Source organism: Hippopotamus amphibius, chromosome 7 (assembly GCF_030028045.1).
Source record: "Hippopotamus amphibius kiboko isolate mHipAmp2 chromosome 7, mHipAmp2.hap2, whole genome shotgun sequence".
In the NCBI taxonomy this organism is placed as follows: Eukaryota; Metazoa; Chordata; class Mammalia; order Artiodactyla; family Hippopotamidae; genus Hippopotamus; species Hippopotamus amphibius.
Genome location: NC_080192.1, coordinates 75109934 through 75229046, shown reverse-complemented (window position 1 = coordinate 75229046; position 119113 = coordinate 75109934). Strand labels below are relative to the sequence as shown.

The window sequence follows — 119113 nt, the reverse complement described above, 5'->3', positions numbered from 1 at the left end:
AAACTGTGGGTGGAAAGCATTAAAAAACAAAAATTCCAGAAAGTTCCCCAAAGCAAAACTTGAATTTTCTGTGCACCAGTAACTATTTACATAGCATTTACCTTGTAATAGGAATTATAAGTAATCTAGAGATGATTTAAAGTATATAGGAGGATGTGCATAGGTTACATGCAAATACTCCACTGTTTTATATAAGGGACTTGAGCATCTGTGGATTTTGGTACCCAAGGGGGAACCAACGGATACCAAGTGACATTGTACATCATTCCCTTTTATGGGCTGATAAAGCCATTGTATGGATATACCACATTTTATTTACCCATTCATTCATCAGTTGATGGACATTTAGGTTGTTAACATTTTGAGGTTATTATGAATAATGCTGCTGTAAACATTTGTGTACTTGTCGTGTGTACATGTTTTCAGTTCTCTTGAGTATATATGTAGGAGTAGAATTGTTGGGTCATATGGTAACTCTATGCTTAACATTCTGAGGAGCTGCCAGACTGTTTTCCAAAGAGGCCACATCATCTTACAGTCCAACCAGCAATGTACAAGTGTTTCAATTTCTCCATGTACTTGCTAACACTTTTTTTTTAATTTTTAAAAATAATTTATTTTTAAATAAATTTAAATTTATTTATTTTAATTTATTTTGGTTGCACCGGACCTTAATTGCGGCAGGCAGGCTCCTTAGTTGCTCCGTGGCATGTGGGATCTAGTTCCTTCACCAAGGAAGGAACCCCTGTCCCCTGCATAGGAAGGTGGATTCTTAACCACTGCACCACCAGGGAAGTCCCTTGCCAACACTTTTTATCACATTTTTTGTTGTCGCTATTGATTTTTTAGACATCCTAGTGGGTGTGAAGTGGTAAAGATTTATTTTCCTTCTTGAACCATGTTTCTTGCCTTGGTGTCCTTCTGTCAGTCAGTCAACCAACTGATCCATCGTCAAGCAGTCAACACAGGATCCATCTCCTATGTCCTGGCTGTGTTCTCTGAAGGATTCAAAGAAGGTTAACATCCCTGACTTTAGGATCTACTTTCTCTTTACAAAACACAGAGGAAAGTTAACACAAAGCAATCTATGATCACTACCAGAATTCTTACTGGGGCATCTGGGCCCTGCAGGGTCTGAGTTATGTCTGCCTCTCTAACCTCATCTCTCTCCACTTATTGACCACTGCTTCCTAGCTACACTGTTCTTGCCTTTTTTTTTTTTATTCTAAAGCTCTTTTCTGCCCCCAGAGGCTTTGTCTTTGCAGTTCCTTCTCCTGGAGAGCTTCTCATTCAGTATCTATCGTGCTACCTATTCTCTTCCTTTGGTTTCAGCTTCAAGGTCACCTTCAAAGGGACACCCACTCCATCACCCAAGCCAAGGCTGGCTCACTGTTCTACGTGGTTGAATCACCATCCACTTTTCCTTATCACAGTAGGTATGGTGGGAGTGGAGCTGTGAGGAGTTCTGCAGCCAGGCTACCTGGTTCCAGTTCTGCCTTTGATACTTACCAGCTGTGTAACCTTAGGCAAAATACTTGACTTCTCTGGATATGACCATAATAGAACCTAGCATATAAAGTCATTTAGAGAATTAAATGAAGTAGGTCATTTATGTTACTTAGAACTTGATTGGTATTCTCTAAATACTAGCCCTTATTATCACAACTATAAATTAAACATTTTTTTAAAATTGAGGTATAGTTGATTTACAATGCTGTGTTAGTTTCTGGTGTACAGCAAAGTGACTCAGTTATACACACACACGTTATATATGTTCTTTTTTATATTCTTTTCCATTATAACTTATTACAAAATATTGATTACAGTTCCCTGCGTTTTACAGTAGGACCTCACTGTTTATCTATTTGTATCTTCTAATCCCAAACTCCGAATTTATCTCTCTCCCCGCTTTCCCCTTTGGTAACCATGAGTTTGTTTTCTATGTCTGTAAGCATGTTTCTTAAACAGTTATGTGGATTTGAAAAGAAGGCAACTATTCTCCAACAAACATTAATTAAAAAAAAAAAAAAGAAAGAAAAGAAGTATGCCAGGCACCTGGCAAAGCAACAATGGGAGGCAGCTAGAACACGGGCTGCAGGAGCCAGCCTCCTCCCTCGCCCTAGTTTTCTCTGCTGAAGATGCAGGAGGCCAAACTCCGGACTGCGTGTCGCTATGCCAGACCCGCGCGCGTTCTGGGCTCTCTTCTTCCCCGGCAGCTACATCCGTTCCGGGTTTTGCGGCTCACCGCCCCCCTCCCTTCCCAAACTGTAATCCACTTCCGTGTTTTGCCTGGTGCCCGGGACGCCGGGGCGTGGAAGCGGTAACGCGCTTGCGCGCAGGGATCCGGCCCGGGCCCAGCGCGCGGCGGAACGATTGCGGGTGAGGGAAGGGTCGGCCCCGGCTGGGTGGGCAAGCCCGTGGGGTCGCGGCCCGGGTCGGAGCGAGCGGGGGTCTCGGCGAGGCCCTCGGGGTTCCCGGGGCATGCGGAGACTGGGCGCTGGGGCCCCGGGTCCAGGCGGCCTGGGTCGGACGGCTGTGTGGGGCCGGGGGCGGACTCGGGCTGCCGTGACGCGGGCGCTGAGTGGGGCCGGGCCGGGCCCGGCCGGGGTGGGCGGGAGGCGGGTGGCGGGTGCGAGGCGGCTCCTCCTCGTCGCGAACTCTCGGTGACCTTGGCCAAGTCACTCCTTCTCCCTGAGCCGGCGCCTCCGTCTGTAAAGTGCGAATTACAAGCCCTGCCAACCAGCTGGGGCGGTTTTGAGGCTCGGTGGCGGGACCCCCGAAGGGTACCTGGAGTAGAAGGCGGTTCCCCGGGGGCCACCCTGGCCTCGGTGAGGGAGAGGGGTCTTCCTGGCATAGCATTTTGTTACAGGCTTTGGGGAGGAGCTCTTCCCCATGTATTTTTAAAATTCCAGAGCATTATGAAGTAGTTGCAAAACTTTTAACACAAACAAGAGACGGCAAGGGTTTCCTTGAGGCCCACGTGGCGCAGATGTTCCTGGGATGCTCACGCTCCGGCTGGAGACGGCTCCGTGAAACTTTCGAGAGTGGTGTGCAGCCCTAAAGACGCTTAGCTTTGGAATTATTAGTATTTGTGATTCCTCGTTTGCCAAAGCCCATCCCTTCCACGTGGGAAATTGTGGCACTGGCCAAGCAAGTTTAGTATCTGTCCACGTGAGGCCTTGGTGAACAGTGGAGTCCCTCAAGCTTTCCAGTGGACCCAGTTGTAGAGATTGAGGTTGAAGGTGGTGCCGTAACCTTTTTTGGTGGTGGAGTGGGATCTCAGGAACCCTCCCTACTTGGGCAAGGGTCTTCAGTGTGATGGACACTCAATTAGGAGTGATGGGAGATCGCATAAGTAAGAAGCCTGTTAGATGTTCTAGGTTGGAAGAAATTCAGAGCATTTGAATTGACTTAAACTGGAACTTTTCACTGCAGGTGACTAGCATGCAAATACCCATGCTCTGACCTCCTGCCCCTCTTCTGACATGGCCCACCGCGGTGGGGAGAGGGACTTCCAGACTTCAGCGCGGCGCATGGGCACCTCGCTGCTCTTCCAGCTTTCTGTGCACGAGCGGGAGCTGGACCTGGTGTTTCTGGATCATAGCTATGCCAAGCCGTGGAGTGCCCACCCAGATGCCAGTAGTGCCCGGCCCACCCGCATGCTCTTTGTTACTCCCAGGAGGCAGCATGAAAGTACCATGTGAGTTTGGGCTTCTCTCCTAAGGGCTGCGGTTGCCCTAACTGGGCAGTGATCAGATGGTTGGGGATTAGAGTGGATTTTCTTGGAGATTTTGGTGGGGGCGGGGGGGGGGGGGGTTGGATGTTTAATTCAGGCATTACTGTTAAAAATCAGGAGGATATCAGGCCTGTCTGTGAACATCTGCATTCAAGACATCTAATGAGTTAGGAAAGCAAGATGTTCAAAGAAAGCCGGTAACCTATTGCACTTAGATAATAGGACTTGTGTGGAAGGAGAAATTGAAGAGGATTATTTAAACTGTGAAGAAAAAGACTGAAGAGTTGTCTTTCAAAAATTGCCACATAGGATTAGACTTGTGCTTTAGTGTTCTGGTTCCACCACTGGCAATTATAACATTTTTATGGTAATTCGGTTTGCTTTTCCTGGCTTCACTTGCAAAGTTTAGGAACATAGGCCCAAGACCTTGCTTTCTCTCTTAGCTTGTTACAAAACTGTCACCATGGGTTGATCTTAACCCCTCCTAGGTCTGGGTATATTTTCAACCTGCCTACATTATTTGGTAAGGAATTTCTTCATAAACATACTATGTAATATGTGATACAGTTACATTTGGCCTAAATAAACTTGTTTAGCAATTCTTTTGAGCTCTAAGGTGTTCTGATTACTTGTGTTTCAAGATTTGTTGATATATTCTATTTTGATGATCAAATCATGCCCTTAATAATTTTATAAACTTTTTTGGGTAGCCTTTTTTTGTTTGTTTTAATCTGACCTGTTTAATCTTTCCTTTAGCACAGATTTTAGGTTTGTTGGAGAATAGAGATCTTGCATTTTGCTTTTTTGGAACCCCCAGTGAGCCTTACTGAGCTAGAAGTACCATGATGTGTGTGTGTGTAACACATACAGAATAGTGGTTTTTATTTCATTTCCCAGTGAGGGAAGCATTTTGTTGGCCTATATTGGATGTATAGGGCACGGGGTCTGTGACTTTAGGGAATAATCCAGCATAATCCTGATGCTTCTGGCCTAGCGCATAACTGAAGAGCTCTTTTAAATAGAATTTGAAGTCTTTCTCTTAGTTATGTAATAGCTTCTTGCAACATTGAGACTCCTGTGTTAATATCTCATGATATTTTCTTTAAGTGAGATTTGTGGATTTGGTCATTTCAGTACTTAGAAAATTATTTCCTCTTATAGACTGGCTCCATATATTAGCCCTGAAAGTGGGAGTTTGGCATGTTTTAGGAGCTCTTTTTAGGCCATTGGGTCTGCAGTGTGGTTGCACTGGAGGTTTAAGTGGGAGCTAAGGGAGAAGTTGGCAGAGGCTACCTCATGTAGGAATTTGACTCTAAGAGTTGGTAAGAAGTCATTGAAGGATTTTTAAGCTAGAGATTGGGTTTATATTTAAAAAGATCAGTTTGAGTTTTTGTTGAATAGATTATAGTGCAGGAGTGGAATAGAGAATATCTGCTAGGAGATCATTGCAGTGGTTTGGGCCAGAGATCATGAGCCTGATTTCTGCAGCAGTAGTACAGGTGGAGAAAAAGGGATGGCCTTGAGGTATATTTTGTAGGTAGATCCAACACAACCTGCTGTGGTGAATTGGAAAGAGCGGCCAGGGTTAAGGGGAAAGGGGAAAGTAGGATGACCCTTAGATTTCTAGGTTGAGCACCTGGGTGGTGCCATGAGTTGGGGAAGGCTGGGGGAAGATATGGTTAGAATAATGAGATCAGGAGTTCTCTTGTAGGCATACAAGTCTAAGTACCTTGCCCAGTGTCTGGTCCAGAGAAGATAATCAGCTCTTTCACCCACCACCATATCTAGCTGCACATTAATTCACTTCATTTCATAATGATGTAATTATTCCAGCCATTGGGAATGGATACAATAACATCATCGAGGTCAAAAGGTTAAAGTGATATTCGGTAGATAGCCAGTAGACCAGTTTGATTGACATCGTATTTTGGGTGACAAAGTTGGTACAGTGATAGACCCTCATGCCTCAAGGCACTAGGATTTCATTAACGTTTTAAAATACGAAAGATCCTTCAGGTATCCACTTGTGTTTTTCTTTGTAGGCTCCTTACAGAATGAGTAAGCTAAGGTGTCTGCATTCCAAGTGATCTGTATTAGACAATCACAGGCTTTTAAAGCATATTGTGAACTACCAGTTGACTTGCTAAGGAAAGGGAAAGTGTATGAATTTATTTAAAACTCTAGACCAACACTGCCCAACAGAACTCTCTGTAGTGATAGAAATGTTCTGTATCTGTTCTGTCTAACGTGGTAACCTTAGGCAGATATGTCTGTTGAATACTTGAAATGTGGTTTATGCAAGTGATGAATTTTTAATTCTATTTATTTATTTATTTACACCACGCCACACAGCTTAGGGGATCTTAGTTCCCCAACCAGAGATTGAACCCGGGCCCTCAGCAGTGAAAGCACAGAGTCCTAACCCTTGGACCACCAAGGAATTCTCTCTCATTTTTATTCATTTAAATAGTTGCATGTAGCTTATAGATACTGTATTGGAAATCACATTTAGGCAATCAGCTATAAGTTTATGGAAGATGTTTGTCTTTTTAAAAAAAAAATAGCTCTCTGTCATTTTTGCATAGGTTTATTTTAGAATGACTTTGTGTTCCCCCAGCACATACCAGCATGTCAGAGGGCAGTGATCTAGACAAGTGTGGGAAAGATGACTTTGGATCATAATTTTCTTGTGGATATAGTGTGCTTAAGCATACTTTAAAGCTGATCAGGGACTTCCCTGGCAGTCCAGTGGTTAAGGTTGCACTTTCAGTGCAGGGCGCACAGGTTTGATCTCTGGTCTGGAAACTAAGATTCCGCATGCCACATGCCATGGGCGAAACAAATGAATCAATAAAAGCCGATTATATTAAAGAGACATTTTTAGCAACCAGACAATCATTAGATACCTGTGTCGTGTGAAGTACCTATGGCTGGTCCTATTTCCTCACTTCTTTACAGCGAATCAGATGTCCCAATAGACGTGGAGACAGTCACATCAACCCCTGTGCCACTTTATGACAATCAGAAGGCACGCAGCGTGATGAATGAGTGTGAACGGCATGTCATCTTTGCCAGGACCGATGCAGATGCCCCTCCCCCACCAGAAGACTGGGAGGAGCATGTCAACAGGTAGGCTGCTTCTAAGAGGACTGGGCACTACGGGGTTAATGGTCACCTCACTGTAAATATTTTGTATCATTTTCATTGAAACATATTTATTAGGAGCTTATTTCATTTGCAGCCACAAGAGTCAGAATGTTCTCCTGTCTCTGCATGATAACTCTCAGCTCACTCTGCAGTGAGTTCCTTGGGAGGAGAACTTGTGTCTCAGCCATCTTTGCATCCCCGACACCTAGGACATTGCCTGGCACATAGTAGGCATATAGTAAATATTAATTCAATAAATAAATGAGTTAAATTTGATAGGTATGACTTGCTCTGTAGCATGTATAATACATGTTATGGTATGGGAGTTACCCAGACTACCAGAGAAAAAAACAACCCTATTAAATAAATGTCCATTTGTATGATACCATATTTACATCGTCTATAACTAGGGTAGTGAACATGTTTTGGAGTCATATGAAAAGCTAATAGATGTTTGATTTGAGTGGCTTTTAAAAATAGATTTGTAGTCTATGATTTTGGGGGAACTTTTCAGCCCATTTTCATGAGTTTCCTGGCTAGTTTTGTTCTCTTACATCCTACTGACCTGGGGACTCAACACTCCTCTTTAGGTCATTTGTTGTTGTTCATTTGGCAAACTTTTATTTATCTTTTATTTATTGCATAAAACTTTATGAAGATAAAATTTACGTACCATACAGTTTACCTTATTAATGTGTGCAGTCAGTGGTTTTTAGTATATTCATCACCACAGTCAATTTGATGAACATTTTCTTTACCCCCAAAAGAAATTCCGTACCCATTAACAGTCACTTCCCATTTCCTCCCAACCCCTCCACCGCTAGCAACCGCCAGTCTACTTTCTGTCTCTACGTTTGTCTTTTCTGAACATTTCACATAGGTAGAATCATACAGAATGTGGTCTTTTGTGACTGGATTATTTCACTTAGCATGATGTTTTCAAAATTCATTCATGTTGAAGCATGTGTCAATACTTCATTCCTTTTTTTTTTTTAACTTTTTATTTTTTTATTTTTTACAATAAACTGCATATATTTAGAGTGTACAATTTGGTATCCCCATCTCCCAATTCATTCCCCCCCAACCCTCCCTGCTTTCCCCACTTGGTGTCCATATGTTTGTTCACTACATCTGTGTCTCTTTTTCTGCCTTGCAAACCAGTTGATTTGTATCCTTTTTCTGTAGTCCACATATATGTGTTAATATACAATATTTGTTTTTCTCTTTCTGACTCACTTCACTCTGTATGACAGTCTCTAGGTCCATCCATGGCTCTACAAATGTCCCAGTTTCATTGCTTTTTACAGCTGAGTAATATTCCATTGTATGTATGTACCACATCTTCTTTATCCATTCATCTGTTGATGGACATTTAGGTTGCTTCCATGTCCTGGCTATTGTAAACAGTGCTGCCATGAACATTGGAGTGCATGTGTCTTTTTGAATGACGGTGTTCTCTGGGTATATGCCTAGTAGTGGGATTGCTGGGTCATATGGTAGTTCTATTTTTAGTTTTGCAAGGAACCTCCAAACTGTTTTCCATAGTGGCTGTATCAGTTTACAGTCCCACCAGCAATGCAAGAGCTTCCTTTTTCTCCACACCCTCTCCAGCATTTATTGCTTGTAGATTTTCTGATGATGCCCATTCTAACCGGTGTGAGGTGATACCTCATTGTTGTTTTGATTTGCATTTCTCTGATAATTAGTGATGTTGAGCAGCTTTTCATGTGCCTCTTGGCCATCTGTATGTCTTCTTTGGAGAAATGCCTATTTAGGTCTTCTGCCCATTTTTTGATTGGGTTGTTTGTTTTTTCGATATTGAGCTGGATAAACTTTATATATTTTGGAGATTAATCCTTTGTCTGTTGATTCATTTGCAAATATTTTTTCCCATTCTGAGGGTTGTCTTTTCATCTTGCTTATAGTTTCCTTCGCTGTGCAGAAGCTTTGAAGTTTCATTAGGTCCCACTTACTTATTTTTGTTTTTATTTCCATTACTCTAGGGGGTGGATCAAAAAAGATCTTGCTGTGATTTATGTCGAAGAGTGTTCTTCCTATGTTTTCCTCTAGCATTTTTATAGTGTCTGGCCTTACATTGAGGTCTTTTATCAATTTTGAGTTTATTTTTGTGTATGGTGTTAGGAAGTATTCTAATTTCATTCTTTTACATGTAGCTGTCCAGTTTTGCCAGCACCACTTATTGAAGAGGCTGCCTTTCTCCATTGCATATCCTTGCCTCCTTCGTCATAGATTAGTTGACCGTAGTTTATCTCTGGGCTTTCTATCCTGTTCCATTGATCTATATTTCTGTTTTTGTGCCAGTACCATACTGTCTTGATCAGTATAGCCTGAAGGCAGGAAGCCTGATTCCCCCAACTCCGTCTTTCCTTCTCAAGATTGCTTTGGCTATTCGGGGTCTTTTGCGTTTCCATACAAATCGTAAAATTTCTTGTTCTAGTTCTGTGGAAAATGCCATTGATAATTTGACGGGGATTGCATTGAATCTGTAAATTGCTTTGGGTAGCATAGTCATTTTCACAATGTTGATTCTTCCAATCCAAGAACATGGTATGTCCCTCCATCTGTTTGTGTCTTCTTTGATTTCTTTCATTAGTGTCTTTTAGTTTTCTGAGTACAGGTCTTTTACCTCCTTGGTGAGGTTTATTCCTAGGTATTTTATTCTTTTTTGTTGCAATGGTGAATGGGATTGTTTCCTTAATTTCTCTTTCTGATCTTTCATTGTTGGTGTCTAGAAATGCAAGAGATTTCTGTGTGTTAATTTTGTATCCTGCAACTTTACCAAATTCATTGATTAGTTCAAGTAGTTTTCTGGTGGCATCTTTAGGATTTTCTATGTATAGTATCATGTCATCTGCAAACAGTGACAGTTTTACTTCTTCTTTTCCAAGTTGGATACTTTTTATTTCTTTTTCTTCTCTGATTGCTGTGGCAAGGACTTCCAAAACTGTGTTGAATAGTAGTGGGGAGAGTGGGCATCCTTGTCTTGTTCCTGATCTTAGAGGGAATGCTTGCAGTTTTTCACCATTGAGAATGATGTTTGCTGTGGGTTTGTCATATATGGCCTTTATTATGTTGAGGTAGGTTCCCTCTATGCCCACCTTCTGGAGAGTTTTTATCATAAATGGGTGTTGAATTTTGTCAAAAGCTTTTTCTGCATCTATTGAGATGATCATGTGGTTTTTTTCCTTCAATTTGTTAGTACGGTGTATCACATTGATTGATTTGCATATATTGAAGAATCCTTGCATTCCAGGGATAAACCTCACTTGATCATGGTGTATGATCCTTTTAACGTGTGGTTGGATTCTGTTGGCTAGTATTTTGTTGAGGATTTTTGCATCTAAATTCATCAGTGATATTGGTCTGTAGTTTTCTTTTTTTGTAGTATCTTTGTCTGGTTTTGGTATCAGGGTGATGGTGGCTTCATAAAATGAGTTTGGGAGTGTTCCTTCCTCTGCAATTTTTTGGAAGAGTTTGAGAAGGATGGGTGTTAGCTCTTCTCTAAATGTTTGATAAAATTCACCTGTGAATCCATCTGGTCCTGGACTTTTGTTTGTTGGGAGATTTTTAATCACAGTTTCAGTTTCATTACTTGTGATTGGTCTGTTCATATTTTCTGTGTCTTCCTGATTCAGTCTTGGAAGGTTATACCTTCTTCATTCCTTTTTGATGCTGAAAGATAGTCCATGATATGGATGTACCACATTTTGTTTATCCATTTATCTGTTGATGGATATTTGGGTTGCTAACACTTTTTGGCTATTATGAATAATGTCATTATGAATATTCATATACTTGTTTTTGTGTGGACATATATTTTCATTTCTCTTGCGTGTATATACCTAGGAGTGGAATTGCTGAGTCATATGATAACTCTTTACCTTGTGAGGAATTTTCAGATTGTTCTCCAAAAGGGCTGCATCATTTTACATTCCCGCCAGCAGTGTATGAGAGTTCCAGTTTCTCCGCATCTTTGCCAGCACTTTTTTTTTTAATAACTTTTTGTTTATTTGTTTTATAAATTTATTTATTTATTGGCTGTGTTGGGTCTTTGTTGCTGCACACGGGCTTTCTCTAATTGCAGCAAGTGGGGGCTACTCTTCATTGTGGTATGCAGGCTCCTCGTTGTGGTGGCTTCTGTTGTTGCAGAACACAGGCTCTAGGTGCATGGGCTTCAGTAGTTGCCACACACGGTCTCAATAGTTGTGGCTCATAGGCTCTAGAGCACAGGCTCAGTAGTTGTGGTACATGGGCTTAGTTGCTCCACGGCATGTGGTATCTTCCTGAGGCAGGGATCGAACCTGTGTCTCCTGCATTGGCAGGCAGATTTTTAACCACTGCGCCACCTAGGAAGCCCCCAACACTTGTTTTTAATCTGTCTTTTTCTTATGATGACCATTCTCATGGGTGTGAAGTGACATCTCATTGTGGTTTTAATTTGCTTTTCCCTGGTGACTCTCTCTATATGTATTTATCTACTAAGGGAATGTTAAGATCTTTACATCAGGAGTTAGTAAGTGGTAAACTTGCCATAATGTTGGAGAGCTCTTACTTTATAATAGTGGAAGAAAAGAAGTACTTTGGTAGGAAGAAGGGTAGGAAAGGCTGATTTGCATGGTTTATGAGTTTGGTTGGCAGCAGGGAATGAGATTGAGCTGGTGTGCTTGTGTGATCAGGATAGTTGCTGTTGAAGGAGGAGCAATTCTGCACCTTGGCTGAAGAGCTTATGAAGAAGTTGTTTGGGGTCTTGAATTGGAATTAACATTGTGCCCTAAGAAGGGGTATGGCTCTCTAGAGCTTCAGATAAAGAGGAAAACCGCTGTGAATGAAAATCAACTACTAGAATATTACTGGAGTCAATGAATTCAGCAAAACAGTTAATCACCATTGTTACAGTTAATAATACTAAAAATACAACGGTAGTAACCAAGAAGAGCTGCCGTTTGTTGAGTGCTTTCTAGGTGCCAGGCATTGTGCCAAGCGCTTCATATGCATTATCTCTTTTAAACCTCACAACTCTCCTAGGCATATCCCTTCCTCATCTCTATTTTACAAATGAAACTGAGCTCAGAGAGTTGAAGAAACCTTAGGAAGGAGTGGAGCAGGGATTTGTTCAAAGCAAGCAGTCTGACTCTGGAGCCCAGTGTTCTCAACTACTATACCTTCTCTTTTAGGACAGTAAAAAGAGAGACCAGTTAGTGATGACTGAACAAGGTGGCCTCACACTTATGTATCTTTTATGGTGTTGTTGGTTTCCTTGTCCTCAGTTTGCAGTCTCAGAAACTGCATGGGAGAGTTGCATGAATTTTCCTATCAGTTCACCCATGGTCATGATCAGAAGATTTTTGGGGACTCTTCATGCTTACCAATGTCATCAGAGTCTTAATAATACATATGAATACCAGCTTCTTGATTTATAAGGAGGGATCAACTGCAAGGCAGATGAGACCCTGGGGTGGCCTGGCCCAGAGCAGTGATTCTCAATAGGAGAGTCTGGGAAGCTGCAGCAGTAGATGGCCAGGGGACAGTCTGCACAGGAGGCACCCTCCTTCAACAAGGTAGCTGGATGCACCCACCTTTCCTCAAAGCAAGACGGGCCACAGGACACACCTTCACCTGCCCAGTCCTACAGAGAAACACTGACAGATTCTAATCTTTGGCTTGTCTTTCTCCATGTGGACCTCCATCCCTGTGTTAATACATTGCCACAGATTGATATGATTAATTAGCGCTCAGTTTATCTCAGATTATTTGTTTTTTAGTGTCTGATGAGATTTTGGAGGCGTCCTTCTCTCATTAGCAACAGGCTTACAAACCATCTCTTCAGGTAGGTCACTTTTGCACACAGCTAATTTCATTATTTGATGATACTTATTGGCTTCAGTTTCAGAGGTCACCACTTTATGACCTTGTCCCCAAATTCTGAATCTGTATCCTGTTTGGAGGTTGCAGTTAGTTCTCTCTGCTCTGATTATAATCATCTTGTTGCCTTTCTTTCCTTTGCTTTGACTGTAAAATTGCTGCTGCTTTTCTTCCTTTATAAAATCATGCACAATTACAGTTTCCCACATCAGGAACTCATGGACTATATACCAGCTCCCTAGCGATCTGTTTTTCCTCAGAGGGATTACTGATCTATCAGTGGAGTCAGAAACTTAATTTTCTTTTTTAGTGCTCCGTTTCACCCTCTTGAATTATTTTTAGCAGCAGCTGCCTTCAGATAACTTTCTATGTTTAGAACATGAAGGCCCCTTCCAGCCCCAACTGACTCTTGAGTTTTTCTAGTAATGCCTGATATTTCATGAAACAGTTTAAGTATCCCTCTCTTCTTGATTTAATTGTCTAGATCAGGGGTTGGCGAGCTATAGCCTATGTGCCAGATCCAGCCCATTGCTTATTTTTGTATGGCCCATGAGCTGAGAATGGTTTTTACATTTTTAAGTGGTCGAAAAAAAAAAATGAAAAGACACAAGACATTCAGATTTCAGTGTCCATAAATACAGTTTTATTGGCACACAGTCATGCCTCCTCATTTAGATACTGGCTATAGCTGCTTTTGCATTACAGCTGCAGAGTTAGGTAGTTGTGATGGAAACCATATGGCCCACAGTCTCTAAAATATTTACTATCCAGTCCATTCCAAAGAAGTTTGCCGACCCCTGGTCTAGATTGCGTTCTTGTGTCTGCATGCCAAAATCGTGTGATTTGGAGAACCTTTGAAAATGTTGTACATTTGCTGGTGTGGTAATGTTGTCCCAAAGAAGTTGGACCAGCTTTTCCCCCAAGGTATTTGTCAATTGCCAAGTTTAATTAGATGCACAGCTTTTCAAAGACATTTAACAAAATACTCCTGACATATGATACTTCGGGGCATTGCTCAAATGGATTTTAGGATGTTGCTAACATTTCAGTAAAAGAATCTAGTGCCCTGAAGCAGGTTGTCTTATCTTAGAAATCAGAACTTCTGAATTCAATTTAAAAAATTCTCCTTTTCTAAATTTGCTCTAATTATATTTCTCAATATTATATGTGTTTATGTGTTAATCTCAGATGGATGTTTAAAATTTTGAGTTCAAGATCTTCGAGTTTATTTTCCTTCCCTCTCCCTTCCTCTCTCCCTCCCTCTCTCTTTTCCTTTCATTCCTCTCTTCCTTTCTCCTGGTGTTTAAGCAAAGAATTTTATAATCTGAAGAAGTAAGTGTGACCTTTTTCTTCTCTCTAATGTTCTCTGTCTCTCTCTGCTCGACTTCTGGTTTAAAAAAAATCCTTTAAACATTTTAATATTGAATTAGTATCAGAGAAGGAATTACATTTGAAAATATCAGGCTTTTCTAGGACTGATGTGACTTTTTGACTGCTTTGGATAAGAGGAGCCAGAAGTCAAAGCGTCATTCGGGTTCAGCGGGAGCATGGAGAACCTAAGATTGTCTGATCTCATCTAAGCAATGGAGAGAAGGCATTTTTGCACTCAGGAAAATTGAATAGGTTTAGCTGGGGGGAGCGTGTTGACTCACCACAGTTCCCATCAGCTATTTGACTGTTTAGACTTGTATTTAAAATTCTGTCTCCTGTTTTAAAATTTTTCCTTAATTATATCTTTCGCATGCTCTTAATCTTGGGTTAGATCATTTTTTTCTGCCCACTTAATTTTCCAGCCTCCCACGAAGCTGACAAAATATAGAGAACATGTTTGGGTTCTTGGAATCACTTTGTTATGTATCCAGCAACAATCCTAAGAACTTTTTCTGGGGATTTTAGACTCTCAACATTGTGGTTTTTCAGTTTAATTTCAGCTGTCATTGGTGTATGGTAGTAATTTCTAAATAGCTTTGTAGTCCCCCTCCCATTTTGTTCACATCATTTTCCTTACTCCCATCATTTTGGGTTTCAGAATAAATATAGAGTAAGAAAAACAAATAGAGAAAACATCCTGTTGTGTAATAAAGTACAGGATAATTTTGGAAATGCTGTTCGTACCTCATAAATAAAAATTATACCTCATTCTCTGTCCTTGGGATTAAGGTTTGCAACATGATCAATAGGCTTTGAGAAAGCTCAAGAGATTGTTGAACATGAAGAAATTGTATTTGCTGTTTAACCTATTTGATTATCACTGAGCATTATTGCTGGGGGTAAGGCTGCAGTGTAATACCACTTTCAAGATGTCGCAGGTTCTTTATACATATTATTTTCACAGAACTGAAAAATCTAAAATTTTAACACAGATCTTTCATTTCCACTTCAAGAGATTTTTTCCTGCAGAGATACTTACACAACCATGTAAAGATATAGATAGATGTGTGTGTGAGTGTATTGGGGAGAGGAGGGATGGTCTCTGTGACTGTTTATAATAGCAATAAAAGGGACACAATCTAAATGCCCACCAATAGGGTAGAACCAGCCATTAAAAGCAAAGAAGCTTATTAATATGGAAATATCCATGTATCTCGAGAGCTTTTTATAACTACTTGTGGACATCCTCTGTCTTCTCCCACTACCACCAAATCCCCAAGCCCACACAAGAATCACTATACGTAAGAGGTGCTCCTTGTGTTAGTGTGTTGTATGTTTAAATAATGTGAAGGAAAATGAGATTATGAACCTATGATCTGGAGACGCTGGTTCCCACAAGCCTTCCGGGTCCCAAGGTATCCTGAGTCCCAGCTTTGAGTAAAAGCTTCTACTCCCCCATCTCCCAAGTCCAAAATCTCTCTGAATATCAAACCACAACAAAAAACTGACAAGATCCTGATGAAGTAGCAGAAATTAAGCCAAGAGAGCTATGGGAAAATAAGAAAAAGGACAATTCCAAGAAACCTAAGACTGCTTCTAGTACCCCACAAGGGGGTTATAAAAGGATGAGAGCCTTTGGAGGTTAAGACAGGATTTAACTGTGGCAATAAAAGCTACTAAAGATAGAGGGTGGCCATGAAGCATTCTGTGGCCATGGACTTCAGCTGCTCTCATAGAACTTTTGCTCCCATTGGTAGTCAGAGCTAACCTGAGTTTTTCATTGCTAGAAGGAACCGTAATCATCTAGTCCATCTCTTTTACAGTCAGGGAGACTAAGGGCACACAGCCAGCTCCTGGCTCATAGCTAGTGTTCTCCTGGACTGTAACTGTGGTAGATTGTAAAGCTGGAGACGTGGTAGGTGGAGACTTTATTTTACAGAAGCAAAGGAAATTGGACTGTTATTGTCCTCCTTTTTGGAGGGTATTTACTCTTTCCAAGGATAGGGAATAACTCTGCAGTGTGCGTAAGGAGGGGTAACTTGTCCTCCATCTGCATATTTACTGGGCCATGTTGTTGGTGTTCTTAGAGAGGGGACCTTTAGAAAAGAGGGTGTCTGGTTAGTGGGTTATGATGGAAAGGCTGCTAGTCTGTTATAAAGTAAGAGAACCAGAGATTGTTGAAGTTGTTTGAAGCAACTTGCTTGTGGTTCAGGCACCCTCCTATGGTGAAGGGCTCAGTTTACAGTTGCGTCTACATGGTGTATCAGTGTTCCTCTGCTGCTCAGGACCTGGGCACTTACTGTGGTAAAGAGTGAGAGGGTTTGAATTTGTACTCCACTATTTACAGATTTAGAAAGTAGTTTGCATACAGTTCATCCGTTTCTTTATTCAGCAAATGTTCAAGTCCCTGCTCTGTGTCAGACACTGCTTTATGTGCTGGGGATATAGCACTTCAACAAAACGGACAGAAATCTCTGCCATCTTGGCTTTTACATTCTAGCAGAGGAAGACAAACCAAATAAATAAATAAAATGGATAGAATGTGAGGTGGTGCTATGGCTGGAAGGGGGGGTAGGGAATCCCAGGGTTGGAGTGAGGTGTTGGCAGTTTGAAGTACAGGTGAGTTAGGGGAGGCCTCAGTAGGTGACATTTGAGCAAGGACCTGGAGCTTGGAGAGGGAGACATTGTCTCAGGGAGAGAGGATGGATGGCTGGGGCCCAGGCTGTGCTGTGAAGCATGCGGGATGTGCTTGGGGAAGTAAGGGGAGGGTGCAGTGTGGGGAAGCACAGTAAGCTGGGGGCAGTCATGGATGATGAGGTTGTGAGGGTGGAGGGCGTCCAGACATTCCTTTGCAAGGACTTGGGCTTTCAGCTGATTGAAATGGGGCCATTGAAGGATTTTGAGCAGAGTGACACGATTTGGATCTGATTTAGGTTTTTGATTGATTTTTTTCCAAAATTGGTTTTCCAAATTGGATTTCCAAAAGGTTGTACTAATTTATATTTCCATCAACAGAATTGGAGGGACCTATTTTCTTACACCCTCACAACACAGAGTATTATTGAAGTTGTTAATTTTTACCCATTTGATAGGTAAAAGATGATATTTTATCATTTTAATTTGGATGCTTGATTTTGAAGGGGGTTGACTACATTTTTTGTGAACTGCCTTTTTATGTTCTTTGCCCATAGTTTTCGTTTTGAGTAGTTTGTCTTCTTCTTAATAGTTTTCTAGAGACTTTTTCTATTTTAATGAAATGTTATTTTTTCTTTGTGTTTTGATTGTTTATGCTACTTTATTTTTTCCTTTACAGAAATTTGAAATTTTGATGTAGTTACATTTATCTTCTTTTTATGGCTTCTAGGTTTTAGGTCATACTTAGAAAGCTTTTACTCATTCTAAGATGTAGATTAGATAGATAAATAGGTAGGTAGGTAGGTAAATAGATAGGTAGATAGATAGATAGATAGATAGATTTTTTATCACTATTTTTTCCTAGTACTTTGGTCATTTTATTTTTATTTAACTTTTTCTTCCACTTGAAATTTATTTTGGTGTAAAGAATGATGTGTATGAATCCAGATTTTTTTTTCCCCAAATGGCTAGTGGTAGTCACAGCCCTGTTTACTTTATCCCTACTGATTTGGAGCGCTACCTTGATCTCATTCCAGGTTCTCATTTGATCTGGCATCCACTTAAAATTTTATAAAGGAGATTTAATCACCAGTTTATTTTTATGGCAGGGAGAGTTGGTAAACAGATACTAATTGGACATCTTCTGTTACCTTTCTCTTAGTATCTTTAAGAAGATTACTGGCCAGAGTTGGAGTATCAGAGTCTTAAGATGGCCAAGAGTGGGGTGGAGAGGGGCTTTAGTCAGCTCCACACTGCTGTGCTGTGTGTCATGAGGTGGAAACAAGAGCCTAGGGTGGGTTTCTAGCAGGGAGTTTACAGCTGAGTTGGAGGAGGAACATAAAGCCTTCTGTAAGCAAGGTAAAAGTGTGTCTGCCAGGGACCTATGCTGGGATGATACGGAGTTAACTTGTATGCAACAGACCATTCAAAAGTAAATTTGTTAACTGTGTAATACACAGAAACAAACAAACATGGAAAAGGGAGAAAGGTTAGTGAGGGGTGGATTATTAAGGAGTGAGAGAATAGCCACTTCATTTGTTATATTTTTGTTCCTAAAGCTGATTTAAATAGGCCTCTTATCTTAGTCTGAGGTTGTAGTACATTAAAATGCTTCCTCATCCTGTCTGCCTTTTTGTGTGAAATATTGAACTTGTGAAATTCAAATGTATCTGTGCAATGGTGCCATGCTTTGTTTACTAATGGATTATTTTAGCTACTAGGTAATTAATTAGCTTTGATAGCACCAAAAAGACTTAGTGACTGGTTTGGACTTGTAGTGTATATATTAATACAAACATAAGTTGAAGTGATTCATTGGCAGAATTGGGTCCAGAATCTGGGTGTTGTGCTTTAGCTTAGTACTAAGCTACTTTGAGTTGTACTGTTTCATAGTGGGAACAAAAAACATGACATAATTTTCTTTGTACAGTGTACATGCATGGGAAGTGTCCCCAGGGTTTGACTTTAATTCCTCAGAGTTTCTCTTGTAGGACTGGCTGGACAATGGCCCAGAACAAGCTATTCAACAAGATCCTCAAAGCCCTGCAGTCTGACCGGCTTGCCCGCTTGGCCAACGAAGGGGTAAGACTCCAGGAATCTGCCCATGGTGGGTCCTCCCTAGTTCAGACCTCAGCGGCTGACTGACTTGTTGGGCCCTCACCCTGCCTCCCCCAACCCCAGTTGCTAACAAGGTGACCCTCACGCTTTGTCCCTCCACTTGCACCTTTCAGGCTTGTAATGAGCCAGTGCTGCGCCGTGTTGCTGTGGACAAGTGTGCGAGGAGAGTGCGGCAGGCTCTGGCAAGCGTGAGCTGGGACACCAAGCTGATCCAGTGGCTGCACACCACCCTGGTGGAGACCTTGAGTCTCCCCATGCTGGCTGCCTACTTGGATGCTTTGCAGACACTGAAAGGGAAGGTGAGGCTGTGATTGGCGTCTGCCCTGTCCTGGGGTAGCCAGCCTCTGCTGTGGGTTCAGGAAGTGGGGTTGGACAAGGTCATTGCCTGGTCAGCCTGGAGGGCAGGACTGAAGCTAATGGGTTTGCTATTAAAAATAGGAGACATGGTATCTTTTCATGTTTTTATCTGGCGTAAATGTCTTTATCCCCAGTGTCTCCAGAATGAGGTGTGGGGCCCAAAAACCAGAGAACGTGTTTAGCCTCTGTAGCCCTACAGCCTGTGGTTTGAGGTGAGGTGAGAAAGGAAAAGATGAAGGGTTTACCAGGGAGGAGTGTTGAGAGGGGGGCAAGAAGCAGACCTGTGCTAAGAGGGCGGGGGTGGGGGTGGGGAGGTGTTAGTACAGTGACGTGATGCCTTGGTCTCTCCTCATCATGACGAGCCTTCAGTAGCAATGCTTTGACTTCAGTCACCCTTTATAAAGCATATGGTTACTTTCTTACTTAGACAGTATTGCACAAAGTTAAACTACTGTTCTTCACAATTGCAGTTTACTGTGGTTGCAGTTATTGCACTGGGATGTGTTCAGTGTAGCGCAGTACGGGTTCTGGAGGCAGACTGCCTGGCTGATCGCATCTTCATCACTAATTAGCTGTATAATCTTGGATTAATGTCTCAGTTTCCTCATCTCTAAAGAATGGCTGATAATAATACCTATTTAGGATTTTTGTGAAAATTTGTTAATCCGGATAGGATGCTTGACACAAAGTTTGGCACCTAGGAAACCCACAGTAACTGTTAATGATTTAGAAGTGGTACCATCATTTTTAGTGTTTTGCTCCAAGACAGAATGGCCTCAGACAACTTGGATTAATTCAGTTCTTGATTTCTTTTTTTTTTTTAAGTGTTTTTTCTTCTCCTTTGCAAGAAACTGGCCTGTTTTGTTGCTGTAATTTAAATTTACCTTGCCAACAGCTTTCCCCAGCCATGTTCCCCCAATTTCCCAACTTATTTCCTACCTGTTTGTGACTTGAAGGTTGCCAAGTTTGTTTGAAAGCAAAAGAGGACTGTTGTAGTGAGGAAATAAAACTCAGGACCAGATGTGTTAATGAAATGCATGGTGGGAAATTTGACATTAATTTATACATTCAGCTGTTTTGTGCCTGCAGTGTGCCAGATGCTGGCATGAGCAGAGCAGAAATGCTGTCTACTCTGATGGAGCTTATTTTCTAGTGGAGAAAGAGATAAGTGAAAAGATAGTCCCGGACTTCCTCCTGTGCCACTCCTCCACAGTGGAAACCCTGGCCCAGGAGGTGAATAGTGGGCAGGCCTCAGCACACGCTGGGTGTGGGGCCAAGACAAGCCCCTGGCAGAGAACAGTGGCTTGTATTTCAAGCATTTTAAATGTTCTCTACAGCATTCTGCCTATGGGAAGACTACAGCATTGGTGCATATACTCGAGGGAATGAGTGTTAGCAGTGCCCAGCGTCCACTTCTCTGCCTTACTTTGCATGGCTAGTAGGCTAGGAGGTCATTTCCCTCATAAAGAAGTTTGCACTGCTTCTCCACTGAAGTTATTGTCTGGATGTTCCCAAGTGAATGAAGTGATATTCAGGTTTATTGAGCATGACGGATGACTGGTGGGACTCCACAGGTGCACACAGTGTATGCTGCCCAGCCCTGCTGCTAGGTCATGGTTAGCTGGAATGGCAGAGGACACACAGTTAGCAACGGCCCAGACTGTGAGGCGCTGTCTGCTAGAGGCTCTGCTCTCAGTGGTTCCTCTCCCCTAAGGCCCTTATTTTCCCATGACTCTCAGAGTCACAACAAATACATAGGCTGTTTCCCAGAACTTCTAATGTACCTGCTGGGTGAAGATGCAGGTGAATGGGATCATGCTCTTGGCCTAGCTACTTTTACCATTAGACCTATTGTAAGGGGAGCAGAGTAGGTATAGACCTTAGCCTCTTCGTTGTCTGCTGAGAGTGACACAGTGCTGGAGAGACCAGGGATGCTTGGTCTGCCTAGCTCCAAGCAGAGAAGTTGGCTATTGGTGAATTATTTCTGAGTATTCTGTATTTACAGAAAGTGAGTTTCAAGGCTGTGTCATTTGAGAGGTGTACTCTGTTACTGCCAGATAAAAGCTTTCAAAGTCTAATTCAATCAGATCCTCTACCTCAAGGGGTTGAGTGGCTCACAGTGACTAAGTTACAAAGAAATGGCCAGTTTAGGGTGAAGATCCTTTGCAGTTTGGCCCTAGTCTTTGTTACTAGCCTTAGGTCCTCCTGCTTCCTTACTTGAATTCTCCACTTCAGGCCATCTGTGCTTAGAATAAGCCCTGTACTTTCTTGCTTGTATCTGGTTCTCTGATTAGAAGGCTTTTCCCCATCTTCTGTTGAAATTCTTTAGATGGCATCTCACTTCGCATGCTGCATCTTCAGATGAGAATTACCCTCTCGCTTCCCTCTTCTCTGTTGGATGGTTTGAATCATAGCAGTGTGAGGCTTATTTTTTTATGGCACTTATCAGCTCCTCCTCTTTTGTTATTTGTGTGCTTGTCTTCATTACCCTTGTAGATTAAATTCCTTTGCAGTAAGCACTAGCCTGGTGCCTTGTAACAGCAGTGTTGCATAAAAATTTGTTTCCTGAATTAAACTGAGAAGGTCTCATGGTTATATTCCCTGCATTTCTTATATAGAAATCTTTTTAAAGAAGTCTTGCTCTTTTAAAATTAGGAACACTGTCCTTGCTTATCATTGCCTGGAACAGCTTATTTTCTTGTCCTGTCTTTGCATTTTTTTATGTTAATTGAAGTATAATTGACATATAGCATTATATTGGTTTCAAGTATGCAGTATAATGATTTGATATTTGTATGTATTGCAAAATGATCACCAAAGTCTCGTTAACATCTGTCACCATACATATTTAAATTTTTTTTTTTGGGATGAGAATTTTTAAGATTTACTCGCTTAGCAGCTTTCAAATATGGAATACAGTATTATTAACCATAGTCACCATGCTGCACGTTACATCCCATGGCTTTATTTATTTTCTACTTTTTGATCCCTTTTAGCAATTTCACCTGTCCCCCAACCCCTCCCTCTGGCAACCATCAGTCTGTTCTTTGTATCTATGAGTTTGGTTTTTTGTTTTGTTTTGTTTTTTGTAGATTCCACATACAAGTGAGATGATATGATATTTACTTAGCTTAGCACAGTGCCCTAAGGGTCCATCCATGTTTCTTGCAAATGGCAAGATTTCCTTTTTTTTTATGGCTGAATAATATTCCTCTGTGTGTGTGTGTGTGTGTGTAGAAAATATGGCATATATATATGAAGAAATTGTGGTGCCACATTTTCTTTATCCATTCATCCAGCAATGGACACTTAGGTTGTTTCTATATCTTGGCTATTGTAATTAATGCTGCAGTGAACATGGGGGTGCATATGTCTTTTTGAATTAGAGTTGTTTTCTTCAGATAAATACCCAGAAATGGAATTGCTGGGTCATATGGTAGTTCTATTTTTAACTTTTTGAGGAACTTCTATACAGTTTTTCATAGTAGCTGCACCAATTTATATTCTCACCAACGTGCACAAGGGTTCCCTTTTCTCCACGTCCTGACTAAATTTGTTAATGCATGTCTTTTTGATAATAGCCATTCTAACAGGTGTGAGATGATATCTCATTTTGTTTTCGATTTGTATTTTCCTGATGATTAATAATGTTGAGCATCTTTTCATGTACCTGGTATATTAACTCATTATCAGACACATGATTTGCAAATATTTTCTCCCATTCAGCAGATTGCTTTTTCATTTTGTTGATGTTTTTCTTTTCTATGCAGAAGCTTTTTAGTTTGTAGTCCCACTGTTTATTTTTGCTTTTGCTGCCTTTTCTTTTGGTGTCAGATCCAAAAAATCATTATGAAGACTAATGTCAAAGAGCTTACTGCCTGTGTTTTCTTCTAGGAGTTTTATGGTTTCAGATCTTCATTCAAGTCTTTAATCCAGTCAGAGTTAATTTTTGTGTATGATGTAATATAGTGATCCAGTTTCACTCTTTTGCATGTAGCTGTCCAGTTTTCCCAACACCATTTATTGACGAGACTGTCCTTTTCTCACTATATATTCTTGGCTTCTTTGTCATAAACTAATTGACCATATATGCATGAGTTTATTTCTAGGCTCTCTATGCTGTTCCATTCATCTGTGATTCTGTGTTTATGCCAGTGCTGTGCTGTTTTGATTACTGTAACTTTGTAAAATAGTTTGAAATCAAGAAGCATGATGCCTCCAGCTTTATTCTTTGTTCTCAAGATTGCTTTGGCTTCTCAGGGTCTTTTGTGGTTCCATATAAATTTTAGGATACTGTTTGTTCTAGTTTTGTGAAAAATGCCATTGGAATTTTGATAGGGATTGCATTGAATTTGTATAGTAGATTGCTTTGGGTGGTATGGACATTTTAACAAAATTACTTCTTCCAGTCTATGAGCACAGAATATCTTTCTATTTATTTATGTCTTGCTCAGTTTTCTTCATTAATGTCTTACAGTTTTCAGTGTACAAGTCTTTCACCTCCTTGGTTAAATTTATTCCTGGGTATTTTATTCTTTTTGATGCAGTTGTAAACAAGAACATTGTCTTAATTTCTCATGCAACAGATTTTTGTATATTGATCTTATATCCTGCAACTTCACTGAATTCATTTATTCTAATGGTTTTTTTGGTGGATTCTGCGGCTTGCTGTATATAATATTGATGTCATCTGCAAATAGTGAGTTTTACTTCTTCCTTTCTAATTTGGATGCCTTTTATTTCTTTTTCTTGCCTAATCGTTCTAGCTAGGACTTCCAATACTATGTTGAATAAAAGTGGTGAAAGTAGGCATCCTTGTATTGTTCCTGATCTTAGAGGAAAAGCTTTCAGTTTTTCACTGTTGAATATGATGTTAGCTATGGACTGAACTTTACAACCTGCATCGTCATAGTAGTTTTTATTCTCCAGTTTCTCAAAAAAATTTGATTTTTCTGAAAACTACCTCTAACATTTAAAAATCTTTCCTTTCCCCTAGGTCCCTTTGACCTTTTGTGGGTAGTGTGGGATTCACACAGATATGTCTTCTCAGTGTAAGACATCAGCATGTCTGAAATCTATGTTTACACATCTGTGAGGTCACATTTTTGGTGAAGTGTTATGGTGAGTGTGGAACAACCAATATGGAGGGCCAACTCTAAAGTTATACACAGATTTTCGACTGTATGGGGGGGTTCGCACCCCAACCCATGTTCAAGGGTCAACTGTATACACTATAGTAGGATATATTATTTGGGGCACAATAACAGATTTCTTTAACACTCCACAGCTTGAAGTTAGTATTCCAGAAGAAAATGCAGAGTTTTGCTTTGTTTTGTTTTTAATTTATAAAATCAACTGGTGTTCATTGAGGGAATTTAGAAAATATATGTCTAAAAAGGAAAAAATTCATAACTCCATAAAGTTCATTATTAACCTTTTGGCATACTTTCTTATAGTATTTTTTTCTGCATAGAGATAATTTTTGTATTTTCTGTTTTACCTTTAACATTTTAGCAAATTATTTCCCTGTTATTACAAATTGTTTTCTATATTTAAAATTAATCCATAGTATCTAATTATGTAGATGATTTGCTTAACCACTTCCTTGTATATGCCTTTATGTTGTTTCCACTTTTTGACTATTACTGAGAGCGAATTTGTCTTTTTCTTACCCCATGCCCCCACCCCTGTGATATGTATGTATTTTTGTCTGTATGTGTGTGTATTTCTGATATAGGTTGTTAGGAAAGGGATAGGAATAAGTTTGTTTCTTGATGCGTGTCACCAGATTGGTTTCCAAAAGATTGTATCCATTTACCTTTAATAATAGGAGGCATATTTTCTAGCCATCCATTTATTTGTACTTTTTCTCGTGAGGAAAATTTGAGAGGCATAGTTGAAATCTGTCCTTGGCTCATAGTGGGGCTGTGCCCTCCTGCCTGATCCTGGTGGTGGGGTCTCCTGCTTCACACTGGAGGCATCTCCGATCTCTCTTGCTTCTAGATCCCTACCTTGATTGACCGGATGCTCGTGTCATCCAACACAAAGACCGGGGCTGCAGGAGCTGAAGCCTTGTCCCTCCTACTGAAGAGGCCCTGGGACCCTGCTGTGGGGGTGCTTTCTCATAACAAACCAGTAAGTTGGCCCATGACATTTTTTTTAGAATCCAGTCTTAGAACTGTGGCAAGAGGATAATAAATGGCCTAACTGCTTTCATTAATAACTGGCTGTGTGTAGTGCTTAACATGGTTTCCTGAACACATCAGCATTGGTTGGGATAAGAAAGGTATTGGGGTACTTGGGGTTCCATGGAGGAGCACCTCTCACTCACTGGCTCTCTGGGGTGGGTCTTTCTCCTTAGAGCAAACTCCCTGGCTCTCCTCTCATTCTCATTGCCTCCTCCGGGCCCTCCAGCTCCGTGTTCCCCACCTCACGCCGCCACCGCTTCTGGCAGTCTCAGCTGTCCTGCTTAGGCAAGGTATGTACGGGGCAGGAGGAGCTCCTCCTGGGGAGGATTGAGCAGACAGAAAGGAGGAGGGGGTCAAAACGGATGAACGTAAATGTGGAGCATCCCCCAAGTCTCTTTTTGTTTGGAATGCCAGTGGTGCTTATCTGAGGTTGAAGGGATTTAGGGTAGGTTAAGCAGACTTGAGAGGAGATTTGAAACTTAAGCTCTGCTGTCGTGGCTGCCACTCTCCTTCCTTTAGGTCATCCCTGTCGCCACGCACCTGCTGAACAATGGTAGTGGAGTAGGAGTTCTGCAGTGTCTGGAGCACATGATTGGGACAGTGAGAAGCAAAGTGCTGGAGGTGAGCATGTCCCTGTTTCACGTCACTGTGGCACACCCAGCATTTTGCACCGATCTGTGGCTTCCTGTCTTACTGTCTTCTTTCTCTTCCCACAAAGATTCACAGCCATTTCCCCCACAAACCCATTATCCTGATTGGCTGGAATACAGGAGCTTTGGTGGCCTGTCATGTAAGTAATCCCCATCTCTTTTGGAGGTTGTCCTAGATAGACTGCTGCTGCTGCTACTGATAGCGACCTTTGCCTACATACTTGCATATTAAACTGTGGAAGACAAACTTTATTTTTTAACTTTATTGTGGAAAATTTTAAGCAGAAACTTAAAGGGAGGGTAGACTGGTATGATAAACCCCTTGGGCCCCTCACCCAACTTTGCCAGAGATCAGCTCGTGGCCAGGCTTTTTTCATCTTTCCTCTGCCTACTTTCAGTCTCCTCCACTTATTTTTAAGAAAATCCCAAATATCATATCACTGTTTTTATATTTCAGCATGTATCTCTGAAATTTTTTTTTCTTTTTCCTCCTAAACATAAATACTATTCTCCCACCTAAACAAAACAAAGCAGTAGTTGTAGCCAGCAAAAATTTTAATAGCTCTGTAATTTGATGTTGCATTCCTGTTCTTTCCTTTACCAAGGCTGGTACACCTAGGGGTTATGTCATAACCTAGGGATTATGACGGGAGGAGGAGGTGAGACTGGCTGGTGGGTCTGGACGAGCCCTGGACTCTAGCTAGGATGTAGCTGTAGTGAAGTCAGTTGACCTTGAGACAAACCGTGCCATTATTTCCAGGTGTCGGTGATGGAATACGTCACTGCAGTTGTCTGCCTTGGGTTTCCTCTGCTTACCGTGGATGGCCCCAGAGGGGTAAGCACAGGGTGTGGCTAGTTGCCAGGTCACCGGCAGGTGAGAGCATGGGAGTGCACGTCTTGCCCAGGCTGCTTTTCAGTGACTGACTACAGTTGCCCAGCTGATTCTCTCTCTTTTTTAAAATATTTCTTTCTTTCTTTATTTATTTTGGCTGCACTGGGTCTTAACTGCGGCATGCTCAGCTGACTCTCTTGAGCAGACTTGCCAGGGTAGTGCTCAGTGAATATGAACTGGCTGATTGTAAAACCTGGACCTGTTTTAGGATGTGGATGATCCCCTCTTGGACATGAAGACTCCAGTCCTCTTTATCATTGGTCAGAATTCCCTGCAGTGTCACCCTGAAGCCATGGAGGACTTCCGGGAGAAGATTCGGGCTGAGAACAGCTTGGTGGTGGTTGGGGGAGCTGATGATAATCTCAGGTGGGTAGGTTCCCCCAAGAGCTGCAGGAGTGCCATGTTGGAGAGATGCTTATAAGGTGGTGATGTAACATTAGCTCACCTGGGTCAGTGAGAAGGGGGCATTAAAAAACTTGAAAAAAATTTTTTAGCTAATTCAGATTTCTAAAAATTTGCAAAAATAATACCAAAAAATTCCCTACACTGTTCACCCAGATTTCCCAAATATAACGTCTTACATAACCAAAGTGTAATTATCAAAGTCAGGAAATTAACATGGATATGATACTGTTACCTAATCTACACACTCACATTTCATCAGTTTTCTCACTAATGTTCTTCTCTGGTCCAGGATCAAATCCAGATCACACATTGCTGTTGGTTGCTGTGTCTCCTCAGTCTCCTTTAATTTGATGCTGTTCCTCAGTCTGTCTTTGTCTTTCATGACCTTGACACTTTTGAAGACTTCTGTTTTGTAGACTGTCCCTCAGTTTAGGTTTTTGACATTGTCTTATATTTAGATTGAGGGTGCATGTTTTTGGCAGGAATGCCACGGAGTGGATGTGCCCTCAGTGGACCCCTCAGGGGCTGCATGATGTTGATATGTCTTATTACTGGTGATGTTAACTTTGATCACGTGATTAAGGTAGCATCTGCCAGGCTTCTCTACTGTAAAGTTACTGTTTTTCTCTTTGTAGTTAGTGGTCATCTTGTGGGCAGAAGATACTTTGAGATGTTGTAATTATAGTCTTTGCCATTGTGCTTTCGCTTGGGTAGGCATTTCTTTACATTTTGTTCCTTACCGAGGGTGAATGTGAACATAGGTTTTATTTGTATTAAGCATCCTTTTATATATTTTGGAGTATAAACAGCCAAAGTTTGGAAGGGATTTTAGGAGGACATTTTTAATCATTGAGGTGGCCATTCTTCCCTTACAGGGCTGGCTACCTGTAGGGCCTTTAGTTATTTTTTCATGAAATGTACTGAAAAAGAGGTTGTGTCCTTTACTGGCCTCCTTTTTTATATGCTCAGTCGTAGATATTAACTTCATTTGTGTGCTTTAACTGGAGAGCTTAAAGGGAGTACCTGTTCCCACCTGTCTTGTCAGTTTCTTACCCAGAGATGCTTTGGAGAAGTCTTCCTGGCCTTTGTCATTTGACAGATTCTTGTGGACCTAGAATCTAATCCTTTGATGCTCAAGGCAATGTTTGCTTGTATAAATACATTGTCTTTCTTGCTAATTCAGACATTCTTATCTATAGGAGAAGAGACTGTGTGTGTTGAGTCGTGGTGAGGGAGCAAGAGAAATGGAAATACCCTTAGTGAGAGTTACATTGTGAAGCTGCTCATGAGACATATTTGCATGGTGCCAAGAGCATTGGACTGAGAATTGGGAGACCTCAATTTAGTCTTGGCTCCTTTGCTAAGAAGTTTGGGTAAATTGCTTAACTTCTAGGACTCTCTGTCCTCATCCGTAAAATGAGCGTGTTACACAAGGTCAGAGGCCAACAGCCAGTAAATTGCGGTCTCAGAGTTTGGAGGCTCAGAATGTTGTTCTTCATCCTGTCACTTGGTACCCTGTTTCTGCCGAGACCCCCAATTAGAAGCCAGGGGACTTAAGGCTAGCTTTCAAAGAGGAGAATGCAGCTGGTTATGATCAGTTTCTTTTATCCCTTTAGGACTAACCTGTGGCCACCTTTCCTTCCTTCTTGCTAATCTCATTTCAACAGCACCCAGTAGTCTTAGGGTTTGGGTCTGTGTTGGGGTACCTCGAGATGAGATCCTAGCAATCAGATAGAGTTTAGCTGTGAAGCCATAGGTATAGGACTTCTGGAGTTTACAGTCCCAGGTACTTCCCATGTGTTCTTTGATTCTTTACATATATTATTTTGTGTCATCCCCACAACTCCATGAGTTCCCATTTTGCAGATGTGGAAACTGAGGTTCAGAAAGATTGCAGACCTGCCTGAGGGCTAACATAGTCTTCCTTCTTGGGTCTAGAAAATAACCAACACAGAAGAGAAATTCATTCTTATTTCCATTTGTTGCTGTGGAATGTTTGGAAAGTAAACATTTCCTCTTTTTTGTTTCTTAGAATAAGCAAAGCAAAGAAAAAAACGGAAGGGTTGACTCAGAGCATGGTGGACAGATGTATTCAGGTACACAGTTGCTTTATGTGGTTTTCTCAGCTAGGCTTGCTTTTCTGTAACGTTTTAGGCACAGGCTTGTTAGCAGCAGCCTCTTGACTCTAAGGAGGATGGGTATCCACTGGGGCCTCTGGTAGGCCTAAATCATAAGCAAAGAAAAGAAGGAAGGAGAGAGGGGAAGAGGAAAGTAACAACCTAAGATGTGAGCAAAGCATGAGGGGAGGAAGGGCTCATTGGAGGAGTGGTAAAGTGCTACCACCCCAGAGCATTGCCTCACGGGCGCAGGCTTCTGCTGGTCCTTGACTGAGGCTGGGGTTTGTGCCAGGCTTTGTGTGGTAGGAGGGACCAGCACATTGACATCAAAGCTGAGGTGAATCAATTTTAGTAGAAACTATTGGGAAGGTTCCTGTTCTCCGGACAAGGACTCAGAGCCCTTGACCCCTCTTTACACTAGGATGAGATTGTGGACTTCCTGACTGGAGTACTCACTCGTGCTGAGGGGCATGTGGGCTCTGAGCCTCGGGATCAGGATGCTGAGAAGAAGAAGAAGCCCCGGGATGTGGCCCGCAGAGACCTGGCCTTTGAGGTCTCTGAGCGGGGCAGTCGACCTGCGTCACCAGCTGCCAAGCTGCCTGCCTCACCCTCGGGCTCGGAGGTAACGCAGGCAGGGAGGGAGCACTTTTGCTGTGGAATCGGGACGGCAGAGTTGGTTCCTTCGCTTCCTGGGGATGCTTGTTGGCCTTGCTGGGCCTGTGGGTTCCTATGAGGGGAATTCCTGACCAGGGAATTCCAGGGGGACTTGACGATTGACAGTCAATCCAAATGACATTGGCTTGGCCCTTGTCCTTCTTAATCTACTCAGGATCTCTCCAGTGTGTCCAGCAGCCCCACCTCCAGTCCCAAGACCAAAGTGACCACAGTGGCCTCTGCCCAGAAGTCCAGTCAGATCGGAAGCACTCAGCTGCTGAAGAGACACATGCAGCGGACAGAGGCTGTGCTGACCCACAAACAAGCCCAAGGTATAGCTGCCTGGCCCAGTGGCCTCTCTCGAGTTCTGTCTTCTGCAGTTGATGTCATGTAGCAGTTGGAAACTGTTGGCATCTGCAGCTTTTTCCAGACATTTCTGACAGGCAAAATTAGGTTGAAATCAATACCAAGGGCTGTTTTCAAGGGTAAAATATCACAAAAGGTCTGTGCATTGGTGTGACTGTACAGTTCCACTAATTATAGCTTTGTCTTGGTTTTTGGGGAAGTTAGGCTTTATGAGCTGACTACATGTATATTGGCCTCAAATTTTTTTCTAACTCTCGGCCCTGCCCATCCTCTTCTGCAGTCAGGGAGCTCTCCGGGTCCCGTGATTGGCCATGTTCAGTAGATTCTAGGGCAACTCCACTGGTGTCGTGACCTCCATTTGTTTTGCCCTTGAAGAGTTAAGATTCCCACACTGGGACTTCCGGTTAAGTTTTCAGGAGTCTCTGCAGATGGGTTTTCGGTTAGGCTGGGAAACATTGGTTTGGTTGAAATCAGAGTTTGGAGAACAGTCAGCATGACTTCAGAAGCTGTGGAGAAGGCCTGTTCAGCAGGTGGGGAGGGGAGCAGCAGCAGTGGCTCTACCCCTGCCCCACTTTGATCCAATTGAGCGGCCCTGAGGTGAGGCCTCTTGGGCATTGGTGTCTGGTGATGTATCCAAGCGCGTGTGTCATCTCAGGGTCTCAGGTGCCTGGGAAGAGGCAGCAGCCAGAGCTGTCTGTCAAGTAGAGGCTCGGAGGAGACAGGGGGCTCCTCTGCTCTCTTCCCCTGTGTTTCATTTAGTGGAGCCAAAGGATCAGGACTTAGACCCAGTCCTCTTACGAGGTTGCTGTAGGATGGTGCTAACAAGGAGCAGAAGTGTGTGTGGATCAGTGAAGACAAAAAAGAGGCCAGGCCCCTAGGGTCCACGTGGATGCTCTGCGTCCCGCATCTTCTTCAGTGGTGGCCAGAGCTGAGTTCCAAGTGGGAGTTGTCCCCTTCGGCTTTTGATGAAGAGAGAGCCAGCAGTTTGCCGTGCTTCGGGAGGCAATAATCAGTCGAAACTGTAAGGAGTTCTGGAAGGCTGACTGGTGAGCCAGGTTCGAAATGGGACCAGAGCATCACGGAGAAGAGCCGCAGTGTGCAGCCTGGCTTCCGCAGAGCCCACAGGTGGAGCAGTGAGAAGTGCTAATGTTTATGGGCCCTCACTGGGTGCCTGGCCCTCTTCTGGGCGCTTGATTTGCTGTTGCTCGTGGAATCTTGGCAGTGGCCCCATGAGGCAGGTACATTTATTATTTTCAGTTTGTGGATGAGTCCACGGAGCTGCTAAATGGCAGAGTCAGGTTTCAAACCCACGCAGTAATTCCAGAAAAAGCCCCCATTGACCATTTTCCAGAACATTTTCATATCTTTTTCTTACTCCCTCTCTTCTCCTTTCTCTGGCTGGCTGTGATTCTGTAATTCTTTCTGATTCATTCCAGCGCAGTTTGCTGCCTTTCTGAAACAAAATATGCTGGTGAGGAAAGCTCTTCCTCCCGGCTCCTCCTCCTGTCTCTTTGGTGAGTATTACTCTTTCCTCACCTTTTCACCTTCTGCTCTCTGCTTCTCTCCTCTTCTCCCTCTTATTTCTTCCCCATCCCTGCCTCTCATTTGTCTCTGTCTGGTTTCCCCCTGTTCTTTTCTCTCTACATTTTTCTATTTTCTGTTTTTTTTTCTTTGCTGATCCTTTTGCTTACTCCATAGCCTTTGCTTTTTACCCATTCTTTCTGTTTGCCTCTCATGGTCTTTTTCTCCTTTTGTCTCTTATCGTGGTTCTTGGCTGTGCTTCTACTGTGTGTACCTATAGGCTTTTGCCTGTGAGCCTGAATTTCCCTGTGTTTTCCTGCCCGCCTCTGGTTTCCTGGTTCCATCCTGGCCTCTGTAAGCACTTATCAAGCATAAACCTGCAACTCCTTTCCCTTTCACCCTCCTTCCTATTCTGATTTTACTCAACACATTTATCTCCTAAGCACTCCTTGCTTTTAGCTGGTTGTGGCCTGACTGTGGTCTAGACTAGGTCCCTGTGGCCCCATGGTAGCAACACCCCCCCACCCCCATTTCTCATGCGACTCCTGCCTTCCTCTCTCCTTCCTCCTGCCTTTCCGCCCCTGATTGCCTACGTTACGAAGAAGGACTGGGGCGGGGGGCTTCTACATTTCAGGAGGAGGGGATCTCAGGAAACCTTAAGGATAATGTACGACTCTAGGAGGCTTGGCCATATGCAGGATGAGTCTGTTTGATTCAGTGGAGGGGCAGCCAGTGTGTGAACAGATGGCCTTTCTCTGTACTAGTACACGTGACCTGAGGACTAGGTTGTGACATGGGCCACTGTTGCCCTCTTACTTCTGGGCAGGAACTGTAAAGTTGTCTTGGCTGAGATAATTTGCCTAGTAGTTACTCAAAGCCAGCCTAAAGTCCTGGTGATAATTCTCATTGTCTCCGTTTGGCAAGCAAACCCTCAACCTTGGGCTCTGAGGGCAGGGTGGGACTCAGAGCTCTGTGGGAATCTCCCTTGTAGGTAGGACTGGATAGCCTGCTCCTCTGTTGCTTCTCCGGAAAATGTTTGCTGCCCTCCAGCTGTGTGATGTGGGGGAGGGCATGATAATTGTCACATTCTTTCAGCCCGGGAAGCCCTGTTGAGGTCTGCTGTGGTGAGTCCTCTATTTTTTGATTGGCCTTTGCTAGGCAGGGTCAGGATGTCTTCTCCTTTCTCTTCGTTTCCACCAACTCAGAGCCCCTTCCTCCTGACTCCAGGACAGGGTAAGGGAAGGGGGTGGAGCCATCTTCTGAGAGGGGTGGAGTGGAGTTGCAACCTAGGTGGGCCTGCAGAGGCAAGACTGAAGTGTTGCCATTCTCCTTGGACGTGTCATGGTGGTTCTTCTGGGAGTTCCCACACAGCTGTGCCTGTCGCACTTTTTTGGATTGTGGAGAACTTCACTGCAGCTCCATTTCTTAGTCCCCATTTCATCAGAACAAACGGAGGAAGCCGAGAAAGAGGATCTCAGGGTCCAGCTGAAGCGGCACCATCCCTCCAGTCCTCTTCCTGGTAGTAAGACCTCCAAGCGACCGAAGATCAAAGTGTCCCTTATCTCCCAAGGGGACACAGCTGGAGGGCCCTGTACTCCTTCCCAAGGAGGAACTCCAGAAGGTGAGTTTCTCTTGGCTTGTTTAAATAAACACTGACTGAATCGTCACAGGCACATGGCATTGCCCTCCTGGTGGTTACTTGCTGGGTGCTCAGCCTCTCCTTCAGTGTGACAGGCCCCCAGAAAAAGACAGCAAAGGTTGCACGTGGGAAGAAAGAGGGCAGCAGCCTGATCTGAACTAGGATCAGGGAGGCAGAATGAGAATCAGAGGAAGCTGTGGATCATTCAAAGCATCAAAGTACATTCTGTTCTTTTTTGGTTCCAATTAAAGACAATAAAATATTCCAGAAGGTTTAGAAAGTAGAAGGAAAAAATAACCCCAACTCTTCCCACTCTAATGTAGTTATCCTTCATTTTTCATCTTCTAATCTTTTCCATAATATTTTGCATTTAGCCTGGGCTCTGGAACCCTGAAAGGTCAGGACCAAACAGGACTGACCAGTAGCCTTGGGGTTTTCTGTTTTGCAGCTGCAGGAGGAAAGCCCGTCACCATGACACTGGGGCAAGCTTCCGCAGGGGCCAAGGAGCTCACAGGGCTTCTCACCACAACCAAGTGAGTCTGTCTGTTCCCTTCTTTCTCGTCACCTTTTCGCTGGTCCATTGAGTGCTTTGGGAAGATGGTAGATTCTGGATTCTGTCCGTTTTGTGAATATGACTTTTTTTTTTTTTAATGTTTATTTGGCTGCTTCGGGTCTTAGTTGCGGCACACGGGATCTTCGTTGCCGTGTGCAGGATCTTTAGTTGCGGCACATGGGATCTAGTCCCCTGACCAGGGATCGAACCTGGGTCCCCTGCATTGGGAGCATGAAGTTTTTAGCCACTGGACCACCAGGGAAGTCCATGTAAATGTGACTTCTTTCTGAGTGGGATGCCTTTCCTTTGAGTCAACTCAGAGTTCATTTTTACTTAAAGTATACAAAGCATCCTGTAGCTCTTGTTTCAGGGCCTGAAGTCTTTCCTTTAGGCCTGACTTTTAAAAAGACTAGAGGCTGGATTCAGAAGGTGGGATGAAGAAACTAAGTTCTACTCTGGACCCTCCCTGTGTTTCCATAATCTTTAGATAATGGAGCTCCTGTTTTTGTTTCCAGGTCAAGTGCTTCTGAAGGGGGAGTCTCAGCCAGCCCAGTGTCCTCAGTGGTCTCCAGCAGCACCACGCCCAGTGCCTTGCACACACTCCAGAGCCGCCTGGTGGCCACCTCTCCTGGCAGCTCCCTCCCAGGTATCCAGTAGCTCAGCATTCCCTGCCTCCCAGCAAAGTCTTTTTGGGCTGCTGCTGGAGGGTGGTCCTGGGAAAGCATTGTGGAGCTAGATCTGGAGGATGCTCCTCGGGGTCTCAGGCTTGTTGTAGAGGCTTGGCTTGAAGCTGGCACTAACTTTGAGGTGGGGAGTTTGGGACCATAATATCTGTAGTGAGTAAATGTCCCAGTCTGCAGGTAATGTCTCCTGTACTATAAGGAGAAATAGCTGGTGGGAAATGTATATACTGGTTTCATTTTATTGTTTTTAAACACATCCAGTTGAATAAACTGGAAATGGTACTCTACTGGGCATTAGCACAATGAGACATTTTTCTGCCTCTGCTTGTCTCCTCACTGTCCCTGCCCTCACCCTGCACTGAAAGGCTAGTTGCCTGAGCCCAGCAGGGCCAAGGCACTGCAGGGGCCCTGACCCTTCCAGAGGACCTTCCTCTTTGCTTTGAGGCCACTGGACTGTGTGTAAAGTGAAGTGTAAGTCAGATACTTGGAATTCTTTAGGCTTAAAAAGTCCTTCCTCTTCCCTGGAAAGGTGGAATAGATTTTTGAAAAGTAGGATTCATATTCTCCTTGGTTTTCCTAAAACTGTCCAAAATGTAGGACAGGTGGTTTGGAGCAGGTTGGGACTTACAGAGTGAATTCAAGGCAGTGTATCAGGAATAGAACCTTTCCTCATGTGGGCGACAGGTGTGCGTGCTTGGGGAGCCCTTGTGGCATCTTTCTGAGAGCACTGGAAATGTCCGAGGGGAAGAGCGTTGGTGTCTTGGGTGGTTGTTGAGGGTGCACGGGCATAACTGCTCATGGGAAAGTGACTGAGCCTGTGCTAATGTCTGCTGTATCCTCTCCTAGGGGCCACATCAGCCAGCAGCCTCCTCCAAGGCCTCAGCTTCAGCTTGCAGGATATCAGCAGCAAGACCCCTGCCCTCCCAGCAAACCCCTCCCCTGGACCAGCCCCACAGGTGCACATCTGCCTTCCACTGGGCTGGGCAGGTGTGGAAGGAGGCCTCCTCAGCTTAGTTGGTTTTTGCAGGGACTCTGGGTCAAGGACAAATAGCCTTCTGACTTCATGGCTGGGAACTACCAAAGGTTAAGGCTTCACCACTTATTACTAAGTGACCTTGGGCAAGTTTCTTGATCTCTCTGTATCTTTGTTTTCTTGTTTGTAAAATGAGGATAATGATAGTACCTTCCTCACAAAGCTTTTCTGAGGATTAAATAAGATACTATATGGAAAATGCCTGGCAGTGTACCTTGCATGTGGTAGGCACTCAATACGTAGTAGTCATTAACAGTATGGGCCCTCCACACTCGACCGTTGCTGTTGGCAACAGCTTCTGATCACCTGGGCTTGTGTGTCCCACAGGCCACCAGTGTGAAGTTGCCCACCCCCATGCAGAGCCTGGGTGCCATCACCACGGGCACCAGCACCATTGTCCGTACCATTCCTGTGGCCACCACTCTCTCCTCCTTGGGTACCACTCCTGGTGGGAAGCCCACAGCCATCCACCAGCTGCTGACCAATGGGGGCCTCGCTAAGTTGGCAAGCAGCCTCCCTGGCCTGGCTCAGATCTCTAACCAAGCATCAGGTGAGTCTCTCATGAGAACCGTGGGGACTCCCAGATATGGGATCTTCCCCCAAGACCTTCCTATCTCTCGTGGGCAAGGTGTGATGTTGAACCCAACCCCACAGGGTCCTGGCCTTGACCCTCAGGGATTCAGCTGTGTGGGTCCATCCTGCAGAGAGGTTGAGAGAACACGGGCTGTTCCTGTTGCCTTTCAGACTGAGTTATAGGGCATAGATGACCCAGCTGGGGAGGAGGCTGAGGCGGGAGGCTGAGGGGGGTGTGTTACGTGGGGAGGAAACTTCAGGAAAGGGAAGTGGAGGCTGTAACAAAAAAGCCTACTACTCTGTCTCTGTCTCTCTCTCTCTCTCTCTCTCTCTCTCTCTCTCTCTCTCTCAGGCTTGAAGGTCCCCACCACCATCACTTTGACGCTACGTGGCCAACCCAGCCGAATCACCACGCTGAGCCCCATGGGCTCAGGAGCTGCCCCATCAGAGGAGTCCATCTCCCAGGCGCTGCCCTCCAGCTCACAGGTGAGTCTGCCTGGGAAAACTGAGGACACAGCCTCCAATTTTAGGAAGCTTGGGGCCAGCTGGCTAATTGGAGGAGCTGGACTTGTAGGCAGACCGGATGCACAGCCACACTCAGAGTTTGTAGCTTTGTTGTTGGGTTTTTGTTTTTGTTTTTTAATTGGGGTGTAGTTGATTTACAATATTGTGTTAGTTTCACGTGTACAGCACGGTGATTCAGTTATATATATTCTTTTTCAGATTCTTTTACCTTATAGGTTGTTATAAAATACTGTGTATAGTTCCCTGTGCTATACGGTAGGTCCTTGTTGGAGTTTGTAGGAGTTTGTAGCTTTGTGAATGAGCAAGTCATGGACCTCTGAGTCTCCTTTTCTGTAACACTCCCTGGATTGTTGTGAGGATTAAATATGTTCATATATTCAGTGCCTATTTAATGTTTCTGTTTTCTTCCCCTCTCCATCCTTTTCTCCTCTCATTCTTGGTTTCATCATTCAGAGGTTGGGTAGAGGCTAATCGGCTAATACTCTTTTCTTGGACCAACGACTTTCCAACATTGTGCCATTCCAGATCTTTGCATTCATTGCTGTCTTTTCAGGGCACAGTTAGGTTTTTACATACCTAGAAGTCACCATCAATTTCTCTTAGCTGATCTGATTTCCATTATGACCTTTTCAAGTAAAATGTTTCTAATCTTAAATGGTGATCTGAGAGCCACTCAAAAATCAGAGGTTATCCACTATGTAATGACAGAGAGGCGATTTCAAAAGACTCCAAGAAATTATAATTGAAAAATAAATGCATAATAAATGTCAAATAAAAATAATTAATTATAAAGATAAAAAAAAAAAAATCAGAGGTTAAAGAAACAAAATAGCTTGAGTCCAGTAGTGCATGTCCTTTCCTTCGGTGTCCACTTTTCAGCTGAGGCCTCCTGTGCGGGGCCGTTGCTGTGCAGGCTGCCCTGACTGAGGGCCTGACCCTGTCCCCTCACTCCCACCACACCAGCCCTGCTCGGGAGCTGGGCACCTGTCCCTGCCCAACTGTTTCAGGAGCTCTTCTGCCTCTTCCTCTGTAGGGGACGGTACTGCACAGAGGTTGTTACCTGGCAATCATGGGGGTCAAAGCTATCCTTCCCTACCTTTGCGAAGAGAGGTGAAGGTGTTTTTATTTATTTTATTCCCGATTTTTTAAATTACAAAAGTAATTACACTTATTTTAAATAATGCAAATATTACAGAACAATATAATTTAGAAAGTGAAAGTTTCCCATGATACCACTCCCAGAGATGATATCCCCTGGTAGCTTAATATGCATTCTTCTAGATTCTTTTTCCTATACAGAGTACTTTATTTTACTTTATTTTTTGACAAAAAATGGATCACAGAATATGGCTATTTTGTAACCAGCCTCTGTTTACAAAACATGTTGTGACATGTTTCCCTGTTTATTACATAGAGAGCTATCTATTGCTTGTCGGTGGCTGCCTAGTATTTCACTGGGTGGATGTACAGAAGCGTATTTCACCAACTCCTCTTAGAGAGTTAGGTTATGTTTTGTTTTTTGATATTATAAATAATGGTACAGTGAATACCTTTGTTCATGATTTTTGTGTACCTCTGGGAGGTTTCTACAGGCTAGAGATCAGTAAGTGGAGGGTTGGTTTGTCTGACACCTGGCTGACTGCTGACTAATTGCCCTTCAAAAGATTTGCTCGTTTACAGTTTAAGCCACCTGTTTTCCTACACCTTTGTTAATTGTGGAAATCAGTATTTTGAATTTTATTAATTTGATAGGTGAAAAATGAAATTGTTTTAACTTGTATTTTCTTCATTGCTTATGAAGTTGTGTGTCTTGTGAATTGCTTGTCATATTCTATATCTATTTAATTCATAGCAGCTTTATATATGCAGGTGTTAATCCTTTATTTATTATACAAATTGCGTATATTTTATTCGTCAATTGCTTATATTTTTTCTCTATTGAAGTATTAAGCACTTGTCTTCTAATTTTTGTTTCTGAATCTTTTATCAAACAGACATTAAAAATTTTTTATGTAGTAAAATCTTCAAATTCTTGCCTTTATGGCTCCAAAGTTTTGTGTCTTAAGAAAGCTCTTCCCATTGCAAGAATATAATCTTTTTGTGTTCTTTAAAATTTTTATTTTTAAAACTGTGGTAAAATTTACTTACATACAATTTACCATTTTACCCTTTTTTAGGCTTACGGTTCAGTGGCATTAAGTATGTTCACATTGCTGTGCAACCATTACCACCATGCATCTCTAGAGCTTTCCCATCATTCCATACTGAAATTCTTTTTTCTGTGTTTTCTTATATTGCTTTTGTTCATCTGCTTACCTTAGTCGTTCAGTACACTTGGAGTTTATTTTTTTTATGCTAAGTGAGGTAAGGATCTAACTTTATTGATGAGTCCATTCATCCTTCCTCTCTTCATTTGAAATCAGCTGCTCTCACATTCCAGATTACTGTACACACAGGGCCTGTTCTATACCTTTGACCTGTCTGTTTCTATACTAGCTTATTATTGTTTGAAATGCAGGTTCTCAAGGAAGTATATCAGTTATGTTTCTAGTTTGCTAAGATCATCTTTATTCTCTTCCTGTCTCTCTTTTTTTTTTTTTTTTTTATTAATTTTTACTGGTTATGTTGGGATTCTTGCTGTGTGCAGACTTTCTCTAGTTGTGGAGAGCAGGGGCTGCTCTTCCTTGTGATGCTCGGGCCTCACGTTGCAGTGGCTTCTCTTGTTGTGGAGCACGGGCTCTAGGCACGTGGGCTTCAATAGCTGCAGCACGCAGGCTCAGTAGTTGTGGCTAGGGCTCTAGAGCGTAGGCTCAGTAGTTGTGGCACATGGGCCCCGTTGCTCCGAGGCATGTGGGATCTTCCCAGACCAGGGCTGGAACCCGTGTCCCCTGCATTAGCAGGCAGACTCCCAACCTCTGTGCCACCAGGGAAGCCCCCTCTTCCTTTCTCTTGATAATGAGTTTTAAATTTTGCTCATTGCCCTTTTGAAATCAAATGAGCTGAATGAGCATAAACATTTTCTTCTAATCAGTTAAAATGATGAATTACTTTTGAAGATTTCCTAATATTGAGCTGTCTAAATTCCAGGTTCAGTAGCTTGTTCAGTTTGTCCTATTTTCTTTTTTTTTTGTACATGCCTAAATTTATTGTGCATGTATAGGAAACAAGACTATCACAGGAGAACAAAACAAAAAAAGAAAGAAGGCAAATGCTTCAGAGGAAAAGCATGTCTAGTCTTGATTTGCTTTTATTTTACTTAGGATTTTGACCTCTATGTTTATTAGTAGGATTAGCCTATAGTTGTCTTCCTCTCCACCCTTGCTTTTTTGTGTCCTTTCCTTGTCCAGTTATATAAAAGAGACGATTCTATCCTTATAGAATGAGATGGAAAACATTTTTTTTCTCATATTCCAAAACATTTATATAGGACAGAAATTGTCAGTTTCTTGATAGTTTGATGGAAATGACCTGTAAAGCCATTTGGGCCTATTTTCAGGCAGTGTTATCCTTTGCTGATGCCATGTTAGATGCACGGCTAGGACACAGATCCCCACCATGAGTTTCTTCCTCCTCTCTTAGGTGATCCTCTTCAACTTGCTCTGGCCTGGGGGAGCTAGGTAGAGTTGAGAAGAGAGCAGAGATCATTGAGAATCCTTTTAAATCTGACTTCTGCCTGATGGTATTAACTGGAGAGCTTAGTTTTTATCTTAGTAAAATGGGTGTATAAAATTACTAGGAGGGTTCTAGTGGTGATTGTTTTCTTTTAGACAAAGGAGGTGTTACGAGATTAAGACTTGCTGACTCAAAAGCGTCTGACGATTACCTCAGTGTTCAGACTGCGAGACAATATGATATCAGGGAAAGCACAGGCCCTCTGTCTTGAGCTAGCTATGTGATCCTGGGCAAATCACCTGACTTTTCTGGGCATTTTCTCATCTAGTCTAGTGAGGAGGTTGGTGTAAGTCAGTGGTTATTATTGTGGGATTAGTAGGGGCTGTCTCAGAATCTCCTCAGGCTCTGGGAAGATGCATTTTTAAAGGTTGAGAAACAAACCACCCATTTTTGATGTTTATAAGACAATAGGAAGTTTGACACTGACTGGATAATTGTTAATATTAAGGAATTGTTACCTTTTTAACGTGTGATAATGGTTTTGAGAAATAATCTTTTTTTTTTAAATTTTTGGGTTATATACTGCAATATTTATGGAGAAAATGAATTTAAAAAGAAAAAAGGTTGTGAACACTGGCTAGACTTCTCTAAGTTCTCTGCAAGCACTTAATTATCTGTTTTGTTTCTGGTGGTGATAAATATTTACTGTGTGTTTCCTTAACGGAACTGGACCATTATGTACGCCCTACAGCTGAGAAGCTGTGGGAGGAAGGGGAGAGACAGAGACTGTGTCGTGCCCTGCATCAGGGTCCTGGGAATGGATGGATACCATGACTGTAATCACCAGGTTTTTCTCCTCTCTGGCCCCACAGTGCCCTTGTCAGGTTGGCAGGCACTGTCCTCCCTCTAGCTGTCCTCCCAGCCAGGGGGCATTGTTGTAGCACCTGCAGCAGCCCCGGGCGAGTGGCTGAGAACTCCAGAGAACTTCTGGTTCGGATGCAGTACTCGCCTGTACACAGCCAGCCCGCCTTTGGGCAGGGTGAGCAGATGGGAGGCAGATCCTTTCAAGTTTTGATTATAAAACCCTTCTTCATTCTTCCTCTCCTGTGTCCTCCATCTCCCCCCCACCCCACCCCCATTGCATCCTCAGCTACCTCTTAGGAGTTTTCCAAAGATGAAATCTAGAGAAGTGGGGAAAAGCTTTGTGAAAAAAGGCCAGCTCTCTCTACCTTGCCTCCTTCTTCCTAAGCTGCAGGGCTCAACAGTTGATGGCATCTTCCACAGCACTTAAAAAATGGACGAGACCTAAAACAATAATATTGTCAGTACCATCATGGAAAACTTCCCTTCAACTCTATCGCCCATAACAATTCACCTGTTTCCTTTTCCCTGCATTCTTTTATTGTTCTTATACATAATAATAAGAGCTAATGTTTGTGATTGAACACTGACTGTAGGTGCTTTATGCAGATTGTCTCATTTAACCTCATAACAACCCTGGGGAGTAGGTGCTGTCATCTCTGTCTTACAGAGGAGGGAAAGGAGGCTCAGAATGTAAGTCACTTGCCCTAAAAAGTGGTAGAGGTGGGTCTCTGACTCTGTCGTCCATGTTCTTCCTATTCATCAGTTTGCTACTAGAACACATATTCTTGTGCATCCAGCCTTTTCTCTATCGAGCATTATTTCTTTGGAATAAATTCTCAGGAGTGGGATAATTGGGCCAAGAGGGTCTGGGTGTGTTAACCTGGGAAACTTTTGACCGCTCTTCACTACCTCTCCTACCACAGCGCCTGCCTCCAGCACCCTGAAGATGCCATGGATATGTCCTCCTTTACCAGGTTGGTGATGGCTGCTGCATGATGAGGCCTGGGCACATGTGCTGACTGCTGAGCTGTCTGCTTGTCTGAAGACCTCCTTAAGATGGTCATTTTTGCCTCTCTGCCAACTGTCTTCAGGGTTGGGCCTCTGGGTATTATGTAACCATTAGGCAAGGTGATATGGCACCAGCAAGGGGGGCCTTGTCCTCTAGCACCTACAGGTCTGGTTCCCAGAATCTCCAGGTCCTCAGCAGATCTGGCCTCAGCAGGATCGGAGGCACTCCTTTCCCAGCATTAGCTATAACTTGACCCAGGTAGCAGTGTTGGACTGCTCACTGCATTTTAATAAAGGACTTCCTCTTCGAAGTCTGTGATGGCCCGTACCAAGTTGGGAGGAGACGTCCATGTGGTCTGGGGCTGTAGGAGTTGGGATTGAGAGCCCTATGCTGAGGACTGGGATCATCCTGGCCCACTGGCCGGTGGTTCAGTGCCAGAAGGGCTTGTTTTGTACATCACTTGTTGCCTTCACCAAGCAGCCATGCAGCTCCCTCCTTAGGAGCCACATTGAATACTGAATACCTGCTGAGACCTGGGAGTTCCTTATTTCAAACCCACGTTAGGGCACAGAGAACTGGGCTGTCATCTTTCAGTCCCTTTGGCCACTTATAGATGTGGGGAACAGCAGTCGCCAGGAGATGAAAGCTGGCTTCTTTCTTTTTTCCGTCATGCTTTGGGCAGTTCTTGTATCCAGGAAGCCTGCAGGTCCGGAAGGGCTGAGGAAGAGGAAGGGAACAGCAGATGAAGTGGCTTGAAGGGCGTGTCAGTGGCGAAAACGATCTGGGCTTGAGGCTTTGCATCTGGTACCTAAGGAACCATTGGTTCAACTGGAGATGAGAAGAATTTACCAAGCCAGAGGAAAGAAACCCCAACCCCTGAAATTTCTGTCTCCAGTGCTTGAAAGTGGAACAGGGATAATTGCTAAGTTAATATCTTGGCTGTCCCATGAAGCTCAGGCGTTGGGACAAGGAAGACCATGCTTCAGTGTTTCTGTTTCAGCTCTGTGCAACTTTTTGTCTTCTTGTTTAGAAGTGGGAAGATTATTGGCATTGACTCTGCTGTGCAGGGCTCTGGTACTAGCCTGAGCCCTGGAGGTGGAGGTCCCTGGAGAAATGATCACTGAAGATGGAGCTCTGAGCCCCTCCTTACCTCCTCACAATACTTGTATGCAGAAGCATTTTAGATTTGGCTTAGAACCTGTCCTCCAGAGCAGGCTCCTTTCCCTTCCATACTCTAGAATGTTTCCAGCCACGGCGATAACTAATGCAACCCAGATATGACTCTTTAGTATCTGTAGGCAGGGAGGGCCCACAGCTTGCCATGGCTGGACTTGTGGTCCAGTGTCCTGACCCATAGTACAGCATTTATCCAAACTAGGCCACCTGCATTCAGTCCAGGAACCTCCCCTCCAGTATGAGTGGCAGCCAGGAGGGAGTACACAGTGTGCAGGAGTCTCAGACAAGGCAGATTGGGGTGGTACAGGCAGGGCCAGGGGTGTATATGATAGGACTGGTGTGGGCAGATTATATACCATAGCCTCCCTCCCTGATCTCCTGCAGAGCTGGTTTTAGCAGTGATTCACACAGAATTAGGCTGCTTTCCTGCATTAGCTGGCAGGTAACTGCTTTCTGAAATTCAGGAGGCATTTAGTAAGTTTGAGGAAGATAAGAAATCTGAAAGAGACATCCAGAGTCAGGGGTTTAATAACTTTACAGGTAGGATAGTAACACACCAATAGGAATTGAGGACAGTGAGACTGTGAGACCATGTGAAGTTTTAGGAATCATTCAGGACAGAGGTTCCTGAACAGCCCATTCATGACTTAGGAGTGTAGTCTAAACAGCACTGGAGGGGCTGCTCCTGAAAGATGCTGGCCCTGTATGTGCTGGGGCCAAAGGAGAAACTAACGCATCGTCCTGGATTTGTGTAAATCCTAGTGTGCTTCCTGTGGATGATTTCCTGAGGCCTGGGTTGTACATCTTGAAGAATGCCAAAATGAGAAGGGAAGTTGTGAGAACATTGATTCTTCTGCACCATGGAGGGACAGGGTGAAGCGGGAAGTGGTTGAAGTCAGTAGAATCATGTTCCCCAATTCCATACTTCTCCAACCACACTTCTTGAAGTATAAAAGGAAGCTTTCAAACTCTGCCTATCACATAGCAAACCTGGAGTCCATAACCTCAGAAGGTGTTGCTACTGGCTGAAAGTGTGGAAGGATCAAGAGGGCGTTAGCTAATATCTTGGACGACAGATGCATGTTGATGCCTTATGAAAGATGTCCTTGTTTTGAGAAGAGGTCACTGATGGAGGAAGACCTCTCTGTCTTTGGCTCCACCACTAGAACAGTCTTGGGCTGGATGGGTTATAGAGCTAAGCTGCTGTGACAGTTCTGTTCTTCCATTAGCCAAAACAATAAAAGATATAAATAAAAGCAAGTTTGGATTGCTTCAACATGTTTTTAGTTGACTTCTTATATTTATTCTGGTAACCACCCAATTGAGTGGCACAGAAAATAAAAGCTAAGATATTGTGGTAAATCTAGTGATCGTCTTACTGTTGCCTGGAACCACGAGGTGGGTACTGTAATTCCCTTTTTACAGGTGAGGAAACTGAGGCACAGAGAAGTCACACAGCAGGAAGTAGCAGAAGCAGGACTGAACCCAGGCAGTCTGATGCCAGTGTCTGTTCCTCTACTCTGCACTGTGCTGGGGTTCTGAGATGGGAGACGAGAAGTGGAGATTAGCACAGGAGGTGAGCAGATGGTGGCTTGGCATTCATGTGACCCCTTTCAGTTTACTTCCCACCAGGCCTAGAGTGATTGCTGCTGCCCTGGTGGGCTCTTGGCTATGCCTGAGTCAGTAGGAGGGGTCCCTTGCCTTTGGTCCTGAGAGATTGAAATCCCTTGGCACATCCTATACCTCTATGCCCTCCAATAAATAAATAATGTTAGAGATGAATGAATGAATTCCAACCTCCGCATTATTTGTAAACTTGTATCCAGGAGGACTTCCTTCCTGTCCTTAAATTGCAGGTCTCTACATTAAGCATTGGAACCCTCAATGGGTGGAAACTGTAGTTCTGGTATACTGCTTGGAGGGTCTAATATGCATGAGCTCTCCTTGTTTCCATCCTTAATAGAGGCCTGATCTTTCCCTCACTTTCAGCTGTGGTCTCACTGACTTGGGTGGGTTAGATGAAGTGAGAGATAAGGATCAGATTGTTTAAATGATAGCTGTCTTAAACTTCAGCACAGTAGGGACAGGACCATAGCAAATTACGGTGCAGAAGAAATTTTGTTAACTTTTTTTAAGAACTTTTATTGAGATATAATTGACATACAATAAACTATATATATTTAAAGTATACAATTTGATATATATTTTTTCTTATTAGTAAGGTATATATGGCAATCCCAATCTCCCAAGAAATTTTGTTTTTATCTCCCTTTCTAAAGCGTATGTTTTAGTCAGGGTTGATGGTTACAAGAAGCAGAAACTATTCACCACCCAAATTAGTTCTGAAAGGGAATATTCTCTCTCAGTTGGCATTTTCACTGACAGGGAGCCTGGTAGTTGCTGCTACTTGCCTCATGACGTCAACTGACTTGGAATTGGTAGGGACCAGTTTTCATCCTGTTGTCACAGGATTTTTTTTCATCTCTTTGTGAATGGCCAGTTTCTGTCTTTCAGTTCAAATTCTGAACACAGTGAACCTGATTGGCTCCGTCCTACTTCTGGGTTGGTACTTCTTATCCTGTCTCACCCCAGTCTAATAATAGCATCCAGAGGATGAAGTCATGTGGTTTCTATTATTGTCTTTCTAAGAGAGAATGGATTAATTAAAAAAAAAGGGGGCTATTTGGGGAGGGGGGAGAGGGTGTATTTACAGTGATAGCATAGGGAAGTCCCATGTTCACTTCATCCAGTTTCCCCCAATACTTAAAGCTCACATAACTATAGTACAATATCAAAACCAAAAAATAACATTGGTGCAGTGTGTGTGTGTAGTTCTATGGTATTTTATCCCAGTAACTATAATCAAGATACAGAACTATTCCATCTCCACAAAGATCTCTTCCATGCTACTCCTTTATAGTCACACCCATCCCCTTCCCCTTACCATTCCTAACCTCTAGCAACCACTAATCTTTTCTGCATCTGTGTGTAGAATTATGTATAAATAGAATCGTACAGTACATGACCTTTTGAGATTGGGTGTCCATGCAAGATGTGTGTTTCAGTAGTTCATTTCTTTTTACTGCTGAATATGAATGTTCCATGGAATGGATGTGCCATAGTTTCTGGAATCATTCACCTATTCAGGGGCATCTTGCTTGTTTCCAGTTTGGGGCTGTTGCAAATAAAACTGCTATAAAGCATTTATAAGCAGGTTTTCGTATGAACATTAGTTTTCATTTCTCTGGAATAAATGCACAGGAGTGTGATTACTGGGTCATGTAGTAAGCTTTTATTTTTAAAAGTAACTGTCAAACTGTTTTCCTAAGTAGCTGTACCATTTTATATTCCCACCAGTAACGTAGGAGAAATCCAGTTTCCCTGCATACTTAGCAGCATTTGATACTATCTCTGTTTTTTGTTTTAGCCATTCTCATAGGTATGTTGTGATACCTCATTATGGTCTTTAAAATTTGTTGAGGTTTGTATATGGTCCAGGATCTGGTGGTCTATCTTGGTATATTTTCTGTAGGCGCGATTCTGTCAGTTGACAGTATTATTGAGTTCTTATACCCTTGCTGATTTTCTGTCAAGTTGTTCTATTGGTTGTTGAGAGGGTGGTGTTGCAGTTTCCAACTATAACTGTGGAATTGTCTCTGTTTCCTTTCAGTTTTTGCTTCACATATTTTGCAGTTCTGTTATCTGGTGCACACCATTTCAGATTTCTATGTATTTTTGGTGAATTGACCCTTTTATCATTATGTAATGTCTCTCTGTACCTGGTAATTTTCTTTGCCCTGAAGTTTATCTGACATTCACATGTCACATCTGATGTCAATCTGTTTTTTAATTGGTGTTGTTAAGACCTTTTTTACTTAATGTAATTATAGATATGTTAGGACTTAAGTCAGCCATTTTTAGTTTTTGTTTTGTGTTGGTTCTCTGGTTTTTGTTTTTGTGTTTCTTTTTCCTGCCTTCAAGTGATTTCCTTGAACTTTTTTTTTTTTAGATCATTGTTTTGATTTATCTATAGTGTTTTTGAGTATATCTCCTTGAATAGCTTTTTCAGTGGTTTCTCTAAATGTTGCATTATATACACATAAGTTATTACAGTCTACTTGTATCCACATTTTACCAGTTTGAGTGGAGTGTAGAAACCTGTCCTCCCCTTTTATCCCTATATGTTCTCCCACCTCTAATATAATTGTATGTATATGTTGAGAATCACGTTAGACAGTGTTCTCAGTTTTGCTTCAAACATAATTTAGAAAACTCGAAAGGAGGAAAATCTATTGTATTTATTTATTTTTATTCTTTCCATTTCTTTCTTCCTTCCTGACATTCCAAGACTCCTCTAATTTTTTTTTGGGGGGGGGGTACACCAAGTTCAATCATCTGTTTTTATACACATATCCCCATATTCCCTCCCTTCCTTGACTTCCCCCCCCCCTTGAGTCCCCCCCACCCTCCCCTCCCCAGTCCTCTAAGGCATCTTCCACCCTCAAGTTGGACTCCCTTTGTTATACAACAACTTCCCACTGACTAGCTATTTTACAGTTGGTAGTATATATATGTCTGTGCTACTCTCTCGCTTCGTCTCAGCTTCCCCTTCACCCCCACCCCCTCCCAAACCTCGAGTTCTCCAGTCCATTCTCTGTATCTGCGTCCTTGTTCTTGTCACTGAGATCATCAGTACCATTTTTAGATTCCGTATATGTGAGTTAGCATACAATATTTGTCTTTCTCTTTCTGACTTACTTCACTCTGTATGACAGACTGTAGTTCTATCCACCTCATTACATATAGCTCCATCTCATCCCTTTTTATAGCTGAGTAATATTCCATTGTATATATATGCCACATCATCTTTATCCATTCATTTGTTGATGGGCATTTCGGTTGCTTCCATGTCCTGGCTATTGTAAATAGTGCTGCAATAAACATTATGGTACAAGTTTCTTTGGGGATTATGGTTTTCTTTGGGTATATGCCCAATAGTGGGATTACTGGATCATATGGTAGTTCTATTTGTAGTTTTTTAAGGAACCTCCAAATTGTTTTCCATAGTAGCTGTACCAACTTACATTCCCACCAACAGTGCAGGAGAGTTCCCTTTTCTCCACACCCTCTGCAACATTTGTTGTTTCCAGATTTTGTGATGATGGCCATTCTGATCGGTGTGAGGTGATACCTCATTGTGGCTTTGACTTGCATTTCTCTGATGATTAGTGATGTTGAGCATCTTTTCATGTGTTTGTTGGCCATCTGTATGTCTTCTTTGGAGAAATGTCTCTTTAGGTCTTCTGCCCATTTGTGGATTGGGTTATTTGCTTTTTTGGTATGAAGCTGCATGAGCTGCTTGTATATTTTGGAGGTTAATCCTTTGTCCGTTGTTTCATAGGCAATTATTTTTTCCCATTCTGAGGGTTGCCTTTTAGTCTTGTTTATGGTTTCTTTCACTGTGCAAAAGCTTCTAAGTTTCATGAGGTCCCATTTGTTTATTCTTGATTTTATTTCCATGATTGTAGGAGGTGGGTCCAAAAGGATCTTGCTTTGATGGATGTCATAGAGTGTTCTGCCTATGTTTTCCTCTAGGAGTTTTATAGTGTCTGGCCTTACATGTAGGTCTTTAATCCATTTGGAGTTTATTTTTGTGCATGGTGTTAGGAAGTGTTCTAATTTCATTCTTTTACATGTTGCTGTCCAATTTTCCTAGCACCACTTATTGAAGAGGCTGTCTTTTTTCCATTGTATATTCGTGCCTCCTTTGTCAAAGATAAGGTGCCCATATGTGTTTGGGCTTACTTCTGAGTTCTCTATTCTATTCCATTGATCTTCCTTTCTATTTTTGTGCCAGTACCATACTGTCTTGATCACTGTGGCCTTGTAGTATAGTTTCAAGTCAGGAAGCCTGATTCCACCAACTCCATTTTTCCTTCTCAAGATTGCTTTGGCTATTCGGGGTCTTTTGCGTTTCCACACAAATCGTAAGATTTCTTGCTCTAGTTCTGTGAAAAATGCCATTGGTAATTTGATCGGGATTGCATTGAATCTGTAAATTGCTTTGGGTAGTACAGTCATTTTCACGATGTTGATTCTTCCAATCCAGGAACATGGTATGTCCGTCCATCTGTTTGTGTCGTCTTTGATTTCTTTCATCAATGTCTTAAAGTTTTCTGCATACAGATCTTTTGCCTCCTTAGGCAGGTTTATTCCTAGGTATTTTATTCTTTTGGTTGCAATGGTGAATGGGAGAGTTTCCTTAATTTCTCTTTCTGCTCTTCCGTTGTTAGTGTATAGGAATGCAAGAGATTTACAAGACTCCTCTAATTTTACCATTTCCTTTCTGTTTAGAGAACTTCCTTTAGTCATTCTTTTTGAGAGGTTCAGCTCGCAGCAAATGTTTTTAATTTTCTTTCATCTGGCAATGTCTTATTACTGAAGAATATTTTCACTGGATGTAAAATTCTGAGTTGGCCATTCTTGTCTTTCAGCACTTCAGAACATTAAGCCAGTTCCTTGCTTTCTGATGAGAAATCTGCTATCATTCAAATTGTCTTTTCCCCCATAGGTAAGGTGTTGTTTCCCTCTTTGTGCTTTTGATATTTTTTTACCTTTAATTCTCAGATTTGACTATGATGTGTCTTAGCATGAATTCTTGTGGGCTTATCTTATTAGGGTTCACACAGCTGCTTGAATCTGTAGCCTTGTTTACTCCTTTTTGCCAAATTTGGGGAATTTTTAGCCATTTTTTCAACCCCACCCTCTTCTTCCATTTTTCTAGACACCAATGGCATGAATGTTAGTTAGATCTTTAACATTCCCACAGGGCCATGAGATGCTTCCTTCCCCACCTCCCACCCCCCCACTCTATTTTCCCTCTCTTCAGATTGTGTAATTTCTATTGTCTGTCTTTAAGTTCACTAATTCTTTCCCTTGCCCCTCTATTCTGCTGTTGAGCTTATAGAGTTTTTCACTTAAGTGATTGTATTTTTCAGTTCTAAAATTTGTTTTATTCTTTATATCTTCTATTTTCTTGGTGAGAATTTTTTTTTTCATTTGTCTCAGGTTTGTTCGCAGTTGCGCACTGAAGCATTTTAATGATCACTGCTTTAAAATTCTTGTTAGACAATTCTAATATCTATGACATTGCAATGTTTACCATCTGTTGATTGTCTTTTCTCATTTAAGCTGAGATTTTGCTTGTTCTTGGGATGTTTGTTGAGTGGTTTTTATTGAAATCTGTTGTCTTGGGTATTATCTATGAAACTGTAGATCTTATTTAAATCCTCTGTTTTAGCAGGCCTTGTTCAAGACTGCTCTGGCAGGATAAAGGGGGAGGTTCTTTGATAACTGCTAGATGAGATGGAAGTCTCGGATCCCCACTTTCATTGACACTGGGGTTGGATGGGAGGAGAGCTTCCCTTTACTGCTATGTAGAGGTGGGAATTTCAGCTCCCCACTTAGCTTCTGAGGATGCCAACCCAGCTGGGGAGGGCTACCTCGTTACTCTTCCTCATGTGGCCTCAGTTTACACCTGCAGGGGTCATGTGTCCTTATTACTCCTGGGCAGTGATGAATGTTCTGACTCTTCAGTAGGCTTTTGATAACGCCACTCCAGTTGGGAGGGGGTGTGACTTATTGCCTCGAAGTGGGGGTGCTTGTCCAGGTGAACCATATAATCTTCCATAACACAGTAGGGATGAGGTTGGAGGCCTTATACCATTCATTGGAATAAAAGTTTTGGTTCCCCACTTGGTCTTCTTTGACACCAACCTCCAAATATCTAGACAGTTGAAGAGACCTCATAAAAAGGCACCACACTGAACAACGTATGCTTTCAGAAGCAAATTATTGGAAGAGATGGACCAACAAATTAATATATGATGAATATATGTGAGGAGTTAAAGTTGGAAATTATTAAGATGGAACAACAATAAGAAAACATTTTTAAAAAATAGGAACCAGATAGGAATATTAGTTATGGGAAATATGTAGAATTTGGAAGACATAGCTAAAATTAGAACAAGATAATAATGGAATAAAAGTAGAACAAGATAATGGATAAAAAGTAGGAGAAATATGGCTAAAGAATGTATTAGTGGCTTGGAAGGCTACAATTAGGAACTCTTACAGGCGACATCAAGTAAAGCCAAGAAATATGGAGAGTAGAAGTAGAAATAGTACAACACAATTAAGAGTCTTGGAGACAAAAATGAAAATAAAACTAAGGAAATAGTTTTTTAAAGAATGGAGGATTTTCAGGAATTAAGAGAAAGTAGGCCTCAGTTTGAAAGGCTTCACATGGAGTCCCAAAAGAGAGCAATAAGGAAAACCCACATCTAGACATACTACAGTCAAAGACAGAAAATCTTAAAGGCTTCCATGAAGAAAATGCAGATCCGCAAGGTCTGAACCAAAATCAGACTGCTGTGATACATCTCAGCATGACTCTTGGGCTCAAGAGTCACTCGTTAATGTTTTTTATGTATTCAAGGAAAAGAGCATAGAATTTAAATGTAAGGGCATGATAAAAATGTTCTCAGGTATACAAGGCTTCAAAAGTCTGCCACATACAGACTCATATTGGAAGAAATATTTTAATGTACATAGAAACAGTATCAAGATGGTGGAGTAGGAAAACACAAAGCTCACCTCCCCCTATGAACACATTAAAAAATACATGTGGAACAATTCTCACTGAAAACAAATGAGACTGGCAGAAAGACTCATACAGCTAACACTGGAAGAAAAATCCACGTGGAATTGGGTAGGAAGGAAAGAGAAGCAGTCAGGTTGGGACCTATACCCCTGGGAGGGGACACAGAAGAGGAGAAGGATTACATGGGCTTAGAGATCCTCCTTGGGAAGTGAGCGGTTCATATTACATATTAGGTGCCCCTGGGGTCCAACGCTGGGAGGACACATCCCCTTAGCTGGTTTGAAAGCCAGGGGGACTGACAGCAAGGCTGTAAGAACCCAATACTCCACTCGTGAAGAGTGTGCACATGCTTGCTTACTCCCAAAACAAAGTTGAGGAAGCAGATTGAAACTGCCTGGGGCTCAGGCTGATTTCCTGCGACTGCCCAAGCACACACCCCAGTCTGAGCTGAGTGCCCATTATGGCTCTGCTTATTCCACAGTGAAGCTCTATGCTAGGGTGAAAGCTGCCAAGGCTAAGCACAGTGTGCAGCTGAAGGGGGTGGAATTGGGTCAGACCTAACACAGCATCTGAACAAGGCAATGGCAGCCATTACTGGTGCTTGCAGATGCTGCAGACCAAGAGTAGTCCAGAACTCTGACTACAAGGACCACCCCACTCTGTGCCCTGACTTGTGCCAAGGGCCTGACCAGCCCCTCTTGCTCTAGCATTGCTCCTCTCTGTGGTAAAGATGCCAGTGCTGGACTTCCCTGGTGGTGCAGTAGTTGAGAATCCGCCTGCCAATGCAGGGGACACAGGTTCAATCCCTGGTCTGGAAAGATCCCATGTGCTGTGGAACAACTAAGCCTGTGCGCCACAACTATTGAGCCTGTGCTCTAGAGTCCATGAGCCACAACTACTGAAGCCCCCGTGCCTAGAGCCCATGCTCTGCAACAAGAGAAGCCACTGCAATGAGAGGCTGGTGCACCACAATGAAGAGTAGCCCTCGCATGCCACAACTAGAGAAAGCCTGTGCACAGCAACAAAAACCCAATGCAGCCAAAAATAAAATAAATAAATCTTAAAAATTATAACTTTATTAAAAAAAAAAATAAAAGACTCCAATGCTGGGGTGAGGGAGAGCACACACTTAGAGGAAACAGAGCCAGCTTGGACCTGAGCCTCAGGGCTTCTGCTTCAGCAACTTGGGACCCACCCCCACCACCAGTAGGGTGATGTTGGTCACTGAGTAAGGAGAAGCCCTGGCCCAGACTTGGATCTGGCTCTAGCCCCTTCGCCTCCCCTGCTGCCTCCTACCAAGGTAATTGCTGCCAGCACAGCATGAGGGAAGATGGGACTCCTGCTCATGTTGGATCCAGCTCTTCCACCAAAGCCACTGGGCACATGTAGACTGTATAGGGACACACCCACATAAGGATACCCTTTCAAGACTGTGATAACTGTTTTACCTAACAGTTTACCTTCATAGAGACAGAGAAAGTTAAGCAAAATGAGGAGACAGGAATTTGTTTCAAATGAAAGAACAACAACAACAAAAAAAAAACCCAAAGTACAACTAATAAAGCATAAATAATCTACCAGATATGAGTTCAAAACATTAGTAAATAAGAATGTTAACTGAATGAGGGGAAAGAATAGATGAGCATAGTGAAAATTTTAACAAGGAGCAAGAAAATATAAAAAAGAACCAGTCAGCACTGAAGAATATAATAACAAATGAAAAACACACTAGAAAGAATTAACATCAGACTAGGTGATGCAGAAGAATGCCTAAGTGACCTGGAAGATAGAATAATGGAAATCACCCAATCAGAGGGGCAAAAAAGAAAAAAAAATTAAATGAGAACAGTTTAAGGAACCTTTGGGACAATATCAAGGGTACCAGCATTCGCACTATAGGGATCCCAGAAGTAGAAGAGAGACAAAGGGGAAAAAAATGTATTTGCTGAAATTGTGGCTGAAAACTTATTAAACTAAAGAAGGAAACAGATGTCCAGGTACAGGAAGCACAGAGGGTCCCAAACAGACCCATACCAAGACATATCATAATTAAAATGGCAAAAGTGAAAGAATTCTAAAGGCAGCAAGAGAAAAACAAAAATTAATATACAAGGGAATCTCCATAAGGCTATCAAGTGATTTTTCTGAAACTGCAGGTATAAAGGGAGTGTCATGATATATTTAAAGCACTGAAAGGGGAAAACCTAATCATAGAGTGTTCAACCCAGCAAGATTAGCATTTAGAATTGAAGGAAGGATTAAAACAAAATTTCTCAGACAAGCAAAAACAAAGAGTTCATTAATAGTAAACCAACCCTAAAAGAAATGTTAAAGGGTCTCTTCTAAATGGAAAAGAAAAGGCTGCAAGAAGTAAGAATCTATTGGAAAGGGGAAATTCCACTAATAAAGGCAAATATATAGTAAAGGCTGTGGATCAGCCACTTAAATAAGCTAATAGGAAGACTAAAAGACAAAAGAGTAAAATTAAGTATAACTACGATAAACAAGGAATAGAGACAAAGATGTAAAATATAGCACCAAAAACACAAAACGTGAGGAAAACACAAAATGTAGATCTTTTAGCATGTATTTGAACTTAAATAACTACCAGTTTAAAAGAAGTAGGTATAGGTCAGCATGTATGAACCTCATGATAACCACAATTCAAAAACCTACGATAGATACTCAAAAACTAGAGAGAAAGGAACACAGGCTTACCCACTAAAGAAAATCATCAAATCACAGGGGAAGGAAATAAGAAAAAGAACAGAACCACAAAAACAATCATAAAACAAGTAACAAAATGGCAATAAGTTCATACCTAACAATAATCACTCTAATTTTCAATGGACCAAATGCTCCAATCAAAAGGCATAGGGTAGCTGGTTGGAATAAGAAAAAAAAAAAAAAAGAGCCTTCTATATGCTGCTTACAGGAGACTCACTTCAGAGCTAAGGACACACAGAGACTAAAAGTGAGGGGGATGGAAAAATATATTTCATGTAAATGGAAACAACAGGAAAGCTGGGGTAGCAATACTCAGATCAGACAAAGTGGACTTTTTAAAAAGTTTATAGCAAAAGATAAGGGCATTATATAATGATAAAAGGATCAATACAGGAAAAGGATATAACACTCATTAACACATATGCACCTGACAACATAGATATACCATTGGGAGAATCAATATGGTGAAACTAACCAAGGCAATCTACAGATTCAGTGCAATCCCTATCAAATTACCAATGGCATTTTTCACAGAATTAGAACAAAAATTTTTACAATTTGTATGGAAACACAAAAGACCTTGAATAGCCAAAGCAATCTCAAGAAAGAAAAACTGAGCTGGAGGAATCAGGCTCCCTGGCTTCAGACTATACTACGAAGCTACAGTCATCAAGACAGTATGGTACTGGCACAAAAACAGAAATATAGATCAGTGGAACAGGATAGAAAGCCTAGAGATAAACCCACACACCTATCATCACCTAATCTATGACAAAAGAGGCAAGAATATACAATGGAGAAAAGACAGCCTCTTCAATAAGTGGTGCTGGGAAAACTGGACAGCTACATGTAAAAGAATGAAATTAGAACACTCCCTAACACCATACACAAAAGTAAACTCAAAACAGATTAAAGACCTAAATGTAAGGCCAGACACTATAAAACTCTTAGAGGAAAACGTAGGCAGAATGCTCTGACATAAATCACAGCAAGATCTTTTTGGACCCACCTCCTAGAATAATGAAAATAAAAACAAGAATAAACAAATGACAAAGAGCTTAAAAAAAAAAGGGAGGGGGGGACCTAATTAAACTTAAGAGCTTTTGCACAGCAAAGGAAACCATAAACAAGGCGAAAAGACAACCATCAGAATGGGAGAAAATATTTGCAAACAAAGCAATTGACAAGGGCTTAATCTCCAAAATATACTAACAGCTCATGCAGCTCAATATCAAAAAAACACACAACCCAATCAAAAAATGGGTGGAAGACCTAAATAGGCATTTCTCCAACGAACACATACAGATGGCCAACAAACATATGAAAAAGATGCTAAAAAAAGGAAAAGATTCTCAGTGTCACTAATTATTAGAGAAATGCAAATCAAAACTACAATGAGGTATCGTCTCACACTGGTCAGAATGGCCATCATCAAAAAATCTACAAACAATAAATGTTGGAGAGGGTGTGGAGAAAAGGAAACCCCCTTGCACTGTTGGTGGGAATGTAAATTGATACAGCTGCTATGGAGAACAATATGGAAGTTCCTTAAAAACCTAAAAATAGAACTACCATTTGACCCAGCAATCCCACTCCTGGGCATATACCTGGAGAAAACCATAATGCAAAAAGATACATGCACCCCAATGTTCATTGCAGCACTATTTACAATAGCCAGGACATGGAAGCAACCTAAACGTCCATCAGCAGAGGAATGGATAAAGAGGATGTGGTACATATATACAGTGGAATATTACTCAGCCATAAAAGGAATGAAATAGTGCCATTTGCAGAGATATGGATGGACCTAGAGACTGTCATACAGAGTGAAGTAAGAAAGAGAAAAACAAATTGTATAATATTGTTTGTATGTGGAATCTAGAAAAATGATACAGATGAACTTATTTGCAAAGCAGAAATAGAGACACATGTAGAAAACACACGTATGGATACCAAGGTGGGAGGGGGGGTGGGATGAATTGGAAGATTGGTGTTGACATATGTACACTACTATGTATAAAATAGATAACTAATAAGAACCTACTGTATAGCACAGGGAACTCTACTCAGTGCTCTGTGGTGACCTAAATGGGAAGGAAATCCAAAAAAGGGGATATATGTATAGCTGATTCTCTTTGCTGTACAGCAGAAACTAACACAACATTGTAAAGCAACTTTACTGCAATAAAAAATGGAAAAAAAAAACCCCACATATGCACCTAAATTAGGAGCAGCTATATATATAAAGCAAATTTTAACAGACATAAAGGGAGAAGTTGACAATAATACAATATTAGTAAGGGATTTTTTAACACCTCACTTATATCAATGGACAGACCATCCAGACAGAAAGTAAATAAGGAAACAGTAGTCTTAAATAACACATCAGACCATTTAAATTTACTAGATATTTACAGAACATTCCATCCCAAAGCAAAGACTACATATTCTTTTCAAGTGCACATGGAATGTTCTCCAGGATAGATCACATGCTAGGCCACAAAACAAGTGTCAACAAATTTAAGAGGATAAAAATTATATCAAGCATTTTCCATGACCACAAGGGTATGAAACTAGAAATCAATTACAGGAAGAAAAATTGGAAAAATACAAACAAACACATAGAGACAAAACAGCATGCTACTAAAAATCCAGTGAGTCAATGAGATTAAAGAGGAAATCAGACAATACCTCAAGACAAATGAAAATTGAAAAAAACAACTTTTCAAAACCTATGGGACACAGCAAAAGCAGTTCAAAGAAGGAAGTTTATAGCAATACAGGCTTACCCAAGAAACAAAAATCTGAAACAACCTAACCTGCCATCTAGAGGAATTAGAAAAAGAAGAACAAACAAAGCCCAAAGGCAGTAGAAAAAGGAAGTAGTAAAGATCAGAGAGGAAAGAAGTAAGATAGAAACAAACAAACAAACAAACAGACAGTAGAAAAGGTGAATGAAACCAAGAGCTGGTTTTTTGAAAAGTAAACCAAAATTGATAAGCCTTTAGCCAGGCTCATCAAGTACAAAAGAGAGTGGATCCAAATAAAATAAGAAAAGAGGAGACAAAAAAACCCTGTAATACTGCAAACAGTTATATGCCAACAAATTGGACAACCTAGAAGAAATGGGTGAATTTCTACAAACATAAATCCTCCAAGATTGAATCAGAAAGAAATAGACAAACTGAACAGACTGATCACTTGTAGTGAAACTGAATTTGTAATTTAAAAAAAATAGTCCCAGCAAATGAAAGTCCAGGAATGGATAGCTTCACAGGGGAATTCTACCAAATATATAAAGAAGAGCTAATACCTATCCTTCTCAAACTATACCAAAAAATTGAAGAGGAGGTAATACTCCCAAATTCATTCTACGAGGCCACCATTATCCTGATACCAAAACCAGACAAGGACACTGCCCCAGAAAAAAAAAATTACAGGCCAGTATCTGATGAGTGTAATTCTCAGATGCAAAAATCCTCAAAAAATATTAGCAAATTGAATTCAACAGTACGTAGAGGGAAGCATACACTATGATCAAGGGGGATTTATTCCATGGATGCAAGGATGGTTCATTATCCACATCATCAATCAGTGTGATACACCACGTCAACAAAAGGAAGGATACAAATTGCATGATCATCTTAATAGATGTAAAAGAAGCATTTGACAAAATTCAACATCCATTCATGATAAAAACTCTCATCAAAGTTGCTGTAGAGGGAACATGTCTCAACGTAATAAAGGTAGTTTATGACAAATCCATAAGTAATATCATACTTAATGGTTAAAAGCAGAAAGCTTTTCCTCTAAAATCAGAAATAAGGCAAGAGATAAAAGGAAATGTAAAGCATGCTGAAGCACTTATCTTGTTCTGGAAAGATATTAAGATGGTGATGAGGGTATATGAACATAAGAATGGATATTAAGGCAGTTTTAACCACCTTAAGAACAAAATAATCTTTTTGAACCAAGAAAAGAAAACTTGCTAGGGAGTTCCCTGGTGGTCTGGTGGTTAGGATTTGGCACTTTCATTGCTGTGGCCCAGGTTCAATCCCTGGTTGGGGAACTGAGATTCCACAGGCCTCACAGCACAGCACCCCGCCCCCCTCCAAAAAGAGGAAATACCCTAAGCAGAAAATACAGAATAAGTCCTATTACAGTAATTATAGTAAATATAAATGAATTAAATTTACCAATTAAAAAAGAAAGAGTAGAGTCCAAGGTAACTGGCATCTGATAGGGGCTGTTTTTATTTCCATCTTTGTGATCCAGAACCCTGAGTCCCAAGAACCATGGGGGCAAAATGTCAGGTAAATAACAGCTGGTAGGGTGCTTGAAGATGATGCGGTGCCATATTTTGCACACACCTGGCACACTGAATTATTTTGGGATTTAAAATATGACCAAATCCCACTCATAGTTTCTGATTCAGGCCTGGGATTGTGCCATAAAATTTGCATTTTAATAAGTGCCTTAAGTGCGTTTTGAGGATCTCTGGCATCTGGTACCCTCTCTCAATTTCCAGAGGAGGGATCTGAGTCTTGGAGAGGAGAAGAGAATTTGCCAGGGCCACACAGCTCATGGTGGAGGGCTGGGAAAGACCAAAATGTCTTCAAGAAGGGCTCATTCTGTTTCACTGACCCTGGCCTAACAGCAGGTGGCAAGGCTGGTTCTGAGCGGTACTCGCTACTGCTTCTCTATAGAGACCATGGCCTCACTCTGGGAGTATTTGTTGTCTCATGGGCTGGGAAGCTGGATACCAGGGGGCAGACACAAAAGTCTTCTACCTCTTATGGAGCCCACTCTAGACACAGGAAGCCCTAAAACATAATTTTCTGGACAAAGAGTGTCTCTGACATGCAGGGATTCCACATGGCACTTTCTAAAATGTAAAATTTTAATTCAAATACAATGTATGTGCAGAACAGTGCACAAGTAAAAGTGTACAGTGTGATGCATTTTCACAACACATGAACACTACCACACTATCCCACTCCTATTCCAGAGTAGTTTCTTACGTGATTTCCACCACTATAGATTGGTTTTGCCTGTTTTTAAACTTTCTAATGATGGAACCATGTACTTTTTTGTGCGTCTGGCTTTTTTCAACATTGTGAGGTTCATCCATGTTGCATATATGAGTAGATCATTCTTAATGTTGTATAGTATTTCATTGTATGAATATATCACCATATGATAGTTCCTAGTTTGGGATTATTATAAATAATGCAACTATGTGCATTCCTTTTGATGAATGCATGTACTCATTTCTTTTGGTGGAATGGAATTGCTGGGTCATAGGGTATGTGTATGTCCAGCTTTAGAAGGTATCACAAGATCAATTTTTGAAGAGATTGTAGCACATAGCACTTTTCAAAAGAAAATTTTCAATGGCAAGGACTCTGTCTCCATGAGGATAAGAACTGGCCTGGAATTTCTCCTTTATCTGAGGAGGAAACTACTGTACAAGCCATCAGCAGACAGTAGGCCAGGTTCTGTTCCTGTTTAGGTGCCAAGAACTGCATATGTACTTGAGTGAATCAACACAGCTTTCTTTCAAATCTTATGCCACTCTAAATGATCAGGTGTGTCTTCTTTCAAAGAGTTTATTAATAGAGCTGTCAGTTAATGTCTTGGCAAGAAGAGATGGCGTACTCAAAGAGCACATCAGAGGTTAATGAAGAGACCATTTAGTCAGGGTTAAGAGAAAAAACAAGGAATGATGAAGCAGCCAGGAACTCAACAGTGAAAAACTGTTACCACCCATTGACCCAAAGTAGCACTGTTGCTGTAGCCCTGTAGAAGGGCCACCTGACTTTGACTGGAGGAGGAATACAAGAGGGAGTGAGGTAGGTATGTTACTGAGTCCAAGCTCTACTGCTCATCGCACAGCAGGTCAATAAATAGAGAGATGAGGTGTTGGGGCAAGGAATAGCAACTTTATTTGGAAAACCAACAGACCAAGAAGGTGACAGACTGCTGTCCCAAAGAATCATCTTGACTGAGTTAGAATTCAAGCTTCTTTTATACTGAATGGGGAGGGGGTGTGGCTGGTTGTTGCTCTGGAAGTGTTGTGATAATCCTTTGTTCTTGCAGCTGTCCACCTAAGTCTGGTCACAATGTTCCTATAAACCTCTAATAAGACAAATGTTATTCTCTGTTCTGCAATTTTTATCTCTATATGAATGAAAAGTGTCATACCTTTAAAGGTCAAGCCTAGGGGACACCCTTGAGAAAGGGCTATGATGTGTATTTCAGGCTTTAGGCAACATTCTTTTACTATTTGAGACAAAGATGCAGAGCCAGCATGGCTAAGCACAGGCAACAGAGCACAAAGGTTAGAGCTAAAGGAATAGATCCAATTGTGGAGTCAGGTTTGTTCTCTGTTACAGGTGGGCATTAGGAACAAATACTCCAGTCTCCTCTCCTGCCTCTCATCTCCTGCTGGTGCTCCCCATGGGCTAAATGCAGATGGAAGCCAGAAGACAAAGCAGAAATCCATATAGGTCAGCGTCCTGGGATAGTGTCCTAGGACACAAAGCAGGGCAGAGAGGAAGAAGGATGAATCTGGAGTGGCAAACAGAATCATCAACACTGTAGATATATTTTTTAACTATAAAAGGCATACATATTTGGAATAGAAATTTTGCCAAGTATGGAAAAGTGTAAAAAAGAAAAGAATGCTTATAATCTCACGACCAGTTGCACCTGTCATTCACCAGGGTTGTGTTTGTCTCCAGCCCTTTTCTGTACATATTTTAAATAGTTGAAATCATACCATATGGGTAGTTTTTTATTTGTAATGAGCTAGCATTAGAATTTCTCTTGGGGAGAGAACTTTTAGTTTAGAGAAAGTTCAAGAAGCTGAAACAGATGATGTGGCTCTCACTGCAAGAGAATTAGCAGAAGATCAAGCAGAGTGAGGAATTAATTTATATTCATTTGTGCAGGAGCAAGTGAATTAATTTATATTCACTTGTGCTTTTGAGGGAGGTTGGACTAGTCTTAATGGTTGGGTGGCCAAGGAATGTTTTAAGAATGGTATAGCAAAACTGATGGCTCTTTCCCCATTTTTCATACTAATGAGATTCCGATTTTGTTGAAGAATTGGGGGAAATCATTTTCTCAGGAGAAGAGGACTCAGCCCTTACTGAGAGGTGGACATGTAGCTCAGTTCTGGCTAGCAAGTTGTAAGAGGAATGGGCCAGGGGCTCTGATAAAAAGGGATATGTATTAGAGGAGAAATTCTCTGCCCTCAACTGACCTGTGTTTCCTGCCCTCAAAGGACATAACTCTAGGAGCTGCTGTAGCCATCTTGCAACCAAGAGAAAAAGGCCAAGACAGCACTGAGTTATTGTTAGGCACCACACAAGATTAAGAATCAGGGTTCTGGCCGCCAACATAGCTCTGCCTCTGCATCATTTGTTTATGCTGAGTCCTGCTTGCATCTTGGCTTTGATTTGTCCCCCTTAGTAGGGAGAAGAATAGCAAACACTTAGCTGTTACATGCAGCCTTTTTCCAGGCAGTTGTTTTTTCTTATTGTGGTAAAATACACATAAAATTTACTGTCTTAAATTTTAACTGTACAGTTCAGTGGTATTAAATACATTCACTTGTGCAACCATCAAAACTGTTTGTACCCATAACTGTTTTCATCTTGTAAGACTGAAACTCTGTATGTATTAAACAATAACTCCCCATTCTTCCCTCCCCTTAGCCCCTGGCAACCACCCCGACACTTTCTGTACGTATGGTTTTGACTGCTCTAGTAAGTACCTCATATAAGTAGAATCATACAGTATTTGTCTTTTTGTGTGTGACTGGTTAGTTCACTTAGCATAATGTCCTTAAGTTCTTCCACGTTGTAGCATATTGCAGAATTTCCTTCCTTTTTAAGACTGAATAATATCCCATTGTATGTGTATACCACGTTTTGCTTATCTACTCATCAGTTGATAGACACCTGGGTTACTTCCACATTTTAGCTCTGTAATATTGAGAATGCTGCTGTGAGCAAGGGTGTACAAATATTTCTTCAAGACCCTGCTTTCAGTTCTTTCAGGTATATACCCAAAAGTGGAATTGCTGAATCATATGGTAGTTCTATTTTTAAATTTTTGAAGAACCACCATATTGTTTTTCACAGTGGCTATGCCATTTTACACTCCCACAAGCAGTGCACAAGGTTTCCAATTCTCCACATCCTCTCTAATCAACACTTGCTATTTTCTGGGGTTTTGTTTGTTTGTTTGTCTTTTAGTTTTGTTTTGTTTTTTTCTTTAAGAACTTTTATTGAGATACAGTTGACATACAATAAACTGCATATATTTAAAGTGTACAATTTGATACTTTTTTTCTTATTAGTAATGTATGTATGGCAATCCCAGTCTCCCAATTCATCCCACCCCAAATCCCACCCCCATCTGATTTTTAATAGTAGACATCCTAATGGGTGTTAGGTGGTATTTCATTGTAGTTTTGATTTGCATTTCTCTAATGATAGTGATGTTGAGCATCCTCTCCTGTGTTTATTGTCCATTTGTGTATTTTATTTGGAGAAAATCTGTTCAAGTTCTTTGCCCATTTTTGTATTTTCTTTCTGTTGAGTTTTTGAAGTTCTGTATACATTCTGGATATTAATCCCTTATCAGATGCATGATTTGCAAATATTTTTTCCCAATTCTGTGGGTTGCCTTTTTACTCTGTGGTTAATGTCTTTTGATGCACAAAACTTTAAAATTTTCATGAAGTTCAATTTGTCTATTTTTTTTTTTGTTACCTATGCCTTTGGTGTCATAACCAAGAAATCATTGCTGAATCCAGTGTTGTGGAGCTTTTGTCCTGTGTTTTCTCTAAGAGTTTTATTGTTTTAGCTCTTACATTTAGCTGTTGATCTGTTTTGAATTTAACTTTTTAAAATATTTATTTATGTATTTATTTATTTATTTTTGGCTGCATCAGGTCTTAGCTGTGGCATGCAGGATCTTCGTTGTGGCATATGGGACCTTTCATTGCAATGCACAAGCTTCTGTCTCTAGTTGTGGCATGTGGGCTCTGTAGTTGTGGTGCACAGGCTCCAGAGCATGTGGGCTCTGTAGTTGTGGCTCCCGTGCTCAATAGTTGCAGCATGCGGGCTTATTTGCCCCATGGCATGTGGGATCTTAGTTCCCCAACCAGCATCCCCTGCATTGGAAGGTGGGTTCTTAACCACTGGACCACCAGGGAAGTCCCTGAATTTAACTTTTCTATATGGTATTAGGTAAGGTCTAACTTTATTCTTTTGCATGTGGATATTCAGCTTTCCCAGTACCTTTTGTTGAAAAGACTATCTTTTCCCCATTGAATAGTCTTGGCACCTTTGTCAAAAATCGTTTGATCATATATGTGAGGATTTATATCTGGGCTCTTTATTATATTCCATAGGTCTATATGTCTGTCTTTATGCCAGTTCCACACTGTTGATTGTTGTAGCTTTGTAGTAAGTTTTGAAATGAGGACATGTGAGCCCTCTTTTTTTGTTCTTTTTCAAGATTGTTTTGGCTATTGGGGGTCCCTTTAGATTCCATGTGAATTTTAGGATGGGTTTTGCTATTTCTGCAAAAATCATCATTGGGATTTTGATAAGATTGCATTGAATCTGCAGATTGCTTTCGGTAGTATTGACATTTTAACAATACATCTTCCAATCCCTGAACATGGGATGTGTTTCCATTTACTGAGGTCTTCTCTAATTTCTTTCAGCAGTGTTCTACTATCATTTTTATTGTGTAAGTCTTCACTTCCCTGGTTAATTCCTAAGTATTTATTCTTTCTGATGCTATTTTATTTTATTTTTTCTATTTTTTTAAAACTCTTTATTGGAGTATAATTGCTTTGCACTGTTGTGCCAGTTTATGCTGTACAACAAAGTGAATCAGCTATATGTATACATATATCCCCATATCCCCTCCGTGGCTCCTTCCTACCCTCCCTATCCCACCCCTCTAAGTCATCACCAATCATTGAGTTGATCTCCCTGTGTTATGCAGCAGCTTCCCACTAGCTATCTATTTTACATTTGGTAGTGTATATATGTCAGTGCTACTCTCTCACTTTGTCCCAGCTTCCCCTTCACCCCCCACCCTATGTCCTCAAGTCTGTTCTCTACATCTGGCTGATGCTATTTTAAAATTGAATTGTTTATGTAATTTCCTTTTCAGAGTGTTCATTGTTCATGTATAGAAATGCAACTGATTTTTGTGTATTGACTTTGTATCCTGCTACTTTGCTGAATTTATTTATTAGTTCTAACAGCTTTGGTGGGAGTCTTTAGGTTTTTCTACATATAAGATCATATCATTTGCAAATAGAGATAACTTTACTTTTTCCTTTCTAATTTGCATGCATTTTACTTCTTTTCCTTGCCTAATTGCCCTGGCTAAATCTTCCAGTATTATGTTAAAAGAAGTGGTGAAAATGGGCAATCTTTTCTTGTTCCTGATCTAAGTCTTTCACTATTGACCATGATGTTTGCTGTGGATTTTTCATAAATGTCTCATTATATTGAGGTAGTTTCCTTCTATTCCTATTTTGTTGAGTGTTCTTACTATGAAAGGGTGTTGAATTTGGTCAAATGCTGTTTCTGCATCAAGATGATCATGTGATTTTTTTTCCTTTTCATTTTGTTGATGTAGTGTATTACATTGATTGATTTCTGGATGTTGAACCACCCTTGCAATCCTGAAATAAATCACACTTGGTCATGGTGTATACTCCTTTTTTATATGCTTCTGAATTCAGTCTGCTAGTATATTGTTGAGTATTTTTGCATCAGTATTCATAAGGGATATTGATCTGAAGTTTTCATGTAGGGTCTTTGGCTTTGGTATCAGGGTTATTTTGGCCTTATAGAATGAGTTAGGAAGTGTTCCCTCCTCTTAAGTATTTTGGAAAATTGAGAAGGATTACTATTAGTTCTCCTTTAAATGTTTGATAGAATTCACCAGTGAAGCCATCATGTTTTCGATTTTTCTTTGTTGGGAGATTTTTGATTAATGATTCAATCTCCTTACTCTTTGTAGATCTATTCAGATTTTCCATTTCTTCGTAATTTAGTCTTGGTGTAGGTTTAGTGCTTCTAGGAATTTCCCTATTTCATCCAAATTATTTAATATTTCGGCGTGAAATTGTTTATAATATCTCTTATAAGTCTTTTTATTTCTGTAATGCCCCCACTTTCATTTCTGATTTTAGTAATTTGAGTCTTCTCTCATTTTTTTTAGTCCATCTAGCTACGGATTTGTGAATTTTTTAAAAATCTTTTTGAAGAACCACCTTTTGGTTTTATTGATTTTCTTTTGTTTTTCTATTCTCTGTTTTGTATACCTCTGCTCTAATCTTTATCATTTCTTTCTGCTAACTTTGGATTTAGTTCTTCTTTTTCTAGTTCCTTAAGTTGTTGATTTAAGATCTTGAGGGGATTTTTGTCTTTTGTGTGTGGGGAGGTTAAGTTGAAGTATAGTTGATTTACAATATTGTGTTAGTTTCAGGTGTACAGCGAAGTGATTCATATATATATATATATTTCAGATTATTTTCCATTATAGGTTATTACAAGATATTGAATATAGTCCCCTGTGCTGTACAGTAAATCCTTTTTGCTTATCTATTTTATATATGGTAGTATGTATCTCTTAACCCCATGCTCCCAATTAAGATTTTGTCTTTTTTAATGTATTTATAACTATAGATTTCCCTCTTAGCACTGCCTCTGCTGTGTCCCATAGGTTTTGTTATGTTGTATTTTCATTTTCTTGGGGTTTTTTTCAAAGTTTTATTTATTTTTCATTTATTTACTTATTTGCTGTGCTGGGTCTTCGTTGCTACACACAGGCTTTCTCTAGTTGCAGTGAGCGAAGGCTACTCTTTGTTGCAGTGCACGGGCTTCTCATTGTGGTGGCTTCTCTTATTGCAAAGCATGGGCTCTAGGTATGTGGGCTTCAGTAGTTGTGGCTTGCAGGCTCTAGAGCGCAGGCTTAGTAGTTGTGGCACATGGACTTAGTTGCTCTGCAGCATGTGGGATCTTCCCCGACTAGAGATTGAACCTGTGTCCCTTGCATGGGCAGGCAAATTCTTAACCACTGCACCACCAGGGAAGTCCCTATTTTTCCTTTTTTACTGAGATGTAATTGACATATACTGTATCAGTTTTAGGTATACAACATCATGATTTGATATATGTATATATCATGAAATGATTACCATAATATTTAGTTAATATCCATCACCACACAGTTACAAATTTTTTTTCCTTATGATGAGAAATTTTAAGATTTACTCTCTTAGTAATTTGCAAATGTACAATACAGTATTGTTAAGTATAGTCACCATGCTGTAAATTATATCCGCAGGACTTGCTTATAACTGGAAGACTGAAGATTGTACCTTTAGACCAACTTCACCCATTTTGCCCACCCCCTACCTCTCACCTCTGGCAACCATTAATCTGTTCTCTATATCTATGAGTTTGGGGTTTTTTAGATTTCACATATAAATGATGGAACCATATGATATTTGTCTTTCTCTGTCTGACTTATTTCACTTAGCAGAATGCCCTCAAGATCCATTCATGTCACAAATGGCAGGGTTTCATTCTTTTTTTTTTTTAAGATTTATTATTTTATTTATTTATTTATTTGGTTGTGTTGGGTCTCCTTGCTGTGTTGTGTCCTCGTTGCTGTGTGTGGGTTTTCTCTAGTCATGGCGAGCGGGGTCTACTCTTTGTTGCAGTGCATGGGCTTCTCATTGCTGTGGCTTCTCTTGTTGCAGAGCATGGGCTCTAGGTGCTCAGGCTTCAGTAGTTGTGGCACTCAGGCTCAGTAGCTGTGGCGCATGGGCTTAGTTGCTCCTTGTCATGTGGGATCTTCCTAGACTAGGGCTTGAACCTGTGTCCCCTGCATTGGCAGGCTGATTCTTAACCACTGCACCACCAGGGAAGTCCGAGGGTTTCATTCTTTTTTATGGCTGAATAATATTCCATTGTGTATATAAACCACATTTTCTTTATCCAGTCATTTGCCACTGTACACTTAGGTTGTTTCCATGTCTTAGCTATTGAAAATAGTGCTGCTGTGAATATGAGCGTACGTATATCGAGATAGTGATTTTGTTTCCTTTGGATAGATACCCAGAAGTGGAATTGCTGGATCATAGGGTAGTTTTGTTTTGGTTTGGTTTGACTTTTTTGGCTGCATTGCACAGCTTGCAGGATCTTAGTGCCCCCTGCAGTGGAAGCATGGAGTCCTAACCATTGGATCACCAGGAAATTCCTGTGATAGTTCTGTTTTGTTTTGTTTTTTAATTACTTGGGAAGCTTCTTTTTTTTTCTTTTTTAAAATATTTATTTATTTATTTATTGGCTGAGTTGGGTCTTTGTTGCTGTGCGCAGGCTTTCTCTAGTTGTGGCGAGTGGGGGCTACTCTTCATTGTGGTGTGTGGGCGTCTCATTGCAGTGGCTTCTCTTGCTGTGGAGCATGGGCTCTAGGCTCTCGGGCTTCGGTAGTTGTGGCACATGGGCTCAGTAGTTGTGGCACATGGGCTTAGTTGCTCCGAGGCATGTGGGATCTTCCCAGCCCAGAGATTAAAACCATGTCCCCTGCTTGGCAGGCGGATTCTTAACCAGTGTGCCACCAGGGAAGTCTGATAGTTCTGTTTTTAAGTGTTTTCGTTTTCACTCATCTCTAAGTATTTTCTAGTTTTCCTTTTGATTTCTTTTTTTGGTCCATTGTTTTTTAAATATATATTATTTAATTTCTACCATTTATGAGTTTTCCAGTTTTAGTTTTGTTATTGATTTCTAACTTCATTCCACTGTGGTCAGAGAAGATACTTTTAATGATGTCTAACTTTTGAAATCCATTGAGACTTACTTTATAGCCTAACATATGTTCTGTCACGTGCACTTGAGAAAAATGTGTATGCTGTTGTTGTTGGGTGAATTGTTCTGTATATGTCTGTTAGATTTAGTTGGTTTATTGTGTTAAGTCCTCTATTTCCTTACTTTTATCCAGTTGTTCTGTCCATTGTTGTGAGTGGGGTATTGAAGTCTCTATTATTGTAGAACTGTCTATTTGTCCCTTCATTCTGTCAGTTTTTTGCTTCTTCCTTTTTTTTTTTTTTTTTTTTTCTGATGAAGCCTCTCTTCCTGGCTTGAAGGTGGCTATCTTCTTGTTGCATCCTCACATGGCCTTTCCTCTGTTCAGAGAGCAAGAGAGAGAGAGATCTGATGTCTCTTCTTCTTCTAAAGACACCAGTCATATTGGATTAGGGCTCCACCCTCATGAGCTCACTGAATTTTAATTACCTCCTTAAAGTCCCTGTCTTCAAATATAATCACATTGGGGGTTAAGGCTTTAATATTTGAAATGAGGGGACACAATTCAGTCCATAACAGACCTCAATGGCCAGAGCTGGGTCACGGCTCCTGCCTGCCAGGAGACTGGGGACACGGGGAACAGAATTATTACGACTTGCTTACATCCCATGCATAGATCTGACTTGTGCTTTCCAAGGCCTGGTCCTACTCTAGTCCTTCATGTTTGTTGTTGCTGTTTAAAGGGAATTTTTAAAAATTTATTTATTTTTTCATTTATTTATTGACTGTGTTGGGTCTTCGTTGCTGCACACAGGCTTTCTCTAGTTGTGGTGAGTGGGGGCTACTCTTCGTTGCAGTGTGTGGCTCTAGGTGCATGGGCTTCAATAGTTGTGACCCATGGGCTCAGTAGTTGTGGTGCACAGGCTTAGTTGCTCCGCAGCATGTGGGATCTTCCCAGACCAGGGGTCGAACCCATGTCCCCTGCACTGGCAGGCAGATTCTTAACCACTTCACCACCAGGGAATTCCCTAGTACTTCACATTTATAAGCCACCATCTCCTTTCCATACTTTTCTTAAATTACTCAGATAGTTCCTATTGCTTATGTTCAAAGAATACTACTAAATACTCATTTAAAAAATAGTAATAACGTGATATCTATCTATCTATCTATCTACCTATCTATCTATATTTCCATTTTGCTACATAGCCTTCCTATTCATAATTTCAGTGCTACAGATGCAGAGAGGCATGTACCCTTTTTTCTATTGCCAAACATCTCCAATCATATTCTACAATAAATTCCCAGAAATAAGACCACTGGTCAAATGGTATGAATATTTTTATGACTTTCCATATATCTAAGCAGCTTGTGATAAAGTTATACTGTCACCAGCAATGTATAACACTAGTTGTTATTGTATTTTGCTTTATTTTATTATTATTTTGCCATGCCACACAGCAGGAGGGATCTTAGTTCCCCAGTCAGGGATCTAACCCGCGCCCACTGCCATGGAAGCACAGAGTCTTAACCACTGGACTGCTACGGAAGTCCCAACACCAGTTTTTTAATCACATTTCACTGTGTATTTTTAATTTAAAAACATGGAAAGTGTTTCCTTTTTCTTTTCACATACCTCAATTCCCAAATTAGAAATTTCTTGTTGAATGAACCACATGTCCCAAGTTTCCAGTTTGGGAAATATGGGGATGTGATAAGAAGGGAGTTGGAGAAATGGCTAATCTTTTATTTGATATCACAGCTACATACTTACATAATGAGCACATGCCTACATGCACACACACACATGAACATTACATGTATACACATGTTCATGCCTATAAACACAAGCACATTACACATGTGTAATCACCTTTGTGCATGCACCAGCGGTTTACTCCTAGGTTTTGTCTTACTCTGTTTGGTCTGCTATAACAAAATGCCACAAATTAGGTGGCTTATGAATGGTAGAAATTTGTCTCTCACAGTTCTGGAGGCTGGCAAGTCCAAGATCAAGATGCCATCAAATTCAGTGTCTGGTGAGAGCCCCCTTCCTAGGCCGTCTTTTAGTTGTGATCTCCCTTGGCAGAAGGGACAAGAGAGCTTCCTCAGCCTCCTTTATAAGGACACTAATCCCATTCACAAGGGCTCTGCTCACATGACCTAATCGCCTCCTGGAGGCCCCACCTCCTAACACACTTGACGTTAGGTTTTCAACATATTAATTTGGGGGGATGCAACATCAGAGCATAGCAGTTCCCTTGTGGAGCCCCTAGAGGGGCAAGAGGCTTCAGCATGGCCAGATCCTCCTCAGAGTCTCTGGCTTCTCCTTTTATTCCATTATCCTTGACCCAAAGTCCCTGCTGCTCCTGGTTTCAAAAGTTTTAACCACTGGTCCAGGAGTGGAGGTTGATTCTCAGACTGGAAATGAGGATTTGGAGAGATAAGCCTCAGAAGAGGGTGAAGACAAACCTTCCTCCTTTCTCTGAGGCAGGGAGTGAGTTTGGCTAAATCCCAAGATGTGGAGCTGCCTGGAGCTGCAGATGGTAGTTGGAGGTCTAGATACTGATGCAGACCCATGTCAGGAACTGGGAGCAGCACCTGCCATATGGGTGGGGTTGAATAGCAACTTCAAGGAACAGTTATGGCTTGTGTCTCTGTTGTGTCTCCCTTCTGTTTTTCCTGAAATGTAAATAAAATTTTGTTTCTCTCCCTGCCTGGTTTCAAGTGTGTGTGTGTGTGTGTGTGTGTGTGTGTGTGTGTGTGTGTGTGTGTGTGTGTGTGTGTGTGTGTGTGTGTGTGTGTGTGTGTGTGTGTGTGTGTGTGTGTGTGTGTGTGTGTGTGTGTTTAGGGGAGAAGGGAATGGGGCTTGGCCCATGTTTCTGAAGCAGTAGTCAAGATTGGGTTCTATCTTTTCTCCAAAGCCAGGTGGGGAATTGGCCCAGGTCACTGGTGGGAAGAGCTGCTCCTGTCCAGGGCCACCAACATTCTGGGCTGATGAGGTGAGGAACAGTTCTTCAGAAATAACCTGGGGATGGCTCCTGTGCATGTAAGAGCCCTCTGGGGGCCACTCAGAGGCAGCTCCCCCCACTCCGGGGGAAGGGGTGTCCTGATGTTGACTAATAGGCACAAGTACCATAGTAGTTTGGATAAAAATATAATTTGGGTGGGTCTAGGGCACCTGTCCTGTGGAGGTAGGTAGGATTGGGGATTGGTGGTGAACAGGAAACACTGTCTGCCTTCTGGGAGCCTACAGTCTGGAGGAAGGTACAGACTTGTAATAGGTCCTGCAGCGGCAAGATGGGAGAAGCGCTGGGTGCCGTGAAGGCACGTGGGATGGGTACCTGAGCCAGTAAGTCTTCCTCAGAAGACTTCTGAGTGAGGCTGGAAGGAAGAGTAGGAGCAGTGGAGAGAGTGTTTTTCAGATCAGTGTTTTCTGTGCTTCCAGATCCAGGGGAGGGCCAGGCATGTTGGGGAGCTGAAGTGTTGCCTCAGAGCTCAGTCCAGACAGAGGCTGTGTATGGGGGGTGAGGGTGCCATGGGAGTGGGGATGCCACGGGGGTGGGGAGTCAGGAGACTGGGAGGAAGCAGGGCCAGTAAAGAACCTTCCACACTAAGGGGGCTTAACTTGAGGGCAGTGGAGATCATGGGCAAGGTTTATGCAGGGCGGTGAACTGATCAAAGTTAGAATTGGAATGATTTTTTAATGTATCATCTCCTGACTTCCCCAGTACTCAAGGCCATCTCAAATGCACTTCAGTTACTCTACAAGTGATGCTAGAATTGTTCCACTCTACTCTTGGAGCTGATCATAGATAATCCCTCTCCACATAGCCCATGTGGAAAGATTTTTTTTTTTTTGCAGGTTTGGGGGCAGCCTACCTGGATTTCCCCCAAGAAGCTGCCTCCCTGATTACTACCCAGGCATTCAACTCAGTGGCTCATGGGCAAGTGATGTCCAGCCCAGGCTTCTAGGATTTGGCTCCCTGGCCCAAACCCTGCTCCCCCACAACCGTTGCTTATGTGGGAGGGAAACCAGACAGCTCTGCACAGGACCTGTGGCTGAGACGTGGCGGTGAGGTCAGGGACCTAAGTTTAAGTTAGACAGCCCGTCATCAGGTGGTCACCAGCTAGTCATCATGCGTATATGTGGCAGCTCTGCGGCAGGTGAGCATCCTCTCCCTCCTGGGCCCTTGGCAGACATTACTAATCAATTACATCACTTTCACACTGAGTCAGCCCAAAGCTGCAGACAAACCACTATCAATCAGAGCTGGTACCTGGGGTGAAACAGATTTGCCATTCTTGTCCCAGACCAGACAGGATCCAAAGGTCAGGGTGACTCTGAGTCAGAAGCCAGGCAAGAGAGCAGCGGTCAGTACACCAGGAATTTCAAAAGCCCTGAGGTAAAGGGCAGGGCAGGGCAGGGGGTGGTCAGGCTGGCCAAGCAGAAGTGCAGGGAAGGAGTTGATGATTCACATTCATCCAGAACTTTAGTTTACAAAGCACTTTCACTACATGCCCATGACTCTTGAGGTAGAAATTACTTACTTCCATATTATAGATGAGGAAATGGAGGCCCAGTGAAGCCTATTCGTCTGGTGTCACCAGTGTGGCAGCTACTGTTTTGGTCTACCTGGCAGAGACACTTCCTGTGAGCTAACAGGCCTGAGCCTCGGGAACACAGGTAAGCACCGGGCCTGAGATCAGATTCTCTTTCCTGAAAAATCTGTCCTTACCCTGAGACCCCTCCCTGGGAGGGAAGGCAGCAGAGCTGAGCCAGATGGCAGTGGTATGCTGGTAAATGCTGGAGTGCTGGCTTGGGGAGGGTACAAATCCTCTCACTTTGGCCTAGTTTAAGCTACCAGCCTGATGTCGTTGAATGCAGGGTTGGGAAGAGAGGAGCCCGTGGGAGCCGGCCCAGGGCAGTGCCCCGGAGAGGGGCACAGGGCCACTGCCCCCATAACCTGGCTGTTCAGCTCTCTCTGCAGTCCTGTGAGCTGCGCAGGTGCTTTCCTGACTGGGTGGGAGTTCGTTTCTGTTGTTTGCAAGTAAAGGGCCTGAGAATCCTCCCTGAACCTGTGGGAAAGTCGGTCTCGGGGTTCTTGATCTTTCCTCCTCACCCCCTGCTCCCTCAGGGAGGGGTGACCAGGCCAGGCAGGGGGTAGGAATCACGAACACCAAGCCAAGAACCCGACAGTCAGGATCGTTGTGGAAGGGGTGGAGGCAGGCAGGCAGCCCGCCCCTCCATGCCTGGGAACCCCTTCCTGCTCTCCCTCCAGCAGCCCCTTCCCTCACAAACAGGGCTGGGCAGTGGCTCCGCTTGCTGGTTGCAGGTGGTATTGGCTCTCCAGGAGGGACCAGGAGCCCAGGGGAGCTGGGACAGTCCTCTGGGGACCAGGATGTGTTCAGGGGGAAGGTCCTTGCCCTTCGCCAGTCACTAGACCCTATCTGCATTTCGCTCTGGTCACAGTGCAGAACCTGGAAGGGACCGCACTCGTTTCACAGATGTGCAGATGTGACCCAGGGTGGGGCAAAGGCTTTTGATACCTTAAGAGTTAGGCGAGGTGGTGGAGTGGGGGTTGGGGGGGCACCTGTGCCCTTATCCCATCTAGCCCACTACTACCTGCCTCTGCAGCCTAGAAACTAAGGGACACTGCACAGGTGACTCTGCAGTGACCCAACTCTGCCCTGCCCTCCTGTCTGGAAGCCCTGTTGAGTCTTCCAGCAGGACATTCTTGGAGTCATTTGCTTAGGAAGCCAGCCTGGCTGGTATGACAACGGAACGAAAGCTGCCGCCTAGCGTCTGAGCGGCTGCAGGGCTCTGGCTTGAGTGTGGAAACGCCCACATCCACGAGAGACTGGGTGGCCAACCTGGGCTTGGGGACAAGCAGGGCTGTAGTGGATGGGCGGGTATACCCTGACCAAGGGGCAGCAGCGACCACTGAGCTCCAGGCAGTGACCCCCTCGTGTCCAGAAATTCTGATTTTTAAAGAGAAGCCCAATACCCAAATTTTTATGTGAAATCTCTTGATTTTTAAATGCTGGCAACTAGTTACAAAAACATTTTTAAAAATTACATGGGTCAGACTAAACACAACTTCAGGCCACCATCTGCAGCCTCTGGTCTTGAGCCTAATGGAAATCTCTCACTTAACGGAGGAGTCTTCCCAGCCACCCCTTCTAGTGCCTCCCTCCCACTGCCAGCCCGCTGGCTGTGCCCACCCTGAGCCCACTCCCCTGCAGCCCCCTCCTATGCTACCCTACCCTCAGTGGGCTGAGCGACCCCTGTGCTTCCAGACCGCAGGGCTCCCCTCTTTGAAGATCACACCAGGAGAACAGACCCACCCACCTCGCTGTGTCCTTGCTCACTCGACCACGGACCTTGTGTCGTCGTCCCCAGTCCTTGCAGACAGCAGCCCTTGCCCCAAACCGCTGCTGTCCTATTTACGCTGATTTCTTTTAATTTTTAAAAATTTAATTTTTTTTTGGCTGGGCGGCATGTAGGATCTTAGTTCCCCACCAAGGATCAAACCCACGTCCCCTGCAGTGGAAGCCCAGTAGTAACCACTGGACCGCCGGGGAAGTCCCTTACTCTGATTTCAAGGCTTCCACATCCCGGCTTCTGCAGTCCTCCTCTGCTCCAGTGATTTCTCTGCCACCCTCACACCACTCACTCCCATGAAATCATCCAATAACTTAAGCTATTTCAGTTGCCCCTTATTCTTCCCAGCCCACCTCCTTGGGTGCCCGCGGTCCTCTGAACCCACAGGGACCTGCATCCTGGGTCCCCCACTCCCTCCCGTCGTCACCTCCCCCTACCATGGTGGTCCCTCTCTTGCTCACCAGCCTCTCCCACACAACTGCCACTCAGCAGCATCCAGCCTCCCTACTCCAGCTTCACAGGGTGATAGGGAGAAGGCTGCCAGGCTCACCCAAACTCCTGCTGCCAACCTCAGGAGTGAACTCGGGGTTCCAGAAACCGCGGGGCCCTGCACGCTGCCACTGCGCTCCAGCTATCAGAGGTCTCCAGTTCCCCCATCTCCCTCACATCACACCCCAATCCTCGGTGACCCTCCTCACTTCCCACTCACTGGAAAACAAGAGACCTGTGTGCAAACACGCTGCCTCTGAGCCTCTGTGAGTGTGCTCCCTGCCCCTCTGCCCTTTGCCCCCAACATCTAGTCCCACCCAGAGGCCAGAGGACTCTTGTTAAAGCCCAGACCAGGACCTTCCTCTGCCCCCAGCTCACTCTGAGACCTGGAAGGCTCTAGACATGCAGCGCCAGGCACCTCTTGAGCCCTGCTGCTCCCCAGGCTCACACTGCTCCAACCTCGTAGCCTTCCAGATCCTCAGACACGTGCCTGCCCTGCCCTGGCCTTGATGCACCTCGTCCCCACTGCTCTGCCCCCCAGAAGCCTCTGTCTCCTCCTTCAGCCATTGCTCAGATGCCACCTTCTACCCCTCTGGCCACTGTGTTTAAAACTTGACACCCTGGAAATGGACAGTGGTGATGGCGGCCCAGCACTGTGAATGTGCTCAGTGCCACTGAATTGTACACTTCAAAATGGTTAAAGTGGTAAAGGTTATGCTAAGTTATGTTTTGCCACAACAAACTGCACAACCCACTCCCAGCACTATTTTTCTCCCCAACTTCGGATATTGTATTGTATTCACTTTTTAATTTACTCTATAGGGGATGTCAGCTCCATGAAGGCAGAAACTTAAAGGTTTTGTGCACTGAAGTGTCCACCCAGCACCTAAAACAGTGCCTGGCACCCAGTGGAAATAGACACTCAGTGTTTGTCAAACAGCCTCTCCTTAGACTGTCACCAGGAAAAGGGCCAAGACTGTGGGGACGTCCCTTTCAGAGTTGCCTCCACTCACCACTGCCAACAGCTCAAAACACCACAGATGGTTTGGAAGGGGACCCTGAAACACGGTGTATGCCTCAAAAGCAGGTGCTGGCCTGTGAGTCCTCAGGGCAGAGTCAGGGACTGTTGGGACATGGCAGGTAATGCAAAGTATAAAACCCAAGATGACCTGGGGTGCACCTGTCCACCTAGGGTGGCAGTGCCAGGAAGCACGTGCAGGATGCCCCTCCAGCAGGCCAGGCACTCAGCTCAGCCCAGCCTGGCATCTGAAGCTACAGGATCTCTTAGAGTGGCTGCTTCATTTGTAAACAGGGATGGTGCCACCCCAGGAAGTGTAAGAAGTGAGAAAAATCACAGAAAGCTAGCACGCTGGAGCTGCAGGGCACAGGGCACAGAGGTTTTCCAGGAAGCACGTCCACTTTCAGCCCTGATGTTTGCTGATGCCCAAGCAGAGCCACAGCAGCGCCCCGTGGGGACCAGCTCAGCAGGAAGATGCTCAAACGGAAAGCAGTATTTCCCAGAGCAGCCTCCAGAGGGTGCCACCATCACGGCTCTGAGCCTCCCGAGCTCAAGTTTTGCTGCCAGGCTGCCAGTCCACCTCTGTGCCAGGGTGAGGCCGCTGTGGCTTTGCAAATGAAGGGGACCCCAGCAACCCTGCCCCATATCAGGCAGGGCCCCCACACAGCAGATGCCCCTACCCATAGGCGTCTGACCCTGAAGACCTGCGGCCCAGCACCCAGGGCACTTGCAGGGAGGGTGGCAGGAGAATTTGGTCCTCTCCCTGCTTCTTGTCAACCACAGAGACTCCAGAGGCTCAGAGGGATGGGAGCATGTGAGTGCCTGCGGGAGTCAAGAGCTCAGGCTACCTGGGCTGGTGCCTGGCTTCTCCCCAAAGGAGGGAGGAGGGGAATCTGGAGATGTCCCTGCTGAGCCTGAGTGTTCACAACAGCAGTGACCACCTGCCAGCTACCCCATCGCCAGCTGATAAATCTGAGGCTGGAAGTCAGGACCCTGGGGCAACAGTGGCACTGCCTTTCCAGGAACCTCTATGAAGCTCAGCAGGCAGCTGTGCCTGGCTCCTGAGAACAGGCAGCTTGAGGAAGGGAGGGGAGCGATACCTCTGACAGGGGTGCCTCCTCCCACTGAGACAGGTGGGGGCGTACTGCTCTCTAGGCAGAACCTGTAGGAAGCAGGGCGTTAGGCTGCAGGGTTTGAGCCCCTGGAGCAACCACATCTGAAAAGAGGCAGGTGGCCAGGCCAAGACTGTGGCCCCTTCAATCCCCCTTCTCCTACAGGTGCCCCTAGTGGGAACCTCCTGTGTGCCCCTCTGTGTGGCAGGCAAGTGGGGATGAAATGGGGAGCTCACCAGGAAGACTCAGCAGCAGCCCCGCAAGTCTGTCCATCACCAAGGCAGACCAACGCTTCCTGCTCGCACCCTCAGCCCCTAGGAGTGCTGCTAACAGCTGCAGGGCCTCCCGCCAGCCAGGCCCTGTGGCTTAGCTCAGAGTGCTGGAGTCACGCCTGAGTGCACAGCTCTGCTCCCCCACTTACCTGCTGGGGGAACCTGGGCAAGTCCCCAGCCCTCTATGAGCCTCAGGCCCCCATCTGTACCATGAGGAAGGTCACAGGCAGTTGTCCTGAGGTTCGACTGGCCAAGCAAATTGAAGGCAAGGACGACGGGCACAGCCTGCTGAGGTATGGGTTTTGCTCTGGGTCCTGCTCTTCATTGGGGGGATGGTATCTCAGGCCGAACAGGTGCTGGGCAGGTCCCTCTTCTTGGCTCCCCTGTGTCACCCTATGGGAGGCACCACCCACAAGCACAACCCCCACCTCGCTGTTCTTGCAAAGGTCCACACCACACACACCTCAGGGCTGTGTGGATTCACAGGTGGTTTTATTGGATTTTCCATAGGCAGCCTGGACACCTCACGCTGCTAACCAGCCCACCCCTTGGCCCCTTACCCTGCCCTGGCCTCTGCTCTGGGGCCCCAGCTGGGAGCTGTCACCCCTACAACGTCTTCTCCCAGGGCCTTGCAACCACTGGGCCCCCAGTCCCTGGGCTCGGGCTGCCTCCTTGAGAGGTAAACCCAGTTTTCCCACCGCCTCTCCCCAGCCAGGCTCCCCAGCCAAGGGCACGTCCCTGCGTTGGGCACAGCCGAGCTCTCCTGAGGAGGGGGCCCCAGCCCAGAGCCCCCTGGCAGTGCCTACCCGTCCTGGGCTGAATCAGACCCTGTGCACAGCGTTGCGGGCTCAGGCCTACAGCTTGGTGTTGAGGTGGAAAGAGAAATGGGGCGCTGCATAGGCTGTAGCAGGCGGCACGTGCCATGCAGACGAGGCCGGGCAAAGTCTGTGACGCAGGGCACTGTCGAAGGATGCCGGGGGGAAGTGCATCAGGCCAGCGGCCATGGGCGAGGGCGCTGTCGTGGCCAGGAGGTGGGCTGGAAAGGCTGGGATGACCAGGGGGCTGAAGGGGAGTGTGGCCTGACCCTTTAAGGGGTCCAGGGTGCCAGCAAAGTTCAGTGGACAGCGCAGCATGGTGCCCCTGTAGGCCTCTGGGAGGGCAGGCCCCAGGGCTGGGCCCAGCAGGCAAGAGACGGCCAAGTCTGGCCCCGCAGACTTGGTCCCACACTCCTTGGCATCCACCTCCTTAAGAAAGGGAGATACTGCCCGCAGTTTTTTGCCTCCATGGACCAAGCCCTCTTCCTCCAGGCTGCGCTTGTTGCCCAGGCCTGGGCTGCTTGGGAAGGTGGGCAGGGGCACGGGGCTCTCAGCAGGGACCTTGGTCATGGGGGATACCCAGCAGGCTTTGGGTTTGGGGTAGAGGCTGCCCTTTCTGGAGCCGCCCTTGTGGAATGCAGAGGGGCGGTCGGCATCCCCGCCCCACACCAGCTGGGCCTCTTTGGCTGGCAGCCCCTCCTCTTTGCCAGGGGGCCCTAATAACACCCCACCTTTAAGACTGGGGAAGAAGTCCCGGGGGTGCTGGCTGATGGGCTTCAGCACCTCGGTGGGGTAGGCGTGGAAGCAGCCAGTGAAGATGGGGGCTGATGGGCGAGGGCCCGCCGGGGCCTCCTCCCTGAGGCTGACACCAGGGCCCTGCATTCCTTCTGGAGGTGTTAGCCGGTGCCTGGAGTTCTCAGAGGGCCCTCCTGGGCTCCGGGGGCTCTCCAGGGGCTGAACAGCTGGGGGTGCCTGGGGCTCCCCACCTGCCCCATGGCGACAGCCCTCCTCCTGGCACTGCAAGGCCTCCGCCTTGCTCACCTGGGCCAGGAGCTTCTTTTTGGCCAGCGGTGACATGATACCCTGTGTCCCTTTGCAGTAGAAGCTGGACAGGAGCCGCTTGTAGGCCTCAGGGCAGCCGCTGACACCCACAAAGGGCAGAGAGGGCCCAGAGGCTGGGCCTCGCTGTTCTATGCTGTCCCTGGAGGGCTCCTGGCTAGGAAGCCTTGACAGGTCAGGGGTGTCTGTTTTGGTCTTTCCTGGCATCACCTGGAATGAGAAAACGCCAAGCCTCAGGGCTGGGTGTGAACCATGCACCCTGACCTGGGGACTTGGTGATAGCAGGGTCCCAAGGGGGCACCCAGGAGCCTCTGCTAGCCCTTCTAGCACCTTTGTGCAAAATTTTCAAAAGGTGTCCCATCCTCTGAATAGACACAGCCTGGTGTCAGGACACAGGGACTGGGGAATGAGGTGCAGAGTGAAGTTCAGACTCCACATGTACCCTCATTTGAGGGCTCTCAAGTAGTGAACAATTCACACGACCATTGCACCCACCAGTGCTGCCCTCAGAGGAGTTCTGGGTGTTCTAGGCAGGGAGCTCTGTGGCCATGGTGAGGACGGGTAGGGGGCACTGTGAGAGGCCCAGAGTCAGCTGGTGGGTTGCAGCCAGGCTCAGAGCTCACCTGGTCTACCCGCTTCTCCTCCTTGGCCTTCTTAGGCCTCTCAGTGGTCCCGTCATCCCCACGAGGCTCCTTGGCCATCTTGTACTGCTTCCTGGGCTTGGAGGGGGGCAAGGGCTTGTCATCCTCCCCTTTCAGGTGCCGCACATATGGAAGGACCAACCTGAGGAGGAACCGGGCACATTGACCAGGAGGCCAGGCTGGCAGGAAGCTCCCACCTCTCTAAGCCCACCTGGCCTCCTGCAAGCCTGGCCGTGAACACCCTGCCCAGCAGGCACACAGAAAACCCACAGCTGTGGGGCCCAAGCTCTCCCTCATCTTGTCCAGGAGGCCTGCAGCCTGCTCTCCACCACCAGAGCCCTGCTGCTCCAACCCTGGTGGGGGAGGGGGGTGAAGGCCCAGGTGTGACCCGGCGGTCCGGCTGTACCTCTCGTAGTGGCGGCGCGTGCACGTGGCGGCGCTGGTGCTGCCCGGGCTGCCCCCCAGCTCGTCGTACACGTTCTTCCAGAGGCGGCGGCCAGTCACCTACAAGGGCGCCACGTGAGGGAATGGCCGACGGGCACCCCCTGGCTGCGGGATCCTTTCAGCTCAGGGTCCCCACTCGGACACAGTTTTGCAGCTGCTTTTCCGACAGCAGGGGCGGGGAGGTTAGAGGGGGCTCCCCTGGCCACCAGCCAGGTCTCCCTCCCAGGGGCCGCCCGAATGCTAGCCCAAGCGGTTTTCCGAGCACGAGGACAGAACAGATGGGAAAGAGAGGAAATCTTGCTTTGAGCAGCAAAGTGCCAGCGGGCAAGGCAGGTCCTTCCTCCTCCCTGAGGCACACGGGAGCTGGGGAAAGGGCAGGATTTGGGACACTGCCTCATCCTCCTGTCTAGGGGTAAGGGCAGCTCTGTTGGGCTCACTCTCTTCCCCACCTTCCCCAGGGGTGCAGCTGGGATGTGTCTGGAGATACAGCAGGATGAGGACTCAGGTGCCATCCTTACCAGCTCATAGGCCCCCAGCTTCTCCACGGCCTTGTAGATCTTCCACAGGTTAACTGGAGAAAAGACAGGGCAGGGCCACTGTCAGTCTTGGTGGGATGAGGGGGCAGCCAGAAGTCTGTTCCCAAGGCCGTCAGGCAGGCACAGAACCAGCACATACCCAGGCAGGGCCAATGGGATGGCTGGGCGGGCTGCACCCTGTGTAGTGGGGGTCCAATGGCCTGGGAGGATGGAAATCCAGTCCCGCCCATTGCCAGCCCTGTACCTAGAGGGGGGCACCCTTTCTGTGTGCAATCCCCGTGGGCTGGCAGTGTCCAGGGTCACTCAGGACAGAGGAGCTGCCCCAATGCCCTGCCTGGGTGGGGTCCCCTGCCGGGCACCCCCCTCCCTGCCTGCACCCCAGGGACGCACTCTGCTTGAAGCCGAGATGGGGCACCCGCTCGATGGGTGTGTGTCGCTCCTTCATGAACTTGTAGAGGCTGACCAGGAAGGCCTGCTCCTCCTCCCGCTCCTGCTCCTCCCGCTCCCCGCCTGCCTCGGGGGAGTCCTGGGGAAAGAACACGAGGCAGTGGGATGAGCCCCCAGCTGATGGAGGCTGGGGACAGGCAGAACCACTGGCTGTTGTGGAGGAAAGAGATGTGTAGCCCCCAACCCCAGGCTCCCATAGGAGGGAGCAGACCCCCAGACCCAGCTCTGGGCTGCAGTGGTGGTTCCTGGGGTCAGAAAGGCACGAGTGTCAGCTATTAGTCCCCAGGACCCCGGGTCAGGGTCCACAGAGGCCTGGCTCAAAAGGTGGCCATGGGAGCAGTCTTGTCCCTTTTCCAAGCTTCTGATCACTTCTTCAGCTGGCTCTGGATGTGTCACATCTGCATCTCAGCTTGTCTACAAGACTGTGAGTTCCTGGTGGCAGGCTCAGTGGCCCCAGGGCTCCCAGTGGCCCCTGTGGTCCAAGCTGAAGGAACAAAGGTGCTTGGTGCTCCCTGGCTCTGCAGGGCCTGCCTCTGTGACCTGCTGTCCACGTGCTTAACTCAGGGAGGGGAGACCCTGTCCTGGGCTCTGACTGGCACTTCAGTCAGATGCACAGGTCTTTTGGTTTCTGCTCCCAGGGGGAATTTCTGCTGATGCTGTTCATGTGGCTGGTGGCTCATGTTGGGCTGGGGCTGAGGTCCTGGCTGGGGAGGCCCCAAACATGAGAAGAATGGAAACCACCAGGGCCTAGAACCATGCAGAGAGCCATGTGTTCCAAAAATATTCTATTCAAGTACCATGTCTGTGATTTTGACTAATCAAAGACCTCTGGTAATAAATGAGCCAGCTCACATATTACCTATGAAATTGGAACACACTGGAGCCCAAGGCAGCTGTTTTGTGCAGCCTCAGAACGAAGGCGCGCCGACCACAGCTCTTCAAATGCATGTGCTCTTCTTTCCTCTCCTCTGAGCTCCGGGCAACCTGTTCAAACCTGTCCCCATTTGCAGCTAGTTTTCTACATGAAACAGGATTTTTACTCCAGCCTGTGCCACCGAAGCAAATGGCTGAAAAGCACGAAGCTGAGGCTGACTGCTCCAACTGCACCAGTCAACCCAGCTGCGTTGATCTCATCAAGTGACTTTAATGTCCACGTTATAAATTTGGATGGATGGAAGGATGCAGAATAGTGCTTTTATCTGTTTTATAGATCAGGGTTCTAGGTAATCCTCATTTGATAAAGGGTTCTGCTATAAAAACCAAGCCTAAGACCCCAGCCAGAGGTGATGGGCAAGCCCTCCTGTCTGCCCAGCTCCCAGCGCCCAGTGCAGGGCCTGGGACAGCAAGACTGGGCCCCTTTTCGGGCTCTCTGCAGGATGGAGGGGTAGAGAACACATCTGCAGGGAGTCTCCATGTTCACCTGGGGGTGAGGGAGGGGCAGGGAAGAGGCCCCAGGGGGGTTGCTCAACTCACCTCCAGCTGGATGGGGCTCTGGCTCCTGCTCTGCTCACCATCGGGTTGAGGAGACACAGGTGGGTCTAAAGGGTCACTGTCCTCTGACTGTTTCCTTTTCCCTTTGATAGGAGGTGCTGGAAGGAGAGGAAGAGGAAGAGAAGGGGAGAGGAGGGAGAGAACATGAGACACTGGCAGGGAAGAGCAGGTAGCAGGAGGGCGTCTGAATGGACCAGGTGGGGGTGAGTCCTCGCTGTCCCTCTGTAGCGTGTCCTCTGCACATGGTCCCCAGCTGCTGCAGGTGGCCCTCTAAATGCATACAGGGCTCCCCTGACTCTGCCCTCCTCCCCTCTCAGCTCCACCAGGCCCCGCTAATGCCACACCTGCCACTTTTCCTTCCTCTGTTCCAGCCCTCTCTCCACAACTTTGAAGGAAACCCTAAATCACCTTGGGGTCAAGTCAGAGGAGGCTGGGGCTGCAGCCGTGGTATTCTGGGAAATCCTGTCTCCAAAACCCACCCTACAACCAGGCAGAAAGTTTTTGTAGCAGCTCAGCTGAGTTGGGAAGGCTGCAGAGGCTCCCATGTTTGTGGGCCCCCAAAGCACCATGCGGGTTGCTTGGACCGTAGACCCTCCAGGAATAATCAAGAAGAAAGCAAGTTCCTGTTGGTGAAGCATCCAACCTTTCCCTGAGCATCAGCAGAGTCCTAACTGCCCCCAATTAGGCCACATGCTTCTCTCACCTGCACGGTTCCTGGTGACCCTTCAGGTCTCACCTGACAACTCACTTCCTCGGGTGGCCCTTCCCAGCCCCGAACCAAGCACAGCACTTCTCTCTAGTCAACCTCAGCTACTCACACTATCCGGATGGGCCATCCAGACTGAGATGCTTGTGGCTTGTCTGGCCTCCTGACAGCTTGGTGAGGCCACCCAGCACCCCCACACAATAGGTGGCAAATAAGCCAGAATGAGAGTCTCACAACAACCTGATGGAGGGCAGGGAGGAGCCAAGGGCTCGATTTTACTAAGGGCGTCCTGAGAGCTGATGGCTGCAAAGACAACACCCCTGCCACTGCAAAAGCATAGCCACTGGCAGCCATTCTGGCTGGAAGTAGGTGTGAGACCAAGAGCCCATGTCTTCTGGACACTTTTTCTTTTCTTTTTTTTCCCTTTCCTTTCTCCTTTTTGTTAATCTTGCATGAACTCTCCTGGTTTGCTCCAGCTCAGGAAATCCTTACCGCTGGGAACCTGCAAGAATCCCCCTCCATCCCAGACAGAAAAAGAATCTCCTTAAGAACGAGAAACCCGCGCCAGCGTGACCTGCGAGGCCAGTGGTACCCAGAAACGTGAGCTGTAGAACCTCTGGCCACTGGACAGTGTCCCCTTGGGCAACTGTTCACAAGGGTGCCATGTGGGTTCTTGGCTCTGTGTTCCTGGTCCTTTCATGTATGTTCTCTCATTGAGTCCCAGAGGAATCCCATTTTAAAGGCTGGAGAGGGGCGGGGGGCAGGTTGCACAGAAGAAGCCAGAGAGATTAAGTTACTTGTCTACCTGGGTGACCAGATTCAAAACAAGGTCTGTCTGACCACCAGTCCAGGGGCCTGGCCTCACCACTACTGTGGCTGCTGTATCCCCAACATTTGTGAAGCCTCAATGGAGAGTCCAAATAAGCCTGGAAAAGAAACCGAGCCTAACACTTGTCAGGAAAGAGTTGGGCCTGGGCCATCCTTGCAGGCTACCGACTTGTAGTGCTAACGACTGACCCCCGCCTCTGCCCCCAACTGATGCCTTTCCAACTAGGTCCTTGGGCGACTCTGTGCCTCAGTCTTCCCTTCTGTGAAATGGGGAGAGAAAGACACTGGCGTCCTTTGCTAATTATCCGTGAATCCCAAAGCCTTCCGGGTCATTGGCGCACCTGTGCACCGCCCCCCCCCCCCCGCCCCCACTTTTCTCCTTTCCCTTCCTGCCTTCTCTGCTCTGCTCTCACTTCCTCTCTCCCTTCTTCGCTGAAGGGAAAGTGCTCAGCTCCAAAGAACTCTCTCCATCTGTTCCTGTGATGGGGCTTCTCACTGGAGCCCTCCTGCAAATTTGCTACACGTCAAAGTCGCTGTCCTCAGGCCTCAGAGAAGTAAGGTGGTGGGACCAGGGCCTACTGGAATCACCCGGGGAGCATTTAAAAGACATGACGATTATCTCCCCACCCCACCCCCACCTGAGTTTGATTTAAGGACCTGCAAGGGGCATCAGGGTTTAAAGCTCCCCAGGGGATCTGAGAGGGCAGCCAGGTTGAGACCCACCAGGCCAGAGTGGCCCTAGTACCTCCTGCTCGGTTCTGGAGTTGGTGAGCTCTGCCTGGGCCACTCTCTCCTGGGAAAATCTCCTGGAGTTGAGCGCTTGGGTTACCTGGAAAGGAGGTCACCAACCCCAGATGGGAAAGGTAGAGCTGCCCTAGAGTCACAAAGGGAAACACTCTATCTCTGTGTGCCACTCAGTCCCTGAGTGAACCCAGCCTTCCATTCTCTCCCACACAGGCCTGGCAGGGCCTTCTGGGCCCCTACTCCTGCAGCCTTGGATGAGGGAGGCGGGAGAGTCTTCGTCCTCCTTCCCCAGCCTGTCCTGTCCCAGGCTGGCCTATCCCTCTCTTCCCCAATCATTGGTAGATCAGGGTTCTGGGTAAATCTTCATTTGGAAAAAGAATTCTACTATGAGAAATAAGTTTGAAACCCCCTGCTGTAGGTGCTGGGTGAGTCCTCCTGCCTCCCCGCTCCCAGCTCTCACACCGCGCAATGCAGGGCCTGAGACAGCGGAGCTGGGCCCCTTTCCTGGCTCTGCAGGGGGGAAGGGGCTTATGGACCAGCCATCCCAGTCTTCCAGCCGCAGAGGCAGGAGAAACCCACCTGCTCCTGAGTGACCGCTGCTGCCCATGTGCTCCCCTCTGAGCACAAAGCCGCAGATGCCCTCAGATGTGACTGAGGTGGATTCAATTACAAAAAGAAAACCTCTGCTCTCCAAAAGGCATGCCATTCCAACATCACCTTTTCCATTCAGGAAGCAACAATGGTGATTATTATCTGTTTAATCTATCTGGAATCTATAAGGTATGAGGTAGGGATTTAACCCTGTTTCCCCATGGGTGGGTGGTCCCAGTACTGACTGAATGATCTCCTCCCCCAATAATTAAAAATGCTACTTTTCCCACAATCTACAGGCTTGTAAGGAAGACTTTGGGGGTTGGTTTTGGACTTTCTATCCTGCTTGATTCACTGTGGAATGCTCGATCCATGCAGTCGAATTTCTGTAGCTTTGTAACACAACTTACTATCCAGAGCACAAGTACCCCATCATCACTCCTCTTAAAAAAATTCCATCTGAAGTTTATGATAATACTGTTACATTCCCTAAAAAAAAGAGAGAGAAAAAGAAAAGAAAACCACGGGGGTTTTGATTGAATTGCACTTAAATTTAGAAATTATTTTAAAAATAATAACACCTTTCTGATATTGCATCCTGCTCTGCAGGACCACGTGTCCCTACAGATTCAGGTCTCCCTCTGCAGTGCTCAGAGGTTCCTGCTCACGGGCCCTGTGTGTCCCTGTCGAGCTTATTCCCGAGTTCTGTGCAGCTGCACAATACTGTGAGAGAAGCCCTGATGATGACAGCAGGACTTGGCTCATAGCCCCCTGCCATTTCCTCATCTCGGGGGCCCTTGTGACCCAGCCCCTCACGGGCAGCGAGGGGGCATGGCCAGCTGCTGGGCAACAGGATGGCTCAGGCCCTTGCTGTGTTAGGAATCTGTTTCTGTTCAACTCTACGGCTCTGTGGAAGTCAAGCTTAACCATGGATCCTAAAACTGTGGTGGTGAAGACATTAACTTCAGTCACTAGCTAGGAGGCTCTGGGAGTGAAGCCCACCTGTTCTCAAGCCACCCCCTCCCTCTCTTTCCACACTACGTACTCCACCAACTGAAATCAGTCTCTGCTAGGCCCTGGACTAGGCACTTCTGTACACTGGTTCACTGCATCTTCCCAGCACCCAGTGGGTATTATTTCCCCCCACTTTAACACATACAAGACCTGAGTCTCTGAGAGGTTCAATAACTTGTTTGAGGTCACACAGCTTACTAGTGGCAAAGCTGGGATTTGAAACCAGTGCAGTCTGCCTGTCCCAAGACACTGAACCTTGAGATCTAGAGTTTTTTAATGAGAGCAGGGAGACCCCAAGTTCCTTCTCTGTGCTCAGAGGGTGCCCATTTGCCCATTCTCCCTGGGGGATCTGCAGGCACCCATCACAGCATTCCCATTGATCTGCTGATAAGAACCTGGACCTGCCCTACCAGATGAGCTGAAAGCAGATGAGAGTGGGGCAGGAGGAGGGATGGGGAGGGGGCTCTTACTCCACATAGGTGCTTCTGTGCTTTAGTTTCCCAGTCTATAAGGTGGGTGTGTTACACCCCATGGGCCCAATGTTCTAAGCAGAACACAGCGAGAAACGAGGCTCCCCCCACAAACCACACCTGACTGTGTGCGTATGTGTGTGCACATCCTTTGTGAGATCTGAGGTCAGCCTGTCCTGCTCACTCTGCACTGTGTCTCAGTGCCCAGAGTCCTGCCCAGCAGGGAGCAGATGCTCCACGAACTTAAGCCCCAGTGAACTTCATGGATGCAATGTGAGCTACCCGACCTCAGATACTGCTGATTCTGAGAGCAGCTTAGCTGTGACTAGTTCAAGGCCTGCCCGCCTGCCCCGCCTCATTCACCCTGGTGTGATGGAAAGGAAGCGACACTTCCTTTCATGAAAAGTCACCCACTGGGAGCACCGTGTCAATTACGACAATAATGGTAACAGCAGCCTCAATAACAACCAGCAGACACGGCCACACCTCCTCGCCTGAGGTTGTTGGCTTAAGTTTCTCTTAGCTTGAGCTGGAGCTGAAACAAAGACACCCTTTGAAGTGGTCAGTCCACTCTGTGGTCCAGGAGCTGGCTGCCTGGTGGAGTCTCCATGTGGAGCTCGCTCCAGGGTGGTGTGGGGAGGGGGGACCTTCCAAGGACTGTGTTCCAGCCAGCACTGAGGACAGACGGGCCACCTGGACATGGCAGCCCAGAGAGTACAGGGTGCAGCTCCCGACCCAGCCCTCCCTCAGGGTCTCAGCTGAGGGAAGAGGGGACAGGGTCTGGGAGCAGCTGGGGCCAAGGTGACAACCTTGAGTGTAGAAAGCTGGGGGCATGGGGGCACCAAGTGTGAGGTGACCGACTCCCAAGCCCCACTGGGATTTGGCCCCTCATTAGCCAGCTCTGGGATATCCTAAAAGACCCTATTCCAGGATGGGGCTGAATCCCCACTGTCCCTCCCCTCCAAGTCTGGGTGATAGTTGATGATAACAGTAACAGCTCCACCTATGGACTGTTTCCTGTGTCCCCACGAACTACACTTCGTGCACCCATCCCACCTATGGAGAAACCAGGCTCGGCGGCAGCTTGTACCAGACATGGGCCAACAGTAGAGGCACGGCCTGGACAGAGGAAGGCTGCCTGACCTCTGCCCGGGGCACTCCTCTGCCACTCACCTTGTCCACTCGCCTCCTAGAGCCCCCCCAGGGTGGCTCTCCCACCCAGCAAAGCAACCTCCAAGAGGGAGTGTGGGCCACCCCAGGCCAGTTTCCCACAAGGAAAACAGGAGACCATTGCGGAGGAGAGAGGGGCGGGGTCTTAGAGGCCTGATTCGTCCCCACTGTCAGACCAGGGCTGGTCTCTGTGCCTCAGTTTCTCAGACTGTAAATCAAAGAAGGAGGGGCTGATTCTCTGACGTCCTTTTCTACCTCTGCCATTCCAAGTTGGAGGCCCCAAACGCGCTTGTATGGACTCTGGAACTCCATTCCGGTGGCCCAACCCACTAGCCGCCATCTCCCATTCCTCCTCTGCCCTAGCACTGGCCTGTGGACACACAGACCCCACGTCCCCCAACAGCGGTGCTCGGGAGGGGACAAGAAGCCCCTGTTATCCTCTCCTCTGCCCGCGGACCCCTCCTCGCTAGCTGACGACCCCGCAAACAAAAGGACCCTGGGTCTGGCCAGCGCGGTGCCGCCGGACCCGCACCCTGAGCCTTCGCGGGTCCCGCACCCGGCGATCCCCACCCTATCCCGGCGTCCGCGGGGCTGGAGGACCGGAGCCCGGCCTGGTCCCTGAACCCTGCGCAGGGGCCGAGATGAGGCAGCCGGGTTGTGGCCCGCGGCTCAGACGGAGCACGAAGCCAAACACTCCTCTTCACACGCTCGCAGCCCGAGCGCCTCCGCTCCTCACCCCCGGGGCCGCCACCCCGTGCCTTCCGGAGACCCGAGGGGAGAAGAGAGAGACAGGAAAAAAGACCAGAGCAAAGACGAAAGCCACTTCTTCCCTGCCCGAGGTGGGGTGGGGCGGCAGGGTGAGCAGAGGAGGGTGGACAGGAGACAAGAAGAGGAGGGACCAGAGGAGAAAAGAAAAAAGGGAAGAGAAAAGAGAGAAAGGGCAGGGGGCGAGGAGCCGGTAACCGCCGAAGGAGCAGCACACCCCTCGGCTGAAAGAGGGACAGTTGATTCTTCAAAATGCATTGAGCAAGTTCTTCAAAACCCGCGCAGAGTCACTTTCAGGAAACGGCGGCCGCAGTGGAAAGCGCCCCGCGCACCCAGCGGACCCCGGTGCCCCTGCCCGGCGGCGCCGGCGGGTTCTGAGAACCGCCGGGACGTGACGGCGGGGGGGCGGGGGGGCCGCAGGCAGAGAACTGCTGCGGACAGCTGTCACAACAAATTAGCTGAGACCAGCTCGAGATTGAAAACCACAGCAGGAAGTGGGATGACAGAACCGTACAGGACTTGGTAAATTTCAGTCAAGAGACGACGAGAAGAGTTTCGAGATAAACGCCCGGGAAGCCCCTGGCCGCCAAAACTTTTTGTCTTTCCTTTTTTCGAAGAGCGCGCGCCGACACCCAGCCTCAGCCTCCCGATCCGGGCGGGGGGCACGGGGCCAGGCTCGGTCCCCGCATCCTCGCCTCCGAGTCCATTCCCGGCCCCGCTGCCCCCCCCCCCCCCCCCCCAACGCAGCACCGACGGCTACGAGGGCCGGGGGAGATCTGGCGCCGCAACCTCCCCCTCCCACGGGGCCTACCGCCCCATCCCGGGCCGAACCGCAGAGCCGCTTACCCATGGCCCGGCGAGGTCCCGCGGCTCCAGCCCGAGACCCTCGGCGGGGACCTCTCTTCGGACCCCGCACTCTCCGCGCGACTGACCCGCGGCGCAGCTCGCCGGCTGCTTCCCCGCGGCCCCGCCCCGCCCCGCGGGGCCCGCCCCCGCCCCCGCCCCCGCCCCGCTCTGGGCTCCGGTTGGCGAGTCAGAGTCTTCCGCGAGGGGCAGGGACCGCCCCCTGAGCCGGAGGAACTCTGGGAGTTGTAGTGTGCGCTCCACCTCCCCAGGCTCTTCGCTTGGAGGGGCTAAAGCCGGGGACACCCAAGAGTCACTGCTGCCTTGTGCCTCCGGAGGCAGAACTTGAGTCTTGGAAAAATCCTCCTTGCTCCTCAGCAGGGCACTGGGGGTCTGGGTGGGGTGAGCAAAGTGCTTCTGACTTTGACTTGAACTGGGTGGAAAGCATGTCCCATCTCCCTCCCAACCCAACACAGAAGTAGAGATGGTTTGTGTGAGCTAAACAAGGTACAAAACTGTTACTTTGCCGCCCAAAGTAGCAAGCCCTTGGACAAAGCTCTGTGGGGTCCCAGAAATGTTGGGACAGGAAACATGCTAGCAGTGGCCAGTGTCCGCATCCCTCTCAAAGACAGAGTGGGCGGCTACAAAGTGAGCAGTCAGATGAGGGGGCATAACCCCTCCTTGGAGAGATGAGTGAGAGGCTTGGGGTGCCAGTGGGGGCCCTAGGAGATGCTGAGCCGGCTGAAGCAGGGCTTCTGCGGGAGGCAGAAGTAACTCAGCCATATTCACTGTCACAGAAGAGGAAACCCAGGCTTGGGCTTGAGAGCTCAAGGTCTGGAAGCATCATTCCCAACAGGGAAAAGGTGGAAGCAACCCAGCACCCACTGATGAATGGGGGAACGGTCGTTTGTACATACAATGCACTATCACTCAGCCTGAAAAAAGAAGTAAATTCTGACGTGCTACAACATGGATGAACCCTGAAGACGTTACGCTAAGTGAAATAAGCCAGACACAAATGATAGATACTGTATGATTCCACTTATATAAAGTACTTAGAGTCAAATTCATGGAGACAAATAGTAGAATGGTGGTTGCCAGGGGCTGGGGGAAGGGGGAATAAGGGAGTTAGTATTTAATAAGTACAGAGTTTCAGTTTCGCAAAATGAAAAAGTTTGGGAGATGGATGGTGGTGATGGTTGCACAACAAGGTGAATGTACTTAATATCCCTGAGCTATACACTTAAAAGTGGTTAAAATGGTAAATTTTATGTAGTGTATACTTTACCTCAATTTGAAAAAAGAGCCTAAGGTCTCAGCATGTGGCTAGCTAGGACTTGAACCCTGTTCCTAACACAAAGTAGGCACCCATAATTTTGTTGATTAATTTTAATACAAACAGCTCTATGCATTACCTAATTTTATAGGATAAAACTGAGGCTCTTGGGAATTCCCTGGTGATCCAATGGTTTGGACTCCATGATTCCAATGCAAGGGGCATGGGTTTGATCCCTAGTTGGGGAACTAAGATCCCACAAGCCTCGTGGCCAAAAAACAAAAAAACAGAAAAAAAACAACCCCAAACCAAACAAACAACAACAACAAACTGAGGCTCTGGTGGATTAATTAACTCAAGTAAGTCACCTGATAGGTGGTGGAGGCTGAACTAAACCCAGGCATCAGAGCTCCAGTACAGACCCCTTCAACCATTCCCATCAGCATCTCTTGGCAGTACCATTAACTGAATCAGGGCCCACAGCCTGAGGAGGAGAAAGTGTAAGGGGGAAGACTTGAGCACTGGTGAGGACATGGTGGGCCAACGAGATGTCCAGTGGTAGCTGGCACTGAGGCCTGGAATCCAGGAGCAAGGCGCAGACTGGAAATACAGATGGTTAAGGAGCCCTTGTATCCAGGCACCCACCAACCCGGTTTGCATCCATTACCGCCCAGCCATCACCCTAAATAAGTTGGTGACCCTGAAACCCTGGCCCTTACCCTTTGGCTCTGGGATGGAAGAACTCTCCAGGCTCAGCCCAGAGTGGACAACACTCCCTTGGCTACCTCATAATGGGTTGGTTTGTAAAAGCCACATCATCAGCAATAGTTAGTAACTGCCTAGAACAATAGTCATAATGGTGATTATAATGGGAAGTGGTGATTATAAGCCCACTTCCCAGTTTACAAGCTCTCCAGGAGAGCTAAGGCCGCGGTGGCAGACACTATGGTGAAATGCCATCAGGAAGCTTTGTCCATTCTATAAGGATTGTTTGCCCAAGGTCTGGGGTAGAGACCTGGATGCTGCCCTCACCATCCTAGTCTAGGCCAACCCCACTCTCCCAGATTGGATAGACTGACTGCCTGACAAAGCAGCGGGTCATCCCACACGGGATAGAGTTATTCTGCCATCCAGGCAGCAGAGCACACTCTTACACAGTGGCTATTGTGCAAAGCCTCAGCAAGTCCACACCTGCCTCTGCCAACCTGGAACAATATGATCTAAATTTAATTGCCTCCTGAGGCAACTGTTTGCAGTAGAAAGTAATTTACAACAGCCAATAAATCTTGCAGAGGAATGACATCTCCATCTGCTTCCCTAAAAGCATAAACACGTCCGGTGCTCAAGCCACTACCTCACACACCTCCACCTCCTGACCACAGACACCCTCCTTCTGCGTCTTCCAACCATCGGATCCAGTCCATGATGGCCCGAGAGAAATTGCCTAGGCCCTTGATGTCTTGGTGTCTCTCTGTGTCTCAAATAAGTTAATTAAAATTAAAAAAAAAAAAAAAAAAACAACCCACCACTAATGAATGCATTCTTCTCATAAAGACATTACAAATAAATCACTGGTCTCTGACACCACTCCAAATTCAGTTCCCTCCCTGACCCAGAGAGAAGGACTATTATCAGATTGGGTAAAGTCTTCCAGAACCTTCCCTATGTATTTTCATAAATGCATGGTATAGGAAAACATGTAACTTTGTTTTATGTGTTTTTAAAAAAGTGATACAATTCTAATTGCTCCATTCTGCCACTTGCTTTTTTGCCCAACAATATGTTTTGGAGATCCCTCCTTGTCAGAACATGAATTTCTTTCTCTCCCGTGACTGCTAGGATGCATGGCTTGGTGTGGCTCTACCACAGCCTTTATTTAATCCCATCTTCATGGTGCTTGGTCTTTTTGCAATTACAGGAATCCTCTGAGAACATTCTGGCCCCCCTTAGAACATTTACAGGGCTCTGGAGCTCACCAAGTAGTCCAGGAGATTGAGCTAAAAGCTTTCTCCTAGTTCCCGCCTCCAAGTCCCAGCACTGCTTGCTGGCCCAAATCTAGAAAGAAAACCTGGTCCTGGGGGGTGGTCCTCATCCCAGAGCTCTCATTACTGGAGGGTCCATTCAAGATCTTCTTTCCACCTGGCCTCATTTGGGAGAGGAGGCCAGCAGGCCCAGAGATGTTAAGCGAATTGTCCGAGGTCACACAGCAAGTCCGTATTGTTTCTGGGACACAAAAACCCATCCAGCACACTCAGGAAACAACGCATAGACAGTTTTCTGCCCCGGGAAGCTCCGTTCCCAGGCTCGGCAGTTGCAAAAGGCCCCCAGGGCTTTGTTTTCAAAGGAGAAATGAAGCGGGAAGTATTTTTAACCGCTGGCCCCGCCCGGCTCTTGCCTCGCTCCCTCGTGCTAGCTGTCCAGGAAAGGCCGGCTTCACAGTGGCATTGGCAACTCATGGAAAACAACAAACGCCCGAAATAGACGATACCCAAGCTCAGGAATGGAAAAAATTGGCTCATGGCTTCAAATGCCTCGTTTAGAAAAAGCCGAGAATAGCTTTCGGCCTTTGGGGAACTGCTGGGGGAGTGGGGAGGTGGCCCTGGGAGGGGGATCTGAGAGCTCTGGTCGCTTTGCCCCCTGCCTCCCCCTTGGCACGCGAACACTAGCTTCCCCAGCTTTGTCCACTTGGAGAGCACACCCGCACCTGGCCGCTGCCCTTCCCCCCAACCTCCTCCCCCACTCCTCCAGCCCGGCCCTCCAGCCCAATCTGAAACAACATCCTTTGTTGGGCTGGGCCTGGGTCCCAGTTCGGTAGAAACCAAGATTCTTATGCTTCTAGAGCCTGAAGGATGAAAGTCGAATTCCCGTATGTGTTGGGGGCGGGGCGGGGGGGGTGACAAGGAGAGAAAATGTGGGTTTTCATCCCCACTTAGACAAACCAGCTGCTGTGTGACCTTCTGCAAGTCACTTGACCTCTCAGAGCCTCTGGTTCCTCATCAGCAAAGCAAGAGTAATGCAGCTGCTGCTTTTTTTTTTTTTTGGAGGCGCCCTGGGGCATGTGGGATCTTAGTTCCTGGACCAGGGATTGAACCTGCACTCCCTGCATTGGAAACGCGTAATCTTAACCACTGGACCACCAGGGAATAATGCTTCATTTATTCATTCCTCTGACGTTTGTTGTGGCCCAGCTATACACCAGCACTGTGCTAGACACTGGGGACATATCCACGACCAGAGCAAAGCTCTGATCTTGTGGAGCAAAAGATAGAGCCTTTGTCAACCTCACAGGTGCCAAGAATCAGCCATTCCTTCTTCAAAAAGTTCCTGAGCCACTGTCTGGTGCCGCGAGGGATGACAGTACCTTTGCCCAGTGTTTATCAGTTACTGCACCAAGCATTTTACACGATTATTTCATTTAGTGTTACCGTAGGCCTATGAAGTAGGCACTATATGTACGTCCATATTACAGTTGAGGACACCGAGGAGCAGAGGGTAAGTGCTGGAGAGTAAGCAGTAAGGAAAGGCCAGCTGTGGGCCAGCTCCCTGTTAAGCCCTGGAGACCTGGATAACCAAAGCCTGGTTCTTTGTGAAGTGGTAAGTCTAGACTGGAGGTCAGTACAAATGCACTGGACAAGTTTTTTTTTTTTTTTTAAACATGGGGTCTGTATAGAGCTTTTACTTAAGATCTCCGCTAACCCTTCATCCCTGTTGTATGATTGTCTCCCACTTGACAGACGAGTAAACCGAGGCAAGCAGCGCTTAAATGACTTGTCCAAAGACGGCACAACTGGGATTTCTGCCGCAGGGGTTCTTACCACGGGCAGGTTCCCAGGACTCTGGGGCAGAGGCGAGGGGGAGGGGGCCGCGGCGGGGCAGGAGAGAACTACATCTCCCAGGATGCCGTGCGAGGGGCGTGTAGAGGCGGGGCCGCAGCGAGCACAAGGCTGTCATTTCTTGGTATTTAAAAAAAAAGTTACAAAAGAAAAGAAAGAATCAAAGCCTCAAGCGTCACGTCTAGGAATAGCCTCGGAGTCAGGCCAAGTCATTATAGACGATGAGTAATCCGGTTAAGTCATTTCTCTAAACACCATTCCTTGTAAGAGAATTAAAATATCAGCTTACATCAGAGCGGGGAGAGGCAGGCTCCAGGGGCCCGGGGCGGGAGCACAGCCAGGAGGGGGCGCGGCTGGCGCGCCTCCGCCGCTGGCCCCTGCCCGGGGTTGGGGCTGGACGCCAGCGCCCGGACAGCTGGGCCCTGGGCTCGGCCTAGCAACCAGCTAGGGGGCGGCGGGGGAGCGGCCCGCTAGGCCTCAGTTTACCTCGTTGTTAAGCGCTTCGAGGAAGGTTTGGGGCTGCCTCCTCTCAGGAGAATCGGTGTCCTTTGTGGGGGCGGCCCTACGAGTTGAATGAGGGCGAGGGGACTAGGCCAGATGGGACTAGGGCTCCCTTTTCTTCAGTGTCCCCCCTTTCTCCCGGATTCCAGAGTTCATATCTTGACAGCTGCGGGAGCAAAGGGCTGGGGACACTTAGGAGTTGGGGGGGGGGGGGGGGGGGACACCTGAACCTCCCGGAGGTGCCAGTTTTGTCCTAGACTTGCAGGAGTCATTAAGGTTTTTGGCATCCCGAGGTCAGGATTGTGAATTTGGGTAGGGCGAGCTGACCAAGAAGCTGCCTCAACAGTCCAGCAGTGTGGTTAAGACTCCGCGCTTCCACTGCAGGGGGCACAGGTTAGATCCCTGGTGGGGGAACTAAGATCCCTGCTTGCTGTGCAGCCAAAAAAAAAAAAAAAAAAATCTGCCTCTAGAACCTGCCCCCTAAGCCCCCCATCCAGGGCCAACAACATGAGCTGGGTCCTGGCCGTGAGCCGGACAGAGCTATCTCCCCTTCAGTGACCCTAACCTGGACACTTGGCAGATAAGGCCACTGGGACCCAGATCCTTCCTACTGGCTTCCCACACCAGTCCCCAAGGAGTAGAGAGTAACTCAAGCTAACATATGACCGCTTGAGGCAGTCCAGACCCAGCTCTAAGCTCCTTACACACATTCACTCTTGCAATGAATTGGGCACTTCTGAAATTGCCTTTTCACCAAAGGACAGAGCGAGACAGAGAGGTTCACAACTTCCCAGGAGGCTGCACTCCCACTCAGCCAGTGCACTGGAACAGGAGAGCCTCCCAATCTCTGGAGTCAAGCCGACTGCTCCCCAGTCCTGGTGCCCGCACTTGCAGGTGACCTTGAATGAGTGACTCACCATCTCTAGTCCTCAATTTTCCTACGTGTAATAGGTTTAGCAATACCTACCTTGCGAGATTACTGTGAGTGTTAGAAATAATGTAGGCCTTCACCAAATGGTCATTCTGTTGTATCGGTGGTATTATGTGAAAACAGCCTCTGACCAAGCAGATTCTGCATGCTTCTGAGCCTGTAGAAGAAAGAAGTAAATACTTAAATACACACCCCCCAACCTCCCCCCAAAACCCAACCATCTCTTAGCACAGGAGGCATCTTCCCTACACCAGGGGACCAAGCCCTGGTCACACCACTGGCTCCTCTGCACAGCCCTGTCCTGTGTGTACCCCAAGTCCTGGGCTTAGTGGCTGGGGCTGGGCCCTGAGACTCCACACCTGATCAGGTTTTCTAGGTTTTCAGGTAGCAGCTTCAAGGTCCTGAGGTCCCCAGTTAGGGTCTTAGGGTTTGGCCAGGCTGCCAGGATGCTGGGAGGAATTGTGCTCAAGGTAAATGATTTATTTTCAGCCTGAGGGGGCCCCATTAACCCCTTCAATGCTGGAAGCGTAGGCTTGGGTAGGGGGTGGTTGCTGCTCTAATTCCTGCTTCCCAAACAAACTCATGGGACTTGCGGATATCAAAATGAAAGCCTCTAGGCTTGGAGTTGTCTGGGGACCACTGGCTCCAGCAATTCAAGATCGCTTAGAAATTTCATGCTCTCCCTGCACCCCTCCCCACACCCAATCCCATACCTGAAGGTCAGGCCTCCGCTTTCATCTTCTTGGCGTATCCACCCTGTGACTGCCACGGGGTGGGGGGGGCGGGGGTGTGTGCTGGGCTGCTATCCCTTCCCAACTTCCCACAGTGTTTGTTGCTAGGGAGAACCCAAGGGGAGCTCAGGTCTAAATGGTCCCGTCTACACCCCAGGCCCTCCTTCCTTCCCACTCTGCCAACCAAGAGCTCAAATTCTCCCCACACCTAGTGTGCCTCCTTTCTGCTCTTGCATACCCAGGAGTATGTGTGCAAACCTGTGTACACCTGTGCATCTGCACATGCATGTTGCATGCCAAAGAGCCCAGAGCTCACACATAGAAAAACACACACACACTGAACTGTAAATCATCGGAGAGCCCGCAGCCCCTGAGGCTTCCTCTCCACACCTGGGGCACCACCTTGGCCTATCTTGGGCACCCTGAAAGGGGACAGATGGTTGTCCAGCACCCCCTGCCTCTCCCCAGCTGCCCCTCTGTGCCTCGGTGTCTCCAGCATGGGACTGTCCTGTGGGATTTTGCTCTGTTGCAACTGCCTTCTTTCCCTGCCTTGGCCTCAACAGGCTCTACCAGACCTGCCAGAGTGCTACCCACAGCAACTCAAAGCAGAGGGTTGCGTGTAGGTGGCTTCTCTGGGTGTGGACCCGGGGTAAGGACAGCTCCTGGGCATGGTGGTGGCTTGGCGTCCACCCCTCCCTGCCAAATCTGGCAATACGGTCACACTGGGAGGACTGTCCTCCCCATGTCCCATGCTCTATTCCTGACACCAAGTGTTTGCACGCGCTGTTCCCTCTGCCCAAGTGCCCTTCGCTGGCTTGGGAGTTCCCACCTTATCGCCTAGAGAACAAACCTCTGCTTATCTTTCAAGGCTCCCTCCAAAGCAGGTATGCACATCCCCTCTGCGTCCCAGCGCTCCCAGCTCTGCTTGACATCTGCCACAGTGAGGCTCCCGTGGTCAGTCCCATGCCATCATGTGACTGGCCAGCATCTACTGAGCCTCCATCCCCAGTGAGGAGCGGTGCTTCCTATCTCTCAGCCCCAGACCTCTGCTCTTCCAGAGAGGAGACAGATGTTCAGAGATGGAAGGAACTTGTCTGAGATCCCACAGTAGGTTCAGAAGATCCTAGAGCTGATGAATAAAGGAACTGGGAAGGAAGAGGAGGAAGTGAGAGGCCACAGAGGGCAGGCACATAGTATGTGCTCAATAGAGGTCCACAGAAGGCGGGGTGAAGGACACACAGGAGTGGAAAGGAGGAGGAAGGGGCAGGATTTCCATTCCCACCTCTTCCTACTGCCTCGCCCACATCACCATGTACCATCCAGCCCTACCCCAGGGCAGCACTTCCTAATTTTCTAGGGCAGGATATTCTGTGATATTTTGGCCTTGAGGTAACACATGCTCCCATCTTTCTGGAGCCCTAGAGCTGGGTAGCTCTGCAGGTCTGGTGGTCATGCCATCCCTCTGGCCCCAGGCTGTCAGCTGGGATCAGAGCCCTAACACTGGGTATCCTTGCTGCTGCTGGACCCTTGGTGGGGCAGTGAGCAGGATCTGGGGTCTTGGACTCCACTTGGGGCAGCTCCTGCTCAGTCCTCTAGGGGACTCAGAGTCTCTCAGACCCTGACATCCCTTAGCCTCACTCACTGGAGCAAGTGGCTGAGCGAGATCTGTCTCCTCCGTAGAGGGGGGAAAGTGATGGTGGTCCTCCATAAGAAGACTGAGCGCCCCACATCAGTTAAGTTCTTTATGGTCAGTTTTCTCATCTATAAAATGGGTATGGCATAATAAAAGCCCTCAAACCTGCTAGCGTACTTATGTGCACTAGATGAGTTATTTCTTATAAAGAGGTTTGAACTGTGTCTGGTGGAAAGAAGATCTCCGTAAATAATAGCTTTTATCCACAGCCCAGGACAAAGCGGAAGGCATGGGGTGAGCCAGGGCTGGGGAAGGGGCACAGGAAATCTGGGTTCCAGGTCTGTCTCCATCATAGCAGATAGGGTGTTCCTTCCCTACCCACCCCATCTCCCCTCCTTCTGTTTCTATGTATCAATATGTCATATTTTGTTGGCTTTGGGGCTTTTTTTTTTTTTTAAATAAACAAGGGCTGCCTGAAATGCCTAATATTCTGGTTAAGTTTTGAAACAGCTCAGAAATCCCCTCCTCCTCTTGTGAGTCAGAGGCAGGCATTAAGCAGAACTGCTCGTGGCCTGCTGCTCGAGAAACTGCACAATAACAGCTGGGCAGCCCTGTGACCCCAAGGATCTGAAATGGGGGCTCGAAAATATTCGTGTGAGCTGGCGAGGCACGGAGGACGACGGGCTCCGGGGATGGGGGTGGGGGTGGGGAGCACGAAACCCTAAAAGGATCACGATGCCCGTCCCCTCGCGGAATTTGAAATTAAAACAACTCTGAACAGTTCAATTAGTGTAAGGAAGTCCCACAAGACTAGCTTTTCCCGGAACGGCGATTTCGATGCTCGCCTGGAAATATCAAATTCTTTCCAAGCATTTTTTCTTTTTCTATTTTGGTGCCTTAAGCACGTGCTTTGGGGAAGCGATGGGCAGCTTTCTCTTTCCAACCAAGCCCGCGCGCGGATCCTCACCGACCCGGGAGGGCGCCCAGCGCAGGAGCTGCCTCGCCCGCTCCGGGAAGCGAGCGCCCCCGCCGCCGTTCGGCCCGGGCGCGGGGGGCTGCGGGGTCCGCGGGGGGCGCCGCCCCGGGGAGCCAGGCCCGGGCTCCGGGGGGTGGGGGGCGAGGCGGAGCGGGGAGCGCAGCCCGAGCGGACCCGTTGCGCTGCCGCCCCCCTCCCCCTGGGCCCTCTGAGCCGGGGAAGACGGGCGGGGGTTTCGGAGAGCGCTTTCCTTTTGCTCAGCCGGATCTGAGTCAAAAAGGGGCTCGGGTTCAAACCGAAAGAATAATTCGGTTAGCCAAGGCCGCCAATATTTCTCTGGGGCCCAAATTATGCCAGGCAGGGCGCTCCAGAACTGGAGCATCGCTGTCCCCTTGGGCCTCGCTGAAAGCCCCGGGCCCCCACGTAGTTCCTCCCCGCCCCCGTCTCCCCCCCCCCCCCCCCGGCAAAAAAAGGGACGGGGTGGGGGGGGGGTGGCTAAAGGTAGAAAGGGCTGCTTGAGGGGAGGGTGCTTCCTTCAGCCCCACAGGCTCTGCCCGGTCCCCAGGACCTTCCCCGACTTCCCTTCAGGCCCAAATGACTGGAGCGCCCTGGCAGAGGTGAGTGAGGCCTCCCTCACCTGCCCCAGTACACCCTTCTCAGATTGGTCAAGAAGTCCCTCATGCCTCTGTGCATTTGCACCCTCTGTTCTTTCTGTTCCCTCTCCACCAGCTTGCAAATTCTTGCACACCCTCCTGGGGGTAGAGATGTGAAGCTTTTCAGAAAAATTTCTGAAAGTCTCATATTGACACTCCTGGAGCCTGTTACCCACCTCTTAGAACGGGTCTGGCTTCCCATCACAGAGACCTGCTTGAAACCAACTTGAAAAGAACCTCTCAAGTAGGTTCAAAATCCCTGACACCAGCCTCCCCACCTCCATCTCACTGCCAGGCCCCTTAGCACAGCAGGGCTTGCCCTCTGGCCAGCATCTTAGTGGACACTGTGAGGCCCACATTAATAAGGTTTTTTGAACTGACATTAACAGGAGAGAAACATTGATCTATATGCAGTAGCTAATCTTTTTTTTTTTCGGGCTGGACTCCCAGCGGGGAGTGGGCTAGGGGGTGCCGAGGGGTTCTTTGTGGACTCTAACCCCTCCAACTCAGTTTCCTCAGCTTTTGCAGTCACAGAAGCTCTTTGGCTTGGGGACCCTGCTGGACCAAAGTTCGTTCTGACCTCAGGACAGGTGTGGAAAGGAGATGCTGATGGTTCATCTTCCTGGGCCACCCAGAACACCTGGCCTGGGCCTGCTGCACTGCTGCCTCGGCCCAGCTCGCCGACTCAGCATAAAATTTGCCCTGTAAGCAGGACCATTGTGAGCTCCCCAGCAGGGCGAGCTGGCCTTATGCGGAAGAGCCCTGTAGACAGCAAGATGACTGTGGCATAGAGGGCCTGCCTGGTGCACACAACCCACAAGGACAAGCACAGAACACGTCCAAGGTCAGAGGCATGCAGGGTCAGCTGAGCATGTGAGGAGGACACAGATTCCCCACCCCCCGACCCCAGCACACACAGGCTCAGGGGCAGGGCTGGCAGGGCGGGGTCAGCATGGCCACTGACCTATCAGAACACCTGGCATGACCCTGGCATCATCCCCCTGTGGTTGCTGTGTTGTGGGAAAGTCTGGGGTCCCTGCAGCTCCCCTTTAGAACATCATGCTCTGGCCAGCAGTGGAGACATACACATGCACACATCAGCACGTCCAACATGCTCCCCCATCAACTGTCAGGTCCACCTCCGTGACGGGGAGCATCTTTCCTCTGTGTTTAGCGGTCACTGTTTCACATTAACTCTAACCCCATGAAAAGGAAGTGGAAATCAGGGGTGGCGGAGAATACCAGGCTGTCTGCCAGCTGCAGGGCTGGGGTGGCCCCCAGCCGAGGAAGCTTTGTGGAGGGAGGAGAGAAGAGTCCTCAGGGATCACTTCCTGTGAATGCTCCCACTTCCAAGAGCCCTCTGGACAGGGGAGGCTCCCAAAGAGCAGGGTCCTGGGATCATTATCTAACTCCCTGAAGTTTCTCTTTTCTCTGGGGAGGGGCTGACTGGAGGGTTAGGTGGATGTGGAAGACTCAGGCAAATAAGGCCCAGAGAAGTTTTAGCTCAAGACTCCCAACGGTTTTTGTTTTGTTTTTATCTAATTGTCAACATAAAAAAAAAAAGGGGGGGGGGAAATACTGTATAAAATTCTAGATTTTGGACTTCTCTTAAAATCAGCCCCAGCACCCTGGTGGGGCCTGAGTAGCAGCTGCCCCTCCACCGTCGGGTGGTTGCGCTGTGGTTCTCTCAGCCCCTGGATGAGGCCATTTGTCATTTGGCCTTGTCAGTTTTGTTATCCCCCAGAGGGATCTGAGTGTGGCCACCCCCTGGACGAAGTCTCTGTTTTACAGAAGACTTGGCTGGTTTTTGTTTTTAATCAGTGCTTTAGAGCAGGGGAGGAACTGTTCATCGGGGGGAGGGGGGTGAAGAGAGCCCTGGTTGCTGAGAGGAAGCTGGGAGCATCTCTATTTTTAAGGGGTCGAGTGAGAACTTGGAGGTAGGATGGGGAGCGGGTGGAGCAGAGGTGGTTCTGCCTTCGTCTGGTACGTTCTGGGAAGCCTCTCCGGCGTGGTTCCATTTTTATAGGGTTTTATATTTTTAAAGTGTTGTAAAAAAACAAACAAAAATGAAGAAGATGTGACTGAGATCTAAAGCCTCAAATATTCACTGTCTGTCCCTTTTCATAAAAAGTTTGCTGGGACTTCCCTGGTGGCGCAGTGCTTAAGAATCCACCTGCCAATGCAGGGGACACATGTTCCATCCCTGGTCCGGGAAGATCCCACATGCTGCAGAGCAACTAATTCGGGCGCCACAACTAGTGAGCCCTCACTCTAGAGCCCGTGAGCCATGACTATTGGAGCCCACACGCCTAAAGCCTGTGCTCCTCAACAAGAGAAGCCGCCACAATGAGAAGCCTGCGCACCTCAACGAAGAGTAGCCCCAGCTCACCACAACTAGAGAAAGCCCGTGTGCAGCAATGAAGACTCAATACAGTCAAAACAAACAAACAAACAAAGCAAAACAGTTTTCTGACTCCTGATTTTACAGATGGGAAAACTAAGCTCCAGAAAGGGAAAGTGATCTGCCCAAGGCCACACAGCAGATTGGTGGCTGAGCTCTGTCTGTGCCCAGCAGTCTCTTGCTTTTCCTTCAGCCTTGCAATGAGTACAGGGAGGTGGCCCATCACCCCCGGGGGTCAACCGCCTGTGAGAGCAAGGGGTGGGTGGGGGCCAGGGGTGGGGGGACCCACATGGATGCTCCCGCACCTGATGGTGGCCAGTGCTTCCTACCCCTTTCCTGACAGTTGCTTTGAAGGAGGTCTGTTTTGCTACCTTTTACCTGGGGATCTCCAAGCACATGACTGAATTCAGAGAACATAGTTGCTGATTTCTGAACATTTCCCCCCCTGCGGTCTGGCCTGTTCAATCAAGAACTCTGTGAATCAGAAAATTCAAGTGCGTGCAGACACACAGAGGCGCGCGCGTGTGTATGGGGAAATGACTTTTCTGGGTAACTGAGGGTTAACTGGAAACCTGTGTTCTTATGCCTTGCTGAAATTTTTTCTACAAATGATAAGCATTTCCCCAACTGAGTATTTTGAAAAGTTCCACCACTTTCTAAATATGTGACCTTGGTCAAGTTACCTAACCTCAGTAACCTCAGTTTCCTTATCTGTAAAATGCACCGCGGGCTGCCTCTCTGGGCTGTGAAAGGCACTAGAAAGAGGAGCGCGTGCTCCGCCCTCACTGTTGTTGTTATTGTTCTTTGCAGGTCAAAGGAGAAGCTCCTTGGCTGAGGCTCCTTGCAGGTATGTAGGATTATGGTTTGGAATCCATTGTGCATTCTGTACACGTGACATGGAGATTGGCCAGAATTAGCATCAATCTGCAGTTTCTGTCCCAACCAAGTCTTCCCAAGGAGATGGTTTTTCTTATCATTTTGCAGCTCTCTCATAAGAGCCAGTGCAGTCAGGGCTGCCTGCGACGAACCAAGGACTCTCAGTCTGTTGGGAGCCTGAACACTGTCTTTATCCAGAAAAGGGTTCGCAGATAAAGGGCAGGGCTGGGGCTCAGCCTTCCTGGCATTCCATCTCACCCCCATCCTTTCCCATCCTTTCTGCACACAAGCTAGGACCCACCCCCTTGCCAAGGGCAGCTGGGAAAGAGACAGGGAATGAGGAGCCTTGGCTGACCACTGAGAAGGCAGGAAGGTTGAGGGTGAAGGCTCAGGCGGGCTCTGGATTCCCAGCAAGTGTAGGGGGTGCTGGGTGGGGTGGGGTGTGGGGAGGGTTCAGGTCGCTGTCTTGGCCGGGTGCATTCAGGGAAGCTTTTTCTGACTGGCTGTCAGATTGAGGAGCTGAGGGGGCTGCCCTGAAGTGGGGAGCCTATAGGAGCCGGAGCTCCATAGATTTGCTCTTGCCGTCTGTGGAGGGGAAGGAGGCAGCCCTAGACGGGGAAGGTGGCCACCAGGCACCCCACCCTGCAGGGCCCTCTTCTCTCTGGTCTGACCCCCTGCTGGTCCAGCCACTTGCTGCGTGAGGATGAGGCTGAGGGGGCTGCTGGTGCTGTGAGTCAGAGGCACAGCACCCATCTTCGATGAAAGGAATGAGCTCAGAGTCAGATCAGCTACCAGCACTGCCCCTTACGATGTGGGCTTGGGCATGCCACTCAGCCTCTGGGCCTCACTCTCCTCATCTGTAAAATGGGAACACTTACCTCTTGGTGTTGATGTGAAGACAGTGAGATTCATGTGTGAGAAATCAGCCTCGTGTAGGTCTCTAGGCTTACAGCCTGCCCTCTTCTCAGGGCTGCGCAGAGCTGCATCTGGCCCTGGGGTGGGCAGGGTCTTACAGACCCAGGGCGGAATACTGTAGGCTTTGGTTTCTGGGCTGGAGACAAAGGCTTTCTCTAGTCCTCATCTGTGTTCAATCCCTTCGGAGTCCCACCCCCCTACAAGCCGCCCCCCCCCCCCCCCCCAGCTCAGTCTGTTCCGGCCTCTCTACTTCTCTTTCCCCACAGCCCACCCGATGGCGATACAGATTGCAGCTTCTGTTTACCCTACAGTGTGCTCACTACCAAAAGTTTAGTTTCCACCTGTCACCATACAATTGACCCCTTTACACATTTCACCTGCCCCCCGCTTCCCCTCTGGTAAACACTACTCTGTTCTGTGTATCTACATGTTTGTTTTTGTTTGGTTTGGTTTCTTCATTTATTTTATTTTTTTTGTTTGTTTTTAGATTCCACATAGGAGTGAAATCATAGGATATTTGTCTTTGACTTACAAGGTCATCCATGTGTTGCAGATGGCAAGGTTTCATCTTTTTTATAGCTGAGTAATATTCCACTGTATACATAAACCATTGATCTGTCTATTGATCCATCGATGGGCACTTAGGTTGTTTCCATATCTTGGCTGTTGTAACTAATGCTGCAGTGAACATGGGGGTCATATATCTTTTGGAATTAGTGTTTTCGTTTTCTCTGGATAAAAACCCAGAAGTGGAATAGCTGGATCATATGGTAGTTCTATTCTTAATTTTTTGAGGAAATTCCATATTGTTTTCCATAGTGGCTGCACCAATTTACAGTCCCACCAACAGCTCAGGAGGGTTTCCTTTTCTCCTGTGTGGATTTTTTTTTCTCCATTGACTTTATTTACTTTCTAGAAATTTATTTATTTATTTATTTATTTATTGGCTGAGTTGGGTCTTCATTGCTGTGTGCGGGCTTTCTCTAGTTGTGGAGAGCAAGGCTACTCTTCATTGCAGTGCATGGACTTCTCATTGCGGTGGCTTCTCTTGTTGTGGAGCATGAGCTCTAGGCACAAGGGCTTCAGTAGTTGTGGCACGTGGGTTCAATAGTTGTGGCTCACAGGCTCTAGAGTGCAGGCTCAGTAGTTGTGGCACACGGGCTTAGTTGCTCTGCAGCACGTGGTATCTTCCCAGACCATGGCTCGAACCCATGTCCCCTGAACTGGCTGGTGGATTCTTAACCACTGTGCCACCAGGGAAGTCCCTCTCCTATATGGATTGACTGTTATTTATCCTGCCTAGGACTCAGTGTGCCTTTCTAATCTGAAGATTCATGCCTTTTTTCCATTCTAGAAATTTTTCAAACATTATTTCTTGGAATATTGCAAATATTATTCCTGTCCCATTCATTCTGATTTTTTTTTCTTCTGTGACTTCTATTAGTTGTATGTTGAACCCATTGAACCATATAACTTTATCATCTATATCTCAACCTTTCTTTCAAATGTTCTAGTCCTTTGCCAGAGTGTTGCATTCTGATTAATTTTCTCAGATTTATCTTCCAGTTAATTCCACTATGTCTAATCTGATGACTTGCCTGTCCATTCTGTTTACAAATTCAATGTCTATGTCTTTCATTTCCTTGCTTGCTTTTCAAATCTGTTTCATCCTCTTCAAATCTTTTTCATAGTATCCTGCTCTTTCACTGTCGTTTTTATTCCTCCCTTTATATTTTTAATTATTTTAGCATACAGATTTGATCTCTTTCAGCTTGTCCTGTTACCCCACGTTCTCAGAGATGATTTTCCTGTTTGCTGTACTTGCTGACTCTCTTTTACAGTAGTTTCTTCGTGTAATTTAATTGGTCTTTGTGAGCTCGTCTTCAGTGAGATTGTTTTGCTCTGTAGGAGTTCTATGTGCCCTGGGGTATGAAAATGGCCTCAGAGATCTGTTTTGCATTTCTTCATGCCAACAGCTCCAAGGGTTCATTGGGGGAATTTTTAAAAGAATTTTTATTGAAGTAATATTTCTTTGTTTTTATGCAACTTTTTAAAAAATGTATTTATTTATTTTTGGCCTCGCCACGCAGCATGTAGGGGAGTGTGTTTGTATTAATTTTTCAACTTGGGAACTCTTCACCCCGTGGAGAGTGTGAGTTTGGATGCCACCTCCGTGGACAGTTTGGGTTTTCAGTTCTGGTCTCTCCCAGGAATCTTTTCTCCCACCCAGAGCCACAGGCCAAGACAAGATCCACTGTCCATTCCCTAGACTGGCAGGTCGATTCTTTCCTGATGGGCAACCTTTCCAGGGTTCTAGCTTACATAGCGGTCTTAGTTCCATTTCTTCTTTAGGCCATACCTCTTAACCTTGGGTAGGTGTCGAAACTTCAGCCCCTGTCGTTAGGGCCCGCGGCCAGGGTCAAAGCTCAACTCTGACTCCAAGTCCTCTCTGTACACTCAATACTTGGGTGTTTCCCCACCCTCTTTTCAAATTCTACTGTGGCTCTAACATCTATTCTGAATTTTTCAGTGTTTTCAGGGGAGGGGCGTCAGTGTTAGTTCTGTCCATGATGTTGCCAGAATCTGAAAATAGTGGTCCTGGTGTTTGGAAAACCCCCCGGGGCGGGGGGGCTGCAAAATTGGTCCTGGGGATAGTATTGGTTCAGAGGGAGAGCTGAACATCTCTGCATGAGAAATAAACAGATAGCAGGGTGAGGAGAGGGGAAGAATAAAGGGCCTGGGGGTAGGAACTTCACTGGTGGTCCAGCGGTTAGGGCTCCGCGCTTCCACTGCAGGGAGCAGGGGTTCCATCCCTAGTCAGGGAACTAAGATCCCACATGCCTCTGGTGTGGGGCCAGGCAGGGCTGGGCACTAGGGGGGATGGTCTGGGGGTATGAAGGAAGGCTGAGGTTTATAAATAGGAGCAGTGAGAAACCCCAGGCGCAGAAACAGGACCTTGAAAATACTGTTTGATTGGGCTTTGATTTAACTTTGTTCTTTGTGCCAAGAGACACAGTAAATCCCCGCTCCCCCATCATACACCATGTGACCGCCGTCTTCAAGTCGCTCACAAACGTCTGGGTCTGTGGTACCCAAGTAAAATCAAAGAAAAAGAGCCTGTCTGGGATATGCTGGGCTGCAGGGAGGAAAACTTCCACAGGAAAGGAGAAAGAGGAGGAGGATTCAGCGGGAGGAGGCAACGGGGCGAGAACTATGGGGGTCGGGGGTGGGGGGTGGAGGATGTGCTTTGTGAACCTCTCCATGGAGTCCCTGGAGCTTTGAGGGGAGGCACTGGGTTCCCCTGGGAACTAAAAAGAGGGCTCAGGCCTTTTACTTCAGCTCTGAGTAGCACACCCCACTGGGCGAGACCTGGGGGAGCTCACAGATGGGCCCCACGCTCAGAGCAACTCCCACAAACACAGGGTCCATTCAAAGAGGCGACACCTTGCTTAACCAGAAGCCTAAGATTGAACCACCCCACCTATCTGGAACAGACCTGAGAACAAGGAAATGTGGTTAAAAAAATACATGCTGCCAAGTACACGTACTGAACTTTTTTTTTAATATTTAACTTGATAGTAGAATTTAATGTACACACTTTCTACTTTTGAAAACTTCATTCTTTTTGTTTTTTTTTATTTTTTGTTTTTTTTTGGCTGTGCCCTGTGGCTTGCAGAATCTTAGTTCCCCCATCAGGGATGAAACCCAGACCTCCTACAGTGGAAGCAGGGAGCCGGGGAAGTCCCTACATGTACTGAACTTTTGCACATTTTTCTTTTTGAATTTTATTTATTTATTTATTTATTTATTTATTTATTTATTTATTGGCTGTGTTGGGTCTTCAGTGCTGCACACGGGCTGTCTCTAGTTGCGGTGAGCAGGGGCTACTTTTCATTGCGGTGTTCAGGCTCCTCATTGTGGTGGCTTCTCTTGTTTGCAAAGCACAGGCTCTAGGTGCACGGGCTTCAGTAGTTGCGGCACACAGGCTCAACAGTTGTGGCGCACGGGCTTGGTTTCTCTGCGGCATGTGGGATCTTCCTGGAGCAGGGATCGAACCAGTGTTCCCTGCATTGGCAGGTGGATTCTTAACCCCTGCGCCACCTAGGAAGTCCCTGCACATTTTTCAAATGCCTTCAGGACATTTACTCAGGAGACTAGTTATCTTTAGTTTTGAATTATTAAAGGGGTGGAGAATTTTGGAATCAGTTCCGGTATAACCTCTATAGTTACTCAACCTTGAGCCTCAATTTCCCCATCTGAAACACACCCAAGTCACACAGCCAGCGGTGGCAGAGACCTGACTCTGCTGCCCGACAGTAAGCTATCCTATGTACTTAGCACAGGGCCGGCACATCAAGGGGCCCCGAGAAATGTCTGCTGACTGCCTGACTGAAGGACTCAATGAGTTCATGAAGTTCCTGGCGAGGCCACACATGGAGGACTCCTGTCCGCTCACAGATGGAGAAAATGAGGCGCAGCGTGACACCCAGAGCACGTGTCTGCAATTGTTACCAAAAGAGCCCCCCCCCCAACTCAACCCTCAGGACGAGCTAGACCCATGAGAAAGAATTCGAGGACCTGTCTTCCTTCCCTCGAGCATATGTTTTCACACATAATCCAGAGCTGGGAGAGGCAGCAGCAGTCAAAGGGTGCACCGCCCAGCGAGGGCAGAGACAGCCTGCTGTCCCTGCATCCCTGGCGGATAGGTCGCTTCTCATCCTGCGTCTGAAAGCTCAGAGGGGGGGTGGAGAGGCCCCTAGGGAGACGGAGTAGGCTGGAGCCGGCTCTGACACCGGACATCTGGGGTCCCAGCTTTCCCCAGGTGGAGGGAGCCGCAGGGGCCCTGGGGGGTGGTCTCCTCGCCTGAGGACTGTGCCGCCGCCCAGGCACTGGACACAGTGACAAAGGGCCAAAATGAGCAGTGACAACGGACAAGCTCAAAAGAGTGGAAGGAAGATGTTTCCTATCCTCTGTGTTATTTTGGCTTTGGTGTGGGGCCAGGAGGCCCTCCAAGGGGATCTGGAGGGTTCTGCTGGAAAGCGCAGTGACTTGTCTTCTTGGCCAGCAGAGCAGGTTCTCAGCAACAGCAGCTCCCCTCCCCACCCACCCGCACCCCCTCACAATGGATACACAGGGCTGGGGACCCAGGCGATGTGCCCCTAGGGCGCACGCGTGAGGCTCTGCACCCGTTCCTGCGGGTGCCCCATGCTCAGAGCTCTCTGCGGCCTTCACCCCTCCCCCTGGCTGCTGCCCCCCCTTTCCCTGCACCCTGTGACGGCTCCTCTGCCTCCACTATCCATTCTCTCCTATGAGAAGGGCCGGCCCCCATTCCCAGCTGGGCATAGAACTGTGCAGAATAAAGGCTGCCCTCTTAGTCCCTGTAGCTGGATGTGGCCAGTGGGAGGTGAGCTGAAGTAAAGGACTGTGTGAACCTTCCTGGCTCTGCCCTAAAAGGGAAGGGGCAAGCTGTGCCCTGCCTGGGCTCCTTCCTCCTGCCGCAGCCACGTGGCTCTGGGGCAAGCACTCTGGGCCGCGTGGAGGGGGCAGGACCCCAGTGAGGATGAGCACTGAAGTGGCCTGGCCCGTGATGCTCTGCTTCCAGGAGCAGAGTCTCCACCCCCCACCCCCGGACTTGGACGTGGAAGGAAATGAACCTCAGTCTTGAGCAATTTTGAGCCTTTGTCACGAGCCGCTGCTCTCCGGCCTGTTGGATACAGTTACATATACGCGTCCACGCCTCCAGCAGCTGCCCCCGCCTTCTGCCTCCACCTCCCCTCTCCAGCCGCTGACCTCCTTCCCGACAAACCTAGTGGCCTCTTCCCAGTGGTCATCCCGCCGACACCTGGGTCAAACTTGGCCGCCTGCATCCCATTCCTCCCTCTCGGCCCATCCGTAGCTTCGGGATGTCACGCTCTTGGCACCTCCCATGTCTCTGACGTCTCTCTCCATGTCCTTTGAGGGCCCTTATTCCTGTGCTTGTCCCTGGCATGTTGGTTTCTCCAAAATTCTGTCTGAGGTTACTTTGTTGCTGAGGGCTAGACTGCCCTTCTATATGGAAGGGGGGATTTCTGGCTAAGAGGTGGGGTACTGTCTACTCAGATTCCAAGCTGGGCCTTTTCTCCCGGCTGGACATCACCCACACCACACGCCGGGCTCGTGTGAACGTATGTGGGCCACTGCTCTTCTCGTGACGGCCGGCTGGACCCTCTCCCTCTGCCCTAGCAATTGTTATCTTTCTTATTTTCCAAAACGGGGCTGGGTCTCCCTAGAATCACCTCTGTGGGGCCCACGGCTGGCCCTTCCGCTCGGCTGCGCCCTGGCATGTACATAACTCCCTTCCCAATGCACCCACCTGGGCTGCTGGTGCCCTCCCTGGGAGATTTGGCCCAGCTAGGGGTTGCCCTGGCCCTGCTGGGTCAGGAGTCCTCAGGGCCCTGGAGATGCACAGCGCGGATGACTCGCTCCCCAGCGAGCTCACAGGGGGCTCCAGGGACACTGCCCTGCAGTGAGAAGACTGTAGGGCACACCCAAGGCGCCAAGAAAGGCACTGACGTCCCCGCCAGGAAGGCGAGGCCTGCCCCTTTAATGGTAAGAGCTGATATTTACTGACAGTGCTGTTGCCTGAGCTAAGCACTCATGCTGCAATCCTCCTATCAGCCCCCAAAGTAGGCACAGGGAGAAGGAAAACAGGAAACCAAAAGAGGAAAGGGCATGCCTCTCCACTCCCCCTTTCCCTCACCTCTGAGCTGCCACACGGGCCCCGCCCCCAGCAGTGCCTCCTCCCCCGGCGCCCCTCTCTGGCAGGCTCCACACTCACAGGGTGGTGAGTGCCCTAGTGTGGCACGGCAGGAGCCAGGAGGCCCAGGGTAGTGGAAGCTGTAGCAGAATCAGGGTCCAAGAAGATCTGGATGGGGCAGAACTGTGAGAACAGACCTAACTAGGGGCTGGCTCCTTTTTTGGCACACCCTAGCCTCTCTCTCTGACCTCTGGGTGGGGGTCCAGCTATTGACCAAGAGGGTATGGTTGACCTGCAGAATTGCTAGGGGGCTCACAGGCAGGAAGCGAGTGGGTAGGGAGAGCCACTGCCTGGGGACACAGGTGGGAGCCTTTGTGGTCCCAACCAGTTCCTTCAAGGGTATTAGATACACGGTCAGTTCCATTTCTCTCCACCAGGTGGCAGTGCTAGACAAGCCCTCTGGCTCCAGGACAGGTTTTTCAAAGGGATTGCGCCACCACTCATCCACTCGCTCAGTCTGGTAGTCACCCAGGAGTGGAATCCCTGGGTTGTTAGGTAAGCTGATGGACAATTTTTTAAAGAAACTGCCACACTGCTCTGTTTGGCACTGACAAATCCTTGCTGACCATCTACCGTGCACACAGCCCTGTTTCAGGGGCTGGTCTCCAGGCCTGGCAGCCCCCTGCCCTCGGAGATTTCTGCATGACTGGGAACAGCTGAGCACAGGCAAGGGGCCTCAGGGCCCCGAAGGCAGGAGACACCGGGGGCTTGGCTGCCTAGCGGGGTCCCAGATTGGGCTGGGTTCCCACTGGCTTCCCACTTCTGCTTGACTGCAGGCTGGCGTGAGTGTGAACCCTGGGCAAGATCTCAGCTTCCTCGGCTGTGTGGTGGAGGCTGAAACAGCTGTCCAGAAGCTTCTCAGAGCACTTGAGGCATCTTAGGAGATGACCTGTAAGGACAGCCTTTTGTAATGATGGAGGTCTGGGCAAACTGAGGGTTGACTGCTAGTGAGGGGAACTTGGGTGGGGATGGAGGGACTGTGGGGACCTTCGGGGTGGGGGGGAGAGAGGCAGAGGTCTCGGAAGCCTCAGCCCCTCTGACCTCTGGTCCTGGGGGCGCCCATCCTATCTCGGAGGGCAGACATACTGGCGCCTTCTGCAGTACCGGCTACAGCCAGCAGGGGCCGCCTCAGAGGCTGCCCTCCTCTTGGAGGGCCGGTGGCTGCCCTCCTGGAACGAACATTTGCAGCGGCCTTGCGGCGAGGAGGGTGGCCTGGAAGGGAGAGTAGGGTGCCGTCTCCATCGTGGGATGGCCTCCGCCTCACACGCAGGCAACCAGTCAGCAGCTATCTGCAAAGCCCCTACTAGTGTCAGATAAAAGCAGAAGACGTTCGTAGCAGCTAAATGCCCAGAGAGGCTGTGGCCTGACTGAGGATGGTGGAGGCGGCACAGCATGGCGGGTAGGGCACTCCCGCTGCAGCCAGACAGCCTGGGCGTGGCTCTTGTGATTGTGAACAAGTTGCTTCACCTTTCTGTGCCTCATTTTCCCCATTTGTAAAGTGAGAATGATTACAATAAATAGAACCTTTTCAAGAAGTTGCCATGGGGATTAACAAGTTAATACAATACTGGACTTAGAACAGCAGAGTTTGTTAAATAAACAGATAGAGGAGCGGGTGAGTGTGTGATGCAAGGGGCGGCCTGGGCATCCCCATCCCCTAGATGCCAGGCCCGAGGGAGGATTTCAGTTCTCAGAATGCCCACCCCACTGGGGTCCTGAAGATGGGACCACACCACCTCAGCTTGCTGGCACTGGGCAGCCTGATGTCCACAGCTTGTCCGGTAATTTTCCACATGGGCTGAGGCTCAAGGCCTTGTTTCCCTGATAAGATTCCAAAACTATCTCTTTTATAGGAATGTGGTTTATCAACAAGGTGTTCTTGGCTCCCGCCAGCCAGTCATATAGGCAGAGTTGGGGCTGGGGAGGGGGGAGGGGGGAGGGAGAGGAGGCGGGCTCTCTGGCTCCAGCGCTGCCCAGAGACAAGGGGATGCCCCACACTGGGCCAGCAGGGTCATGAACCATGAACTCATTGTGATGGCTGCTGACATCACCAGTTTGCCTTTGACCTTTGGAAGACAGTTTCTAGAGAGTCTGGCCGGCGGCTTGGTGTGGAAGAGAAGGTCCAGGGTCACAGCAATATCTTCTGAAGTCACCTGGGGCCAAGCAGCTGTCACCAGGACCAAAGTCACGGCACATTGGGGCTGGAAGGGACTCACAGACCAGCTCATCCGGGATTTCCGTTATCCTCATGGGGACACCAGGGCCCAGGGAGGGTAAGGGAGGGCAAGCTGACATAGGAGACACAACCTGGGTCTCCAAGCTGCCCGCCCCCCATCAAACTCCCCAGCCCAGTCAACCATACCGCTGTCCCCAGGTCCTTCTGGGACATGCATGGGGCATATCCACCCCTTCAGCAGAGTTCAGAGTAGTCACTGATCATGGCCTTGACCCAGGGTCTTGGGAGGGCCTTAGCCTAGAAGTCAAGGGCCAGGGTGCCCACAAGCCTGCAAACTAACCTAGGGCTTGTCGCCTAAAGTGGGATCTACAGAACCATCTTGTTAGAAAACCAGAATCCCACATGTGCCCCAGAGCATCTGAATCAATCTGCATATTGATAAGATCCCTGGGAGGTTCAGATGCAAGTTGCAATCTGAGAAGCCCTCGGTTAGAGCAAGCCACTTTCCCGCCACCAGCCTCTGTTTCTTTGACGGAAGGGGCAGAAGATCTCTGACCTCTTTGCCACTGCCAACACCCTGGGAGCTGGGCTTTGGGCGTGACCTCCTGTGGGACTCAGTGCATTTTGTGGGGGATTCTGGGAAGTGGAATTCCAGCCCCAGTAAGGCTGGGAGCAATCAGCATCTTTCCCATTCTGTCTGCTTGGCCCCTCTCCTCTCTGCCAGAGACCAGGGCCTGGGGCAGCTTCACAGGTCCTGGGATGCAGCTAATTCAATTCAATCCATTTCACCAACACTGATTAAGCGCCTCCTGTATGCTGGGGTCCGTAGCAGTGACTCTTTACCCTGGCTGTACATTGTAATCATCTGTGATGTTTTTATTTTTATTATTTTGGTTTTTATTTATTTTATTTTTTATTTTTTGGCTGCGCTGCACGGCATACGGGATCTTAGTTCCCTGATAGGATTGAACCTGTGTCCCTTGCAGTGGAAGCACAGAGTCTTAACCACTGGATGGCCAGGGAAGTCCCTAAGGTGCTTTTAAAAGATGCCGGTGCTGGGCCTCACCTCAGGCCACTGGAATCAAGGTCTCTGGGGGCAGGTCTGGGTCCAGGTACTTATTAACATGACTCAGGCAATTATAATACACAGCTGGGTTGAGAGCAACTGGTCAGAAGTAAGAGAGACGTGTACGCCCAATCCTACCCAGGCCATCTCCTCAGTCCCCACTTCCTCCAGGCCAGCCAGCTGCTGCAGGCCTGCTGCAAGCCAGAAGTCATCAGGAAATTCCCTGGATATTGTAACCCGTGACTGCAATCTCTAATTAATCATCAACACTGTAATATGATCCTGGCCCATGACAAGGGGACCTGCTGAATCCTTTGGAAACCTATCCACAGGCCTTCAGACCCAGGGACCGGTGCCCAAGGACCCCAGGCTTATGGGGGCCCAGATCTGCTCCCAGGCTGGTAAGTAGGAGCCCTGAGCTTGGTCCCTGGACCAGGAGAGCAAGAAGCAGAGGTGGGGGGGCTCTGTGTTATTGCTGGGGTAGAAGTCTCGGGAGGTAGAGTATAGTCAGTGTAAATATTGCTCAGAAGGAGTTTCTGATACAGGCTGGGCTGCCCTAGGTAGTGAGCTATTAGGAGGCAGTAAGGTAGTGAGCTTCCTTTCTTTGCAAGAATCCAACAGAGGCCGAGTGACTTGGGTCCAGAATCCCTGCAGTGATGTGCTGACCCACATGACCCATCTGCCTTCAGATCCTGTTGTGCAAAGAGAAGACTGGCTGGGGTGGGAAGTGGGGTAGAGTGTAGGGGGCCTGGTGGAAGACCAGGGGTCCCAGCTCCGCTGGGGGACCCTGGGCGAGTCTATTCTCCCTGGAGCCTCAGTTTCCTCGTCCTCAGGCTGGGAGCCAATGCATCCCACCCTGCCGGTTACAGAGCTGCCAGAAGCACAAGCCACAAGGTCACCAGGCACCGTGGTTCTCTGCCAGCCTCACCTGAGGCCACAGCATTCCCTTGATACGTGCGGTGGGAGATGGAAAACTGGGTCTTTTACCACTAGAGATCCAGACTGGGCATCCCTGCTCCCAGAGCCTGGTCTGCTCCCTCCCAGGCAAAGGGAGCCTCAGCCTTTGGCCCCCTAGTAACCTAAGGCTCGCACACCAGCAAGCAGGTGGCACCTGAGCCTGGGGGCAGGGTGGGGCGGGGCCAAGCCACCACTGCCACCACTGCTGCAGCAGCAGCAGCAACTGTGTTTGGATTCCAGGCAATGATGGTGCATGAAGGAGGCAGCACAGGGGCTCAGGATGAGGAGCTGGGCCGGGGCTCCCTCCCTTCTGGCTGCACAACCACCTTCCCAAGCGCCGTTCCCTCTGAGTGTGTCCCTGTGGGGTGGTGGGGAAGCTGTAAGGGCACTTAGTGGGTGCCTGGCGCCAGGAGAGGCTTGATGGCTGGAGGGGTGTTGATGACAGTGAGGAAGGTCAGGAAAGGTACTCACTGCACAGAGGGCTGACCCTTGTCACTCAGATTCCAAGAGCCTTGCTGCAAAGATTCTCTGATTGGAATCCACCTGTCTGGAGGGCAGGACATCCAAAAGGCCGTGAATGTGTTCCCTGCTCCCCAGCAGCCCAGAGGGTCGTTGTTGCCAAGGCCAGTGCACAGTGGAGGAGCGAAGGAGGCAGGCAGAGTAATTGGGGAGGGTCCTCCATGGGGAGCTCTGCTTATGCAGCCTTAGGATCCTGCCTGAAAATGGGGCTGCTAAGAACAGCCACCTGCCAGCATGCGGTGCTCAGAACCCCCTGCCCAGCCGGCTGGGGACAGGCCTACTTGGAGAGCCACACTTGGCCTGTGCCCACCTCTGCCTCTCCCCAGCCCAGGAGCAGGTGGGACCGGGGAGCCTGGGTCAAAGAATGGGAGGAGCCCTGCCAGCCCACCCTGTGGAAGGAGATGCCACCCAAAGCCAGCTCCAAACTCAGGCGCAGAGGCCCGTGTAAAGCAAAGGAAGGGACCCCATGGGCAGATGCAGTTCTGCAGGGTCTCTGCCAGGCTGGGAGAATGAGGGTGGCTGTCGGTGCCACTCAACTTTGGCCTTCTGCAGCGAACAGCCAACACAGCTGTACAGGACAGCTTGCGGGGAGAGGCTGCCACCTGAGGAGCCCTGTGCGCCTGTCGAGGCCACGCTGCTGCAGGGCTGCCGAGCTAGTGAGTGGAGGCTGGGCGTGGTGCTGGGAGAAGGGAGCACAGTCCACTGGCCTCTGGTGGCCTGCGCAGCACTTGTGTCCTCTCAGCCTCCCTCCTCTAACTGGTGACATGAGGACGTAGCTCCCACAGGCCCTGGGGAAGCTCCTGAGACAGGGGTGAGTTCTGCAGACCATCTAATTCCTGTGAGGTCTAGGCCTGTCTCTCTTGGGGTCCCAGGGCCCCCCTGCCCTGCTGAGGGACTCATGCACCCATCAAGGTCGCTCCCAGCGTTCTGCCTCCGCCCGCACTGCCTCCCCGTCAGCCAGTTCTCTGGCTCCTCTCCTTCCCCCCAATCCCCCTCTCCCATCCCACTGTCCCCAGAGCCTGTCCTGCCTATGTCAGCCTCTGTCCAGGACAGCTGTGCAAGTGATGGGGCGGGGGGAACTCCATCCACTGACTCCTTGCCGAGGGAAGGGAGTCAGCTCTTGGCCGGGATGGGCTCATCTCCACTGGATACCATCTAGGGCCAAGGAGTGGGGCCTGATGGGTCTCCTATTCCCCTGACCCAAGGGTGGGCCCCTTTCCCTGCAGAGGTGACCCCTGTTTGAACCCCAGCTCTGTCCCTGCTGCTCACCCGCTGTCAAGTGGGGTCTTTTCTGCCTTGCAGGGTGGTGGCAGGGTTGGATCCTGTTCATCCAGCGAGGGCTCCCCTCCTGTCCGACCTCAGGGATGGGCGGTGACCCAGCCAAGTGAGGGGGTGGCCCCCAGCCTCCAGGGTGGGATATAGCTGATTACATCAGGAGCCCCTAACTGCCCCCCCCCCCACCTGATGTCCGTCCAGGTGGGGTCTTAACTCTTCACATTCAGGATCCCCAGACAAATACCTGGCGACTCCAGGCCTGGGCTGGAAGGAATAGAATTCCTGTTGTGATAAGGAGATCAAACCCAGAGGGGCAGTGACCGGCCTAGGGCAGCAGCAGAGCTGGGGCTAGAATCTGGGTGTCGATCCTCACTGCCCTCCACAGAGTCTCCTGGTTGCGCCAGCAACTTGAGCGAGTGCAAAGATAGGTCCACCTGATGTCAGGACCCTCAACTTGGCTCCTGGTCACCATCTGTGGCTACTTTGGGCCTCCCTTGCTGGTGCACAGTCTGGAGGAGCAAGGGGTGGTGGGCTGACCCTTCGGGAAGGGAGGGAGAGATCAGGGCATTCCAGGAAGGGGCGGTGGCACGGGCAAGGGTGAGGGAGGGGTGAGCTTGGCTAGCAGGGCTCTGTGAGGGTGGGTTCAGAGGTCCCCCCCGCAGCTAGGGTGAGCACTTTCCCCTTACACCTAGGGTGAGGGAAACGTGTCTTTGGCCTGCAGAGGTCAGGGATGGATTCACTGTGACCTTAAGGGTGTCCCTTGTGCCTGACCAGAGGGAGCCTCCCTCCTTGTGCCTGGCTGGACCC

The 119113-nt window shown here is 47.0% G+C and overlaps 3 protein-coding genes across 11 annotated transcripts in view; 2 read left to right on the top strand and 1 right to left on the bottom strand.

The window, feature by feature from the left end:
* Positions 1-2326: 2326 nt before the first annotated feature.
* KANSL3 (KAT8 regulatory NSL complex subunit 3) lies at positions 2327-90529 on the top strand. 8 transcript variants are annotated; one of them, XR_009054868.1, is made up of 27 exons: positions 2327-2379; positions 3436-3700; positions 6695-6865; positions 18763-18853; positions 19003-19188; positions 25250-25381; positions 25608-25724; positions 25954-26055; positions 26153-26224; positions 26845-26919; positions 27185-27342; positions 29414-29477; positions 29920-30120; positions 30328-30484; positions 31955-32032; positions 33469-33660; positions 34127-34211; positions 34747-34877; positions 35761-35870; positions 36275-36497; positions 36873-37006; positions 42445-42495; positions 45132-45282; positions 71876-71953; positions 72817-73118; positions 73516-76922; positions 83753-90529. XR_009054868.1 is itself a non-coding variant. In XM_057743603.1 (23 exons), exons 2-22 carry the CDS (start codon positions 3486-3488, stop codon positions 42463-42465), a joined length of 2715 nt encoding a protein of 904 aa, XP_057599586.1. In that variant the 5' UTR covers positions 2327-2379; positions 3436-3485; the 3' UTR covers positions 42466-42495; positions 45132-45833. The 8 variants fall into 8 exon arrangements, 5 of the variants coding, with proteins under 5 accessions (XP_057599586.1, XP_057599584.1, XP_057599588.1 ...); XR_009054867.1 differs by lacking the exon at positions 83753-90529 and having other exon boundaries at positions 73516-73638; positions 76648-78719; XR_009054866.1 differs by lacking the exon at positions 83753-90529 and having other exon boundaries at positions 73516-78719.
* Positions 78699-90908, bottom strand: ARID5A (AT-rich interaction domain 5A). Of its 2 annotated transcripts, XM_057743607.1 has the most exons (7): positions 90795-90908; positions 83643-83758; positions 82113-82248; positions 81705-81757; positions 81149-81246; positions 80725-80884; positions 78699-80311 (listed from the first exon to the last, which is right to left on the bottom strand). In XM_057743607.1, the coding sequence occupies exons 1-7, from the start codon at positions 90796-90798 to the stop codon at positions 79082-79084; spliced, it is 1797 nt and encodes a 598-aa protein (XP_057599590.1). In that variant the 5' UTR covers positions 90799-90908; the 3' UTR covers positions 78699-79081. The 2 variants fall into 2 exon arrangements, with proteins under 2 accessions (XP_057599590.1, XP_057599591.1); XM_057743608.1 differs by lacking the exon at positions 82113-82248 and having other exon boundaries at positions 90795-90810.
* Positions 90909-115844: 24936 nt separating this feature from the next.
* The window catches only part of NEURL3 (neuralized E3 ubiquitin protein ligase 3), a 7091-nt gene continuing 3822 nt past the window's right edge, over positions 115845-119113 (top strand). Inside the window, exon 1 of the mRNA XM_057743369.1 lies at positions 115845-115956. Within this exon, the coding sequence (XP_057599352.1) occupies positions 115845-115956 (112 nt within the window). The remainder of the gene's footprint in view (positions 115957-119113) is intronic.

Excerpts from the sequence above, each read along its gene's own strand:
- KANSL3 (XM_057743603.1), top strand. The coding sequence starts at position 3,486 with ATGGCCCACCGCGGTGGGGAGAGGGACTTCCAGACTTCAGCGCGGCGC. Across the intron at positions 18,854-19,002 it reads CCCGCTTGGCCAACGAAGGG|GCTTGTAATGAGCCAGTGCT; the intron begins GTAAGACTCCAG and ends TGCACCTTTCAG. Across the intron at positions 26,225-26,844 it reads GAGCTTTGGTGGCCTGTCAT|GTGTCGGTGATGGAATACGT; the intron begins GTAAGTAATCCC and ends CATTATTTCCAG.
- ARID5A (XM_057743607.1), bottom strand. Across the intron at positions 81,758-82,112 it reads CCATCTCGGCTTCAAGCAGA|TTAACCTGTGGAAGATCTAC; the intron begins GTGCGTCCCTGG and ends TCTTTTCTCCAG. Across the intron at positions 80,312-80,724 it reads AGGAGAAGCGGGTAGACCAG|GTGATGCCAGGAAAGACCAA; the intron begins GTGAGCTCTGAG and ends TTCTCATTCCAG.